Raw genomic sequence first — 108,178 nt, forward strand, 5'->3', positions numbered from 1 at the left:
AATACCTGCTAAAACTTGGCTTCCGGACATTTGAAATAAAGCAGTACGGCGAAGGAAGGAGCAGTATCCACTATGCAACGACTTCTGTTTAGGAAGTCATGCTAGGCTCAATCAATCGATCGTCGCATAGTGGATACTGCTCTTTCCTTCGCCGTACCGCTTTATTTCAAATGACTGGAAGCCAAGTTTTAGCAGGTATTTTCTAATAAAGCATTCAAAATACTAAATGGTTTGCAGTATAGAGCAATTATTGGTGAAGGGTAGAATAGTTTTTTATTTAAAAATTTTTAGTGTTACTTTTCCTTTAAGTTGAAACAGAGGGTCAGAATACACCAGTGCCATCCCATTTAGAATCCATATGCATCACCCACTCTTATTCTAAGGGTGTTCTTGATTATATCAAATCCTTATGAAGAGTTCCTTCCCATCAGCCCTCTTATATGCCCAAATTACTTGAAGTCAGGCTATAAATCCTTCATGAGATGGTATCTGGTTCCATCTAGGATACATACAATAAACAGCATATAGCCCAATGTTCTTCAGGGGCTGTCGAGAGAAAGGCATGACCTAGCACACATGGTGGCCTTGAATCAGCCGATTTTGGTCCAGAGTATACAAGATGATATATTAAGTCACTGGCCTAAACCTAGTAAGTTAGGTTGAAAAAAAAGACACACCCATCAATTTCAACCTATTTTGCCTGTATCTAACTTGCCTAGGTAGGCAAAAAAAACCCATCTGATGCCACTCTAACTTGTGGCACGGGGGGAAAACTGAACTAAGATCTCTCAGTACCCTAGGGTGTATTCCATCTGGCCCTGGTGCCTTGTTCATATTAACTTTAAGTAAACCTTTATGTACCATATCCTGCGGCCACTGACTAGACTGAGCTGAGCAAACAGTGCACCTATTGGGTGGGTCACTGTTACCAAGGTGTTCAACCACTTTTGCTATACGTTCTGGGTCATTAGAGAGCAATAGATCAAGTGCAGCACGGTTTCTGGTTGGTTCCTCAACAACCTGTGACAAAAGGTCATGCAACAAGTTTATAAACTTGTTCCCATTTACTGTCCTGGCAGTACTATTGCTCCAGTCAATATCAGGGTAATTAAAATCCCCCTCTTTCTTTTCACTTACATTAGGGGGTCTACAACATACATTCTTTACTATCTAAAAAAAAAAAAAAGCTTAACCCATAAGGCTTCACCTTCCTCATTTACCATCTTCACTTTCACCTTTATCTTTGCTTTTAAATCCTGCTTAACAAGCAGACACACCCCTCCTCCTTTTGTATTGAATCTGTCCTTCCGAAACAAAGTATAGCCTCCAATATTAACTGCCCAGTCATGACTCATGCAGCCATTTCAGTAACATCATATTTCCTCACCAGCACCTCCAGCTCTGCCATGTTACCAGTAGGACATACATTTAATACTGTTACCAGCAGGAGAATTTAGTTTATACAACTTATGGTCCTCCCTGTCATTATCAGTATCCCCAAGCAAGTGTCCTCCCCAATTTTCCTTTCCTATGCCCACTACCTCATCTATCCTGTCTTCCAGAGAATTACTCACGGGACCCCACCCCCATGCCTAGTTTAAAATCTCCTCTAGCCATTTGCTCCCTCAAAGCAGCTGTACCATCATCATTGAGGTGCAGCCCATCCCTGGCAAAGAACAGATTGAAAAATCAGCCTAGTTCTCCAGATACCCAAAACCATTCTCTCTACACCAAACTCTCAACTATGCATTAATCTCCTGCTGCCTTCTTAATATTACTCATGGCACAGGTAATATCTCTTAGAAAATTACCTTGGAAGTCTTCACATTCCACTTTTTGCCTAGTTTTTAAAAATTGTTCTCGAGAAATTCTCCCCCTTCTTTAAATTTGTCATTGGTACCTATGGGTACCTGCTGGGTGTTTCCCAGCCTCTCCTAATAATCTGTCTACTTGTTTTGCCACATGCCGAACCCTGGTACCAGACAAGCAAAATACAATCTGGCATTTATGGTGCTTGCCACAGATTATCCTATCCACCTTTTGAATAATTAAATCCCCTATAACTATAACATGTCCTCCCCCCATCTGTATAAGAGGTGCTAAGAAACAGCCTGCTCCATACATGCCAATTCAGTGCTCCCCAGCATCTTTACCCAATATAGCAAACTTGTCTCCTTCATTAGCCTCCACTGTCCCATTCTCCAACCCCACTACACTGGCCCCGGCCAGTGGTAGCTCTGTGAGATGTGTAACTAAACTGGTGAAGGGGATGGAAGATTTCAACTATAAGGTTAGAGTGTCAGGGTTGGGGTTGTTTTCTCTGGAAGAGAGGCGCTTGCAAGGGGTCATGATTACTCTGTACAAGTACTGTACTTTTGAGGGGATTATAGACAGATAGGGGATGTTCTTTTTTCCTATAAAAAGGACCAGTGCACCAGAGATCACCCCTTTATATTAGAGGAACGGAACTTCCATTTGAAGCAGCGTAGGTGGTTTTTCACGGTGAGGTTGTGAAATGCCCTTCCTAGTGATGTGATGGCAGATTCTTTTAATGCTTTTAAGGAGGGCTTGGGTGAGTTCTTGAACAAAAATATCCAAGGCTATTGGGAAACTAAAATGTGCAATTAGTATTAATGTTGGTATATATACTGTAGTTTATGTATGCAAGTGTATAGATAGGTCAGTATAGGTGTGCGCGCTGGGGTTCGATGGAAAGATTTGAACTTGGGTTTTTTTTTCAACCAGATTTAACTATGATCTGTTCCTGTTTATAGCCAATACAAACCAAGCTATCCCACATACATACATACATAATCAGGCAGTATATCCAGGTGTTGGATTAATTGGTAAATAGGCAAATCAGTAAATTAACAATAACTATTTTTGACACCCTCCACAGTTAAATTAAGGCAGTAGTTATTTTATGAAGAGATTTTATTTAGCATTAGGCTGACTGATTTTGTGCAGTAACCTCTTGTGATATATGTAAAACAAAAACCTCTTGATTGGCCAGAGTTTTTTCATAAACACAAATACACTATTGCACATTGGAAATACAGAAGTAAAAAAAAAAACAAAAAAACAGCCAGAAAGAACCTAGGAACCTTACAGCCCACCCTGTCCTAACAGTGAATAACCATTTGTACTGCTTCAGGTGAAAGAAGGGATGGCTTCTTTTTTTCTTTTCAGTGTTAAAAAAAGTGTCTTCTTAGAAATTCTTCTTCCCCACAGAAAACAAACTCTTCTCTGCTAATAGCACGTGCCCATTAATTTTAGCTGCATGTTATTAATACATATACATTTTGATGTGGTACCCAAAGCTGCAATACATACCCAAGCCCAGGTCTTACAAGAAATATATAGAGGCAAAAGCATTCCGTCAATGCCCTTTCTATGCAGAGAGTACTTTATGCTTCTGCAGCTACTGACTTATACTGTGCAGAGCAAAGTCTGTTATACACAATAACCCCAAATACTATTTCATGTGAAGGGGAAGTCTATCTAAAAACAAAATTGTTCTAAGTTAGAGAAAACAGTTGTGTTTAGTACTACATAGAATCTGCAAAAAAATTCTGTAAAAATAAAATATTTTAAATCCTTTATTACAATAAATTTACAAAAGCATTATCTTTTGACTTTTCTAAAAGGATGCTCAATAAATATTTAACATACATAAAAGGTTCCTTTAAGTGAAAACATTTCAATAAAAAGTATTGTACACTATAGCCATATACTTCTAAGTTCCAGCCCATGTTATAATAATGACCAAAAATGTTTAAGGTGTAAATTTAAATAATAATATAATACTAGGGTCTAGAATTTACACATGTACATATCTGGGCCCCTCTTAGTACAAAGATTGTCCTCGTTTTTTTGTGATATGCATTCAACCAAACATCTCTTGAGATGCATATGTCATATATAGGAAACCATCTTCATCCTTATGGTCCCTATAAAGCTCAGCCATCGTAAGTGACATGCTGGCAAGGCTCTTGTTATTCACAAGAAGGTAAAATGCTTGTGTAGCAGATAAGTTCATGCGATTCCTGCACAAAGAAAAAACACACATTTAAAGATTTTTTTCTGTACCCAATAAGAATCATTAGTAGTATGGTAACAGTAATATAGTGGTTATGTTATAAAATGCCTTCACATTCTGTATAATAAATGGGTGTTTATATTTAACATACAAAAGCAAATATGAAGGGTAAAGAGGGCCCTGCCCAAAGGAGCTTACATTCTAAAAGCAGGAGGCATTAGGACACCCTGAATAGAATAGGAAAATAATATACATTTCTGCACCTGCCCATAGCTTCTGAGAGATTAAATGTGCATGCATGTACCCTGAATCAGCTCATTTCTGGTACAGAAGATAAACTTTCCACAGCATCTTTTAACTTATTTTAAAAGTGAATAATCATTCTGAATAACTCCTAAAGAGAAATCCTTCATAGTATATCTACATGCCATGGCTATACTTTTTTTTTTTTTTTTTGTTTAACCTTTCCTTGTCCTTCAAGAAATCTTTCAGAGACAGAGATTCAACAAAATATGGTAGAGAATTCCAGAGAAGGGGTACAGCTCTTGCAAAAGTATTGAATGCAAGGGTGCGAGGAAGTAATGAGAGAGGTTATCAGGAGCAGGTCATTACAGCAGCATAGCAAATGGTTTGGCAAGTATCTGGAGAGGAGTTCAGAGATGTAAAGTGGGGCAGAGTTATGGAGTGCTTTAATTGTGAGGGTTATTAGTTCATATTTTATTCTGAATGGTAGTGGATTTGCCGGGTTTGGCAAAGCAGAGAAAGAATACTTACTGAGTGGTTGGAAGGCCAATTAATCAGTACTGTAATCACCGTGATATGCTGAGAGCATGGGAGAAGTGCAAGTTGGTTAGCATAGTAATAAAACAACTTGCCTTCCTCTCACCAAGAGTCCTTTCCTATGTCACAGTTCCTCCAGTAAAGGTGCAGGGAGCTGTTGTCTATCCCCAAATACTTTATTAACTCTTGTCACACCAGTACAATCATAAATATCACAATTTTACTTGTCACACGTCAGTTCCAATTCTCAGTAGGAGTTTTTTTATAATAACAGTTCCCTTCAGTTAGGTTACCACTTTTCATATTCGCCGCCAAAACTGGATCCACACTTGTTGCTTTCTAGCAATCTCACATTTTTCTCTTTCACAGCTTCTCTTTCCCAAACTCAGGTCACAAATGTGGCATTTTTCAATAGGGATGCACAGAATCCACTATTTTTGGATTCGGCTGAACCCCAAATCCTTTGTAAAAGATTTGGCCGAATACCAAACAGTTCTCTTTTGCACTTCTGTATCTATACAGAAGTGCCAAAGAGAACCGTCCACCGGTGTAAAAAAATTCCAATTCCAAGTTTTGTGACAAAAAGTCACATGATTTTAAGGATTTGGTTCAGCCTGGAGCGTGGATTTGCCCAAAACCAAATCCTGCTGAAAAAGGCCGAATTCTGGATTTGGTGCATCCCTATTTCCCCTAAGAAATTGCTCCATTTTTTTCCATCTGTTCCACCTGGTAGAACTTTGCAAAAGGCCGACATCCCCTTTAACAAACTATAAATTAACTTGCACACTACAGATGCCACATAGATGGGCCTATAATTTCCAGGCTGAGATCGTAATTCAATTTTAAAAATTTGGAATTACATCATCCTTTTTCCCCAATACATTGGTGCCATAATAGATGTAAATGTATGCCCTATAATAGTGCTGTCCAACTTCTGCGGTGCAGAGGGCCGGAATTGCTCTAGCATACATGGAGGAGGGCTGCTAATAGAAGCCATTTTGACCACTCCCCTTTTTAAAACCACATCAAACCAGACCTATTTTATCACAATAGTGGTAGCACAGCAAAATCCCAAATGCTTGGTCAACCGTCATTCATATGTGAAAGAATTACATTATGTCATATTAAGATATACCATTAAAATCCATATGCCTCCTCCTCCCCTGTGGATAGCACCCAGCACATAATTACACACCTGAGGGGCCATTTAATGGCTATTTCCAACTGCAAACAAACTCCCACAACAAACCCCTGCCAGGTTCACCTCCCACAAGCAGCATAGGGCAGGCAGAGTATGGCACACACCGGCAGGGTAGGGCAGGCAGAGTGCTGCCTGTGTGTGCCATACTCTGCCTGCCCTACACTGCCTGTGTGTGCCATACTCTGCCTGCCCTATGCTGCCTGTGTGTGCCATACCCTCCCTGCCCTGTGCTGCCTGTGTGTGCCATGCTCTGCCTGCCCTACCCTGCCTGTCTGTGCCATACTCTGCCTGCCCTATGCTGCCTGTGTGTGCGCCATACTCTGCCTGCCCTATGCTGCCTGTGTGTGCCATACACACAGGCAGCATAGTTCAGGGACTACCTACAATGTCTGAGGTGTGAACAGGTGAACAATGGGGGTGATTACAGCCTGAGCCTGAGGTGTGAACACTGCAGGGGGTGAACAATGTAAGGATTAAAAGGTGTGAACAACACAGGGGATTACATATTTAAACAATACAGGGGGATTACAGCCTGAATCTGAGTTGAGAACCATTCAGGGGGCCAGTTAATCTCAGTACTGATACCATTTAAAGCTTATACAAAGGTAAGCCATCTAAGCAGCCAGACAGGTGGGGGGGCCACACAGAGGGGGACAGCACTGCCCTATAACACAATTCACCTTTAATAGTCCCTTCCTTGACATATTTTAGCTTATTTATAATAATTCCTGGCACCTCCTCACTAAATGCAAAGCGGTCAACCAAACCCATATCATGAGGGAGATAGCGATCCAGTCCTATTTTTTATTGCTGAATTCCTCTTCACACTAAATGAGAACCTGAAATAAGGTTCAAAAAAGTCTTGGAGTGGATCATTATCTCCCCTCCTGACATGTGGTTGGTTGACAGCCGTTAAATTGGGCCCCCCAGGAACTGACTTGAAGCACCTCCCTGGGGACAACAACCAAATAAATTAAACTTATGAGTGTAGGGTTCTTTAATTGATTTAACTGGATACCATTTTTATCCACAAATGACATTTTGTTTACACATTAAATATGGCTAAAGGTATGTATTTAGTCCTATTCCCTACAAAGTGGTTTTAACAGGTCCAACACGGTTTTTTTTTGTCCTTGTTTTTTTTGAGTGTCTTAACAGGTTAAATTGGTTTCTTGTCCTTTCAAAGTAAATACACAGAATTTTACAATATATAAATACATACAAAACCCCTTTTAGTTTTTGGTGTTATTGGTACTTTACTTAAGAAAGCCTTGTATGTTTTCTGCATGTCTGCTTTCAAATCTATGCAGCCCTATCTTAGGCATATTTAATTATTTGGCAACTCTAGATTGGCTGCAGGTGAAATTGGGCACATATTATTAAACTATATTATAAAAAGAATAGATGGCATGTTTAAGAATAACAGAATCCTCATGTATAATTTGACTTTCATTTACAGCAAATAACAGATTATAGAAGACAAACATTTTGACATTGCAAACAGTTGATTATTGGATATATTCACTAAATCCATACAATTTATAGTCTCTACTTATTTACTTAACCAGCAATAAACCAATCTAATGTTTGGCAGTAAACATACTTAGGAATTAACAAGAAAGCCACATACCTAATAATATTAATAAACTGCATCATAGAGAGGTCCTTGGGAACAAGAAATTTTGTTTTGTCTAATAGGGGTAGATATTTTTCTCGGCGGTATCTTTCAACAATCACCTGAAATAAAAATTGCTGGAAGTCAAGCACATTTAGTAAATATTTTTTTTTTTATACATGTAAACTGCAAAGACATAGCCCTCTTCAGAGTATCATTAGTGCAGAGAAAGATACAGTTTCCATTCTATTATTCTATTATTATTATCCTATTAACAAAATACACAGAATAAAAAGAATAATTATTTACCGGGATTTTTGTTGGAAATTTTGCCTTTATTCCAATGACTTCTTCTTTTCTGGATGCTGTGAAATAATAATAATTCCTCATTAAGCAATAATGATAATGCTTCATTTAGAACAAAGCAATATAATGGAATTTACCCAGACTCTTTCTCTGCTTAAAAGGCTGAGAGTTTTTTTGGTTAGACTGCATAGTTTGAAATAAAAAAAATTGTTACAGGGTTTCTTTTTTTTGTTTTTTGTTTTTTTTTGAGGGGGGGTGGGGAGGTTATAGCAACCTTAACAAAATGGTATTGCTTTCTGCTGCTCAGTTTATATAGGTGTGGCAGTAGTATATAGTTTCAAATTTACTGCCACAAAGGGGTGGGACTTAACTGGCAGTTAGAATCATGAAATACAATTCTCTAAATAGCATCAGTTAAACAACAACAGAAATGTCTGTTTTTTAAAATATCAGACTAATAGATAATAAGATTAATTTCAGGCTGCTACTAAAGAAAACAAATATATTGTGCTCAGGTATTTAAGCCAAACATGCACAGCGTGATTCTGCCTTGGTTGTTTCTTCTTCTTAATTGTGTTCTGCAAAGCTGCCATGAATTAAACAGATGGGTAATTACCCACTCTCATTTAACAAAGCAAACCAGCATGTATTTATATGGTATTACAAAAATACTTGCCAACATTTACTTATATTTTTTATATTTTAAAAAACAATACACAATGGGTTTTTTTATGTCTGCATATTTAAAAGTTGAATCTTAACATGTATGATAACAAAGAGCCACTCTAAATAACATTCCTTTTAAAATTCCTTTAAAAAGGTAGACTTCTAGAAAAGTTACTGCTTGTGGGCTGCTAAAATATCTGCAGTATGTGCTTAAGAAGGTGCATGAAAACCCTTCTAGTGGGTAAATTTGGTCTTTTTCTGTTTCTCAAAAATTAGGATTGCTTTTTTATTTAGTGGGGAATTTGCTCTATTTGATTTATTTAAAAAAAGTGAGACAAAGGGAAAAATAAAATGAAGGGCTCTCATAGGAATGTGTGTGTCTAAAATGCATACTGTGCGCCATAACCTATTGCATTTATATGCAACGAAGTGTGTTTTTGCTAAGTTCAACATGCATATCTCTATTTTATTGCATTATATAAAACACAATGTGCTAAAACACTGATTTGGATGCAGGTGGGTACAGCCAATCAGGATAAAATGCAATGTATTAGGGACCCTATCCCAACTGTGTAATAAAAATTGTGTTTTTTTTTTATGCTTTGCACCAAAATGGAACACATGAGTTAGAGGAGCCCATTCATTCCAATAGAGGTTGTACTGACAGGGTCTTAAAGCCAAGGTGAGACACAACATGCAGCCTTTCACCTCTGTGCAAGAGCCCTGATAACTATAACACTATATTTGTTTACGATGTGTAAAACACTTTGTACATTTGTAGTTATAAATTAATGCAGTATACAATTAGCTGATGCAGTTGGTATGCTTAAATGCACAAAATACCCATGTGAAAGAGCCCCTAGGCTGCAAACTGCATAAAAACCCTTATTGATTTTTTGTTGATATGTCTTTAAGGTAGAAATTATTTTGTTTGGGAGTGAGGCATTTCCTTTATTTGGTATTTTATTTAGCTTAAAAGCAATCTTTTTCGGTTAACCCTTTGCCTATCAAAGAAGACTTTCATTTTTACTTAAATCTCTTCAATTTGTATCTTTAAAATCTTTAAAAAGGTGCACAAAAACCCTTTCTATTTGTATTTATTTTGTTCCTAACTTCTCTGGGCCACAGGGTGAGAAAAAATATGGGTGTTTGCCCAGGGGACTGGAACTTTAGTGCCCAGCTCCCTTCACTTGCTGTTGGATAACTCTTTCAGCCAATTCCATTAATTATGGAATATATAATTTTCCACTGTGTTGTTAAAGCTGAGAATTCGTTAAACCTGCTCTGATTTTCCTAACTTGAGTAAGGAAATTGTTTTGTTGTATTTGTTTTATGTATTTGAGAAAAAGTATAATATACATGGAAACTGTAAAAGTGTACTCTACTGGGTAAGTCCAAAGTGTAAGGAGGTGATGCTTGCACAGTGCTCTGCTAATTTTTTAGTGAGCACTGGCCTGGGACAAAAGATATCTGCTTAATTCACTGTGGTAGTTCTAACATTTTGGCATGCCACCAGTGTATTCGCCTTTTCTTTCTTTAAGTGCCTGTGTGTCAGTACTAGGAATGGTGCATCAGGGTCATCTCAGGGTCTACAGGAAAAATTGCTCCAGGTTACACTTCAACAAAACCTTAACATCAAACAAAAAATTGACTGCTCAGTGGAGGAGGGCTAGTATATATATATAATAAAATGTGTGTATGTATGTGTGTGTGTTAGCCAGGAGGAGTATACAGATAGTGATAAAGAAGACGCCATCGTTTAGATGGATGCTTTTTTGTCATTCCTGCTGAGGAGTTAACATAATCCTATAGAGCACTCTTGGTGTAAAGGGCACAGAAAGGGTTCACCTGGCCCTAAAGATGTAGATGTAAAATGGTGCATCATTATTCATCCACTCTTGTTTCACGGGGCCAGTACACAATATGAGAACTGCAGGACTGTGACTAAGTTCTATAATAATTGAGTGTCCCATGCAGTCTCAAAATTGATAGGGACACTTCCTAACACATTAATAGTGTTGAGCATTAATCCTCTAAATACCAATGGCTGTAGAAATTGATTCCACATGTTCCAGGTAGTCTATTTTCTTACCCATACCACTCCAGGCTTTAAAGGAGAATGAAAGTCAAAGTCACTTGGGGGTGCCAAAATGTTAGGCATTAAATCGCTTACCTTGTACCCCGGGCTGGTGCCCCTGTTAGGAGAAAACAGCACCAGTCCGGGGTACCTGTAGTGAGCGCTTCCGGCTTCCTTTTCCAAAAATGCCAGCGGTCGGCACATTCACAGTAGAGTGAAAAGCCGACTTCTCTGTTAAAGTTCCACTCCTCACTCTACTGCGCATGCGCGAGCGAAGCAGGAAGAAGGAAGTGCTGCAGCTAACCCGGGCTGGTGCTGTTCTCTCCGAACAGGGGCACCAGCCTGGGTTACAAGGTAAGCGATTTAAGTCACTTGGGGGTGCCTAACATTTTGGCATCCCCAAGTGACTTTGCCTTTCCTTCTCCTTTAAATCCAACTTGTTCTTTGTTCTCTTTGCCATATATATAAAAGGTCCGGATGAGATATAAACGTAGCACCCATGTTTAACCAATATGTGCTAGAACTAGGTTTAGTGAAGTTAAAGGAGATCTAAATAAAAAACAAATTGATTTTCGGGTTCTCCATACAAAAATAAACATACAGTATTAACAATTTACTTGCTTTAGAATGTTTGCACCATTTCAGAAATAAAGGCTTAAGTTGATCCAGACCTGTCAGCCAATTGTAATGATGGCTGCTGGCTGTGCTGCTTATGTGGAATTGTCGGATCCACTATCTAAGTACAAAAGCTAATTTTGTTTGGCCTTGCAACAGAAAGAAGCTTTAGTGAGAAACAGGCAGCAGCAGTTAATAAATGCGACGTGTGGCCAGTGTGGTCCTGTTGGATTTTTCTTTTGTTAAAGTGGATTAACTTACCACACTTGAGCCAGCAAGGACATCTTGTATTTTTCTCTGGAACTTCTGGACCAAGATAGATAGGTCTACAATTAACTCTTATCAATTGATAAGGAATACATTCTTTGTGTTCAGATTCACCCACAGGCCCCCCTGACTCAGATGGATTCTGTTCTCAAGCTAGCCTTAAGTTACGTCAACTATAGTTGAAGATAGAACCATCTGTTTGGCAAATACCTTGTTTTCTGTGTGGTGAACAGATATTTACAGTGGTGTGAAAAACTATTTGCCCCCTTCCTAATTTCTTATTCTTTTGCATGTTTGTCACACTTAAATGTTTCTGCTCATCAAAAACCGTTAACTATTAGTCAAAGATAACATAATTGAACACAAAATGCAGTTTTTAAATGAAGGTTTACATTATTAAGGGAGAAAAAAAACTCCAAATCTACATGGCCCTGTGTGAAAAAGTGATTGCCCCCCTTGTTAAAAAATAACTTAACTGTGGTTTATCAATTTCAATTTTCAATTTCAATATCAATTTCTGTAGTCACCCCCAGGCCTGATTACTGCCACACCTGTTTCAATCAAGAAATCACTTAAATAGGAGCTACCTGACACAGAGAAGTAGACCAAAAGCACCTCAAAAGCTAGACATCATGCCAAGATCCAAAGAAATTCAGGAACAAATGAGAACAAAAGTAATTGAGATCTATCAGTCTGGTAAAGGTTATAAAGCCATTTCTAAAGCTTTGGGACTCCAGCGAACCACAGTGAGAGCCATTATCCACAAATGGCAAAAACATGGAACAGTGGTGAACCTTCCCAGGAGTGGCCGGCCGACCAAAATTACCCCAAGAGCGCAGAGACAACTCATCTGAGAGGCCACAAAAGACCCCAGGACAACATCTAAAGAACTGCAGGCCTCACTTGCCTCAATTAAGGTCAGTGTTCACGACTCCACCATAAGAAAGAGACTGGGCAAAAACGGCCTGCATGGCAGATTTCCAAGGCGCAAACCACTTTTAAGCAAAAAGAACATTAAGGCTCGTCTCAATTTTGCTAAAAAAACATCTCAATGATTGCCAAGACTTTTGGGAAAATACCTTGTGGACCGACGAGACAAAAGTTGAACTTTTTGGAAGGTGCGTGTCCAGTTACATCTGGCGTAAAAGTAACACAGCATTTCAGAAAAAGAACATCATACCAACAGTAAAATATGGTGGCGGTAGTGTGATGGTCTGGGGTTGTTTTGCTGCTTCAGGACCTGGAAGGCTTGCTGTGATAGGTGGAACCATGAATTCTACTGTCTACCAAAAAATCCTGAAGGAGAATGTCCGGCCATCTGTTCGTCAACTCAAGCTGAAGCGATCTTGGGTGCTGCAGCAGGACAATGACCCAAAACAAACCAGCAAATCCACCTCTGAATGGCTGAAGAAAAAAGACTTTGGAGTGGCCTAGTCAAAGTCCTGACCTGAATCCTATTGAGATGTTGTGGCATGACCTTAAAAAGGCGGTTCATGCTAGAAAACCCTCAAATAAAGCTGAATTACAACAATTCTGCAAAGATGAGTGGGCCAAAATTCCTCCAGAGCGCTGTAAAAGACTCGTTGCAAGTTATCGCAAACGCTTGATTGCAGTTATTGCTGCTAAGGGTGGCCCAACCAGTTATTAGGTTCAGGGGGCAATTACTTTTTCACATAGGGCCATGTAGGTTTGGATTTTTTTTCTCCCTAAATAATAAAAACCCTCATTTAAAAACTGCATTTTGTGTTTACTTGTGTTATCTTTGACTAATAGTTAAATGTGTTTGATGATCAGAAACATTGTGTGACAAACATGCAAAAGAATAAGAAATCAGGAAGGGGGCAAATAGTTTTTCACACCACTGTATATGTGCGTAAACTGGTAATGCCTATGTTCATAGGTTTCTTATGACATATGTGACAAAGTCTATATAAACCCTGCGCTGTCTTTGTTCTGTTGTTCTATCTTTTGCTCACATACGTGTCTAATAAATCTTACCTAATTACCACAAACGACTTTCAGTATCTGAAATTTCCAAAGGCTGATGTCAGATGTGGCATATTCTCGGCAAACCAAAAAACACTTGCCGAGAATACGCCGCGCTACTCTAAATGCGTCCTACCTGTGCCTGCACCAGAATGAATGAGATACACACAGGTGCAGGCACATGTAGCCGAAATACGCATAAAAACGTGTGCGAATGCGTGAGTCTTGCGTTTTTATTTTTGTTGTATCATATATTTGTTGTTCATATGAGTTGTATATTCCAAGCTTTGTTGCTTAGTTACATTTTGAAACGTTTTTATTTGGTAATGTAGTTTCTTTAATGTTGGTGGATGGGGCAACAGAACATAGGATCCTAGAACATGTTTATATGCAAGTACTTCTAATAAAATGTCAATACATCCTCAACCTTGTGTCCATTTTATTGCATCCACTCTTTAAGTTGTAATTGCTTAGGGCAAGGGGACACAGGACAGAATGTCAGCCTGGAGGTAAGACTATCCGCCTCTAAAAATCTTTTAGTTGTGCCTGCACACAGAGAGACTGAATCCACCTGGGTGCAGGCACATGCAGTCGATATCCACCAACAAATGCTCTAATCTAACTTTTCTTGGCAGATATCAGGTGTGCGTGCCTGCACCCAGCCGGATTCAAGGCTTTCAGGTGCAGGCACAACTAGAAGCTTTTTAAGCATAGGGGCCACTTGCAAGTCTGTGCTTATCCGCAGGCTGACAATCCGCCCCATGTGCCTTTGTTCTTAGGTTTAAATTCCATAGCACCTGGATATCATTCAAGATGGATCAGCATGCAAGCACAGATAATACAAAAACTGTGCGGTTATGGCCACCTGTCCCAGTTCAACAATGACACATCATAGTAACATTGGTTGAAAGTTCAACCATAATGCCTATATCTAATCTGCTTATAACTGCTAGTTGATCCAGAGGAAGGTAAAAAACCAAATCTCTAATTTGCTGCAGAGGGGAAAAAAATTCCTTCCTGACTCCAAGATGGCATTCGGACCAGTCCCTGGATCAACATGTACTAACAGCTATCTCCCATAACCCTGTATTCCCTCACTTGCTAAAAAGTCATCCAACCCCCTTCTTAAAGCTATATAATGTATCAGCCAGTACGACTGGTTCAGGGAGGAAATTCTACAACTTCACAGCATTCAAAGTAAAAAAATCCTTTCTGAATATTGAAACAGAACCTCCCTTCTTCTAAACGGAGTGGGTGCCCTCGTGTCCGTTGGAAGGACCTACTGGTAAATAAAGTTTTAGAGAGGTTATTATATGATCCCCTAATATATTTATACAAAGTTATCATGTCACCTCTTAAGCGCCTCTTCTGCAGTGTAAACAGACCCAACTTGGTCAGTCTTTCTTTACCAACTTAGTTGCCCTTCTCTGGACCCTGAATAGACATGACTGGGCTGAGTTTTGTGTCATCTGCAAACACTGATACATTGCTTATAATACCCTCCCCTAAGTAATTTATGAACAAGTTAAACAAAAGTGGACCCAGTACAGAACCCTGAGGGACCCCACTGAGAACCTTATTCCAAGTAGAGAATGTACCAATAACAACCACCCTCTGTACCCGATCCTGTAGCTAGTTTCCTACCCACGTACAAACAACTTCATCCTGGATAAATTCAGTTGTACAGTTTTGTGTCATCTGCAAATACATTACTTTTCATGTCATTCTCCAAGTTATTAATGAACAAATTTAAAGAGGAACTATCGTGAAATTAATAATTGGTAAAAAGGATCAATCCGTCAAGTTATTAAAATCTCTAAATTAAATGTATTACAAAATGTATAGTTTTTTTAAATATTCCAGTTTTCATAGTGCTCCTAATTCCGAACGGTTTCACTCCTACCAACCTGCTTTGGCTAGCTCTGTGTCAGAGTCGAATAAATTCAAACGACAAGTCTGCTCTACTCTCATTGTCTGTCAATCAATGAGAGTCAGACTTGTAACCCAGTGGCATTTCCTCCCCGTCACACACTTGTTTCCTGCAAATCTAATGCTTGCAAGTTCAAAAAAGCTTTTTGTTGTGCCTGTACTTAGCCCAGATGCATGCACACATAGTCGAATTTAGTGTGAAACTGCACCGAATTCCACAGTGTGCCTGCACCCAGGCCAAAGCAGTGCTTCTAGGTGCAGGTACAACCAAAAGTTTTGTTTTTTTTAGGGATCCACAAATCCACTATTTTGGGATTCGCCCAGAATCCTTAGTGAAAGATTTGTCCGAATACAGAACCAAATGTAATTCCTAAATTGCATATACAAATTACACCATAGGAGGTTTAAAAATGTTCAACTTCCGTATTCATGTCCACATGATCTTAAGGATTCAGATCAGGTTCGGCCAGGAAACTAATTTGGCCTAATCTGAACCCTGCTGATCCCAAACCAATTCCTGGGGTGTGTGCCACTGCCCTGGCACTTCTTTTTAACTAAGTCTCCACACGTGCAAGCTTGCTAATTTCAGAAGTCAGGTCTGTGCACATTTCATGCTAAAATACAGGCAAAGGGAACCTGCTACAAAATGAAGCTTTAATTTGTAAAAAGCAAAGTGCATGCCTTCAGAACTGGCAGGAAACACAAGCCTGAAAAAGTCCTTTGGTGATGCCAAATAAGGGAGGTGATGACAATTTGGTAGCCCCATGTGGACTGCTAGCCTGCAGGACAATTGGAGTAAAACCAGGTGTCTGTGCTTCCAAAAATTGCCTCCAAGATGTTGTTAAAAATGTTGCTCTTGAGCCACTGATTGGAGATCCAGCTTGATCAGCTTGAAATGTATGGAACATTGCTAATGGTATTGTGACATCACAGCAAGGTGTTGCCACTCCCATTCAGCAATTACTTGAGCTGGCTTTCAGAGAAAGGATCCTAATAGTCTGTTATATTACTTGTTTTATTCAAAACAAATATATTCGAGAATATTATTATTTTAATCATATCTGTCCATCTGGACAATTTGATTTTAACTGTAGTTCCCCTCTAAATAAGATATACTATATATAAGTATTTGCTATATTATGCAGATGCGAAGGTGTGATTACACATGGCTGCAAATAGGTAACATAATGAACCTGTAAAAATTTAACAATATATATACATTCAAAAACTATTGTTATTTAATAATTCCTGCTTGCAAATATATAACAGATTTGATGTATTTTTATTAAGACAGCAATACAAATTCAAATTTATTTTGGTCCAAGCATATCCTCTGGTTTAACCCACTGGTCAAATTGATCTGATGTAAGAAATCCAAGTTTAATTGCAGTTTCTTTTAGTGTAGTGCCTTCCTTGTGGGCAGTTTTAGCTATTTTTGCTGCTTTATCATATCCTGCAAAGAAATAAAAAGTATTTTATAAAAAAAAAGGACAGAACTGAAAAGTTTTACTGAGCACAATAAATGATTCTGAACACCAATACCAAAAAGATTATAAAACAACAGTGTGATTTAACATTCATGCTGTGGAGCTTAAAAAGATAAAAAGGAGCATGGCGAAGGAAGTTTAATCTTATTACACTGAAACAGATTTATTAGAAAAGGAACCCTTTTCTCCACCTCTTCTAGTGCAATAAGTAACCTTGGGTAATACTGATGCATTCCAATCAAAAAAACTTTTTGCCCTGATAAACAAAAAAGTAGGGTGCCTTTGGCAATGCCCTTCAGGCCCGGATTTGTGGTGAGGCCACAAAGGCCCGGGCCTAGGGCGGCACAAATTTAGGGGTTTGTTTGTGCATGCGCGCAGGGAAAGGGGGGGCACGAATGGGGCGGCCTCAGGGCACCTGCATTTGAAATCCGGCGCTGATGCCCTTTGTCCTGGTACTGTCCCTGTGCAAAGATGTCTTTGGATACAAAATCTGCAGCAAATTTTCTCAACTAGATAACAAAACCTGCATATATATCAGCCAGAAAACGATTAGGATATGCAGGTATCGGACCCCTTATCCGGAAACCCATTATCCAGAAAGCTCCGAATTACGGAAAGGCCATCTCCCATAGGCTCCATTTTAATCAAATAATTTGCATTTTTAAAAATGGTTTCCTTTTTCTCTCTAATAATAAAACGGTACCTTGTACTTGATCCAAACTAAGATAATTAATCCTTATTGGAGCCAAAACAATCCTATTGGGTTTAATTACTGTTTAAATAATTTTATTACCAGACTTAAGGTAGGGGATCCGAATTACAGAAAGACCCCTTATCCGGTAAACCCCAGGTCCCGAGTATTCTGGATAAAGGGTCCCATACCTGTACTTAGTAAGACAGTCTGCAGCAACATACAGAAGGTACATGTAATTAAAGAAATGATGCCTAGGGATGTTACAAATTATTCCAAATGTAAAACATTGTGAACACATCCTCACAGCATAGCAGACTTAATGAACTTAACAACAAATCAAATAAACAGATGTTTGTCAATATATCTTAATTTTTTCATTGTAACTGTATCAGTAGTGTGTATTCCAATAATTATTAAACTTTATTCTGTGTCTTGAATATTTTTACAATTACTGTTTATGATAGACCTTAACATTACTGAGAGGGTATGTAGGTTGTTGGAGGCCATTTTTAACTGTAATTGGTAGTATATTTCATGTATTCCTTTACTGTTTGAGGCAGGAAGGAAACCAGTTTAGACTTTAAACATTAAGGGGCAAATTTAGCAAAATATGAGTTAAGAACTTAATATATAAAAACTCAACCACATTCTATTCATTCCTAAAGGATTTTTAGAAGCGTATTTTTCAATAGGTGAAAGTTCACCATTTGCTAACATGTTTTATAGGAATGAATAAACTAACATTTTGATAAATCTGCCCCTAAGTACAAGATGGCTATTTTCTTTTAGAGACTTATAAAACAGCATATTTTGACAATGATATATATATATATATATATATATATACATTATACATATGGCATTAGGTACCATACCTTTGCAAAGAGGTGCAGTGATTTTTTATATTAGGTTATAGGAGTTTCATTTTACTATATTATTTCAATCCTTTGCCAGCCCAATGTTCATTAAAGGAGAAGGAAAGGCTAAGTCACTTGGGGGTGCCAAAATGTTAGGCACCCCCAAGTGACTTTAATCGCTTACAGGTGTACCTGTAGCGAGCGCTTCTTTCTGCCAGCAAAATCCCTGGGCCGGCGCATGCGCATTAGAGTGAAAAGCCGACTTTTTTGTTAAAGTTTGGCTTTTCACTCTACTAGGCATGTGCAAGCGAACATGGAAGAGGAAGCGCTCGCTACAGCTACTCCAGGCTGGTGCGGTTTTCTACGAACAGGGTACAAGGTAAGCACTTAAAGTCACTTGGGGGTGCTTAACATTTTGGCAACCCCAAGTGACTTAGCCTTTCCTTCTCCTTTAAGATATAATTAGAAAAGCTTGCCTTTACAAATCACTAAATAATAAGTTCTAGATAGCTCTGGGAGCGGTCTACATTTCACAGAATTTTCAGTCCTTAAGCCATGCCCCTTTTGGTTGTGAATAGGCTGAAATAATATATATGAGAGAAACATGTACAATACTTTTCAAAAGATGCAACAGACTTTTGCCAACAATGTCCTCCTCTGGTAAAGATGGTTTAAAATGCATTAGGTGGTCAGTGCTATTGGCCCAAGAAGGACTGAAACCAATTTGCTGTGTGGTATGTAATGTTGTGATGTTTAATGGTTTCCTTATTTACATAATATATTTATTGTGTGGTACTGCCATATGTTGGAAGGAAACCATGATTGTAAGGAAACCATAATAATGTATCCCTGATTCATAGGAACTATTTACCAATCGCTCTTAAGCTTACATTCTGGTGAATACTGATCCAAATTTAAAAACTAATTAGCAAAATTGGAGGAAAAAATGCATTAGATAAAAAGATGTATTGTCTTTAGTTTGTTGGGTGCTTTACTTATATTACTGTATTAATTATTTGGGCTGAATATATATTATGCAAAATGTTCTTATATTTGACAGAATTTTAAACCACCTGGATTTGATGCAGCCTTAGTCATATGCTAGGTAATGTTTGCATAGTAAAAGAAAAAAAATTAAATTTAAGATTTATCACTTGTATTATTATTCTAACTTGTCAAAACAAACTTACAGATATTAATATAAACAAATACATTTCTTACCTATATGGGGATTAAGTGCAGTGACAAGCATTAAAGACTCGCTCATTAATTTATTGATTCTCTCTGTATTGGCTTGTACTCCCACAATGCAGTTATCTGTGAATGACACAGCTGCATCGCCCAGCAGCCTGATTGATTGAAGGACATTCTTTATCTGAAGAATAGAAGAAAGTAAAATTTAGGCAAAAACCATCATTTTTATGAGCATAACAAGGTTATATACTTTTACATAGTGCAATACATGTTATTGTACACATTTTTTATTTTAAAAAGTCACATTTTTTCAAGTTATTTTTTAAGAAATAACATGGGGTAAGCATTGCCTGAGGTTCTTATTTTTATCGGCTACAGGTGCTTCCACCTAAGAGTATTCAATTCATTCGGGTGCAGGCACAGGTATGGCAAGTATCTTCGGCAAGTTTTTCGGCTTGGCGAAAATATACACCATACGCATGGTGTGCCATAAGCCTTAATTTAAAGCAGTGGTTGTTGGGCTTTTTAGCATATCAAGAGCCCCTTTAGTTTGTAAAAATGTAAACATAATTAAAATAATTCGAAACATTTAATGCCTTCATTGTTTTCCCCCTGTATTGTTCACACCTCAGGCTCAGGCTGTAATCACCCACATTGTTCCCCTGTTCACACCTCAGACATTCCCTCTGACACATCCAGCATTGTGTCTCTGTATGCTGCCTGTGTGTGCCATAGGGCAGGCATAGTGTGGCACACATAGGCAGGGGAGGGCAGGAATAGTATGGCACACATAGGCAGGGGAGGGCAAGCATAGTATGGCACACATAGGCAGGGGAGGGCAGGCATAGTATAGCACATATAGGCAGGGGAGGGCAGGCAGAGTATGGCACACACAGGCAGGGTAGGGCAAGCAGTACTCTGCCTGCTCTATGCCTCCCCTATGCTGCCTGTGTGTGCCATACTCTGCCTTCCCTATGCTGCCCGTGTGTGCCATAGTCTGCCTTTTCGTATGTTGCCTGTGTGTGCCATACTCTGCCTTTCCTATGCTGCCTGTGTGTGCCATACTCTGCGTGCCCTATGCTGCCCGTGTGTGCCATATTCTCCCTGCCCTATGCTGCCTGTGGGAGGTGAACCTGGCAGGGGTTTGTTCTGGGAGTTTGTTAGCATTTGGAAATAGTCATTATATGGTCCCTAAGGTGTGTAATTATATGCTGGTGGTTGCTGTTGCTGTGTTTTTGCTGCACTACCACCATTAATGTGGGTTTGGTCTTGTGGTAGCATGGGTGTAGTTTGAAGTGGGTGCAGTTTAAAAAAGGGGAGTGGTCAAAACTGGCTTCCATTATCGGCCCTCCACCATGTAGGCCACAAAAATTCTGGCCCTCGGTACCACAGAAGTTGGACAGCACTGCTCTAGGTATCTTAAGTTAATTTCTGAGAGGTATAAATTCTTCAGTGAACTAAGCAAAACTTTTAAAATAAATAACTTACAATTACAGGCTTGAAAACATTTAATTCGAAGTGGCCATTGCTGCAACCTATTGTTATAGCCACATGATTCCCCATCACTTGGGCTGCAACCATAGTAACAGCCTCACACTGTGTAGGATTTACTTTTCCTGCAGAAAAGAAAAGAAGAACATTAAAATGTAATAAGAGTATTAAACATAAAGACATTTTTAAAGACATTTAATATTTTTATTATATTATGTGCATATGTATATAATGGAATCCATTACTTTAGAAGTGTGCTCACAGCCATTAGTGTCAGCACAGAATATACATGCTAACAGTTATTATAACATGTGACAATTTTTGTCTTCTGTGCCATGTAATCATTTTGGTCAGTCACTATGTGTGGTGTAGGAACTTAGTGCCCAGTAGAGTCAGGAGCCGACCACTGATCATTTACTATTGCATTTGCTCAAGGAAGCTCATATTTGCTAAATCGCACTCTGTCAGCAATGGGAACATGAATTTCAAACAACTCAATCAGAATTACTGCCATGTGTATAAAAACTGCACAACATATCCTGTGGAATCATCTCATAACACTTAACAGTAATAAAGCAACACCTGTTATACATCATGGGAGCTTTGTGACAATAATCACTACTTAAGTTAAAGTCTTCTTAAATTTTTAGTTCTCTGAGCAGATGTTAAAAGTTATTTGTAGTCAACTGGGATGTACAGGGCTTCAAGTTCTCCTTAAAGTATGCCTAAACCTGAGGCCATAGAAAAAGTTTTATTGTATAAAAAGGCTAGAAAAAGATTGTCCATTCTGGTTTTATTGATATAGAGCAACAGCACTCCAAATGACTGGCAATTCTATGTGTATGTATACAGATATTACTTAAAGAGATACTGACACCAGAAATGAAACCTTTTTTACATCTGTCATAACATTGTCTTTGCATGCTATTCATAATTTTGCCACAAAAGTATTTGTCCAATGCTTTTACATTCCCTATCTGATCCCCCATGTTCCTCTATGAGGGGGCTGCCATATTTGTGCAGCAGGAGGCCATTAGCATTAGAAGCTGTAACGGACAGGCTGAGAAGGGACAGTCAGGTTGGCAAAACAGTCAGATTTAGGGATTTCAAGTAACAATTCCTTACAAAGGCAGCCCCATCAATGAAAAATGATCAACATGACCTATAGCTAACTTTTCATGTAGATTCATATTTAAAAAAGTAGTTTTTTCGTGTCAGTATCACTTTAAAAGAAAGAATTTTATTAATTATACTACCGGGCATAATGCTGCTCCCCGGTTCATTTTCAGGCAGGATTAGTTCTCCGAGACCTGATCTTGGTCCGGACCCAAGAAACCGTATGTCATTAGCAATCTTCATAAGACTACATGCTAGTGTATTCAAAGCTCCACTTAATTCAACGAGTGCATCATGAGCAGCAAGGGATTCAAATTTATTAGGTGCAGTAATAAATGGCAGACCTAGAAAAAAAAAATAAGACTTACATTTTATTAATATATATCTATAGTTGATACAAACACAACATTTTTAATTTTCAGTTATGTTTCTGCACGGTGAACAAATAACTAGCTATACAGATTAAGCAAACATTATCTAGATGTTTCACTGATATAGCCCATCAAGTCACTTCCAAAACGAATATAATCCAATTATTTTCTGACATGTGCATAGAGTGCTTTGTTATGAACATGTTATGAGAACAAAAACAATTGTCAGGTTTTCACAGCTGTAAACATTCAATTGATTGGAGCAACCATGCAAAAGACAGTCCAAGCTTAAATGTATTTTGACCTTTTTAGCTTGTGCCAACCAGAAACCTGTCAGTAACGCAGGCAAGTTCTTTAACCTTCTTAGCTTGTGCCAACCAGAAACCTGTCAGTAACGCAGGCAAGTTTTTTAACCTTCTTAGCTTGTGCCAACCAGAAACCTGTCAGTAACGCAGGCAAGTTCTTTAACCTTCTTAGCTTGTGCCAACCAGAAACCTGTCAGTAATGCAGGCAAATTCTTAAACCCATTTTAAGAATGTATTTATTCTATAGGGGTTATTTACAACCCACAGTCAGTTGAGTAAAAAATCCTGATCATTAAAAGGCACCTGTGTCACCATGTGCTCCTTGTACTTCTGTACAGTTGCACTCGGCACTGCAGCCTTCCTTCTGCCTCCTGTTCTGAAACTGATCAATGGGAAACCTGGAACTAACCCCACCTCTAAACCAGATAGTAGCACAAAGGTTCACATAGGAGCTTATTTCAATCTCCACAGCACAATGGTGCTGAAACACACATCACTCTCACACAGAATGCTTTAAGTTACACCATTTGGGTGGACTTTTCAGTGCAATTGCATCAGGCATATCTGCCTCTGGTAACTCCAATAATGCTGCAATCATGGTGAAAAACACTGCATTGTGGGTAAAAAAAAAATAGTGATCGTGCTCAAAAATGTACTTAGCCCACTGCACTTCTGCCTTGTATAGCCCACACAAGGATAAACAAAATGTAATTAACCTAACAAATCGCAGTTGTTGGTTGCTTGTAGGTTGGTACAGTTTTCACCTCTGGTTAATCAGCTATGGTGCAAAGATTTTCCATTTAAAAAGCTAACAACTAAAAAGATTTACATAGAAACTTAAACCTGAACCTGGCCTTACATGAGGTGGTTAGCTCTGCACTGCACCTCCACTCATAGGGGCTGATTTACTAACCCACGAATCCGACCCGAATTGGAAAAGTTCCGACTTGAAAACGAACATTTTGCGACTTTTTCGTATGTTTTGCGATTTTTTCGGATTCTGTACGAATTTTTCGTTACCAATACGATTTTTGCGTAAAAACGCGAGTTTTTCGTATCCATTACGAAAGTTGCGTAAAAAGTTCTCGTAAGTTTTAACGCTACGCAAAATGCGCAACTTTTTACGCAACTTTCGTAAAGGATAGGAAAACTCGCGTTTTTACGCAAAAATCGTATTGGATCCGAAAAATTCGTAAAGAATCCGAAAAAATCGCAAAACATACGAAAAAATCGCAAAGTACCGATCATTACGAAAAAAACGCAATCGGACTCCATTCGACCCGTTCGTGGGTAAGTAAATCAGCCCCATAGCATACAACACTTCCATCTGTATATGCTAACTACTTAGGAGCCATACCAGACTATAAAACCCACATATGAGCTGGAAAGATACTGGAAAGATTCTTGGTGCACCTCTCGCAAACCTTCCCTCTTCCTTCCTCAAACTTCATCTGCCTGGGAATTTAAAATATACTGCACTAGATACTATCTGCTGCTACCATGGAAGGCAATAATGTATCAATATTGTCCTGGAATGTGAGGAGCATGAACTCCAAGTAAAAAAAAGAAGCTGTATTTAATTACCTTAAGAGACACCTGCCCACACTCTTATGCTTTTAAGAAACCTATTTAATGGTTCAAAAATTACTCACACTTAAGAAGTACTGGGTTGCTCACACCTATTACACCCACTACTAAAACTACAAAGGGTCACTTTGTAATTCTTCATTGCCAAATTTATAATACGCTGCTCAGTCTTTGTGCTGTTTATGCTCAGCCTTTGTACTCTTTATGTTCCTCCCCCCTTCACAAAGGGAATTTTGGATCTTGTAATGAAAAAGATGCTTGAGGTTCCATTTGCATGCATGTCTATTATAAGAAACCTAAATATGGTAATGAACCCCCTTATAGATAGAATCCACCAAGGAATGTCCCGAGTTCCACCCTAGCCTGGTGGACTGAATCAATGCCCTCCTTGACACTTGGAGGCTGACAAACCCTCAGCTTAGGGAGTACGCATGCCACTCCACAATACATAAAACGCTTTCCCATACAGACCTAGTCCTAGGGTCACAGTACTTTCTGGTCCTCCAGGCAACGGTACTGCCAAACTAAGACACCTCAGCCACCTTTGGCTCAAAGTCTCAGCCATAGTCGAGACTAGTGATGAAGCAATTACAAAATACTGGAGCCAATATGGAGACTCGTTCCCCAGATATACTCTGGGACTCCTCTAAGGCAGTCTTGCAAGGTAAATTAAAGCAAGCCACACACTTAGGAAAAAATCACACACTTAAGGAAGCATGTGTTAAAGCAGAGAGAGACTACTCAACATGCCCCACCGAAATTACATACCAAGTACTGCAACAAACATAGCAAAAGTCTGGGTAAACAGAATTTTATCCCCAGTGTTTCACCAACAATGAGGCACACGGCAGGGATGCCCCTTATCTCCCCTGCTGTTGCGTTGGCAACAGAACCTCTGGAAGCTATAATCAAAACCTCACCCATCTGACATGGGCTACACACCGGGGGGCCGTAGAGGAGAAAATCTCTCTACACAGATGATGTCCTCCTATATCTGGACCATCCCTAACAGCAGCTATGGATAGTATACAAGAATTTGGCAGTCACTCTGGGTTGAAAGTGATCTGGCGGAAGTCAGTCAACTTCCCCCTTAGACCTTGTGCCTACCCAGCCATCTCCCCTAGACAAGACTTTCAAGTTGCACTAGCATCTACCCAACTTTCTTAAACTGAACCTAGAGCCTGCAATCCTACACTTTACCCATACAGTAAGGAAGTGGCAGCATTTGACACTTACACTATGGTGTAGAGTGGCGCTCTTCAAAACAGTCTTTCTCTCTAAGTTCTTGTACCTGCTCCGCAACACCCCAATACACATACCAAACAAATACTACTTACAAGTTGAGAAAACCCTAACTACATTCATCTGGAACAATACAATTCCTATAATCGCCAAAGAGACACTCCATGCTCCTATAGATAGCAGGGGTTTGGACTGCCCAACCTACAGGTCTATTATCTGGTAGTACAAGTGGCATATGTACACTGGTGGCACCAAATGTGGAAAACCCTAATATGCAACTTCAGGCTATGTCCAAAGGTCAATAGAAGCTATGCAAAATGCTCCCTCCTAATAGGGGCACTGTGGGATATCTCTAGAGGTGTACCAGTAATAACTACAACCCATAAGTCCTGTACAATGGTCTTCCACAAGGTAGGGGCAGACCCTCCGCTCCTCTGTCCAAACCTCCCACTTTGGAGGAACTCTAACCTAATCCACTTTGTGGATCTCCCTAATTCCCAAGTGTGGCCACTAGGGGGCATTAAAAAAAACTCACAGCTGTTCTAATTAAAAATAGCTTTATATGCTACATTATTCTGCAGGACAAAATGTTGTCTCATAACCTGAGGTCACCACATCTACTTTCAGCTATGGGGGGCATTTTGAATGATTCTGGACTATCCACTCATAAGACTTCAGCTCTGAAAACCTACAAAACTGATATCTCAAATATACTGGCTATTCGTAAGGGCTCCTCAGCACCATTCCATTGTACATATGTACATATCTCAAATGGCGGGGCACGCTGGGGTCCTCGGAGAGGACCAACGGAAGGAGGCTACAGATAGCCTCTACCACTTTTTAATATCCTTTTGTGATAGGCAAATACAATACAATACAAGTTTTTACACCAGGTCTACTCAATACACGTGAAATTGCATGCATTTGGCAGAAGAGGAAATGCAAACGGCCATAGATGCCAGGCAAAGGCTGCAGACTTCCTCCACACCAGGTCATAATTTCTTCTCACACTAAGGGGCTGATTTACTTACCCACGAACGGGTCGAATGGAGTCCGATAGCGTTTTTTTCGTAATGATCGGTACTTTGCGATTTTTTCGTATGTTTTGCGATTTTTTCGGATTCTTTACGAATTTTTCGGATCCAATACGATTTTTGCGTAAAAACGCGAGTTTTCCTATCCATTACGAAAGTTGAGTAAAAAGTTGCGCATTTTGCGTAGCGTTAAAACTTACGTGAAAAATGCGCAACTTTTCGCGTAAGTTTTAACGCTACGAAAAATGCGCAACTTTTTACGCAACTTTCGTAATGGATACGAAAAACTCGCGTTTTTACGCAAAAATCGTATTGGTAACGAAAAATTCGTACAGAATCCGAAAAAATCGCAAAACATACGAAAAAGTCGCAAAATGTTCGTTTTCAAGTCGGAACTTTTCCAATTCGGGTCGGATTCGTGGGTTAGTAAATCAGCCCCTAAGGCTTCCTCAGAAAACCATATATTTTTGGAAAGTACACATTCTGACATTCAAAATGGGTAAATGTCTTTCTAATTCAAACTATAAATCTATCCTAAGCTTAGCAGTTTTTATTTTTGAAAATGATCTCAAAGCTTGCATTTTACAGTATCCTATTCCCCACATATCCTTATGTACTATGATAAAACATCGTAAATTTGAACTGCAGTTTCATGCCACAAAAAAAACGATGTGGCTGTGCAGAGGTATAATACTATACTGGATCTAGTGATCTCTAATAACCCAGAAAAATGACAAATTTACAAGTACTACAACATCTATGTAAGTGTCCATAACATCATTTAATGTTTATTGTAAAAAAACAAACTAAATATACTGAATCAACAAAGGTCAAGACACAGAAAATAAATCGTTGTTAGATATTAAACCATTAAGGTTATAAAATTTCCGTAGGAAGTAATGTAAGTGCACTAAGGGCCACTCTAAATTTCCCAACTCAGATATAAGAGGGGACAGATTATTCTTAAGAGCATTCAAGTACAATAAGGGCCAATTAATTATTAGTTCAATGTCTTATAAGATCATATTGAGATAACATGAGAATGATCCTGCTCATGTTTTGTGCAAATCGTTTTTTTCCCCCTCACAAAATACATATTTTTTTAAATCCAAGTTTGGGTTAAAAAAAAAAGAATAATTTGTAACCTAAAACCTGGTGAGTTTTTAAATTTTTTTTTTAACAATCCAACAAAGGGACTATTTATTAAAGAGTAAAATCAAAGCTCACTTATCAGTAAGAGTCCAATTGAATAAACTGACATTTGTTTTGCAAAGCATAAATAACTTTATCAGCTTGTTTCTAACACACATTGAATTTATAAGCTTACCCGTTAGCTCTGCCACTTTTGCAGCAACTTTTTCTGCAAATCCAATTCTGGTGTTTAAGCCTGTTCCTACTGCTGTACCTCCAGCTGCTAATTCATAGACCCGTGGTAATGCAGCTTTAATCCTACTAACACTGTATTTTATTTGTTGAACATAACCACCAAATTCCTGTGAAAAAAATATCAGAAAATCAGTACATAACTTTCTATGTTTCACTAACCTAAAGCAAAACTACAGATATCATTACAGTATCTAGTAGAATTAAGTCTAAAGCAACTGGACTTAGTAACATAGTAATTTAGGTTGAAAAAAGACATACGTCCATCAAGTTCAACCATAATGCCTATATATAACCTGCCTAGTTGATCCAGAGGAAGGCAAAAAACCTCATCTGAAGCCTCTCTAATTTGCCACAGAGGGGAAACAATTCCTTCCTGACTCCAAGATGGCAATCGGGCCAGTCCCTGGATCAACTTGTACTAAGAGCTATCTCCCATAACCCTGTATTCCCTCACTTGCTAAAAAGCCATCCAGGCCTTTCTTAAAGCTATATAATGTAATAGCCAGTACGACTGGTTCAGGGATAGAATTCCTCAACTTCACAGCTCTCGCAGTAAAAAAATCTTTTCCAAATATTTAAACGTAACCTCCCTTCTTCTAAGAGGAGCGGGTGCCCACATGTCCGTTGAAAGGACTTACTGGTAAATAAAGCGTTAGAGAGGTTATTATATGATCCCCTTATATATTTATGCATAGTTATCATGTCACCTCTTAAGCGCCTCTTCTCCAGTGTAAACAGACCCAACTTGGCCAGTCTTTTTCCATAACTGACACTTTCCATACCCTTTACCAGCTTAGTTGCCTTTCTCTGGACCTTCTCTGATTCAATAATGTCCCGTTTGAGCACTGGAGACCAAAACTGAACAGCATATTCTAGATGGGGCCTTACCAGCGCTCTGTAAAGGGGAAGAATAACACCCTCCTCCTACAGTCGAGTTTATTATCTACAAGGACTCCAATGTCCTTCTCCATTATGGATTTGCCTAGTGCAGTCCCATTAAGGTAAAAGTGGCTTGCATATTTTTATATCCCAGGTGCATGACCTTACATTTATCCACATTAAATCTCATCTGCCACTTAGCTGCCCTTATTCTGTTAGGTGTTGACCGAAACGCACAAGTGTGGAAAAATGTGATCCAGTCACAATGGTACCATGATTATCATTAAGGCAGGTCATCTTAATCTTTCAAAGTACATGACATGAAACTGTGAATTGTTCAGAATTGTCTGGGTAAGGATGTAAAAGTTCCGTTGTATGTTGCTGGCAAGAGGTGTTGCAGGCCCCCTCCTCTGTTCAGGATTGTTTTTTTCAGTTTGACATAAATGGACTCTTCCACACCTATTTCAAGCCATCTGTCTTCTCAGTCCAAAATATGCACATTGCTGTCCTCAAAGGAGTGTCCCTTTTCCTTGAGACATAGATAGACTACCGAGTCTTGTCCTGAGGAGTTAGCCCTCTTATGTTGGGCCATTCTCTTACAGAGCAGTTGTTTTCTTCCCCCCAATTTATAGCTCTAAGCACTGTTCACTACACTGGGCAGCATAGACTACATTACTTTTCTTGTGCTTTGGTGTTGGATCTTTAGGCTGCACCAACTTCTGTCTCAGGGTGTTGCTGGGTTTTTCTGAAGTTCCAGCAACATATGTGATGACTATGTTGCCTCCCCTCCCTTTGTTGGTCTGAGCTTTTTGCTTGACTTTGATTTTGTTTTGTTAAAAGCCCAGTCTGGGTATCCACAAGTTTCAGAGCTCCTTTAAGATATTTGTATTAGTGCCAAAAATAACAAAAAAACAGTGTGTATATACTGTGTATATGAGTGTATACTGTCCCATTAAAAGTGTGGCTTGGATGACATTTTGGACAAGAATAATATTTAATGCTACAGTGATATTAAGATCTAGTTATTTTAGAATATGTATGTATATTTTTATTTATTGATTGCGACTTATGCATGCTATGCTGTACAGCAGAACAATAAAGTAACAAAACAAACAGGGGGAATACAATAATAAATACAAATAACTACAAAGTACAGTTACATCAAAGATTAAATGCTAAGTGTTAAGGAGGTCCCTGAACCATAAAGCATAAAATCCAGGTTGCATGTTATAAGATTTATAATTAATTAAGGTTATATATAAGGTGCGTGTTATATAGGAAGAAATTAGATTTTTATCTTACCTGGCCAAGAGTAAGTGGCACTGCATCTTGTGTGTGTGTGCGACCAATTTTTATAATGTTCTCAAACTCCTTGGATTTTTCTTCCAATGCATCGTGTAACTTTTGGAGTCCAGGTAAAAGAACTTCATGAACCTCTTTTACAGCAGCAATATGCATGGCTGTAGGAAATGTATCATTTGAACTCTAGGAAAGGAATAGAATTGGAAATTATTTGAAATGCTTTTTTTAGGTCACCTGCATACTATGTTTAAGCTTCTGCTTTAAATGCCCTAGATAGAAAAAACTAAATTTGCTAAACAAAGTGTGACATAATTCTAAATGGCACTGTGAGAATGCATGCATAAAAAATGTAACAATACTAGATATTTTTTTCAAACTTTTTTTATATTTATTTTTAAATTTCACATGGGGCTAGTAATGTTCTTCATTTGCCAGGGTGCCATAGCCATGTGACCTGCGCTCTGATAAACTTCATCACACTTTACTGCAAGTTGGAGTGATTTTACTTCCTCCCTTCCCCCCCAGCAGCTGATCAGCAGAACAATGGAAACGTAGCAAGATAGCAGCTCCCAGTAGATATCAGAATAACACTCAATAGTAAGAAATCCAAGTCCAGCTTGCGACTCCTCCGGTTACATGGAAGTAGGAGAAACAATAGGTTACCTGAAAGCAGTTCTAATGTGTAGATGCGCTGGCTCTGTCTGAAAGCTAAGACTCGGGCACAATGCACTGAGATGGCTGCCTACACACCAATATTACAACTAAAAAAAACACATTTGTTGGTTCAAGGATAGCTAATTAGGATTTGGAAGGGTTAAATGCCCGCGTGAACACGGAAGTGAAAAAATTTTCACCACGCGTGACATTTACCCCTTCCGGATCCTTATTAGCATATGCTTATTAGGATTCGGATTCGGTTTGGTATTCGCTCGAATCCTTTGGAATGGATTCAGGAGTTCGGCTGAACCCGAAAAACTGGGTTCGGTGCATCCCTTACTTTGAGATAACCTATTGTTTCTTGTTTCTGCTCAATGTAACCTGGGGAGTCCCAAGCTGGACTTGAATTTTTTACTACTGAGTGCTATTCTCATATCTAACACTTTTAGCAATACATGTGTCAGGTAGTTGCTATCTTGTGACCCCATTCCTGACAAAGGGAGTGCCCCCGTAACGTTGATTCTATGTGGTAAACTGGCAGAATAAATGGGGTAAGCTCCCCAGCAGTGCAGTCTCTATTTATGCTTTTTTATATACATTGTTGGGGCATAGGAGACTTTGCACCACAGAAAATTGCCTAAAGTGAGTGCAACTGTCAACTTTTTCTGTTTGCTATCTTCCCATTGTTCTGTTGATCGGCTGCTGTGGGGTGGAAGGGAGGGGGGGTGATATCACTTTAACTTGCAGCTCAGCAGTAAAGTGTGACTAATGTTTATCAGAGTACAGGTCACATGGCTGTAGCACCCTGGGAAACTAAAAACATGGCTAGTCCCATGTGAAATTTCATAATTAAATATAAAAAAATCTGTTTGCGCTTTTGAAAAATGTTCTGCAATGCCCTTTTTTCCCCCCAAAAGTGGCCAACTAAGTAAAACATAAAAAGTTACAGTAAAAATCTTCTAAAGAAACTATTTTTGTTGAGTTGGTGTGTTTTCCAGGGCACATAGAATCTCACCATGAGTACATTGCAATGCCATTTAGTTCAACTATTTAATTACAATACATACTTGACTTTTGTTAACATGATCATTAGGGTGCACAGGATCTTTGCTTCCAAGTTTTCCTCCCATCATCTCAATGGCTCTATTACTTATTACTTCATTTACATTCATGTTTGTCTGTGTTCCAGATCCAGTTTGCCAGACAACCAAAGGAAAGTGATCATCCAATTTGCCAGATGAAACCTATAAATACAAAAAAAAAATATTTTACATAATAGCATACCTTTAAATTACAACCCCTACTACCCTTACTTAGCATTAAATTACAAGATCCTTTTACATACAAAAACAGTTTTTGGAAATTCCCGTGTTATCAGTAAAGCAGTAAAACAGTAAATTCAGAGGGGTTAAATAAAAAACATGTATTCCATACTTACAAATGTTATTTGAACTTAACTTACTAAAACATAATATACTTTGGCATTAACTGTTTGCATATTTCAGGACCTTTAATTTTACATATCACAACAAATATGTATAATACAGAAAGAGACTATAAAAATGTGTAAAAATATCTAAAGCCTGTGCACATCTGCATTTTATATGCAGTTTTGATCCAAGGCAGACAGATCATCTTTGATCATCTTTTGATCCTGCATAACAATTATCTAGGGGACTTGAACGGGATCAAGCAGGCAATACCCTCAGGCCTTTTAGAAAGAAATTTCTCCAATTACTGACGTTTCAGAGCAATGCAGTGCCCCTTTTTTCAAAGTACACACAATCTATAAGAAAGAAAAAAATAGGATACAGAAAAGCTGAAATTGAATTTCCTTATTTATACCCTTTCTGTGCTATACGTCTTTCATTATGCCACTGTGTACTGACAGATACTAAATAATGAAAATAAATTTCCTGTTGGATGATGAATGCAAATGCTAAGGGAATTTCCTTTTACATTTCAGTAGAAACAATAATTACAAATACAAATTTAAAATGGTTTAATATAGATTAAACCATTTTAAATGTGTATTTGTATGTAGCCCACTTTATACGGTGCTGCTACTTCTACCACGCAATTGTATGCGTTTGGCGCTAACAGGAGCCCTGTTGTCCCCGCTTACTATGAGGGAGCAGGTACAATATTACTGGCATGCCTCCACCCAGGGTAGGTTTAGGCAGAACTATAACTCCCCTCCCTGGGAAACTCTGTAATGTCCTCCTTGGACAGGGACTCCCTGCAACTCCCGGTACCTTGCCCCTCCCTTTGGGTAGCTGTTTACTGAGCAATTGAGGATCCACTCTGCAGGAAGAGACAAGACACTGGCTGTAATGGTGAACCAGATGAACTGCTTTATTGCGTGCAGACAGGGGACCCAAGAGTATGTCACACACACTTCAGGGTACACACTACTTTACTTCTCTTTGGGAGAACCTCTCTCTCTGGGCTACCCATGGTACTCCCGCCAGGTGATCCTCTTTGGGAGCTCCCCCCGGTACTCTCACCAGGAGATCCTCCCTGAGACCTCACCCCGGTACTCATGCCTGAGCACCCTTCGATTAGGAATCTCCCTGGTGGTCACTTGCTCCACCTAAACTAGACACTACACCCCCTGAACTCTGGCGATGGATTGCCCATTCTTACTATCCCTGCCTGTCACTCCTAGAGTGATCTATTAGAATAACTTCTGAATTAGAGCTCAAGCCTGTAAATCACCTATTCACAGAGGGAGGTCCCAGGACTAAAACCTCACTGAACTTTTCTACTAAACCAATGATTCTTAACCTGTGGGTTAGGAGTGAAAATGTTACCCATGTTGTTTATGGTGGGTTTTCATGACCCCCTTTCGTAAAGTTAAAAGTTCTGCTTCAGTAATCAATAATAAATAAAGTATGTGCATAAAACAAAGCTAGGCAATATCTACACCATGACCAGATACCAAGATAGATAGCTAGAACTGTTTAATTAGAAATGAAGGCCTGTGCAGTTCTGGGTCACTCAGCTAACTGATACATATTATCTACTCATTAGACTAAAGGAAGACATACATGGGTTGATAAAAGTTTAAGATTTGGTCATTCTGGACAGAGTCCGCAGCTTTTTGTCCCACATATAGGTCCTTCCGAGGGGCCTGCCCAACTGATATCTTGGCAAAAGTTGTCCAGATATTGATCAGGCAGGCGTAAAAATCCTGTTGGGGCAAGGACCACATCAGCTTGCATTTACTGTAATTGTAATCTGATTGTTTGGGGTGAGCAGATTGGGAAAAGGATCCTTTATCAAGAAAGCCCATTATCCAAGAAGCTCCAAATTGCAGGAAGGCCATTTGCCATAAGGTCTATTATAAACAAATAATTCTATTTTTTTTTTTTTAAATCATTTTATTTTCATAACATAAACAACAATATTGAAGTATATAGTGCTATGACCATAGAGAAGAGGTAGTACAGGTCAGTTTAGGAGAGCTAGCGATATCTGCATCAACATAACAGGTTTGGGAAATGGCCCTCGATCAAAAGATCTTGTAAGTGGCGGACCCCGAACTTAGGCCAGTAGTGAAAGTATGGGAGGTGCAGTAGGTGTTTAAAGTTTGAGTTTCTCCATAGTGGAAAGCAAGGTGATGGCAGGGGGGCTGACTTTAATGTCAGAGACCATAGTTTTTGTGGAACTTTAATAACTGGGGAGGACTCAGGCGTGTCTCCTGTGCCATACACCCAGCACATGAGGCCTGCAGGATTTTAAGGGGGTTGTCCATATCCTGGTTAAACCAGCTATGTATAAACATCAGTTTTGTGGCATATTTGTAGAATCAGAGTTAAGTTAAAGGAGAAGGAAAGGCTAGTAAAGAGTTAATCTCAAGCTGCAGGCATACCTTCAGTTGTCTCAATATTACCCTTAAGTCTCCCCATATTTTACCTGTTCAGAAGATCAGAAGCCAAAAAGGAAGAAAAACCGCTGAGCTATGTAAAGAAAGTTCCCATAATGCCTCACTCCTGCACAGGCACCCAGACCAAGTGAACATGCCCAGTTAATTAGACTATGAGTCAGCTTCCTGCAGATTGGCTCAGATCCACATTCCTAAGGGGGGAGAGTAAGTTCTTAGCATTCTTGAGGGAGGGGGAGCAGGAGAGAGGAGACAGCAGAAAGCTGCGTGTCTCTGGCACATTAATTCAGGTTTTGTGACACAATAATACCAAGGTACCTGAATTTAGTGACCCACTTAAGAACATGAATATCATTCCTTACTCAGGGAGTCTTAAGGGAGAAGAGGGTTGACTTGGTTTTATTTATTTTGAATTTAATAAATGCACCAAGTTTCTGTCTGTAAAACTTATTTGGCTTAGCTAAAATATTCAAACTTTCATTCTGACTGCTGATTACATTAGGAGAAAAAAACAAAAACATTGATTTTAGTGGTTACTTTTTTGTGCCCATAGAAATTGTCTGCTATATATCCATTTAGGTGCCTCTGCATGCCAATTAGTTCAGTAAATCTATGCATACTGGGCATCAAACTGTTCAGTAGACCCCTGGCATTCATATTTAGAATGTTTTATGTTGGTACGTTACAAAACATGGGGTATATATTGGAGTAAAGTGCAAGCTTCCTAATAATTTTCAAAAATTTCATAAAAACCTCTAGATTTACCATAGCTTTCCAGGTAGGAAGTTTGCAGTAGAATGACAAATATTTACCCATTTTGGTTTCCTCAGAATGTGTACTTCCGGAAAATATACTAGGGTCTCCGTACTGTATTCAACGCATTAAACTGTTCAGTAGAATCCTGGCATTCAAATTTAGAATGTTTTATGTAGGTATGTTCCCAAATTTGGGGTGTATAACTGTGCAAAATGCAAGCTTTGCAACATATTTACCCATTTTGTCTTTTTCTGAATGTGTACTTTCGGAAAATATATGGCTTTCTAGGGTCTCCATACTGTTAGTGGGGATCTTATGGCACATAATGAGTGCTTATATTGCAGCAGCTAGAGTGTCAAACATGAAAATTCAAATGCAGTATTTCCATTCAATTATTCTTGTGTGTTTTTACCCCGCAAAGTGTCATTAATGTGCTGATGTGATCTCTAGGGCAATTTGTATGCACAAACTTCCTTCTGGGGTCTCTAAATGCCAGATACTTATATTACTTACTTATATGCACAATGGGCATCAAACTGTTCAGTGGACCTTTGGCATTCAAATTTAGGATGTTTTTTCTTGGTATCTAAGGCTATTTGGGAGATAAGATGATTCAAAGTGAAAGCTTTGAAGTGATTTTTTAGACTTTTTATGGAAATTGTTTAGTTCAGAAAAGCATTGATGTTTGGTACTTAGGAGTAGAAAGACACAGTTACCCATTTAGGATTCTTTAGAATGTGTACTTTTCAAAAATGTATGGTTTCCTTGAGTAAACCTAATGTTTTAGGATTTTTGACTTTGGAATCTAAAGTATGGATTGAGGCGATTTTCCAGTATTTCAACTAAACCTGCCAAATTTGGTAAAGCATTGCGACAGTAGTTTTTAGTAGAAAGACTTAGGTACTCATTTTTGACTCGACTGAATGTGTATTTTCGGAAAATATATGGGTTTTGGGGGTCAACTTTTTTTTTACCCCACAAAAATGCAGTAACTGTATTGAATTTTCAGAAGCTAAACTCTGGGGCAATTCGTATGCACTAACTTCAACTAACTATCGCATGCCAGATGCTTTGGTAACCCTATGCACAATGGGCATCAAACTGTTCAGTGGACACTTGGCATTCATATTTTGGATATTTTGTCTTGGTACCTAATGCTATGTGGGAGATAAGATGATTGAAAGTTTAATGTTTTCAGGTGATTTTTTTTAGAATTAAGCTCAAAAAAGCATTGATGTTTGGCACTTAGGAGTAGAAAGACACTGATGTCAGAATTTGTACTATTCACAAATGTATGGTTTCCTTAAGTAAACCTAATGTTCTAGGATTTTTGGCTTTGGAATCTAAAGTATACGGTATTCTGTTGTAGTGCTTTAAAAAAATTTTTGATCTATAGAAGTCAATAATCTCAATAAAACTATAAATATCTGGTATTGGCATGTTTGAGAGATATTAGGCTTTCTGAATTGATTACATTTTTGTCCACACAATAAAATATTTTTCTGGTATAAGTTTCTATATCATAAAAAAATAAATCTCTCTTTTTTTTGGTATTTAGAGCTCTAAATCTTGTTTCAGAAGTGAAAATACACAAAATCTTAGAAAGCAGATTCAGGTTCTCCTAAAGAAAACACTGTATGGTTTTCTTCCTAAACTATACCAAATGAGAAAACACAAAATGTTTAAAAAACGTCTGGCATTATGTGGAGCAGGAATGTGAAATTCTGCTGGCACTTAAACGGTTAAAACTAAGAAAGCTTTATTAGAAAGGTCTATGTAAATACAGCCTTAAACACTTACAGTAATGCTACTCAGTCTTCTGTGAAAAGAAAAACTGCATTCCCTTGCATCTATTCTGTACACATGTGTTTCTGTATCAGACTACCATCTCTTAGCTCAAACCTCCAAGGCAGGAGCAGGAGCATGAGCCTGTGCAGCATGCTCCTCTCTCCTTCTGCATCCCCCTCCTCCCCTACCTGTTGTAATCTGAGCCAAGAGCTTCTGAGCAGCAGTAGGGTAGAGATGTCAGACCAAGCTAAAATGGCAGCTACTATCTTAAACAAACAGAATGTTCTAGCTTGCACTGTTGTGGTTAATCAGTTGGCAATAACGTGCCTCAGAAGTTTTCTCTCTCTTTTAATGTGTTTTTTTTTCTTTTAAACATCAATTGCTATGTAACAAGTTAAATAAAGGTAAGTAGAAATTATCTGTGCAACAGGATGAAAACAATGGAAGTGTATCATTTTTCATACTCAATAAATATTTAAAGGGGTTGTTCATTTTTATATTAACTTTAATTATGACACAGACATTCATATTCTGAGATTTGCAGCTGGTTTTCATTTTTTATTTCTTGTGATTTTTCAGTTATTTCACTTTTCCTTCAGCAGCTTTTCAGTTTGGTATTTTAGCAGCTAGAAGTGGGACTGAATTTAAAGATAAGGAATAAACAGTAACAATAAAAATAAAATTGTAGCCTCACAGAGAAAAAAGTTTTGGCTGCTGGGGTCAATGACCCCCATTTCAAAGCTAAAAACAGTATGGCAAGTATTACAAAAACTATAATTAAGACCAATTGCAAAGTTGCTAAGAATGACATTATAACATCCTAAAAGTTAATTTAAAGGTGAACCACCCCTTTAAGTGTAACATTAGTAAAAAAGGAAAGGTACTAACCACAAGTAAGTCAGTACCTTACGAATATATAATTTTTGTATCTTTAAACAAACGCATACCATCACTGTCAGAGAAATTATTTCCTACCTCATCAGCTGCTTTAATAATAAAATTGGCGATGTTGGGATCAAGTCCATAGTCTTGGTTTACTTCAGCAGCAGCTCTTTTTAAGATGCCAAAAGCTCTAATAACAGGAACCTAGAATGAAAAAGAAATATAAAAAATATAAGGTACAATGTTATAGCACATTTAGGTTTTTGGCAGCTTATATGATTAGTTTTCTATTACAGCTCTATTAATTAACAACTATGAAAAGAACAGTCAGCTAATAAACCACATGAAACATACTGGCAGATGAGATTTAATGTGGATAAATGTAAGGTCATGCACCTGGGATGTAAAAATATGCAAGCAACTTATACCCTTAATGGGACTGCACTAGGCAAATCCATAATGGAGAAGGACCTTAGAGTCCTTGTAGATAATAAACTTGGCTGTAGCAAGCAATGCCAGGCAGCAGCTGCAAGGGCAAACAGGGCTGTATTAAAAGGGGCATAGATTCACGGGAGGAGGGTGTTATTCTTCCCCTTTACAGAGCACTGGTAAGGCTCCATCTAGAATATGCTGTTCAGTTCTGGTCTCCAGTGCTCAAACGGGACATTATTGAGTTAGAGAGGGTCCAGAGAAGGGAAACTAAGCTGGTAAAGGGTATGGAAAGTCTCAGTTATGAAGAAAGACTGGCCAAGTTGGGTCTGTTTACACTGGAGAAGAGGCGCTTAAGAGGTGACATGATAACTATGTCCTTCCAACGGACACGAGGGCACCCACTCTGTTTAGAAGAAGGGAGGTTCCGTTTAAATATTCCGAAAGGATTTTTTACTGTGAGAGCTGTGAAGTTGTGGAATTCCCTCCCTGAATCAGTCATGCTGGCTGATAAATTATTTAACTTTAAGAAGGGGCTGGATGGATTCTAAGCAAGTGAGGGAATACAGGGTTATGGGAGATAGCTCTTAGTACAAGTTGATCCAGGGACTGGTCAGACTGCCATCTTGGAGTCAGGAAGGAATTTTTTCCCCTCTGCGGCAAATTAGAGAGGCTTCAGATGGGTTTTTTTTGCCTTCCTCTGGATCAACTAGAAGTTAGGCGGGTTATATATAGGCATTATGGTTGAACGTGATGGACGTATGTCTTTTTTCAACCCAACTTACTTTGTTACTATGATACTTAGAAGTGTAAAATAATTGTTTTAACAAAAACAAAGGATTTCCTCTTTCAAAATATGGCTGCAAACAAAAGGGCTCATTTACATTCACAGACATAGTGGGCAAGTTTTCCCTGCAGTGAATTGTCTAAAACCACTTTTGTTAAAGGTATATCCCATTGCACTCTGCACACTTCTGTAAAGCTGCACTTTCTTTGGAGAAAACTTTCTTCCCTGATGAAGTTGTTTTATGATGGGTGCTGGGAACTGCTGCATTGATTTTTGATGACGGAGTTTGTCACTGCAATCTTGTAAGTGCAATTTGATCACTTAATAAATGTATGTGAATGTTTTACACCAGGGAGTGTGCCCTTCTTGGTCAAGTAATCATTCTCGGGTGTAGTTTTCCTTTAAGGTCTAGGGGGCTGAAGAGAGAGGGAAAATTAGGTTTTCATCCCATGAGTCAATGCCCTTTTTTATGCAAGGGATTAGTTTATTTGCTTTAGTAGACATTCATTGACAATGCTTGAGTTAGCAAACAAAAAAAATCACAGCTGCACTCACCTTAGGCAATTTTCTTTGGTGCAAAGTCTCCTAGATGTATGGCAGCACCACAAATGTATAGAACAAAGCAGAAACAGAGACTGCACTCAAGCAAAATTTCACCTGGGGAGCTTACCCCATTTATTATGCCAATGTACCATAAAAAAATTCCTAGAGTTAGACACTCTGTTATCCTCTAAAACCTTTAATTCCTTTTCAATTAAGGAGACCCCATAATACAATTCCATTTAGCGCAATATGCATTTATTAACACTGAACCTCATCTGCCAGTTTCTTGCCCAAACTAATAAAATCTCTGGAAAAAGGCAACATCCAGCATGGAAATGTGCTGCTGCACAGCTTATATGATGTGTATATTTAAAACAAAATATTTAACAGAAGGCAATTAAATTTGTTTGGAAAGAGTTTTAGAAATTCCAGAAAAAAAAAAAAAAACCCGTCAATTTTTCTAAATCGTGATTTTTTGCGACTTCTAAAACCTGCACAGGTTTTAGGTGGCAAGATGCTTTTGCTTTTTATGTGATTTACGCAAATGAACCAATTAGCATTCTGAACTGAAATGCATTGCAGCATGCTATCCCCTGCAAAAGCTTTCCCAACACAGATGTCAAACTAAGAATTGGACATTCTCTTAGTACCATTGCAGACACCAAAGAATCCTGGAAAATAAAGTAAAGTGGTTTGGCAAGTACATAGCTATGCTCTACTTGTACCTTTAGATGAATACCACTGAGTCCTGAACCTTTGTTTATTTTCAATTTATGTTCTAATCTGAACTTCCTCCTGAGTCAACCAGTAATTAATATTTTAGTTGCGAATAGAGGAAAAATAACACTAACAATCTCTACTTTTTCCCCATCTTTCATCAGCTACTGTACCTTCCACCCTTGCTCAATTTTTCTTTATTATTTATATACTTAATAGCTTTCTTATGCCAGTGGCGTAACCACTACACAGCAGACACAGCGTGGGACCTGGGAGAAGGGGACCTGGACGGTTGTGGGGTCTGTTGTAAAGTTCTGGCCACCTGCCACTGCCAGCACACATGTGCAGAGGGGGCAGCTTGATGAGGGTGGGGGCCCAAAAATAATTTTTTGGTGGTGGGGCTTGGCTCCCAAATGGAAATGGGAAACCTAATAAACCACACAATAAATCAGAGGCTCTTCTGTTAAATTTAGACTTAGACTGTGAATTTCAAATAAATAAAATACCCATGAAAATTTTCATCAAAAAATATTTAAAATTATTTGGAGCTCCAAAGGACATTGAGTCCTAACAATTCAGACCGCTGAAAAGCAAACTTGTTTTAGCTCATAACATTTAATTTAACCTCTCTGCTCAGAGAGCACTAAGATCACTAAGGTCTATATTAGTCATTGATGGTTTATTTTTAGTTGTAACTATTGCTGACCTGTGACTGGGAAAATGCCTGGCCTGTAGGCCAGGATATGACAAAGGCCTAATACGACTACTTTCTTTTAATGCAAAAGGACTATTTATGCCCAACATAAGGAATATTATTTCTACAAATAATTATCTACCAACAAGGACCAAACATGGTGTAGCTTTACAGTATATATCCTGTATGCCCTGTTCAAGAAATAACAATATACAGGTATAGGACCTGTTATCCAGAATGCTCAGGGCCAAGGGTATTCCGGATAAGGGGTCTTTCCGTAATTTGGATCTTCATGCCTTAAGTCTTCTAAAAAACAATAAAACATTAATTAAACCCAATATTGTTTTGCCTCCAATAAGGAGTAATTATACCTTAGTTGAGATCAATTACAAGGTACTGTTTTATTTTTACAGAGAAAAAGGAAATCAATTTTAAAAATCTGAATTATTTGATTAAAATGTAGTCTATGGGAGACAGGCTTTCCATAATTCGGAGCTTTCTGGATAACAGGTTTCTGAATAAGGGATCCCATACCTGTACAAAGATTTTTCATGATCAAAAGAAGAGACTTGAAAAGTGTTTTAACTAGGCAGGAGATGTTAGAGCATGGGGTTATGGGGGAGGAGTAAGCAGGCGCACAATTTACCTGTTAATAAGATACCACTGTTAAAAAGAAATCTAATAGTAACTATATATCTGACTCTCCAATGAATAATGTAAATATCAGAACAAAAATAAATTAAACTTCAAATGCACAGAGCTTGAAAACGAAAGAGCTAGATATAATTGCTTGTACAAAAAAATGATATAATTGGTTTTACAAAGACCTTGTGGGATGAAACTGGTTTGTTAATTTAGATGGTGACAAAAGAAGTTTATTGTTACGTAACACCGGTATTAAAGAGGGGTACATTTGTTGAGCAAAGGAAAACTAAAGGTTGTTTTTTCCTTCCATTTAAACAACTATGGAACAACTGAAGACTTCCTTCAATTAGATCCAATTTAAGTACTAATGGCTAGTTGACACATAAGAAAGTTCGAAATAAACTAAAATCCCGGACCAGATGGTATTAAACCCAGGGTACTAAGACCTTAGTTCTGTGTTTGTCAAACTTCTTTACTTAATTTTTCAGGGTTTTTTGAAGTTTGACATGGTGCAGAGACAAATTGCTACTGTTATACAGATAATTAAAAAAAATCTATTCTCAGCCACTATAGCCACTAAAACTATAGCCCAGTTAGTTTGACATCAGAGTTAGAAACACTTTTTCTATTGGAGCACCAAAGAGGTCTGTCCTTGGTCCTTTGCTTTTAATTTGTTCATAAATAACTTTTACATTGGCACTGTAAGTTTCTAATTTAACTGATGATTTTAAAATTGGGAAACCTTATTTTATGCAGAATGTTGCTGCATTGGCGAGAAATTTGACTAAATTGAAAAACCAAGTAGCGTACTGGCAAACTGTAATATTTATCCCCTGTACTCAAGAGTTTAGAACATGGTTAACACAATAGATGATCCTCGGTTTTCTAATATATGCTTACATACTCACCAGCAACTCAATAGAGCATACTTACTGGCATTCTTTCAGTTACACCTCCAATCTTGAAATTCATTGTTGAACGAACAGTTTGTGCCCCATAATATTTATCATTTGGAACTTGGAGTTCTCCAAATGTATCACTTTCAATTCTGTATGAGCTGGCCTGGAAGTACAAAAACAAACCATGCCTTCTAAGTTAAATTTTTATTTAAAAGCAATCTGACTCTAGATATAATTTTGAACGGTTTTCTTAAAAGTTTTAAAAACTGCAGTTTAATCAGTTACTGACAATGCAAAGTCAACTATAAAGTTTGTAGGATTCAGTATGAATGATTCCACACCCCCAGATTTTCTTCTATAACTGATTAACAATGGGGTTTCAGAAGCCGCAGATGATGATTTAGGTGTGGGGGCCATAAGAAAAAGTACTGCTAACAAAAATTAACTGAAGCAAAACTAAAACCCTTTAACAATTATCAATTGAAAAGACAAAATGCTTTTACTGATGTCTTTATAATGAAAGAGATTATCCCACCTGATTCAAGATCTGCCCTCATGTTCTAAAACCCTTCAATACCAGTCAATTACATTCTACCAAAAATACACAAAAATACTTAGAATCTATGCCCCTATTTTATAAAGTTGTGCTCACTACGTCAACCACTGACATGTGGATCACAAGGCAAGACAACACTGACTTTTGGAATGAGATCAAAGGAGTTGAACAGAATCAACAGTGACCTGTATTTTTGTAAAGTGTCTTTGGTCAGTCTATGCACAAATATTAAGGAACTAAAACTACATATTGACACTGAAAATTATGGCACCCCCTATTTAATATATAACTAGTAGTAGTCTGATGTACCTTGTTAGTCATAGTTTACAAGAATAAATATGTTTTATGGTAGCCTGGTACAGTTTATTAGCCGATACATGTAAAAATGCACGTTTTTGAGAAATATTTAAAAATTTTAATCAGCCGTCAACGTAGGAATCTGATATGGACATGTAAAATGAAAAGCAGATAACAGAAAACTGAAAAAGGTTAAGTTAAAATTATCTTGTTTGTCCTAAAAGCCCTTGCATACCTAATGTGCAGTTTGAATATTTAGTAGAGACAAGTGCCATGGTCATTTGATGCTGTCAGGCCCTTTAAAATGGTTGACATAGGGGGTATTCCCTTGAATACATGCAGGTAAAGGTGGAAGTGCTGCCCTAAAATGTTGCATAACTTGCTGGTACTAAATAAATGATTAGAAAGCTGCTAAGAGATTCACAGGAAAATGTATGACCCTACTGTAAAAATGTATATGCATTTGTATGACAGGACTGGCCAACAATCCCAAACCCCACTCCTCCTCAGTAGTACCTTAGTGCTAATCTGCATTGTCTGGGGACATGTGGGGCTGAACTGAACTCAAATAGTCACATTTGCCGCTTCCAGGTCTTTCCTATAGTGATTTAGTCACTGACAGGCAGGGATCTGATGTTTTGACTTTCCAAGTGCAGAGAAGGGGTACAATCACACTAAAAGCCTTTGGCACACTGGTCATTTTCTACCACTTCTGTGCTCTCTGGATCACAATGCCCTTAATAACTTGTCAGTAATTTTCACTGAAAGACACCTATATTCCAAAACAGTTTTTTTGCATAACAATAAAAAAATAACCACATTTTAGAGAATGTGTTCCATGTCCTCTGTATTATGCAAAAAACGGGTTTGGGTTAAGAATTCTTGTTTGCAAGGTAGGAGACACTGCTCTCCATCAAACACTCTTATAGTTTCTTACCGAAATTGAAATATGGCTTGTACCATGCGCATTCAAACACGACCTAGAAGGGCACTTTGGAAGCTAGAAGGTGACCTTACAAGCATTTATAAAATCATTCGGGAAACGCATTCTTACCATCCTCCCCTGTTTCACTGTTAATGACTGTACAGCGAGCGCAGAAAGGTTTTTCCTGTGCCGCGCAGCGTGTCGAAGGGAGCACAAACAGCGATACATAGCTAGACACTTGGCCCAAGAAGCCCACGGGGTAGAGGAGGTCGTTGTGCAATAAGACAGCTAGCCAATCACACAAATAACGTACAGACACAGCCTCCTCCTTGCACGCAAGTCACAACTGAGATGAAGGCGGTGCGCAGTTTGGGAAGCTAACCAATCGTGTGGGTTGTATCATACCGGGCTTGTAATGCTATGCTCTGCGTACAGTTCCATAGTTTGTAAAGCCGAAACTAAGCGTCGTTTTGTTACACTGTTCACGATTTATTTAGAAAATATTAATATTCTAGACTGAACTCAGTGTTTTTATCGCGTCCTGTAATAAGACTGCGCAAGAACACGTTAGTAGCGGCTTTACGGAGTTAAACGGATTTACGGAGTTACGGATAATATGTCTCCCTTAAAGGAACAGTAACACCAAAAAAATAGTATTTAAAATATACTGTTGCCCTGCACTGGTGTAACTGGTGCGCTTGCTACAGAAGCGCTACTATAGTTGATATAATTAAGCTGCTGTGTAGCCATGGGGGCAGCCATTCAAGCTAGGAAAAGAGAGAGAAGGCGCAGGTTACATAACAGATAAGGCTGATGCCACACCAGGCGTAGGGCTGATTTTTTCGGCAAGCGGAAAAACGCTTGCCGAAAATTCAGCCCTACGCCTGCTACTTGTCCGCGTTTTCATGCGTATATCGGCTACAAGTGCCTGCACCCGAGCGTATCTCATTCATTCGGGTGCAGGCACATGTAGCCGATATACGCATGAAAACGCGGACAAGTAGCAGGCGTAGGGCTGAATTTTCGGCAAGCGTTTTTCCGCTTGCCGAAAAAATCAGCCCTACGCCTGGTGTGGCATCAGCCTAACCCCTGTAGAATATAATGGGGTTTTATCTGTTATCTGCTAAGTAACCTGTGCCTTTTCTCCTTTGAATGGCTACCCCCATGGTTACAGAGCAGCTTTCGTTATATACACTATAGGGGTTTATGAGTCAAACACCAGTGCAGGGTAACAGTACATTAAATTGTCATCTTTTATTCACTTTCATGTTTTTGTGTTGCTGTTTCTTTAATATGAGATGTAGGGGGCATTAAAAGCCCAGATTTAAGAATTCTGTAGCTTTTTCGGTGAAAAAGCAACAGGCTGACTTGTGTGGAGAGGCTAAAGATAGGCCAAAAGCTGATATGAGACTTAGTGGATTTGCTGCTGGCATAAAAAATTAACCTGTAACCCTTGCTGTTCCCACTAACTTTCAATTAGGTTCAATGTTGACAAGTGCTAAGTTATGCACTTTGGTATAAATAATATAAATGCAAGTTATACACTAAATGGTAGTGTTTTTGGGGGGTCATTAATTGAAAAGAACCTGGGGATTCTTGTTGATAACAAGTTGTCTAATTCCAGGCAGTATCATTCAGTGGCTACTAAAGCAAATAAAGTGCTGTCTTGTATAAAAAGGGCATAATTTTGCCTCTTTATAGGTCTCTGGTAAGGCCTCGCCTTCAGTATGTAGTGCAGTTTTGGGCTCCAGTCTTTAAAGGAGAAGGAAAGGTAAAAACTAAGTAAGCTTTGTCAGAAAGGTCTATGTAAGTAAAGCCATAAGCACTCACAAAAAAGTCCTCTATCAAAAGAAACCCAGGATTTCTTGTCTTTCTTTGTGTAAACATGTTCTTCGTTATCAGACTTCCTCTCACAGAAAAATTCTTCATAACCAGGACTGGAGTCAGTGCAGCTCTCTCCTCTCTCCTTTCTCCTGCTCCTCCCTCCCATAAGAATTCACAAGAATTCACTCCCCCTCCCATCAGAATGTGTGATCTGAGCTACCAAGGCCTAGAGCTTCAGTGTGGAAGTTACTGAGATCAAGCTAAAATGGCAGCTGCTATCTTAAGCAAACAGGTGGAGCTTCTAGGGCTGTTTACTCAGGTAAAGTAAAGCTTTCTACAGATTAAATATAGCGTTCTAGCTATATTTAGATTATGAAAGCTGCAATGCACAAACCCCCATATGTAATAAAAGGTACTAAGTTTGCCCAGGAACAGTAACCCATAGCAACCAATAAGATGTTTGCTTCTAAAGGGCATGTCAACCCCAAAAATAATTTTTTGCATAATGAAAGGAAACATAATTCTAAGCAACTTTCAAATATGAAATAATTACAAATTTGTAGCGCTTTAAATGTTATTTGTAAATGTATTGCTATTGAAAGCAGCATTTGCTGAACTCCTGGTTGTTACATTTTAATCAATGTTGTAAAGGTCTTGCTTCTCCAGCAATACAGGTCTGTTAGTCTGCTGGCTTGGGTTACATTGTTTCAACAGTCAGAGCCCCCAGGGTAGAAAATAGAAAAGGACAACCAAACACTGCTTCTAATAGCAATTATATATACAAATAACTCAAAAACCATTGCAAACTTGTAATACATGTATATTGCAAAGCTGTTTAGAATTTTGGTATCTTTTATTAAGCAAAAAATTATATTTTGCGTTGCCTTGTCCTTTAAACAGGTGACTAATAAATGCTACCTGCTGATCGGTTACTGCAAATGGGCAAACTTAGTGTCCTTTATTACATAACTCCAAAATGTCTTAATGTCCTTAACACATAATGGGTAAGTGCAGAGGAACTCTTGTCTTTGTACAAATTTTACTCACTGCCATAAAAATATCTTGACAAGTAGATCCTCCACCCATTTATGGCCTGTGAATTAGGACCTGCACATTTAAGGTATTGAAACTAAGACCCAAGTCAAGGTTTTGTAAAACTGAACCCTTTAATGGCCAGGGAAAAAACTTGTTCATGAAATTTTGGTAGATAATGGATGTAGACTCAAAGGGGGAAAAACCCTTCTAACTTCAAGAGGGCAAATCCCAACTCATCTTCGTATGTCCATACTTTTTACCAAAGGGGTATGCGATTTACACATTTATGTGGTTGAGGGAAAAAACAAAGCATGGAACTGTTTTTTCTTGAGCACTAGCTTATTTAAGAAAAAACACAAAAGAATATATGTGGTTGCGTTTTTTTTGCAAAAGGAAATTCACACACAAAGGAATATATAATAAACTAGGGTATAAATAAAGTTGTTAGAGACAATTCAGAAACACAAGTCCATGCATATAGACTTATACCTGTGTATACATGTAAGTGGTGCTCAATTTGTGCTCCTGCTGCTCATACAACAATTGTATAACTCCATTAAACCATAATCCAAATGTCACTCACATAAACAGCAATGTGCAGTGGCTTTGATGCTTTTTATTCAGATCTCAAGTGCTCTTGATTTCTGCTGAGATCTGAATAAAAAGCATCAAAACCATTTCATGTTGTTGTTTATATGAGTACCATTTGGATTATGGTTTATTGTTGATTTTGTTCGTATTTGTTGTTTTTATTAGCTATAAAGCCTTGAGTTTTTTCTTGGAACTTTTTGCTGTATTTTTCTTTGATTAATCACAACTACTGTGTTTGTGGTTTTAAAGAATATTCTTAGTAACTCTTTAGTAGACTTTAACTTTTTTTATTAATATTCTGTTATGTGATTGGAGACTAAAACTGCACTGCATATTCTAGATCAGGAGGAAGAGTGGACCTGTCCTCCTGAGATTCTATACCCATATTACTACAGTTCAATACCTTGCTGATCCTTCCTGCTGCTGACTGGCATAGTTTGCTACAGCTAAGTTTATTATCCTCATCATGCTTTATTTAGTTGATGATAATTGCCTATAATGGGTACAACTGTCCATTAGTAGTACTGAAAACTCCATGAAACACCATTTATCTGAAGGAAAAGGCATTTAATCCATATGTCTATGAGAATAATAACGCATGTATGTTTTTATATACCAGAGAAACAGAAAAAATCAATTTCAGTATTGGTTATGCAATCAGATGAGAAGGACCATTCTTTACCAATGAATCAAAAAGCTTTAGTTGTCTACTCCAAGCAGATATTACATTATTTAACAAAATACCAATCACCAATTGCTGTGTTATAGCCTGCCTCCTGATGTCACCGCTAGCCCACAAATTGTTACCTGCCCCTGATGCCCCCCTCACAGACTATACTGGTTTAAAAGGTGGCAACACCATTTCAAAAGTACAAAAACATTACCCAGTGCTACACTTTATGATGTGATGGGTCCTTTATAAACTTACTTGACTGTTAGATAAGGGGTTCTTACTTTGAAATGCGTTTGTTTTTGGATTCCACACGTACTGTGGCAAACAAAATGTTTAAAAAGGTAGTGTCATGACATTTAAACATAACAAGATAACAAATTACAAATTAAGACCTGCAACTGAAAAATCCATCTTGCTTTCTTCTTAAAGGAGAAGGAAAGTCATTTTGGCATTTTACTGCCAATAGATTTGCCACATTAGTGCCACCTAGAACAATATATTTATTCTACAGAAACCATTCCCATACCTGAGTAAACAGCTATAGAAGTATTCTCTGTTTGCTTAAGATAGCAGCTGCCATTTTAAGTAGCTTCCTTCCTGCAGTCTTTAGCCATTATAGCTGAGATCACACACTGGGGAGCAGGAGATGTGAGAGAGGAGAGAACTGCACAGACTCTGGCCCCGGGAATTAAGGATGTTTCTGAGAGAGGAAGTTAGACGCTAGAACATCATGTTTACAAAAAAAGAGACAATAAATCCTGTGTTTCCTGTGGGCACTGCAGCATTACTGTAAGTGCTTATGGCTGTATTTACATAGACCTTTCTGATAAAGCTTACTTAGTGTTTACCTTTCCTTCTCCTTTAGGGCTCTGGCACACGGGGGAGATTAGTCGCCCGCGATAAAACTCCCTGTTCGCGGGCGACTAATCTCCCCGAGTTGCCTACCCCTGCCATCCCACCGGCGAACATGTAAGTCGCCGGCGGGATGGCAGATGCGGCGGTGCGATTTCGCGCAAATCGCCGAAAAAGACTTGCGAGTCTTTTTCGGCGATTCCCTGAAATTGCCCCGCCGCGTCTGCCATCCCGCCGGCGAACATGGGATGGCAGGGGTAGGCAACTCGGGGAGATTAGTCGCCCGCGAACAGGGAGTTAATCGCGGGCGACTAATCTCCCCCGTGTGCCAGAGCCCTTAAGAAATACAGGCACTACAATCCCTACCTACTTTTTTTTTTTTCATTAAGATAAGAGAGGGTACTCTTGTTACATTCTGCAAAATGTTTAGCAACAGATGTTTGACAGTTTTTATTGGTAATGTTTAGTACATGTTTCCTAATCCTTTCTTTTAATTTAAGACTAGTTTGTCTTGTTTGACATGTATTTTTAAAAAGGTAAACTACATTTTTATGATTGCGATTTATATAATGTTCAAAGTTTTATTATTATTTGCTCAAGTAAAGGACAGGTTTTTTTGTACAAAATTATACAGTATGTAATGTATTGTTTTTAACATGCCTTTTGTGTGTAACCATGTATTTTGTGTGTGGATTGAACAAGATTAGGTGACAAGTGTGCTACATAAATAAATGTTAATGTTACCTAAAGTTTCTGTTCTTCTGGTCACAAATTTATATCCTCTTTAGTTAATTATCTTTAGGATAGGATCTGTCTTAAGAATAACAACATTTTTATTTATGATATTCTTTATTTTACTATATTGTGGACTGTGGGTGAGGACACCTCAGTATCATCCTTTTAGTCACAATTGCAATTCCATTATATTTGGAGTTTCCATTGGACAGATTGTTATGATCTTCTGTATTTTTAAAAAAAAAGCTAGATCTGTTTGTTTCAGCTGCTCTTTTAAAGGCTTTGCCTAAAGAGCTATTACTATATCCCCTCTGTAATAACATTTTGTTAGTTAGTTCCTTTCATCAAGTACATATATGACATAGACACAGAAATTGACTATAAGGGATGTTATTAAAGAGGTTTTTATGGTGACAGGAGGTGACATAAAAAATGTTGTTGGCTCAGCAATTTTTTCTATAAATAGCGGTGACCACTTTTTTCATCTTCACTACACAAAGTGAAATCCAGATAATTTATAGAACATATATTAATTTTGCATGTGAATTTCAAATTAAGTGTAGTCTAGGGATTACAAAAGTGAAACAAAATCAATGAATTGGTCACAGACACCCAACCACATGAGTAAAACATTATCAATATATCTAACCTTGTATTTTATATATTCTGAAAAAGGATTGCCATCTTGTAAGATATTAAATTCTTCCCACCAACCTAAAAAAAGGGATTGGCATATTAGGGAGCAAATTTAGCTCCTGTTGCTTTCCCTGTTGCTTAGCCCCTTATCCCAAGTGATGAGGAATGGATGAATATAGTGAAACAACATCAACAGAGTCTGATTTAAAGTTAGTTTTCCAGCAAAATTTACCAAGGGCATGTATTAAACGGACACTTTCCTTTAAATAGCAATGCCTGCTATAATTGGCATGCAAGTGTTGGTCTATCAGGTTTGTGAATTTTTTAAAAATTGTGTTTTTTAGGGTTTTTAGACTCTTAAGAAGGAAGCCATTGTTTCATCAGTAATATTATGTTCAAATGCTTCTGATTTTAGAGTCTCTAATTCTCTTTTAAATTCTTTGGTACAGTGGCGTTGCTGCACATGAGTTGAGTGGAGAAACTTGCCTCAAATAGCAGCGCCTCGTAAATTACCAGGGCAGCAAAAAGCCGCAACTGGTAACTTTAAGAGCTGAATTAGCATTTTTTTAAACTAGAAATTCAGATTTTGTAGTCTGAGTGTAATTGTGCTGTCTGCACTAGCGATGCGGCCCACCCTAGACCCCCTCTAGCGCAATAAAGTTAAGTGTGGGGGGCCAGGGGTGAGGCATCACGAAAGCCGCCTCAGGTGACATTAGGTCTAGAAGCTTTGGTAAGATCTTACAGGAGGATATATCAGATAATTGTCTATTATCTTCCCTATAAAGAACCTCCCTTATCAGCTTTTCTTATGGCAATATCTTTTTAAGGTTATTTAAAACACTTATTAAAAAAAACCCTCTAAAAAATTTTGAGTCTGCTTATATGGGGAGTATTTTCTAATTCTTTATGTAGCAAGGTAAACTCTGATTTTAATTCTTTATCCTACATTCCTTTGGAACATATTCATTGTGTGATCTCTCAAATATACAGTATAAAAGTTAGATTTTGATTTAAACCTCTTTGCAGTGGTTGTTACTCCTTCTTTCCCTACATTAGGATTAACTTGAGAATTGATTGTTTTAAAGGAGAATGAAAAGTAGTTTTACCCATGTTAATTTTCATTATGCTTTCCTAAATCACTGTATTTTTCCAAAAAACGCCTCCTTTTTATGTTTTTAGCTATTGACCATTATGCAGTTTTCTTTTTCAGTTTTCATTTTTTGTCCAACATCACTTCTCCCCAGTTCAGACTTTCTGAAAAGTATTTATTGGTTCATATGCAAACAGACTCACAGACTCACAGGCCGAATGCGTCCGATTGCGTTTTTTTCGTAATGATCGGTATTTGGCGATTTTTCGGAAAATTGTCGCGACTTTTTCGTTGCCATTCCGAATGTTGCACAAAATCTGGCGACTTTTCGTAGCCTTTGCGCCGAGTACGAAAGATTTGGATTCATTCAAGCTTCAGTATGGTGACTTTTCTTGGGCCAGGTTGGAGCTGCAGGGTGCCATTGAGTCCTATGGGAGGCTTCCAAAATCATGCTAAGTCTGAAAGTTTTGCCCGCCGCTTACGAACGCTCAATACGAAAAAGTCGCGACAAGATACGAGCGTATCTTAATGGCTACGAAAAACTCGTGTTTTTTTGCGCAAATCGTATTGGTAACGAAAAAGTTGCGTCAATTTCCGAAAAGTTGTAAAGGCGCCGAAAAAATCGCAAAAAATACGAAAAAGTCGCAAAATGTTCGTTTTCCAATTGGGGATTCGTGGGTTAGTAAATGTGCCCCTTAATGTACATTATTCCAAACTCTGATATATAATGTCAAGTAGCTGGCTACAGGGTTGCTAAACCAGTTTTCAAGTACAGCAGCCCTATGAAGAAATGTTATTCTTCTGACACCTTTTAATTGACCCTGGCAATTATCTAATTCCTTTCACCAGGGCAAAGTGTCTGCATAGTTAGCTGCATTAGGCTGTAGGTTCCAAATGCACATGTTTAAATCTGGATGTGTGCAGTGTCGGACTGAGATGACAGGGGCCCACCAGAAAGCCTTGGACCAAGGACCTACTCTCAGAACTTTAATTCCTCCTCTCCTCCCTCAAACCCTTTATTATCCTAGTCTCTTTTCTCTACATACTATATTCTGTTCTTCCATCTATCAAGCTTCCTTGTTCCCATACAGAAATAGGGAATGACTATGAAAAAGGCTAAATAATTAGAAGCAAGAGGGCCCACTGACACCTGGGCCCATCGGGAGTTTCGCTGGTATCCTGGCGGGCCACACTGGATGTGTGCATGGCGTCACCAGACTAAAGAGTGGCAAGACAAGCTGTGCATGGTGAAGAATTGTTGATTAATATAATATTATTATTATTATATATAGCCAAATCTTACAACTGACATAGTTTGCTAGTGTTAAATGGCTTGTTGTGCTCTTCTTTTAAATCCATACTTCCCTCCATGAATAATTTTAAATCAGTTTCATTTATGATTTCCACACCATCTATTTAAATCCAGAAAAAAAGAGATAACATCCACAGGTTGCATTGCTGATTACATACTGATTGTACTGATTTCTATGCAGCTGTGCAATGTGCATCTAATGTACTAGAGGACTCCAAAACTGATCTACTGAGTGCACCCCCCTGTTTTAGTTATGCATAGCAGCCAAATTAAAATGTAACCTTGAAAGGGGTTTTCCACCTTAAAATTAGCTTTTGGTATTATGTAGAGCATAATATTCTCAGACAATTTACAGTTGATCTTCACTTTTTTTTTATTATTTGTCAGCTAAGTTTGGAATTTCAACACCACATCTGGTTGTTAAGGTCTAAATTGCCCTAGCAACCAGGTAGTGGTTCGAATGAGAGACTGGAATATGAATGGGAGAGGGCCTGAATAGAGACATAAGTAATACAAAGTAACAGAGGTAAGTGACCCCCTTTTAAAGGCTGTAAAGATTGAGAATTTTTAAAGGCAAATAATTTAAAATCTTTAGAAAATAAAAATTGAAGACCAATTGAAAAGTTATTAAGAATTGGCAATTCTATGACATAAAAACATTATTATTTGAGTCAAATAGAGAACAGCTTTAGTAAAAACATCAGATGACACAATGCATTATTTGCTCAGGGAGTAATTTGATTACCTGTCATGCAACATGTATGTAGTATGTAGGTAAATCAAAAAATTCCTTCAATGAGAAGATATTTTTAAAAATGTTTGTTTTGGAACATTTTTTGAGTATCTTAAATGCAAAAGTAAAGAAAAATATTAATAACTCCAATAAGCAGCCATTTCTATAAACATTATGGAGGAATCGCACAGGACATTGGGCATAACTAAATACTACTAGCATCAAAAAATAAATGGATATTTTTACTTATTTCTGTTTGATGTTGGAGCAGGCTTCCCTAATGCAGTCAGTTCCCCTAGAAAGTAAACTAACGGCAGACCTCTGACTGAAGAATGAACAATTGTAGCTAATTTTTAGACATATAAGAATACAGTTTGCAGGTATTTACGAAGCCACACATAAACAATACTAAATTAATGCTAAATGGCTTTGGTATATCACAGCAGATATAAAATAAGACGAATAAACTAATCGTAAATCAGATTTTAATACAAAGTAATTTGACAACTGGTGGGTACTCACAAATAACCTGTACTCACTATATGGTGCTGTACAGTGCACATTACATTTAGTTAGGAAGATGGGGTAAAGTTAACATCACAATATTTATAAACACTTGCTTCCATGCTTCTGTGGATCTGGATGTCTTTCCTCCATTTATCAATGTCTGTAGGAACAAAGCTAGCAACTTGGCTACTCCAAAATGGATTGGCAGTTTATAAGCCCATACATGGGGCCAATATAATGACAGGTGATTGGCCGTGTATCTAGTGGCCAGGTGTTAAGGTGTGTAACTTGCAGGTACAATGTCATATTTAACTATGTTGCTTAATTTATGAAAGAAACATTAAATAAACACTATTAAACCAACCACTAAATAAAATTATTTTATGTTTTGCTGCAGCAAAGTAAAGCAACCAAAATATTATACACACTGTAAGAGCTAAATAATGATTTCTTATTTCACAATGGAAATATGTGGATTGACATAAAATACTGTGTTTGGAAATGAAAGTTATTTCAGTAAATTTTGCAGGGCCTGTGACGTTTTCCTTTGCACCAACATCCATGCATGACAGACAGACAGTTCAGGGACGCTGCAGACACTGTAGACTGGGAGGCAGGCAATGAGTGAGTTGATGGGAGGAGAAAGAATAGTAATTGGCTGCTGCAGAGACAGACAAGATGAAGCAACCAGAAAAAGTGAGCAAGGCATAGCATTAAAAACCTTCTAGTGTAAGGGAGGGGGCGGGAAAGCCTGCAGCAGCCAACATCAAAATGTAGGTGACTAGCTGTATAGCTCCTGTGAGTCCACAGTATCACAATGAAGAAACATTCTGCACGAGTGGCCCCTCTCAGCGCTTGTAACAGTCCGGTTCTTACCCTCACCAGAGTGGAAGGTAATTCTTGTATCCGCAGCAACTGCGAAAATGGGAAGGTGGGGACAAGATTACCCTGTGGGACATCTGCAGTCAGATCAACATCTAATTCTTGGATACTTGGGGGTGATGAACTTGGTATGTTTGGAACACTTGAACAATAGAACTAAAAAATATATATTTTTTTTATTATTACTAAATAGACTATGGGTCACAAAATGCAGTTTACTTTTAATGTGTAGTAATACCAGTCCACAGTTATACAAGAGACGTATGTTTAGTTCCCATTGCTCATTTAAACACGTCTTGGTAAAATAATAACAAATGCCACTTTCACTGCTGATTTTTCTGGAACTCTGAGTTTATAGATGCTCGTTATCTTGTGGCATGGGTACTTCATTAACTTCACTCAAAAATTGAGTTTCAGTTATCTATGCTTGTCTGTATCGGCATTGATGTGCTACTGCGGCAGGGATGTCATGCTCCACTAGAAGGTCAATTTCAATTACAGGGAATTGAGACATACATTTGAGTTGCTGTAAGAAAAGTATTCACATATTTTTCTGTATTTATTTCCTTTTTAGAATTGTAGTTCCATTTTTTCGGTAGCACTAAAAATAATTGGAGCTCATATATTCTCTGGAACTCCCCCTATTTCTGAGGGATTCCTCCATGTATCCCAGTTTCCAACCACACTGTACTTTTTAAAAAATAAAAACTTTTCTTGGGTCAGATTACTTTTTTTGCTGTTATGGTACAGTAATGCTGTAATGTCATACAAACATTTCTCGTCACAGAAGCTGAAATTATTTTTATTTGGTCTCTGCATGCCATATAATTGGGTAATCTTATGCATACTGGGCAGTTAAATTATTGTATGACCTGTTTGTTATAAATTAATGGAAAGAACTACATAATTTACTGGCATTTTATAAATAAATGATGACCAAGCATGAAGACCACTGGCATTCCTTTTTAGGATGTTTCTTGGGAAATATTGGAGGTAAGATACTGTTTAATGAAAGCTTTGAGGTGTTTTTGAAAAAATTCCCAAAAAATGTAGTGGTATGGTAGCTTGAGTTTGGAGTTCATATTTTTGTGGGGTGAATTTATTGTTGTGGCATTTTTGGATTCATAATCTCAAGTATGCTGATTTTGGTTATGTTCTTTGAAAATTTGATAGTGTAGTGCTGTAGGTATTTGATTTTATTTCCATAAAACTCTACATATCAAATTGCAAATGTATTTTGTATGTATAATATACTATATAGCTCTTTATTTTAGTTTTTAGTTATTTCAGTCTGAAATCTTGCTATAAAGGTGGAAATACACAAACATACAGGCAATTTTAGAAAGCTATGGTTGCCTTGAAAACAGGGATGGAAATAGGGTAGGCAGAAACTGCACATTCCTAGGGCACCACCGTGTGGGGGGCTCTAAGATTCTAGGCATGTGCCTATTCTGCATTCCTAACTCTGGTTCTGCTAGTTAGCATTGGTGAGGTTTAAATTGTGGAATTTTTGCCCGCTGCCATGTGTGTGTGGGCTATAAGGCTTAGGGTTGGGAATGCCTGTTGATGGTAAGCATAGTATGTGTTGGGGCACTGTTACCTGTTGGCCCACCACTGCTTAAAAGAAAATAATGTATAGAATTTCTAGGTAAATTAAAAGTTCCCTCTGGAAGTTCCCTTAAAGATAGACAAAATGGTCTGTCACTGAAAAGGTTGAGGCAAGGGGCCCTAACTTTTCTGACCCGTGAGCCACATTTAAATGTAAAAAAAGTTAGGGAGCAACACAAGCATTAAAAAAATTCTGAGGTTGCCAAATAAAGGCTGTGATTGGCTACTGTGTTTAGTAGCCTTTGTGTTGACTGGCAGCCTATAGGAGGCTCTGTTTGTTAGTACACCCGGTTTTATGCAAGCAAAACTTGCCTCCAAGCCGGGAATTTAAAATTAATCACCAGCTTTGAGGCCACTGGGAGCAACATCCAACGGGTTGGTGAGAAACATGTTGCTTCTGAGCCACTGGTTGGGAATCACTGGGTTAAGACATGAAGGCGATAGACACATACTTTTTACATATTATACTTATGTATGCCTACCATTGGTTCGGACCCTTGGTGAGGGAAACAGGCTTACCTTGGAACACTGTCCAACACTAAGGGGCACATTTATTAAGCAATTTTGAAATTTTTTTTTTATTTTTCTGATATTATTTCTCGTAAATGTTAGTTTTTTTGGAAATACCTGTACATCTGGAAAAACAAAAGTCCATCATGTTTAACACCTCCAACTGACCCCCAGTGCACATTTATACGCACGCTTTTACCAACCTATCTATACATTCACATATATAAATTATATCTAGCAATATCTAAACTGTTTAATTGTAGATTTTATTATCTCAATAGCCTTGGATATTATGCTTGTTCAAGAAATCATCCAAGACCCTCTTAAAAGCATTAAGAATTTGGCATCACAACATCACGCAGCAGGACATTCCACAACCTCACTGTTCTCACTATCAAAAAACACGTACGATGCTTCAAATGAAAGTCAGCTTGCCTGATAGTTTTTTGCACTCTTTATTGGCCTCCTTGTACTTGATGAAAGTTTCAGCTGTCCCAGCTAACTTGAATGCTTTAAAATCATGTTTTTTCTTACTAACCTCAACACCAACATTTGTATCAAATCATTAAGGTTTTGCTTTGAGATGTATTTCCTTGCTTACAATGGGAATATACTGACATGTATTCATATTAAAAAACATTTCAAAGGTATTCCATTTTCCTTCTGTGTTTAACACTTCAAAAAGCCTTTCCCAGTTTATATATTGCAGAGATGCTGGAAAAGTTTGCACTTCTAATATTTTTTAGTTACTCCCTTATAGAGCTGTCTTTGCAACATTATTATTATTACTAGGTCCAACTTAGTAGGTTCTTGAAGTACCTGAAAAAAAAGTTATCATTTAGCATATTTACAAACCTGCTAGCTTTTTCTTACTTGGCCACCCCATTACTCCAGTCAAGGTCTAAATAACTTAAAAAAAACTTGACGTAGTGAAGCCTCCTCCATTTGTAATGGTATTCTTCTCACATATACAGGATGTTTATAGCATAGATCAATGATAATTTTCTTTGTAACCTTTAGTCCTGCTGAAATCACTACCCAAAGGGGTTCCAGGCCCTCGCTGTTGTTGTCTCTAGTAATTTCTTTAGCACATGGCTTTAATTTTGGCTTTACATAAAGACAAACTCCTCCACCCTTTTAAATCTCTCCTAAAAAGTGTATTACCATTTTAATTCACAGCCTAGTCACATGTTTCAAAACACCAGGTCTCAGTGATACCAAAAATGTTATCATTTTCAGCACATGCAATAAATTCCAGCTCTCCTAATTTATCTGACTAACTCTGTGCATTTGCCAGCATACAGTGGAGGTTATACTTTTCCCTCTTATTTATATATGACGTTACAGAGAGTTAGCGCTAAGGCTACTCCTTAGCTGGTAAACTGTATGCCCCCCTCACTCCCCTCCCTGACCCCTAGCTACTGCTCAGTCTACACTAGCTTCCCCATAATACTCTAGCTCACCCCCCCCACACCTTTGCCTAGTTTAAACATGCCTCCAGCCTCTTACTAAGATATCATTAATCCATATTGGTAGGAAAAATATTAATGTGTTTAATGTTTCAATTATGTATAGAAGAATTAAAGTATGGTGAATTTTGAAAAGACTCCTTTACCTGGAAAACCACAGGTTATTCTGGATAACAGGTATATCCTTATTCAGTTTTGAGTAAAGCTTTTCTTGCTAACTCTGTAGGGGGGCCCATGGATAAATCAACATTTTTTTTCCTTGGTGCGGGTCACCTGGGATTTCAGCTGGGTGGCCAAGCAAACATTTTTTTCAGGGGGACCCGGGCCCCCTTAGTTATGCCACTGGCAGAAAAGCCTCTATACTACTGAAGTTACATCACTGGTGCAGTGAAAGTCTGTACAGTACTTAAACATAAAAAATGGTGCAGGATATATCTTAAAGATAGGTTAGCCAATTTTGGTTAGTTTTAATTCGAGAAAAGTATTTCTAGTTACCGTATTCTAGTTATTACATTTTTAAAAAATAAAATTAACATCTTGAAACCTTCTGAATAAGGTTTTGACAAAGCATGTTTTCAACCTCGTGACACATATGTTTTAATTGTAGGATCCAATCCAGGGTTTGGTTTCAAATTTGGCAAATCTTTTTTTTTAGATTCAACCAAATACTTCAGGGCACATTTATGATTGCTCGAGCCTTTCAGCTTTCCTGTGACTTTAAACTCTGGGCAACTGAATAGGGGAACTATTGATGAAGATACGGTATGAATTAGGGTACAAGGTCAAGTGCTAAGGGCTATTATACAGGTTTATAAACAACTATTTTACAGTAGTACAGGTATGGGATCCCTTATCTGGAAACCTGTTATCCAGAAAGCTCCGAATTATGGAAAGCCTGTCTCCCATAGACTTCATTTTAATCAAATAATTCAGAATTTTAAAACTGATTTCCTTTTTCTCTGTAATAACAAAACAGTACCTTATAATTGATCCCAACTAAGATATAAATAATCCTTATTGGATGCAAAACAATGCTATAGGGTTTAATGTTTTATTTATTTTTTAGTAGACTTAAAGCATGGATATCCAAATTACGGAAAGATGTGGAATACCTTTGGTCTCGAGCATTCTGGATAACGGGTTTTATACCTGTATAATGCTTCTCAGCTTTTTCTCCAGGGACCCGAAAAATATGACAACTTGGCAACCCACAAACAGGCTCAGAACTAGTTATAAATAAAAACCATAATTAGGTAAAAAACTGTGGTAAAGTAAGAAATTACTTTATTAGAATTGCCCTTGCTGATATTGATGGTTGGAAAAGCAATATGTGATATACTGTAGGGCTCTTACACATGAGTAATTTAGCTTGCCTTCCCCATGTGGTGGATCTTTAATGCTTGCACGCTCCTCAGTGAGTACAATGTGATTTAAACGAAATGGCTGCGTTTCTTCCTGCTTTCCACCACAGGGGAACGCAGGCTGAACTGCCCATGTGTAAGAGACCTTATAAGAAAGTAAAAAAAAAGAACAGGTGTGTTCAGCACAAATTGCAGGAGCTGCAACCTCACCCAGGAAAGTGCTTGCAGTGAATGAACTGTAAAGGGAGTTTTTGAACAATACTGCCATCATAACATTTTTCTAATATATAATGCAATTTAATATTTAAATTAACTGTAACAGATGTTATTTAATTATATATTTTATATAGTAATTTAATTGCAGACATTTAAAGCAGAAGTAAAGATACATTTTTGTGCCTTTGAAGTTAATAAAGGCAGGTTAATTGGCTCTTGATGTACAGTTATTGACCATAGTGTATGTGAATGTGATAGTGACCTTAGATTTTAAGCTCCGCTGGTACAGTATCTGAACTGTATAAATAAAAATATATGCTGCTACTGTAAAGCTGGGCATATAACTTTTACTTTAGTATATTCAAGTTACAAATGCAACATTACTATATTATTAATTTATATATATACTGCAATTTAGTAAATTAGCAATAAATATTGTTAGGGTGTTAAATAATATTCAGTTGTCTGACAGTTTTATGATTTTATTTTAATTCAACTCAACATTTAATTCTGAGCTGGCCTGTCACAACCGATTTACAATTGGGGTAAGAATGTTGGGATCCAAACTGTGTCAAAGAATTTCAAGAGTTTCCATCCACTTTAAATAAAAATAATGAAACTACTATAGACCATGGTAGTTTGGAATTCCTTTAGGAGGGGTTGGTAAGAGACACTGTCATCACATAACTAAAAAAAAACACACGTTTAGTGTATTAAAATAATGCTACATTTCAAACAAGAACATGTGATTTCCTAACATTTTTTTTGTATAACAGAAGATCATTCTCCAGCATCTCCTGCTCCTACTGAAGCACATTTACAGGCTGCCGTTGAAGCAAATGGACCATGTCATCAGTGCTTTGTGAAATATTCAGTTACACAGATAAAAAAGTGCTCTTGGGGGATTGCCATAATCCTGTGTGTTTGCTCATCTTGGTCAGGGTCAACACAACTTGCAAAATCAACACTCAGCCGGTTTGATGCACCATTTACTCTTACATGGTTTTCAACCAACTGGAATTTTTTCTTCTTCCCTATATATTATGTTGGATATGTCCTAAAATCTAATGAAAAACAGTCTCCAAAGCAAAAATACCAGTAAGTTCTATACTCTCTTATTTTTAATAGTACACATTACTTTTATTTTTTAACTAGTCCTCTGTCCAAAAGTTCTAAAAGTAACCAATGTTACTTTTTCATGTACCTATCTCTACCTTATACTTGCTAGTAAAAAATCTAGCATAAATTAGAAGTCAGTATTAGTGGCAAAATATTCCTATATTTTTTTAATGTTTAAATGTTTTTAGTAGCCTTAAGAAATGGTCTTCCTAATTGGAAAACTCCAGATTCCAATGATTCCAGTTAGATCCCTTAGTAAGTAATTTGATTTCACTCTGTAGTTCAAAAATTAATTTTACTATGTAAGTAAGAGAATCATGAAGAATGCATTTAAAGTATTGCTCGCACAAAAATCTGCAATATTTTCCAAGTATTTATTTTCCAACCATATAAAGCTTAGAAGAATAATTTGGTGTACATGACTGGATAATAAAGAAAGATGAAGGGATATTAGGGGCCATTACAGAAGACAGTGTGTAGTTTGTGAGTTTTGGGGGCCTGGAATATTCAGAGGCAGTACTGGCAGAGAAGCAATTCCACTGTTGAGATCAGACAAGTTTTATAGCAAGATAAGGATAAGGACAACAGATCTGAGCAGACATGGAGCATAAATATTTTTTGCCATCCAGCCAGGGTCTTCCTTTAGAACTAAAACCCTTCCAATTAATAAAAATATTTTACCTCTAGATTTTCAAGGGTCTACAATACATTGAACTTGGAATTTCTGTTGACCATCAGATCACTTCTGATCACCTGTTGTGACCAGAAGAAATGACAGTCTTAATAATAAACTTGAGCAGAGTTTGAGGGTAAAAGGCGGAAATGTAATTTGACCAGATGTTTACAAAATGCACTTTAAAAGCTAAAAACAAGCTTATATCCATGATCAGAAACAAAAGTTGGAAAGCTATGTAACTAAAAAGTTTCTTTGACAAACGTATATCAGTCACCGCCTCTAAAAAAGGAAACTTTTTGATAGGCACAGAATAAAAAGGAGGAAACAAATTTGGAAACATCATAAGCCAGAGATGCCCACCTACAATACCTGAAAAGAAAGTGATTACTCTTTCTAATGCCAGGACATTTGTCCAGTTTGGATAAATGGGACCAGTAAAGGACTTGAGGCACCAAGAAGTTTGGAATGAAAATAATTTGACCCGAAGGGTTCAGAAGAAGACACAGCCACAAAATCTTTGTTATTTATATGGGGATATAATTTGGGTGAGAGGGACAGCAGTGGTTTCTTCAGTAGAAAAGGCCTTGGATAAGGCAGTTGCTTTTCTGTTCTTTGAATAATAAATTTAAAAATTAGGATCTGGAAAACAGGTTTGGAGTCGGTAAGAAAAATGTATTTAAAGGAGAACTAAAGCCTAAATAAAGAAGTAGGGCAGACCCTGCCCAAGGTGACCACAACCCTTTAGCAGGGAAGATTTGTGCCTCAAAAGATGCCCAGTAGCTCCCCATCTTCTTTTCTGCTGCTTCCCTGCACATGCTCTGTGCTGCTGTCAGTTACTGAGTTAAGGGACAGACTCAAAATATACTACATAAATAGAATATAAATGTCACAGTAAAAAGCTGATTAGTAATTCATTCAGATTCACATTACATGACAGATCTAAAACCAGGGTATTTGCATCAGAATTGAATAATTCTGCTCCTCTCAGGAGGAGACGGAAATCTAAGTGATTGAGGGGATGCTGCAGCCTTACTTTTAACCTCTGGACAACCAGTATGGCAGGTATTGAAAGATTTCAAAGAGGCTGTTCACTGATTACATTTTTGTGTGTGGGGTTTACATGTCCTTTAAAATAATTTTGAATGACAACCATTTCTGTTCTTCTTCCTGTTAATTGTAGTCATTGTTTACATTGTTTACACAATATATGTTTGTTTTTTACTACAAATATTAAATTAGTTAATAGTATGGTCATATTAAGCTGGTTCCAGTATTTCTTCATTTGTAATTTGTTCTGGGTCACTGGAACCAAATTTAGCATTATTCCTTGTTGGGTGTTCAACAATGTGTAACATGAAATCATAATGCCACACATTTATTACCTTGTTTCAATTAACTGTGCTGCCATTTTTATTGTTTCAGTCAATATCTGGGTTATTCATAATCACATTTATAATACTTGCTCCAAACTTGCTGCCTCTTCTGTTTGCAACAGCAGCTGTGCTTCTTCCTCTTGCCTTACTGTGGAGGTCTGTAGGATTTTACTAGTATTAACTTGTCCGTTGCCTTACATTCTCCTTCAGAACTTATTAATTTATACTGGGTTTTAAATCATGCTTAAAATACAAATATATACCCCCTTCTTTTTAATTTCCCTATACCACCTCAAGGAGGAATAGCCCTCTGTATTTACTGCCCAATTGTGTGACTGATCTCTTCTCTGCCTTGCCTAGTTTAAAATCTCCTTCAGCCTTCTAGCAATCTTCTGCTGCCCATTATCATTGCGGTAAACAGCCTGTTGCTGTTAGAAGAATCATTCCCATTCTCTAAAAACACAAAGCCCTCCTGCTTACACCAGTCTCTTATCCATACATTTCCCTAAGCTCCCACTACCATTATAATGTAGCACAGGCAGTATATCTGAGATAAATCCCTGGGAAATCCTCGCCTAGCTTCCTAAAATCATTTTTATAGACTTTTCCCTGCAGTTAACTTTGTTATTGGTATTTGTCTTTCTTGATCCCTAATTCTTTCCTACCCCCTCCCAATAATCAGTCAGTTTGGCATGATTTGTGGCAGACTACCCTATTAGCCTTTCTTATAACTGAACCCCTTGTTACTACAACCTGCTTTTTCATCCTGTTACTCTGTGCCCCTCCTATACTAGAGTGCCTTCACCACAGGGTTCCTGGGTTGTCAGCTTGTGACATATATGCCTTTTAGAGCTGCCTTCCCCAGCATAATCACTCAAAATGGCAAATCTGGTGTTGTGTACAAGTTGATGACCAACAACCCACCCCTCAATCCCTTACTTGCCATTTTAGCTCATCTACCTTAGTCTGTTTATGCTTAAGTTTGCATGTCTCCTTCAATGCCTTACACTCTGTAATGTTCCATGGGATGGCTGCTCCAAAACTGCATGCAAATTTTACTGTCTAATTCCTTTTGTTTTTAACACCTTCTTAACCCTTATTCACATCTAACACTTAGACCACATGCAGCACTCACTTTACAGGTTACTGTTCAGCCTCAAATTTTTAAGGTTTCAAGCTAAAGAATGGAAATCCTAATGAGGTTTTAACTAATAATTAACTTCATTGGATGATGGCACCAGAATGCTGAGTGCAGCCTTGTACCAGATGGTCCAGTTGCAATGGGCCGTCGTCCTGAACTGCAGCAGCCTGCACAGGATTAGATGTATCATGGGAACTGGTGGAAAGGTATATAGCATATTGAAATCCCATGGCGCAGCAGAACAGAAGCATGCTTATATGGGGGTAATGGTATGAGATTCCAAAGGCAGTGCAGAAATATGCCCAATAAAGGAAACCAAGGCCTAATAAACTTGTAAGGAAATAAGATGAAAAATAAAAGAAATAAAAATCAAAGGAGCAGGGCTCCCTGGCTTCCTACCTCCAGGAAGCAGGATAGCAAGAAAATGCTGGGGGAAGGGTTAACACGGGGAAAAGGGGAAAGCCTAGGAGTACGACCTAGTCTTTTTTTGTTGTTATGCCATCCTGTCTTCTAAATGGAAGAGCACATTAACCCTATTGTTTCCTGTGCTGCCTAGAGACACACTGAGAAAATGCTATCCAACTTTTGTGATACCAAGGGAGGGACCTTTTCTGGACTATTTGTGGAGGGCCTATAATGGGAGCCAGTTTTGAACACTGCCTTTTTTAAAACAACACCCACTTCAAACCACACCCATGTTACCACAAGAGCTTTTAAAACCATGCCCACATTAATGGTGGTAGCACAACCATCACTCATATGTCAAAAAAAGTTTATGATGTCATATTAAGACATACCCTTAAATCCATATGCCTCCTCCTCCCTTATGGATAGTACAACAATCCCCAGCACATAATAACACACCTTAGGGACCCCCTAACAATTATTTCCAAAAGCTAACAAACTCCCTGAACAAACCCCACCAGGTTCAACTCCAACAACCAGCATAGTGCAAGCAGAGTATGGCACACACAGGAAGCATAGGGCAGGCAGAGTATAGCCACATACAGGCAGCATAGGGCAAGCAGAGTATGGCAAACACAGGCAGCATGGGGTAGGCAGGGTGTGGCACACAAAGCAGCATAGGGCAGGGAAAGTATGTCATACACAGGCAGGGCAGGCTAAGTATGGTACACACAGGCAGAGTAGGGCAGGCAAAGTAAGTAATGAGACTACTGCACGATTAATGTTTTGGGCTGAACTATGTACAGTGACACAATGGCAGCACTGCTCCTCAGTCTGCCCAAGGTGTGAACAGCTGAACAATGTAGGTGCCTACAGCCTGAATCTAAGGTGTGAACAATTCAGTCTGATACTGATACCATTTAAAGCTTACATAAAGGTAAGCAATCAGACGGGTGGGGTGCCACACTAGGGGGACTGTGGCCTGGATGCAGCCAGTGGGCTGCCAGTTGGACAGCACTGATCTACAGGCTTATAAAACTGTATATGAGACACAAAAGGAGAGAAATATGAGAGAAATGATAGGCCCAAACATATTGTCATGATTCCCATCAAAAGAATTGTCTCTCTCATCAAAAGAATTGTCTCTCGCGTCTAAAAGAATTGTCGCGCATCAAACGTATTGTCTCTTGCTTCAGAAAGAATTGTCTCTCATCAAAAGAATTGTCTCAAGCCAAAAAGAATTATCTGTCATCAAAAGAATTGTCGTGCGTCCAAAGTATTGACGCCCGTGAAAATAATTTTTTGATGCACAACATTTTCCCTTTTCGCAAATTTTCTGCTGTTTCGCGAATCTTTTGGCAGATTTTTGGGACAGATTTGCTCATCACTATGGGGCACATTTACTAATCCACGAACGCTCCGATCGTTCGACCGGTGAATTTTTGGTGACTTTTTCGTACCTGTGCAACTTTTTCGTATTTTTGGCGACTTTTACATACGTTGTGACAAAATCGTATTGTCGCGCTGAGTACGAAAGTTTCGGATTCATTTAAGCTTCGGTATCGTGACTTTCCTTGGGCCAGGTTGGATCTGCAGAGTGCCATTGATTCCTATGGGAGGCTCCCAGAATCATGCAAAGTTGGAAAGGTTTTCCTGCATTTTACGATCGTTCTGATACGAAAATTTTGTGACTTTCGGATCGCCAATACGATATTATCGTGACTAATACGATTTTTTCGTAAGCATATTCATGATATTTGCAATCTTAAAAAAATTATCGTATCCAATCCGAATTTATCCCATTCGGAACCTCATTTAAATAAAAAAATCTAAAATCTTAAATTTTTCAAGTTTATGAGCTCAAAAAACTTGAGTTTGAGAATATGGTTTGACTTTGTCTATGGCAACTCCCATTTATTTCTATATAAACTTGCAAACTTTTATATGACAAATTTTTACATCACTCCCTTAAAGAAGAGCCGGTAGGACTGCACATTTTTTTGAATACACAGTACTACTGGTTGCTGTAAAAACCATTCTATTTTGGCCTTTACAGTGAGGGAAGCAGTTACATTTTTTTTTGCATTTTGCTGACTAACCTTTCAAACACCCCAATCCTGCTGACTTTTTTTTTATTTAAAATTATGCTTTTCTACACCTTTCACAAACCATTCCTATTTAATGTAATATAGACTCCAATAGTGGAGTGAAGTACCAGGGATACATAAAGAGGAGCTAAGAGACCCACTAACTACTGTTTTTTTGCATAATGAAAGCAAATGTCATTCTAAACAATTTACATACAATATATATTTAACATTTTTTTTTTCATTATTTGTAAATGTAATTGCAACAAAATATTTGTCCAGCCCTTTCCTTTCTGATTGTGATTCTTGAAACAGTTTAGCAGAGTCTGTTCTACTTCACGTTTGGTAGCTACATTCTTTCTGAAGCCAGAATGAAAAATATAGAGCACGGGTGTCCAAAAGTTAGATCACGGTCTACCAGTAGATCACTTTAAAGTTTCTGGTAGACCCCGAGGTGTAATGCAGTGGGATGACATCCCGACACTCCCCCCCCTCCCCCCCCCCACCAGGCTGCTGTATATATCTGTTCCCACTTATATATGTTTCTGTGCACAGACTACAAAGTGGGCCATGTAGAAGGGAAGTAAAAACTACTACAATCCTTTCACATTAAACTTGAATTTGGCACTTGAATAATGAATTAAATGTGAATTTAGCACTGCATTTATATATTGCTATGTGTATTTGTTAAACATCGATTGATGCTTATTGCCCCTAATGCTAGACATCACACTATTTTAACTGTGGTAGATCTCATGACGGATGCCAGGTGGCAAGAGTAGATCACAGGGTGACAAAGTCTATACCAGGCACCCCTGATATAGAGAATATAAACACTTAGGCAGATATAGATAAGACCCATGCCTTGCAGCCCCTGACTCTTCCCAACCTATGCTTCTTAATAGCATGCATGTTAGGGGGCATTACAGAGGGTGGTGTAAACACACTTCTTTACTGTGTTCAGCAGAGCAAAGAACAGCTCAGATCAGTTGTACTCCCATTATACTTTACACAGCAGAAAGTACTCACACAACCCATATTAGAGTTATCCTACAAACTAAGGGGCTGATTTACTAACCCACGAATCCGACCCGAATTGGAAAAGTTCCGACTTGAAAACGAATATTTTGCGACTTTTTCGTATGTTTTGCGATTTTTTCGGATTCTGTACGAATTTTTCGGATCCAATACGATTTTTGCGTAAAAACGCGAGTTTTTCGTATCCATTACGAAAGTTGCGTAAAAAGTTGCGCATTTTGCGTAGCGTTAAAACTTACGCGAAAAGTTGCGCATTTTTCGTAGCGTTAAAACTTAACGCTACGAAAAATGCGCAACTTTTCGCGTAAGTTTTAACGCTACGCAAAATGCGCAACTTTTTACGCAACTTTCGTAATGGATAGGAAAACTCGCGTTTTTACGCAAAAATCGTATTGGATCCGAAAAATTCGTAAAGAATCCGAAAAAATCGCAAAACATACGAAAAAATCGCAAAGTACCGATCATTACGAAAAAAACGCAATCGGACTCCATTCGACCCGTTCGTGGGTAAGTAAATCAGCCCCTTAGACAACAGTATTTAAAAATATATTTATGACCTGTATTAAATCATTCTGCCTGCAGCCTTTTGCCTTCTTATTGTCCTTTATAACAATATAGTAAATGTTCTAGCAAGCTATTATCTCCTTATTTTCTTGCTATATTTTTTTTAGGGAATGCTGCAGATTTTTTGGAGACAATGGACTGACATTAAAGGCATTTCTTACAAAGGCAGCTCCATTCGGTGTTCTTTGGATACTAACAAATTATCTTTATTTACATGCTATAAAAAAAATAAGCACAACTGATGTTTCTGCCTTGTTCTGCTGCAATAAAGCCTTTGTATTTTTACTTTCCTGGATTATCCTGCGGGACAAGTTTATGGGTGTTAGGGTAAGTCAAATAAAATGTTGGATTCAATTATTTATTGTCTGTATCTGTACTAAAGCTGGTTTGACAAGTTTTTGTTACTTAATTTTCATCATTTACTTTCTCTGAAGTAAAAAAAATGTAGCATAATGTAAAATTATGTCTCAGGGAAATAAGGGTCAAAGCTGTACCTTGTTGCACTCTGCAGCATATTTTTAATTGCTCCAAATTATAGGAAGGCCATCTCCTATAGAGCCCATTTTAAGCAAGTAATTTTAATTAATAAAAATGTTTTCCCTTATTATAATAAAACAATACCTTGTACTTGATCCTGACTAAACTGAATTAACCCATATTGCTAAAATAATTCCACTGGATGTGTTTAATGTTTAAATTATTTTGTATGGAGTATGGACATCCAAATTACGAAAATATCAATTATCCAAAAAAACCCAGGTCCCAAGCATTATGAATAATAGATCCCATCCCTTACCTGTACAAAATACCTAGTGATGCACCCCATTATAGTCTGCTATTTGTATTGCCAACACAATACATTTGGAGCTGCTTAGATTTGTATGGAATAATAAGTGGAACTGCTAAGGTCCCATTTCAACTTAATGCCTATGGTTATCTCGGCACTCTTCTCAGATCTGATCAGTACTTACAGAGCACATGCTACTTGCTGTTAGGCAGTAAATTTCAACAAGCATTAACTTCAGTACATGCTCATAATAAGGTGCTGATGTCATGCACATTAGACAAATATTATTTAATAACATTTCCACAAAAATGTTTTGTGACATCTACATAATTGTATTTTCACAACTTAGCATATTGCAACCAGTCTTTAGGGATGAACTGTATAGATATATAGTAACTTTAAAGTCTAAAACTACTTTTTTCTTTGTTTTAGATTGTAGCTGCTATTTTTGCTATTGCAGGAATTGTGATGATGACTTATGCAGATGGATTTCACAGTCATTCAGTCATAGGAATTGCATTGGTGGTTGGATCTGCATCTATGTCTGCACTTTACAAGGTACCTTATACACAGAAATAATGAAAAATATACTAGGGGTGATTTTATACTCCTCAATAATGTTTTTGGGAAAACAGACTTGGACATTTTTCAGGGCTGCCTTTTTAAGGTACCCCAAACAGTTGCAGTGAGGTTCATTCGGGATTAGTTCACATCTATATACCGTATATACTCGAGTATAAGCCGATCCGAATATAAGCCGAGGTACCTAATTTCACCTAAGAAAACTGGAAAAATGTATTGACTCGAGTATAAGCCCCTCAATGGTGCAGCATGAAAAGTATCCATATACCGGTATACAAAATCTTTAATCCCATAAGTAAATATGGCATTTCTGTATTCTTTAAATACGCCAAATTGCACCAAATTGCAAGCAGCAGATAAAATAGAATTGCTCTTCACTTCACTGCATGGAGGTTGGAGGTCCGTAATTCATAGGACTACTAATTTTTAAAGAAAAGCTCAATTTATTCAGGCTATGGATTTTCCAGCAAACAGCCCTAATATAAACAAATATGAGTGTATTAAGCAAGGCTAGGGACCACGGCTAGCACAAGGATATCATAACCAAGCATCTCAATAGTGTGGAGTAACAGCACTGCTCTTTGTGTCACTTACTGTCATTGTCATTCTGCCAAATATTGGCACTAACAGTAGCAACAGTAACACGCTGCTGGAGGCCGGCACGCTCAACTACCGTATTGCATGAAGTTTGAGTGCAATTACCGTATATACCCGAGTATAGGCCGATGGTTACTTTTAAAGCACATTTTTAGGGCTGAAAAACTCGGCTTATACTCGAGTATATACGGTATGGCCATATATGGTTCACATCTATATATGACTTATGGGCCAGGGGCCTGACAACTCTTAATTTATTTTGAAACAACATTATTCAACATATCAAAACTCAAGCTTACAACATTTCTGTTTTTCAACTTGGCAAAATCATATACTCCTGCCCCATTTCATTTTTTTTAAATCACAGTTTTGGTATATATATTGTGAGAGGCTTTTGAATAATGCTTAAAATCATATATACCTCTAACAGGTATAGTGTTGCCAAAGGCTGGTAGTGATTACATTGTTCCTTTCTCTATACCTGTTATTCTGCATCAGTTCGCATCCAAATCTTATACTAGACAAGGGCCACATGTGCATGCAATTTTGCATATTTTTTTGGAAAGTACACATGAGCATGAGCCCGGTTGGAAGGCTCATGTCAAAAAAGGGGGGAGGTACATTTTGCCTTTAAAGCCTAAACAATATATGGCTAGAAATGCTATATACATATATATATATAGCAAGACAATGAGCCGCACACGCAGGGACTTTGTTAGAAAACAAAACATTTTTTAATGAAAACGATCCAACGTTTCGAGCACTAACTGTGCTCTTCCTCAGGAACCTGAGGAAGAGCACAGTTGGTGCTCGAAACGTTGGATCGTTTTCATTAAAAAAAATTTTGTTTTCTAACAAAGTCCCTGCGTGTGCGGCTCATTGTCTTGCTATATACATGGTTTTTGCAAGAACCTGGGGCATTTGATTACTATTAGGGTGTGCTCTGTTCTTTTCTGTATATATATATATATAGCACAATTAGAACAAATGCCGCACTCACATGACTTAGTGGAAAAATAAAAAATGCATTTATTGTGAAAAAACGTCAATCTAACATTTCGGCCGTATCCACAGCCTTTCTCAAAGAAAGAAAAGTGGTCGTACAGTTTGAACTCCGGTCCCACCACCTTCTTTTCCAAGTAAACCATTGTGGGGTATATAATTCATTGGTGACAGGCAAATCGTTGGCTAAGGAACACTTGGCCAAATTCTATTCATTGATAAAAAGTTATCTTGTGGTTTATCATGTGAAAGCTCATAGACAAGATTAAATTCAAGGAGAAAAACCTTTTTCCAAAATTCAGTTCCAGTTTTTTCCCATAGACTTTAATAGAGTTTTTACATGATAAACTTTAAGATTTTTCTAAAATGAATTGCATTACAAATTGAATCTCATCAATAAGTTTTCACATGATAAAAAATGTTCTCACTGAATTGAATCTGGCCCTTTGTGAGAACAACAGTAAACTCTTCTACAATGCTAACACTCTATTTGAATGATACTGTAAAGTTTTTGATGTTTTTCTTTGTGCGGCTACAACCTCAACCATTATGCCAGGACAACTGCACCACCTGCCGGTATGCCATGGAATTTAGAACTCATGCTGTGGAGAATGGTCTTAGAAATGAGGCCCTGGTAGCAGCCCTTTGGCAAAAATGTTCTGTTAAAGAATATCCCAGAGGTCTGTTTGTTTCCTAGAAGATTTATAGATTGATATGATTGGGTTGTGAGAGCAGGATGGAACTCATAACAGTTACAATGTTTCCTGGGGACAGAGGTCCCTTGAATTGTGTCTGGTACATTGGAACTGGATGAATGTGTAACTGGCACATGTTGAAATGTTGGTACTCATTTGAAGCAACACAGAAAATAAAAACTGGGATTCTGTTGTTGAGTTTAGTGGAATTTCAAATTCCATAAGGCAAGCAGGGCCGCTGCTGGCCAAATGGGTGCCCTAAGCAGAAATTTACTTTTGTGCCCCCTCCCCCAAATATTACGGAAGTAAAAATAAAATAATTAAAAAAAACACCTACTATAGGGGCCCCACACACAGTGCCCCCAATTGCCCCCATAGACAATGCCCCCATAGTAAGTGCCCCCAATAGCCCCCATAGATTGATTGAACTATCCGGGACAGCGGGATGCGCTATAAAAACCGGCGGGACAGTGTTGAGGGGTATGTTATAATATATAAAAATGTTTTTTTTTTGGAGCAGCTGGGATGGTGCCCCCCTGGGAGTTGGTGCCCCCCTGGGAGTTGGTGCCCTATGCAGAGTACTCTGCTTATAGGGAGCGGCGTCCCTGAAGGCAAGAAATAACTTCAGCAGGTAACTGCAATTAAATATATTTCAGAGTAGTGGACAGAGTTCTTCCTTGCCTTATGGAATCTGCAATTCCTTCAGTGCAGCACAGAGCACTTATAAGTAAGATGTATGATCTTCAATATATACAGCTTACTAATGATTTTTACAGTCATGCATATACATCCATAATCACATGTTGCAAATGCTTGTATCACTAGTCCAGCATATAGATACAGTATATTCCTGTATATTTAATAATCTCCATTTATTCATTTTCTTCTGTTTCTTGCAGGTGTTGTTTAAGCTTATCCTAGGTGGTGCCAGTTTTGGTGAAGCAGCCTTATTTTTATCAGTTCTAGGCATATTTAATGTTTTATTTATCACCTGCATCCCTATAATTCTTTACTTCACAAAAGTGGAATACTGGGGTTCTTTTGAAAAAATTCCCTGGTGCAGCCTTTGTGGATTCTCTTTTCTTCAACTAAGTGAGTAAAATATTACATCTTTATAAATATATGTGTTCCGGTACTTTATTTGATATTAAACACAAACATTGTGTACTTACCCCCCCCCCCTTATTCACATCCTAAATTACCCAGCTGTCCCAGGGCAGCAGAACATCACTGAGGGTTAACAAGCAGAGAGTAATGTGGCTAGCTTGAAAACATCTGGGCAGCAATTCTGGGAGATCACAACCCATTCCTGAGTGAATGACCATTTTTGAAACATGAAGGAAAGAATACTTGCCAGGGAGGCTGATTTGTGACCCGAAGTTCAATATGTGACACACTTGCCTGTTGAGAATACCAGTCCATAAAAACTGCCTGTGTGTATTTTTTATTTAGTAGTTGGGTGACATTTTGACCCCATTTGGTGGAATCACTGAACAATTTTGTGCTGGCTTTACAAATCTCTCCCAGTGCTGTAACACACAGTAATATGCTGTTAAAAAAATTCAGTTCAAATTTTCTAAACACTTTGCCTATAAATCATTTATTACCTCTTCCCTTAGTAGGAAATTTCTTAACCTAACTGTCCACACAGTAAAGAAACCCTTTCTGTCTTATTGGTGATATCTCCTTTTTCTTGATTATGCAAATTAGGTCTGTTTATCATTTATCTTCTAAGCAGTCTCCTTTATAGAAAGACCCTAGCAACCAGATAACTGCTGAAATTCCAAACTGGAGAGCTTCGGAACAAAAAGTAAAATACTTGAAAAACTACCATTAATAAAAAATTGCAAAATGTCTCAGAAGTTGACTCACAGGTGAACAACCCCTTTAAGGGAGACAGACCAAAAATAAAACCAAAAAATGAAAGATGTAAAGATACCAGATCATTTAGTGCCCCAAAAACAATGTATGACTTTGCAAAGCAAACTGCAGACATTCAGCCACTATTTTATGAACACTAAACTACAGACTAGAGAAAATTTCTCTTTTTCTTACTTCAAGATAATATTTTTATAGTACTCAAAGATCACATTAAAGCCCTTCTGATCAAACATGACAAAAGGTGGCAATACACAAGCAGATTTAAAGGGAACCTAAGAGAAGGGAAGGGGAATGTGTGGAGTGCAGTGTCATCTAGGAAGTGCTGAATGGAAAGTTAAAGTATTTGGCTCTATGCCTGGGCCCATTCAGACAAAAAAAAAGAGTTTGGTTTCGAAATTAAGTTAATCCTTTTTGGTGGCTCCAGATTGTCTGAGTAAAATAAAAAAGGAATACTTAATATTTATGGAAGCTTATATAAATAATGACATACACCAGTAGTGGTAGAGGAAGTGCTGAAATGCATGGTTCCAGTATAAAAGAGAGTAAAGAAAATACATATACAAATACAGCAATGTCCACTTTATCTGAATGAACTAAATGCGGGAATGTTCTTTGCATGGGATTCCAGACAGAGTGGGAAATTATTGGCAGTGTTAAAAGACAAACAAGTTGCTACATTTATACTGTATACCCAATATCAAAATTAAACAGTAAGTAACTTATCAACTTGCCATTGTTTCTCCAGGAGGCTGCCACCTTCCCACATGTTGTATAGGTTGTAGTTGTTAGTATCCACTGCCACCCCTTATTTACAGTGCACTTAGGTGTATTTTTTTTAAATTATATTTTAATTAAACAGTTTTCAACAATTACTTATTTAGAATCTGTATCATATTAGGGATAAGGGTAATAAAGAAATTGAGGACTGGAAGTGGAGAGCCTTTTAGGCAACTGTTGAATAACAGTGTCATATAAGGTACTAGGAGGTCTCTAAATGTTTTGTAATATCTATAAGGTAGCCCATCTGCTCCAGGTGTTTTGTTGATGGGCATATCGTTTAACACATCTGTTAGTTTTTCCTCATAAATTAATTAGTTAAGTGTAGCCAAAGCCATCTCGCTAATTTTAGGAAGTTTGGCTTTGGCAAGAAATTCCTTTTGTTTCTAAAGTGAGTGTTTGTTCTCTTCTTTAGGGAAGAGTTTATACAGTTCAATTCTGTGGCTATAACTTGTTGTGAACAAATCAAATCTTTGGATGTTTGGATTGTCTGATGGTTGTTAAGTACTTGTTTAGCTTTCAATTTGTTTGCTAAGAGTGTATGGGGTTTGTTGGCTTTCTTATAGTAAAATCCCCTATCCTTTAACACATTTCTAAGAGTTTCTTGTAAAAAAATAGATAGAGGGGACCACAGAATTTAGTTCTCGATATAGTAGGGCAGGCTTAATTGGAGAGTTCAGGCCTTTAACATTTAAAGTGATAGAGAAATGGTTTGTGTGTTTTAACCCTTACAGGCACCAGGGATATCACGCTCTGGGCAGGGCTATATTTACTGTAAGGCACTTGAGGGCCAGTGCATAGGGCGGCAGTGTCCAGGGGGCAGCACAGCAGGCAGTATCTTTTTCTTTTCTTTTTTTTTTCGATGGGGGGGGTTATGGTTGCAATTCTGATTATCTTTCTATTTACTGCTCAAACACTTACTCGCTCTGCTCTGCAAGAAGATTGCGCACCTACTTGCTGTGTGGGAAATTCGAAACAGTAACACAGGAAGGAAACAGTAACACAGGAAGGAGATGCACAATCTTACTGCAGAGCAGAGCGAGTAAGTGTTTGAGCAATGGGAGAAAATGGAAAGAGTTGTGCAGATGGTGGGAAAAATTATGAGATCTAAAATAAGAAAAAGGCAAGGAAGGAAATGAAAGTATGCTAGCAAGAGGAAAGAAGAGGTGAGGAGGAGGGAGACAAGAAAAAGGGAGGGAGAAAATAAAAGTATTTAAAGGAGTAGGAAAGGTAAAAACTAAGTAAGCTTTATCAAAAAAAGGTCTATGTAAATACAGCTATAAGCACTCACAGAAAAGCTGCACTAAGTCCTCTATCAAAAGAAACACACAATTTCTTGTCTCCTTTTTTGTAAACATGTTCTTAGGGTATCTGACTTCCTCTCTCCCCTTCCACGAGAATGCTAAGAACACCCTCCTCCCACCCTTATGAATGTGTGATCTAAGCTACCAACTGCTAGAGCTGTAGCAGGAAACTACTTAAAATCGCAGTTGTTGTCTTAAACAAACAGAGAAAGCTTCTAGAGCTCTTTACTCAGGTATGGTAATGCTTTCTGCAGAATAAATATAGTGTTCTAGGTTGCAGTGATGTGGCAAATCTATTGGCAGTAAAATGCCAAAATCGCTTTCCTTCTCCTCTAAGTGAAATGGTTAAAAAACAGATGCATAATAGGAAATCTGGAAAAAAGTAAAAGAGAAGGTGAGCTCCATACATAAATATGTATGATGACTTGTATATTTGTGGGCCTAGCAGTGTTCCCGATTGCTAATACAGCGGAATTTTTTAAATACTAGACAGCTAGTAGAACTATACAATTATAATCCAACAATGTTGTTAAACATGCATGAGAAAATCAAATTATACTTCAAATTTCTGCTTTTAAAACCATTGCTTCTTGGTAGGGGGAGTTGGGTAGTGATTGGGGTGTATCTATTGCCTCTAACTTTATATAATGTGCAGTTAATTGCAATGCCCACTGCTTCTTACTGTATGTAGTGTGCTTGGGGTGTCAGTCCCCACCGCCTCTTGCTGTGTATAATATGCATTAGGTGGCAGTACCTTCTTCATCTCTCAGTATAATGTGCTTTAGATGGCTGTGCTCCCTGCTTTCACTATGAAATGTGCTTGAGGTGACAGTCCCCACTGCTTCTTTAGTAATCTTTGCTTTGTGAGAGTTATTAGGGAAAGATCATTGCAAATATTTGCAAGATGGCTCCTTGGTAGGAAAGGTGTTGTTGTGTGAAAGGTGTTGCTCTCAAAGTAGTGGACCACAATGTCTTAAGGTAGGTTAGTGGTATTATCGCCCAAGGCCTTGCGGGCCCTGTCCATTCTCCACACTTCTGGAGGTATATATCAGGGTTAATTTAGAAAAACAGGCCTCTAAGGTAGGTAAATAGATTGGGTGCTGAAACATTATTGGGGATACCACTAATCCGCAGATTTTGTCTCCACTCCAAGTCCTTATGCAAGGTTTTGAGGTACTTTGTCTCCTCTCTAAGTGATGTGTTTTCCTCTTCGAGAACTGCTTGGGGTTTTAACAGGCCATCTGTAGTTGTTTTGAGTTTATCAGTTCAGTCATCTTATGTGTCTACTTCTGCTTTTAGTTCAGAAATGGCTGACTAATTGTATGGGAGATTTGTCAAGTAGGGATTGGAGTTGCGTTGTTGACTGCAATTGAGGTGTCTCCAGTTGTCTGTAATAAGTCTGTCGTAGCCCTGGTTAATCTTCCATACCCCTCATTGAGTCGCTTACCGAGCGTCATTGTCGTCATCTTGGATTTCCATATATGCGTGGCTCAAATTTTTACGATGAAGAAAGGGTAAAAGGGTCCTGTTTGGGTCTTTTACTTTCTTCTGATCCATCTTTACTGTTACATCCTTCTATATTGATGCCTGGCTGTAGGAAGAGAGAAAATGATTTTTCAACTTCTGTGCTTATGTGACAAAAAGTCACGTGATTTTATTGATTTGCATTAAGGCCAAATCTTGCCCAAATCCTGAACTGAATCCTGGATTTGGTGCATCCCTAATAAATAGGACTAGCAATAAGCAAATCTGTCCTGGCAAAATTTTGCAAAATGTTTATAATCAAAGATATGGGGCCTCATTTAAAAAGTGCAGAAAACTAGAACAGACCACCATGTTCTTTGTATGTTTGCACCCTATTTATGACTATGCAACACAGGTCCAGGTCTTTTTCACTCTGGAGAGCAAAGACGATCTCTACCCCATGAATCTCCATGAATACATCCAATGTTTTGTATTCATAAAGAATTGTAGAAGGATACACATTTACAACAGACTTGTAGCAAAGTACCTTCAAATGGTTTATTTGCAAAGTGTAAGAGAAAGCCAAACATTTCAGGAGCCTCACGCTCCCTTTGTCAGTGGTAAACAGCACACAAACAATTACAGTGTGAAAGTCCCTTTACTTAAAATTAGCACCTCACTTTGTGACATAGTGACATCTTACATCATGTGCAACATTACATGTTGACAATTGAGGGCGCTATTAGTAAGCATTCACCTCGTCTTACTTGCAAAAGGCGTCCGTCTCAGATGTGCGGATGATTTCAGTGAATACTGCCCTTACTTGTTTATGGCCTCAGACAGCGAAACCCTGATTGGTCAACCAGCCCATAGGGTGGAAAGTCATTATGCCAACCACATATCCAAATGTTTCAGCCATCTTGCCAACCAAGTTACTTCGGAGCTAAATTAAAACACTCTGTATACAGTTCCCATATACCGCAGTGTGACTAGAAACAATAAGCATAATAGCTTGTATATCACTACATTTTAATATTTTCCCAAAGACATGTTGTATTTGTAATAATCCACACAATTATATATTCATTGAAAGAGATAATGATATCCCATATAAAGAATAAAAAATAAAATTAGAACTGTACAAATTTGTATATTTTTACAAATCTCCTGAGAACTGCCTACCCAAAGAAATAGAAAACCACTTCTAGTGGGAAAAATGAATAGACTGGAGGGGAAATACTCACCAAACTGAAGAATACCTGATAAATGGATTTAGAAACAGTGTCGGACTGGAATGACAGGGGCCCACTAGAAACCCAAGACCATGGGCCCACTCCCCAAACTATTTTTCATTCACTCCTCACTCCACCTCTATATATTTCTAGTCTTTTAACTTTACATTCTAAAATCTATTCTTCTTTATATTTAGTCTCTCTGTTCCCATAGAGAAATAGGGAATGACCATAAATTAGGCCAAATGGTAAGAGGCAGGAGAACACACTGACACCTGGGCCCACCAGGAGTTTTACTAGTATTCCTTTGGGCCAGTCCGATACTGTTAAGAAGTAACTACACACCATACAGTATTATTTTTGCACTTAGAGGAAACCCTTTATAAAAACCAGTGATATTCAATACACTAATTTAAACCATTTGGTGTAACTGTTCAGCTTATAAGTCCATCTGGCTTTACGCTATAAAAGAATCCACTTTCTGTTGCTCCCCCTCCTAGGTATCGGATTCAAGTATCGGAATCCTCAATTGTTTTGGATTATAACCTTTTTTCATAAAGTGTTGTGCTACATGGGTATAATTATTTGTGGCAATGTCTGATTTGTGTTTTCCTATCCCATCCTTGACATACTAGATTGCGTAAGGGACTAAATTTTGTACCTATTACAAGGGGGATATTTTCAATGTACAAACTCAACTTTTTTGTACACTAAAGGTAGCCATACGCTGGCAGATTTTAGCTGCCAATTCAGGTCCTTCAGACAGATTTGGCAGCTTATCAGCCTGTGTATTGTACTCAAGTGTACTCAATATGGACTACACTGACCGGAGAAGCTTGTGAGATTCTTCTTTAAATTTGTATCGAATCCTATTCTTTGTTCATAAGGGGCATCCCATCACCTAACTTACATTGTTACGGGACATTGTTGTGAATGTTAATTAAAAAAAAAATTGAATTGGCTACACTCAGTCAGTAATTATCAGTATGATCAAATTTCACCAATGTGTAAATTGCAAAATATGGCCACATTTTGCCATGTTATAATCCCATAATGCTACATTCTTACCCAGAATTCCATTGTCATTGCACTCACACAAAGCTGACTTAATCAAAGCTTGAGTGGTGTGCCTTAATATAGATGCTAAATTGTGTCTGCTGTAGAAAATCGGTTGCAAATATGCAAAGTCATTGATAAAGTTGTTATTTATGTGTCACTTACAAAACATACAATGTAATGTAACAGTGTAATGTATTACAAAGTCTACACTCTTTCTGAATGAGCTAGTTCAGCTTCATCATTGTAGCTTGATTTATTGTATATAGACAGATGCATAGATTGCATTTGATGTAAAATTAAATTTTTACACAGATTTAAATTTGAACCTGAAACCTTGTTATGGCAAACCAGCTGTTATCCACTATCCAGCTTCATCAGCAGTGTATTTTATTTCTATTGAGACAAATATCCACTGCATTTGATGTAAAAGAATATTTTTTACTTTACTTAACTTTTTACTTTACTTTTTTTACTATTTTTTTTACTCAGGTTTGGACCTGAAATCTTGTTTTGCCAAAGCCAGCTGTGTTAACACTACACTAATTTGCTGAATGAGCTAGTCAAACTTCAGAGATCCACATCAACTGTTTTTTTAAGTAAAAGGGCATTTTTAGACATCTACATTAACTGTTTATAACTTGAGTCTGATCCATTTTTATACTAAGGCAGCTGTGTTAACCACTACACTGTCTTGCTGAATGAGCTAGTTCAGCTTCATTAGTGGTATACTTTATTTCTATTTCGACAGATACACACACTACTTTTGATGTAAAAGGACATGATTGTCATGATCTTTTTGTATCAAACACCATTTTATAGAAATACATTAATGTTTACAATTATTCATTATTCTTTTCAAAGGTATGACCGTGTGCCAGGGTTCATACTAAATTATCAGTATGTGCACTTAAATATAATCAAGTAGGCCCGAAGCTAATCCAGAATAAAACTGGGCTAATGAAGACATTCAGAGAGCTTTCAGAGAGCTTCAAAGGTGTTGGGGTGACCTCAAAAGGAGGGAATGCCCACTCCTTCTGCAAATAAGCGCATTCATCACAGTGAGTTAATATTCAATGTCACTGAATATTTTATATGGATCACAAAAATGTATATGTGGTTTTCAAATGTGTCATCTGTCCCTTAGCAACTCTAATTGCTAACCTGGTATCTCAGACTGCAGCTAAAAAATTCAATAAATACAAGCTGAGTACATTTAATTACACTTTCCCCTTACATTTGTTTTTCCTTCCCTGGTCTGCCATATGTACAGTATAATATTAAAACCAAATGATAATGTCCATATGCTGCCCCTGGCTGGCGCAAGGGATCCCTGTCAGCATACCACAGATTCCTTTTGTCTGCTTGTATATAAATCATTTTTAGGTTATTCTTGGAATTTATAGACATTTGCATTCAGTCCTTTGTGATTATCCATAAGGTGCAAACTAGGGGACACACCTATGTTTAGATTGTTAGTTCTTGTTGGACTGTATTTGGATTAAGCACAAACATATTTAATACATTTTTATATTAGAAAAAAATCATTTAAAGAGATTAGTGGTGGATAAAATTCCCTGTGTTCCATAGGCCTTCAATTGGAATTTTAATGATAATTGTTGCCTTAACAAAAATATTATATATATTTTTATAAAAAATAGATACATTATATAGACATCTATGTACATTTTAATGTAAAAGTTTACATTATAGTAACATAATAAGTTAGGTTCAACCATAATGCCTATATTTAACCTGCCTAACTTCTAGTTGATCCAGAGGAAAGCAAAAGAACCCCATCTGAAGCCTCTCTAATTTGCCACAAAGGGGAAAAATTCCTTCCTGACTCCAAGATGGCAATTGGACTAGCCCCTGGATCAACTTGTACTAAGAGCTATCTCCCATAACCCTGTATTCCCTCACTTGTACTGAGAGCTATCTCCCATAACCCTGTATTCCCTCACTTGTACTGAGAGCTATCTCCCATACCCCTGTATTCCCTCACTTGTACTGAGAGCTATCTCCCATAACCCTGTATTCCCTCACTTGTACTGAGAGCTATCTCCCCTACCCCTGTATTCCCTCACTTGTACTGAGAGCTATCTCCCATACCCCTGTATTCCCTCACTTGTACTGAGAGCTATCTCCCATACCCCTGTATTCCCTCACTTGTACTGAGAGCTATCTCCCATACCCCTGTATTCCCTCACTTGTACTGAGAGCTATCTCCCATACCCCTGTATTCCCTCACTTGTACTGAAAGCTATCTCCCATAACCCTGTATTCCCTCACTTGTACTGAGAGCTATCTCCCATAACCCTGTATTCCCTCACTTGTACTGAGAGCTATCTCCCATACCCCTGTATTCCCTCACTTGTACTGAGAGCTATCTCCCATAACCCTGTATTCCCTCACTTGCTAAGAATCCATCCAGCCCCTTCTTAAAGTTATATAATGTATCAGCCAGCAGGACTGATTCGGGGAGGGAATTCCACAACTTCACAGCTCTCACAGTAAAAAATCCTTTCCGAATATTTAAACCTCCCTTCTTCTAAGGAGTGGGTGCCCTTGTGTCCGTTGGAACTGGTAAATAAAACATTAGAAAGGTTATTATATGATCCCCTTATATTTTTATACATTTTTATCATGTTACCTCTTAAGCCCCTCTTCTCCAGTGTAAACTGAGACTTTCCATACCCTTTAAGCATCCTTTACCATGTATATATAGATGTGTAAACAAATCTTGTTGAGCCTATGATTAAGTGCTAGATTAGCATGACATGAGTTAGGCTGCATACATCGGGTATGATTTGTTAATTGTTTATAATAAAGAATTGTATTTTTAATTTTTTATTCTGTTGCAGACTTAATTTTTCAGTAATGCATTTTTCCCTCTTTTGGACACTAGAGGGCTGAGTCTGCAGGATTTAGTATACTTTATTTAAATTTAAATTTCCTTGATTGATTTTTTCCTAGTTTGGCTTTTTCTGTTAATATTCTAGATGGGGCCTTACCAGTGCTCTGTAAAGGGGAAGAATAACCCCCTCCTCCCGTGAATCTATGCCCCTTTTAATACAGCTAAAAACCTTGTTTGCCCTTGCAGCTGCTGCCTGGCATTGCTTGCTACAGCCAAGTTTATTATCTACAAAGACTCCAAAGCCCCACTCCATTATGGATTTGCCTAGTGCAGTCCCATTAAAGGAGACATATTGGATAAATGGGGAAAAACGCTTATTTTGTAGACAATTATGAATAATATCCGGTGCTGGTTTCCCTTTGGGCTAAAAATTAACCCTATCTGTAACAATGGCCCATTTATTGGAGCTCCCTATAGATCCTATCACTTCTCTGTCCAGTGTGAAATGGAGAGTGGGCGTGTCCTAACGGTCCCAGCCAGAAGCACAGTAGGAGGGGGTGAGCCAATCACAGCCCTGCAGTCACACAAGCACAGAGAGGCTTCAGTTCCCTATCAGGTCAGCCTAGCTGCTGATTGGTTCCTATCCTACAGTGCAGGGTACGGAGGGCCGCCAGCTCCCCAGCTCATCCAGAGAATTCAGCCAGCAGGAAGTGGAACAAATGGGCGGGGCTAGTGGGGTTTTTGTGGAATTTCTCAATAAATCAGTCAGAAACACAACTTTTTTAAGCACAAACCTTCTATATCTAGAGGAGTATAATTCATTGGTACATTGTTATTTTTTATAGGATATGTCTCCTTTAAGGGTATAAGTGACTTGCATATTTTTACATCCCAGGTGCATGACCTTACATTTATCCACATTAAATCTCATCTGCCACTTAGCCGCCCAGATTGCCAGTTGGCCAAGATCCTGCTGCAAGGATGCCACATCCTGGATAGAACTGACTGGTCTGCAGAGTTATGTGTCATCTGCAAACACTGATACATTACTTATAATACCCTCCCCTAAGTCATTTATGAACAAATTAAACAAAAGTGGACCCAGTACAGAACCCTGAGGGACCCCACTGAGAACCTTATTCCAAGTAGAGAATGTACCATTAACAACCACCCTCTGTACCCGATCCTGTAGCCGGTTTTCTATCCATGTGCAAACGAATTATCTATTATGATTATTACATTTATTGTAATATGTACGTACAGGTAAAATAACTTACAAAGTGATACATTATTTACAAAGTGATACATTACAAGGTATAAACTTATGTAGTTGTAAGGGAAAGTATATGTTGGGAAAATACTAACAGTGTTAGTGAGGAGATAATGGGTCAGTAGAACGTAATGTACAGAAATTAATGTGCTATGGCAGTGCTGTCCAACTGGCGGCCTGCACATGCGGCCCGCGACCCCCCTCTGTGTGGCCCCCCACCTGTCTGGCTGCTTTGATGGCTTACTCTTGTGGAAGCTTTAAATGGTATCAGTACTGTGATTAACTGCCCCCCTTGCATGGTTCACACCTCAGATTCAGGCTGTAAACCCTCTGTATTGTTTAAAAATGTAATCCCCTGTGTTGTTTACACCTTTTAATCTCTGCATTGTTCACCCCCTGCAGTGTTCACACCTCAGGCTCAGGCTGTAATCACCCACATTGTTCCCCTGTTCACACCTCAGACAGACTGTAGGAGCAGTAGAAACCCACAAATAATCCCTGCCTGTGTGTGCCAGCATAGGGCAAGCAGAGTATGGCACACACAGGCAGGGTAGGGCAGGCAGAGTATGGCACACACAGGCAGGGTAGGGCAGGCAGAGTATGGCACACACACGCAGGGTAGGGCAGGCAGAGTATGGCACACACAGGCAGCATAGGCCAGGCAGAGTATGGCACACACAGGCAGGGTAGGGCAGGCAGAGTATGGCACACACAGGCCAAGTATGGCACAAACCAGCCAAGAATGGCACACACAGTCAAAGTATGGCACACGCAGGCAGGGTAGGGAAGGCAGAGTATGGCACACACAGGCAGGGTAGGGCAGGCAGAGTATGGCACACACAGGCAGGGTAGGGAAGACAGAGTATGGCACACACAGGCAGGGTAGGGAAGGCAGAGTATGGCAGGTTTTTGCTGTACTACAACCATTATTATGGGTATGGTCATGTGATAACACGGGTGTGGTTTCAAGTGGGTGCTGATTCAAAAAGGGAAGTGGTCAAAACTGGCTTCCATTATCGGCCCTCCACCACGTAGGTCGGAAAAATTCTGGCCCTCAGTACCACAGAAGTTGGACAGCACAGTGCTATGGTATATCCCTCATCACTGTCTAATGCTGCGAGATAATGAATTCCACAGGCAGGGAGCTGCTCTGGTGAACTCTTGGAGGCATGCATGTGGTGAAATGGTCTGTTTGGAAAGTTTTTGGAAATGAGGCTTGAAAAGTATGGTGGAACATTGTTATTGAGAGCTTTGTAGGTGAGGTGAGAAGTTTACATCTGATGTGAGAATGTATTAAAAGCCAGTCTAACAGGACATGATTAATAAGGGGACTAGTATTGTTGTTTTCTGACTGAGATAGGGATGTATTCTTGCAATAATTTTAAAATGTAGTCAGCAAGATTTTGCAAGGGATTGAATGTGGGGAATCAATGTTTTCTTTTTTACACAGACATACCTAATTCCACAGACTGAAATTAATCATTATAGTTTGCCAGTTCTGCAGGGGCTAGTTACCCTGTCCCCTTAGGCTCATAGTTAAATGCAGCTTCTCTCTTTGTTTCATTGTCTAGTGATGGATTCTGGAACTTAAAATCTCTTTGTTTTCCAAAAAAATGTATGTCCAACTCACTATGTAGAACAAGTCCAAGAGTACAAATAAGCCAAAAAGGGGCTTGCATTCAAAGAAACAATTGAAACAAACAGGTGATGTTATCAAAAAGAGATATCTTTAAATATATCACAAACAGCACAATATTGTACATATATTAGCACATTCAAATACATATAATACATACCACCATAAGCACAAGAAGAATAAAACCGTAAGGAAACGGATACCCTGGCCAAAATGGGAATTCCCAGACGTTTCAGCAGAAAGCCTTTGTCAAGGGGAATTCTGGTAAGTGATAGCTCAAAAACTGAATAAATACCTTATGTAATTAGAACACTAAGGTGTCTATTCATTAAAGTAAGAGTTCGAAACCCGAAATGGGAAAAATTCGGATTAAATACGATAATTTCTGATGATCGCAAATATCATGAAAATGCTTATGATAAAATCATGTTAGTCACGATAATATCGTATTTATGATCTGAAAGTCACGAAATTTTTGTATCCGAACGATTGTAAATGGCTGGAAAACCTTTCTGACTTTGATCCTTCTGTGCATATTTTTGGAAGCCTCCCATAGGACTCAATGGCACTCTGCAGCTCCAACCTGGCCCAAGGAAAGTCACGATCCCGAAGCTTGAATGAATCCGAAACTTTTGTACTCAGCACGACAATACGATTTTGTTGCACAAATCTTGTCGCAAAGTACGAAAAAGTTGCGCAACTATACGAAAAAGTCACAGAAAATACACACAGTATGATCAAATATGAATTTTATGTATTTCGTACCTGTAGTACTTTAATAAATAGTCCCCTAAGTGTGCACAGCCTGCAGCGTAATCCTCGCTACTGGGTTTGTGACCCCACATACCCTTACGTCACTTTCGCAAGCTCAGTGTCCTGCAGTATGAAGTAGTGCCCTAGTTTAACAAGTCACCCTGGCAATGCTCATACTTATGCACTGTCTGGCTAACCTTCAAAGCTGTCGCCTAGCAACCAGTACTGATCGGACACACAGCATTATTTCACTTTAGATTTGTCGCAAAGCGCAAAGTGTACTATATCATTTACACAGTGAACATTTCATATGTGGCATATTAAAGTGCATTGTGGCATAAAGTCATATAAAGTGCAATCAATAATTATAAAAACATTTTATATAAGTAAGTTAAGATGTCATAAAAGTTATCAAGAAACAAAGAAACCATATTCCAAAATGGCAGTGCATATTCGCACCATCATATAATTACAAAATCATAAAAAGCAATTATAGAAGATACTATAAAAAACCAGTGTACTTAAATTAATAGAATTTTAAAGTTACTGTTGTGATCGAAAGTAACAATACAATAATAATAATAATACAATAATAATAGTGCACAAGGATAGTTATGCACATACATACAGTCATCATTGTGTATCTAGATAATAGTGCAACATATACAATTTCAACATAAAACCACACTTATCATGTGATGATATTTAAATGACATGATGATATTTAATAAAAGTGCATTTAAAGAAAAATGCCATAGAAAGCTATACAAAAGACCAATTTTACTACTTGAAGAGCCACATGTAAGATCCTATCACTGAGTCGTCTTTTTCTCTGTATCGATTCAGTAACATCATACAGTTCCCAATACAGTATCATCAAAATATTTGGAATCTGCAAAAGTATAAAATCAAGAAATAACATTACAAATTATATAATGCACTTGTATGCATTTTTCATCTTCAGCAACAGTAATAGTACAGTCCCCTTTAAAGTTATTGTATTTTCTTATTAGCGTTTTTGTGCTTTGCAACAGTGAAAATAGTGCTAAGTGATAATAATGCTGTGTGTCCGATCAGTACTGGTTGCTAGGCGACAGCTTTGAAGGTTAGCCAGACTGTGTAAATGTATGAGCATTGCCAGGGCGACATGTTAAGCTAGGGTGCTACGTCACACTGCAGTACACGGAGACTGCGGAAGTGGCGTAAGTGGATGTGGTGTCATGAACCTCGCAGCGAGGATCTCGCTGCAAAATTTGTGTTGTGGTTGTACGAAAATATCGTAGTTGTAATCCAAAAGTTACAAAATTTTCGTATCCGAACGATCGTAAACGGCGCAAAACCTTTCTGGCTTTGAAAATTCAATGCATAATTTTGGAAGCCTTCCATAGGACTCAATGGCACTCTGCAGCTCCAACCTGGGCAAAAGAAAGTCAAAATACCAATACCAAAGCTTGAATGAATTTGAAAATATTCGTACTCATTGCGACAAATACGATTTTGTCGCCGAAATTGACGCAAACCACGAAAAAGTTGCACAAATTAACAAATATATTGTGGAAATAATGCACAGTTCTAAAAGTTAGAAAAAATACGAATTTTTCTCATTCGTACTCATTTGGTCTGGGCCCCTTAGTGTTCTAATTACAGAAGGTATTTATTCAGTTTCAAGCTATCACTTACCAGTATTCCCCTTAAGAAAAGCTGTCAGGGCATTCTCATTTTGCCCATGGTATCCTTTCCTTACTGTTTTATTCTTCTTGTGCTTATGGTGGTATGTATTATATGTATTTGAATGTGCTAAAATATGTACAATATTGTGCTGTTTGTGATACTTTAAAAAAAAAAAACACACTATAAAGTTATCTCTTTTTGAGTGCAAGCCCCTTTTTCGCTTATTTGTATTATGATTTGCCTGTATGGGGGTATTTTGGGGTTCTATTGCTTTTTGCATTTACTACTTTTGTTGTAAAGAAGTCCCAGAGTCCAACATTCACAATGGAACAAGGTGCAGGAGGGTTTGCATTACACTGTGGGGTTACTGTGAGATTACAGTTCACCAAGGAAAAGCTCACCCACTTCATATTCATTCCTAAAAAATATATTTTTAAAAGCATACAGTATTTATCAATGGTTGAGTTAACCATTTTACTGCCAGGAGCATCAAAGACAGTCCAGAAGGTCTGGAGGAAGGCTTTGGCATTGTTGATGAGGAGAGAGTTCTTTTCCTAGAGATAAGATTCCCAGTACTTTTCTCTCCTGCATATTCAGAAGCAAAATGAGAAGGCTGCAGTTCGAATTGTATAAGGCACTGTTTCACAAAGCCCCTACAGACCTGAGAAACCCTGTTGTAGCATGGAGGTGCTGAAATATGGGGTTCCTTGGGAGTTGTCACAGGAGGTGGGAAAACTGATGTGGCCGGGGTACTTCCAGACACGAAGGAGCTGTAGGCATCCGAGAGAGGAGGGCCTCCAGGACTTGCCCTATGCAAACCTGCTGAGCTTTATAAGCCTCCATGTGAGTTGCCATGTTGCATTAGGTTTTTTCCAGATCAGAAGGTGCTTATTAGCTAAGCTCCTTGGATTTGTAAACATATATTTAATACTGGAACCATTTTTACATTGTGTATGTACTGTAAAACGTATAGCCCTTCCTGCCACATATGATCTCTCCATCCACTTTTCTATACCAAGTCCAACTTTCTAGCCATCCTTGTCAGGGTCTGATGGCCCTTACTGGGGTTAAGGTCAGGACCAAGGTGAAGCTGGTTTCAGAAAATACAGGATGCAGTATACAAGGGGTTAAGCAAGTCTCTAAGTTGAATTCAGGAAAAAGATTGTTTTAGGCAGAAATCAGCACAGTCATAAATATAGCAGAAAGTCAGGAACCGGTAGATCAAGCCAAAGCATTAATTTGAACACACTTATGAACTTAACAAGTAAAGACCTATATTCGTACATTAAACCTGGGTTTTGTAGCCTTTTTATTTTAAAATTTTGTTGCAAGCACCGCGCAATGAATCACGTGCCTATGTGATGACATTACCATGCCATAGCTGTGTCCCATGTGTCAGCCACGAGCGCCACCACCTTGGATGTGAGGCCAAAGAGGATATGAGGACCTTGGAAGTCCTCAACATTTTGCCTAGTTTTCCATCACTTATTGCCTTGTCTCCATTTCTAAATAGCTTAAAAACTACTTTTAGATTTCTATTGGAAGTGTCACAATGCAGCTGATTTGTGTCCATCAATCTGCACGCTGCACTTTACATCTCATCAACAATATTGATGGTAAATGCCACAGTGTAACATTGTCCCAGTGCTCCCTTGGTACAAATTTGCACCGATTTTTAAAGTTAAAGCTTTTGCTGCCCTTGGTAATCTGCCACACACTGCCCCCTGAGGTGTTTTGAAGAACAACCCTGTTCCTGATTCAGAGCTATTGGACCAGTGCCTGTATAATGTAGAATAATGGTGGTTCACCATTAGGTTAACATTTAGGGGCCGATTCACTAAAGGTCGAAAAAGAGTGCTATTTATAGCATGCATTAAAAATTTTATCACTTCTTATTTTGTCAGTTATAGCTTCTAATGCTAACAGACAAATATGGCTGCCCCTCATAGAGGAACACAGGGCATCAGACAGGTTATGTAAATGCCTCGGGCAAATATTTTTATGGCAAAATTATAAAGTTCTTGCACAGACAATGTTATGATAGATGTAAAAAAAGATTTAGTTTCTGGTGTCAGTATCACTTTAATGATAGATTCACTAAAAGGACACTTGTCTGAATTAAGAAGGGATGTTCTTGGCATTATTTATCTGGCGATGAGCGATTCTAAGCGATATTTTAACCCATGTGCGATAATTTCCGCTGCGTGCGATATTTTTCGCCACACTTGATATTAGCACACGCTATTACGCATGTAGCAGTTACTTTCTGAAAACTACCATTCTGAAAATGACCATTTCCCTGAAAACACAAGCATGCATCACTCTAGGAAGATCACATACTTGAAAAAATCTCACTGCAAACTTCATCTTGTCACCACAGACAATCACCAGCTGCAAATTTGTTCAGTGACGCCTACTCCTGGGAGGCATTAAGTTTCACAGTAATTATCGCCACGTTTTATGCGTTTAACGCTTCATATGTGTTTGTGGATCATGCGTTAGTATTATTTCTATGTGAAAATTACCGCAATGCGAAAAAAAAATAACTCTTTGCGATAATGAGCTTTCGATATGAGTGATAATGCATGCGAAATTACGTTGATGAATCGGTACTTATTTGTTGCATGCTTTTTAACGCAAAAATGTAGGCGATAAGCATTAACGACCTTTCGTGAATTGGCCCCTTAGTATGTTATAGAATGTCCCACTCCTAGCAACTTTGCAACTTTTCTTTATGGTTTTCGTGTTATATGCCTTCCTTTTCTACCTCTTTCCAGTATTCAAATAGGAGTAAGCCAAAAAACTACTGCTTTGTTAGGCTACAATATTATTGTTACTTTTTATTACTTATCTTCCTATTCAGTCCTATTCCAGTCTCTCACTCAAAACACTAGGAAAAATAAGACCCTAACAATGAGATCAGGAGTGTTTTTAGGTCCGGTGCCCCAGGCACTGGAAATAAATACGTCCCTATGTCATGCGTATGACGTCACGTGCACTAATGTTACTTCCCCCAAAAGCTTGCAAACCCCTACCCCCATCACCCACCATCTCCTTTGACGGATCTCCTAGGGAAATACGTGGCGGAGGCTGGGGGCATTTTCCGTTTTTTTTTACATTTAAAAAAAAAAAAAAAAAATAGGCACTCGAGGGCCACCCCCCAAAACATGCTGCTCTAGGCAATGGCCCTCAGGTGCCTTAATATACAGTGGAGGAAATAATTATTTGACCCCTCACTGATTTTGTAAGTTTGTCCAATGACAAAGAAATGAAAAGTCTCAGAACAGTATCATTTCAATGGTAGGTTTATTTTAACAGTGGCAGATAGCACATCAAAAGGAAAATCGAAAAAATAACTTTAAATAAAAGATAGCAACTGATTTGCATTTCATTGAGTGAAATAAGTTTTTGAACCCTCTAACAAAAAAAGACTTAATACTTAGTGGAAAAACCCTTGTTTGCAAGCACAGAGGTCAAACGTTTCTTGTAATTGATGACCAAGTTTGCGCACATTTTAGGAGGAATGTTGGTCCACTCCTCTTTGCAGATCATCTCTAAATCCCTAAGGTTTCGAGGCTGTCTCTGTGCAACTCTGAGCTTGAGCTCCCTCCATAGGTTTTCTATTGGATTAAGGTCCGGAGACTGACTAGGCCACTCCATGACCTTCTTGAGCCACTCCTTTGTTGCCTTTGCTGTATGTTTTGGGTCATTGTCGTGCTGGAACACCCATCCATGACCCATTTTAATTTTTCTGGCAGAGGGAAGGAGGTTGTCGTTCAGGATTTCACGATACATGGCTCCGTCCATTTTCCCGTTAATGCGAATAAGTTGTCCTGTGCCCTTAGCAGAAAAACACCCCCAAAGCAAAATGTTTCCACCCCCATGCTTGACGGTGGGGACGGTGTTTTGGGGGTCATAGGCAGCATTTTTCTTCCTCCAAACACAGCGAGTTGAGTTAATGCCAAAGAGCTCTATTTTGGTCTCATCAGACCACAGCACCTTCTCCCAGTCATTCACAGAATCATTCAGGTGTTCATTGGCAAACTTCAGACGGGCCTACATGTGCCTTCTTGAGCAGGGGGACCTTGCGAGCCCTGCAGGATTTTAATCCATTGCGGTGTAATGTGTTTCCAATGGTTTTCTTGGTGACTGTGGTCCCTGCTAATTTGAGGTCATTAACTAACTCCTCCCGTGTAGTTCTAGGATGCTTTTTCACCTTTCTCAGAATCATTGACACCCCACGAGGTGAGATCTTGCGTGGAGCCCCAGAGCGAGGTCGATTGATGGTCATTTTGTGCTCCTTCCATTTTCGAACAATCGCACCAACAGTTGTCACCTTCTCTCCCAGCTTCTTGCTAATGGTTTTGTAGCCCATTCCAGCCTTGTGCAGGTCTACAATTTTGTCTCTGACATCCTTGGACAGCTCTTTGGTCTTTCCCATGTTGGAGAGTTTGGAGTCTGCTTGATTGATTCTGTGGACAGGTGTCTTTTATACAGGTGACTAGTTAAGACAGGTGTCCTTAATAAAGGGTGAATAATTGAGTAGAAGTGTCTAACCACTCTGTGGGAGCCAGAACTCTTAATGGTTGGTAGGGGTTCAAAAACTTATTTCACTCAATGAAATGCAAATCAGTTGCTATCTTTTATTTAAAGTTATTTTTTTGATTTTCCTTTTGATGTGCTATCTGCCACTGTTAAAATAAACCTACCATTGAAATGATACTGTTTTGAGACTTTTCATTTCTTTGTCATTGGACAAACTTACAAAATCAGTGAGGGGTCAAATAATTATTTCCTCCACTGTAAATGTGCCCCTGAATGAGACAGCTGCTGAAAAACTGGAAAGCTGAACAAAAATCTAAATAACTGAAAAACCATAAAAAATAAAAAAAAGTCTCAGAATATCACTGTCTACATTTTACTAAAAGTTAATCTAAAGGTGAACTACCCCTTTAAATAGCTTTCATTTTCACAATTTCTAAAAAGGCATCTAACATTTTCCTAGAAAGAACTAATTGTGTCTCCTACTTTTGCTGCAAATGTGTAAAACCCAATTTGCAATATGTTTATATAAGTATAGCCGCATTGGAATTTTGCCCGCATACAGAGCAATGGGGAGAGGACACGCAGAAACTTCAGCACGTCCTCCCCACTGCTCCAGTGGCGCACATGCTCGCAATATATTGTATATATAAAATATAAATACACAATATAAGTTTGATTAGTAATTAATCCAGATTCTAATTACATGGTAGCTCTGAAACCAGTGTAATTAACAAAAAAATAATGATCAGCCCTGTATCATATGTTTATATTACAGACCAACATCATTTTTTGCTTGATAATTTGCTACAACCCCTAAGTTTAGCTTCTCCACAGCGGCTCAGAATGCACTGAACATGTGTGTGTCACTGACACGCCTAAAAAAAATCCAAGATGGGGAGCTCTTATGACAACTTTGAAGGTCTGGATCATTACTGTTATACAGAAGCTGAACCTTTAGGCTGGTACAATAAGTACAGTATTTAAAATATGGCATTTCTAGCCATATTAATTTTTAGGGCTTAGTTCTTTTTGTTCTCCTTTAAGTAGGTACTGCCTGACACTACATAGAGTTGCAAAGTGTGTTATCCATCAAATCTCAGCAAAGTGGATATAGATAACTTCTGCATAGAACTCACAATTTAGTATCCTCTGCAAAACAAATTAAAAACGACCAAGGACAGACCCCTGAGGTATTCAAACGAAAGAAGCTCCAAGCACACCGGATTAAAAAGGAAAAAACTTCATCTTTATTCGTCCATTAAGATACGGGTACCTAACGCGTTTCGTGCGCGTGCGCACTTAATCATAGGCCTCAGACCCCTGAGGTACTTTACTAACAATAGTCCAATTACAAAATTTTCCATTTCTCACCACCCTTCATAATCTATCCCTCAGGCTCTATACGAATATTATGTCCAAGGTCAATATTCCTCTATTTAATCAATAGCTTTCTGTGTGGTACTGTAACAAATTATTTACAAAAAATCTAAGTAGATCACATCCATTGTAACTAAGTGGTTTCTGCTAACTTCCTCATAGAAGGCAACTTAATAGTGCATAAAACCATGCTGGCTCAAACTAACAGTATTGATTTGAAATGTATTCTCGAATACAGTCTCGATCACTTTTTAAATGATGGCACCACATTAACTAGCAATTTGCTAATCTCTCTCCATCATGCCAGACATCAATGAATTCTGGAAAATTAGGTGATTTGGAAATTACAGAGCTAAGCTCTTTTCATTTGCTTCACTTGCTCTAGTCTCTTTTGAACTTCCTCCTGAGTCAACCAGCCATAAGTACTTAAATTACCAAAATTTGGGCCGATTAAAAAAGGAAGCCTTCATTACCAGCTGTGTAAATTGACGAAAAATAGTTATCAGAAAGACAGAAAATAGTGATATATTGATAAATATAAAAATGCTTCAGTTAATTACTAGTTTAAATTGAAATTAGTTAACAGCTTTGGTTATTGCTGAGGCTTCTTTTTGCCATAAACTAACTATGATTCACATTATGAGGGTTATGCAAAATGAGTTGCAAAGCTTGTTCCATGTTTATTAAAATTTAACCAATGAAATATTTACAGACATGTGACCGGGAAATGTATTGCTTGTTTCAGAGTACTGATAAAAAATTTCATTACATTCAATCACATCTGTATGTGTGTTTCTGTATAATTTATATTTACTGTATGTATGTACAGGATATGTCTAAAGTATATATTTACATGGGAGTGAAAAAAGCTGTATAATCCAAGAACCCCTAATTTTTGAACATTTAATAGATTGTAATACTAACTGTGTTTTAATTTCTTTCCTAGCATTTAATATTTTGGTAAATTTTGGAATTGCTATCACATACCCTACTTTGATATCATGTGGAATTGTCCTGAGTGTACCTGTTAATGCTGGTAAGGAAATCTATTTTGCTTTGGATGTGTTAGAGAATGTTGCATTATAGGCATTTCTGTTTCATTATGTTACTTAAGATGCTACTGACATGTGCCCTCACACCTTGAACCCCCCTTTCCTTGTTTCAAGCCCAGTTTGGAAATTGTTAAAAAATGGGGGATCTCACAGCCTCCTATCAACAGGACGTTGTTCTCTTTACCACCACTCTTCAATTTTATGTTAAAGAAAAAGGTTATTAAACCTACTGAGTATGGGAGTGTATGGGAGTGTATGGGATTAGGACATTGCACTCCATTCCATACACCTTGTGCGAAAGTGGACACTCATTGTAGATATACAGTGGTGTGAAAAACTATTTGCCCCCTTCCTGATTTCTTATTCTTTTGCATGTTTGTCACACAAAATGTTTCTGATCATCAAACACATTTAACTATTAGTCAAAGATAACACAAGTAAACACAAAATGCAGTTTTTAAATGAGGGTTTTTATTATTTAGGGAGAAAAAAAATCCAAACCTACATGGCCCTGTGTGAAAAAGTAATTGCCCCCTGAACCTAATAACTGGTTGGGCCACCCTTAGCAGCAATAACTGCAATCAAGCGTTTGCGATAACTTGCAACGAGTCTTTTACAGCGCTCTGGAGGAATTTTGGCCCACTCATCTTTGCAGAATTGTTGTAATTCAGCTTTATTTTAGGGTTTTCTAGCATGAACCGCCTTTTTAAGGTCATGCAACAACATCTCAATAGGATACAGGTCAGGACTTTGACTAGGCCACTCCAAAGTCTTCATTTTGTTTTTCTTCAGCCATTCAGAGGTGGATTTGCCGGTGTGTTTTGGGTCATTGTCCTGCTGCAGCACCCAAGATCGCTTCAGCTTGAGTTGACGAACAGATGGCAGGACATTCTCCTTCAGGATTTTTTGGTAGACAGTAGAATTCATGGTTCCATCTATCACAGCAAGCCTTCCAGGTCCTGAAGCAGCAAAACAACCCCAGACCATCACACTACCACCACCATATTTTACTGTTGGTATGATGTTCTTTTTCTGAAATGCTGTGTTACTTTTACACCAGATGTAACGGGACACGCACCTTCCAAAAAGTTCAACTTTTGTCTCGTCGGTCCACAAGATATTTTCCCAAAAGTCTTGGCAATCATTGAGATGTTTTTTAGCAAAATTGAGACGAGCCATAATGTTCTTTTTGCTTAAAAGTGGTTTGCGCCTTGAAAATCTTCCATGCAGGCCGTTTTTGCCCAGTCTCTTTCTTATGGTGGAGTCGTAAACACTGACCTTAATTGAGGCAAGTGAGGCCTGCAGTTCTTTAGATGTTGTCCTGGGGTCTTTTGTGGCCTCTCGGATGAGTTGTCTCTGCGCTCTTGGGGTAATTTTGGTCGGCCGGCCTGTTCCATGTTTTTGCCATTTGTGGATAATGGCTCTCACTGTGGTTCGCTGGAGTCCCAAAGCTTTAGAAATGGCTTTATAACCTTTACCAGACTGATAGATCTCAGTTACTTTTGTTCTCATTTGTTCCTGAATTTCTTTGGATCTTGGCATGATGTCTAGCTTTTGAGGTGCTTTTGGTCTACTTCTCTGTGTCAGGTAGCTCCTATTTAAGTGATTTCTTGATTGAAACAGGTGTGGCAGTAATCAGGCCTGGGGGTGACTACAGAAATTGATATTGAAATTGAAAATTGAAATTGATAAACCACAGTTAAGTTATTTTTTAACAAGGGGGGCAATCACTTTTTCACACAGGGCCATGTAGATTTGGAGTTTTTTTTCTCCCTTAATAACGTAAACCTTCATTTAAAAACTGCATTTTGTGTTCAATTATGTTATCTTTGACTAATAGTTAACGGTTTTTGATGAGCAGAAACATTTAAGTGTGACAAACATGCAAAAGAATAAGAAATCAGGAAGGGGGCAAATAGTTTTTCACACCACTGTAAATTGTGACCTCAGCCTCTACTCCTTAGCCAGGGGAACATATCACAGTTTCTATGGAAGTACAGTACCAGCAGCCATGGAGGAGTTGGGAATGTAAATAAATATACTTAATACGGATAGCCCTGTCCCATGAAACAGTGCCATCAACTACATATAAATGAACCATTTCACTTTTTGAGTGAATGGATGCCATGGATGCATGGGGAGAATGACCAAAATATTTTTCTTAAAGCCAGCCCTTACTTATTTTGGTTTGGGTGATCTAATGAATGCAAATATAGAATTAGGCAACCCAAAGATGCACATACACACACTGAGCCTAATTAGCACAGCAGAGAGCCTGACCTAGGTACTGGGCAAGGGTTCATAACCCAACCCATCATCCAAAAAGAGTTGCTCAGAACAGTTTTTATTTTATTCTGCAAGGATGTTGCTGTGGTTCCTTTTATTATATAGTCAAGCTAGGGTAGCTTCATGGTTCCTGTGCATCATTAGGGACACTTGCATGTGATTCAGTGGCAGAACAAACGCAATGGCCAAAGGGGCTATATAGAAATGCAGGAGCGTGTTTGGACAAGTACCAAACATGTGGCTACAATTGTAAATGAGCCCTTGCTTATGTTTGTTTTAGAGTACCTAGTAAGTTCCAAAAGATATTTTGTTATGCTATGTGCTTTTAATTGATAATGTTTAACAAGTGCTTTTCAGCAAATAATTGGAGTGCTTGTGTGCAGTTTAGATGTGCACAATGCACAAATGTCTATAAATATAAGAAGTAATGCAATGAATAATACATTTTGCTTTATTAACAATGCAGAGTAATGCATAGAATGTGAATATTCAGACATGAAAATGGATAGAAAGGAAAGGACAGCTATTTATACAGCACATCCCTGCATGCCAATTCACAACAATTCAGAGTGCCAGCCACAATGGAGCCCTTTACTTGCCCACTGTCCCATGCCTTGCAGATGCCAAACGAGTCTGAACCGGGATTTAACCCTTTCACTGCCAGCTGTTTTGGTCAAAGCGGAACTTGTATTGCCAGACAGTTTTTTAACAATTTTCACTTTAGGGGCCTTTCCCTGGGGGGGAATTTTAGTTTACCCAGGAAAACAATATATCGTTTTTTCAGGAGAACCTAAGCTTTCAAAATATGGTAGAATTTTTGGGTAATTCCAATTCTGTAACAAGATATAGGCTTCTAAATGTCTAAAAATGAAAAAAAAAAAATAATTTTTAAATTTTCCATAATATAAACACACATACTAGAAACAAAAATTATTTTATGCACGAATATACAACTGATTTTGAAAGTCCCATGTCTCCTGAATGTGCCAATACCAAATATATATAGTTTTATGGAGATTTCTCATAGGTTTTTTTATAGGTCAAAAACTCCCAGCAGTACACTACTAAATTTCCAAAGCACTGCTTCAGAAAGCTGCATACTTTAGATTTCAAGGCCAAAAATTCCACTAACAGAAGGTGTATCCCAGAAAATTATACATTTTTGGAAAGAACAGATTCTGGGTAATCCAGAATAGGTAGAACAGTCTGTCTACTCGAAACTATCAAGTCGCAATGCTTTCCTAAAGTTATTGGTTTTTATCAAAATTTGTGAAATTTTTAAAAAATTGCTTGAAAGCTTCCAGTCTATAGTATCTTATCTCCTACAGGTCATAAAGTAACAAAATAAAACACCCTAAATATGAACACCAGGGGTCCACTGAACAGTTTGATGCCCAATATGTATAGGTTTACCTAAGTATGTGGCATGTAGGAGCCCCAATGTCCCCATATGATCTATCATTTCTGTCATTTCAGCTCCTGCAAAATCAACACATTTACATCATTATATGTGGGATTAAGCTAGTAAACTCACCCCAGAAAGTCATATATTTTTGGAAAGTACACATTCCCCCTAAATGGGTACCCGTGTCTTTCTACTCCAAAGTACCAAGCCGCACATCTTTTCTAAATTTGGCACTTTTGATGACATTTCCAAAAATCCCCTCAAAGCTTCCACTTATCTCCCACATAGCATTAGGTACCAAGATAAAACACCCTAAATTTGAACACCAGGGGTCCACTGAACAGTTTGATGCCTAATATGTATAGGTTTACCTAAGTATGTGGCATGTAGGGGCCCCAATGTGAACATACCCCCATATGATCTATCATTTCAGCTCCTGCAAAATCAACACATTTACATCCTTTATGTGGGATAAAGCTAGTAAAAAGTACACTCACCCCAGAAAGCCATATATTTTTGGAAAGTATACATTCCCCCGAATCTATAATGGGTACACATTTCTTTTTACTCCAAAGTACCAAGCCGTTAAGCTTTCCTAAGTTTGCAGATTTGTATGACATTTCAGAAAATCGCATAAAAATGTTGCACTTTGCCGCATCTATCTCTCACAGTTTCTTGATAAAGATCAGATAAAGGCAAATCACCCCAAATAGGAACACCTATGGTCTACTGAACAGTTTGATGCCCAATATGCATAGATATACTGACCCCAAAATGAAAATAGCGCATATGGATTTCTCGCCTGCCAACTTAGCTTTTGCATACAGGGCCCCCTGTCAGCGTATTATGTGCCGTAACAACCCCATAACTACACAGAGACCCCCAGAAAACCATATAGTTTTGGAAAGTACACATTCTGAAAAATCAAACATGGGTAAAGAGTCCTTTCTACACCAAAGTACCAATTTTCAAAGCTTTAATAAAGTTATTTGTTTTTATGACATTTCAGAAAATCGCCTAAAAATGTCGCAATTTGCCGTGTGTGTAAGTGCGTAAGTGCTAAAAAAAAAATACACATTACCTGTCCTGAAGCACGGATCGCTTGGCTCTGTCCTCCACGCTGCAGGAACTCAGTGGGCGGCCCTGCTGGGGGAAGCAGGAAGAAGCAGCAGACGCGATATGATCGCGTCTGCTGCTTCTAGGATGGTCCTGCGACGACCACGTCACAGGACCGGCATGACAGCCCCCCTGGCTCATTGCCCAGGGGGCTGTCATTGCTAGAAACTCTCCGCAGTGAAGTGTCTCATACGTCGTTGGCAGGTAAAGCCTTTTTCTGCCAGACAGGCTCGAAAAATAGTGACTGCCTATGGCATTTGCCTGAATCCACAGTTCAGGTCTGATGACAGAACTGCACTCTGCGCCTTGTGGCAGATAGTTTTATTTGGGACAAGGTGAAGAGCTCAGCCGGACCCTGAATGCAAGTGCTTTTTAATTGAGCACTTTTGTCTGGGGTGTCAGTAATTGTGGGTCATTGTGCTCATCAGCAATTGCATCTAGTGGTATAAATACAAGATAGATGCAATGTGAATTGTCTATTGTGTGCGTTCATTAGAGGTTTCCACTTCAAAGGCTTTGTAGCAAAGAAATGTTTTTTCCCAGTTACCTTGCATATTCTGATTCATCAGCGTATTCATTTTACTATGGTTTATGTTACATTTATATTTTGTTATATTTGTAAAAATGTAAATGGTCATGTTCTTAAAAAATATTCTTCTTTTAAACAGTTGTGGATCATTACACCAGTGAAATTGTCTTCAACAGTGTCCGGGTTATTGCCATAGTTATAATTGGATTAGGTTTTTTTTTACTCTTATTACCAGAAGATTGGGATGTTTGGATTATAAAACTTCTCACACGTCTAAAAGTGAGGAAGAAAGAAGAATCATCTGAAGCAAATGGAACTGTAGTTCAATTCAGATGCTACAGAACACGACCATCGTTCACACATTAAGAATTATATTTTATATACTGTTTAATAAGTGTATTTATTCAGTACAAAAGAAAAATCACCACATGTAAATTTCTGTACAGATTTTTTTAGCCATATGAGGCGTGTAAAAGAATATTAAGTACATGTTTACATTAACATACTATATGATTAGTTTTCAAATATAAAGGTCCACTTTTTAAGTAAATGCAACAAGCTATATTTCAAAATACTGTTATCAATGGAAGTACTGCAATAAAGAACATCTTAAAAAAATGTTGCTTACTGTTATTATATGTTAGTATATTAATAAATAATAAATGTTTTAAAGTTCATATTCAGTTATAATATTCATCCTCCCTCAAAATGTGAAATGATGCAGAAAAAAGATGTTTAGAGAGCATTTTACTTCCTAAAACTGTCATGATATGAGAGCGGCATACACAACCTCTCAAGTCAGAAGCCAGAGTGAAATGAAAGGTGGGAGTGTCCCTTCAGTCTCCCACAGGAAGTGGTCACAGCACTGACTGACAGGCTTTACTCAACAGTAGCAGGGAAAACCCCTCCCAGTTTCCTCCTTCTGTGTCTCTCTGCTTGTGCCCTGCCGGGGGTGTTTATCTTCCTTCAATGCTCTGCCCCATTCTTTTTAGCTTAGGGCAAGGGCATAAAAAGTGTAGAGCCACTTTACTGCCATTTTGTAAGCAAGCGTAGTGAAGTGAATATGCTCCTTATGCAATCCTGTGTCTAACTACAATGAAAGGCACAGCGTCAGCCTGAGTGCAGCAAGTCACAGATTAGAGATCGCCCCAAAAGTGCAAGCTTTCGCATTTTCAGCCCAATCTCTACTCTGTGTAGCTGCACTCAGGTTAACACTGTGCCTGTTGGTGCAGCTAGACTCAGGAGCATATATGGTTCTCTCTGCCTGCCTACAAAGTACTGACAGAGAGAAATGGACCCTATGCTTTTTGCCCTTGCCCTTATGCTTTACATTGGCTCACCCTTTTCCCTATGCTCAGTTCTTCTCTTCTTCACTTGCATTCTTTTTTGCTTTCCCTTTACCTTGTCCAGTTCTTCATTCCCCATTTAATGTGCTGTTCTCTTACTGCCACTTTACCAACTGATCTCCCTATTAACTTCTTGCCGCTATTCACTTTTTTTGAGTTTGTGCTCTCTCCCCCAATCAATCCTTCCTATTCCAGCTGTTCCAATGTTTTTAGCACCATCCTTCCTATATAATCTGCTTTCACCTGGCTCCTCTTTCTGCCTGTCCTCTTCAGGTGTCACACACGTTCACCCTACTTCCTGCACTGTTGCACAGTAAAGTGGTCCACCCTGCCCTGTCCTACATTAGTTATCATACAGTATATTCATGTCAGTCCTCCTCTCTCTCTTCTCCTGTGTTGCTTGTCAGCCTTCTTCCTTCCCTCCTGCAATATATGCTGTTGGCCCTCCTCTATACCAGCAGCAGTGCTCTGTGCACAGAAATAACAAGTTATGTGTTTTCTTGCTGGCAATTCCATTGTTACATTGTTTACCTGTTCACACTTCAGACAAACTGCAGGAGCAGTGCCAGCATTGTGTTTCTGTATGTAATACCTGCCCTATGCTGCCTCTATGTTCCATACTCTGCCTGCCCTATACTGCCTGTGTGTGCCATACTCATCCTGCCCTATGCTGCTTGTGTGTGCCATACTCTGGCTGCCCTATGCAGAGGTTTGTTCTGAGAGTTTGTTAGCATTTGGAAATAGTTATTATATGGTCCCTAAGGTGTGTGTGCTAGGGGTTGCTGTGCTACTCCCACAGGGGAGGAGAAGGCATATGAATTTAAGGGTGTGGCTTAATATGACTTTATAGACATTTTCACATACTGTAGGAGTGAAGGGCAATATCCCATCAGTGAGTACCAACCATTTGGGTTTTTGCTGAACTATCACCATTAATGTGGATATGGTCTTAAAAGCTCTTGTGTGGTTTGAAGTGGGTGCGGTTTAAAAAAGGGGAGTGGTCAAAATTGCTTCCATTATTGGCCCTCCACCTTCACCCAGCAGCATTTTCTCAGTTTCCTGTTCTAAATGTGCATGTGTGCATTCACCCACCCACACAATTTTTTGTACAATGTAACTTTATCAACAGCTGTAGCTTCTTTAAATTGTGCATGCTCAGGGAAAATACCTTTGATGTGAGCATGCTTACAACGCCAACGCTAATTCCAAAGAAAGGGGGGACAGTGAGTGAACCAGGGAGAAGTAATGCAAACTGATTAAGGGGATGCTGCAGGTTTACTATGACCGTTTAAACAAAGTAGCAGGCATTTAAAGACTGCAAAGAGGATTTTTGTATAACTCAATTTCTGTGGGGGTGGTTTATGTGTCCTTTAATTATATCTCAGTTGGGATCAAGTACAAATTACTGTTTTATTGAGAAAAAGAAAATTTTTCAAAAAAATTTGATAAGAATGGACTCTATGGGAAATGGCCTTCCTGTAATTTGGGGCCCTCTGGATAATGTGTTTCTTGATAACGTGTCCCATACCTGTACCTTGTACTTTATCCCAGCTAAGCTGTGTGAATCCATATTGGTAGAAAAACAATCCAATTAGGTTTATTTAATGTTTAAATGATTTTTAGCAGACTAGGGGTATGGTGATCCAAAATCCAGAAAGATCCCTTATGTTTAAAAACCCATGTCACAAGCATTTTGGATTATAAATCCTATATCTGTACAGAGAAAAAGGAAATAATGTTTAAATATTTGAATAATTTGCTTAAAATGGAGTGCATGAGAGATGGCCTTCCTGTAATTTTGAGTTTTCTGGATAACGGGTTTTTGGATCAGAGACTGCAAAAAACGTTACAATTATCAAACAAAGTATTAATGATTTCATGTTCTATTGTCTTTAAACATGAAATCACAGCGGAATTAACATAATAAAAAATAGACTTTCATGTCAACAAGAAAACAGATCTTTGTAAAGTAATTTAAATTAAAATGAATAATCAGTATATTAATCACAGGTATGCCATTAAGATCACTGTAGGAATGTTCATTGAGCACTTTACTTACTCCAGACAAGCCAGTAAGATGACTGCAAAAATGGTTAATCTGCACTCCATTTAGTCTAGACAGCCAGTAGGATCCAAGCAAAAAAGGTAGACAACCTGTTCTTGGCAGATTAATTTGAAACTCCTTGAGTATACGTAGGTGATCTAAATGACTTATGATGAAAAATTATTGGCTGCACCGATAATGATTTAGCAGTAATATTAAATGGGGTGAATACTTATGCAATCAGTTATTTTGTGTTTTTTTGTTGAATGCTCTACAGAGATCTACTGACAGTCCAGCGGCCCAGTCACTAGCTTGTCCTTCTGCTGTCAACCCTAAAATTTAATGTACAAACTCACATACATAACATTTTATGTGTATGTTGTGTGTATGTGTGTGTTGCTAGGCATACTGTATATTGACCAGAGAGGCAGGAGGACACATGCAGGTAAGGGCTATGAGGTACAGTGTTGGACTGGCCCTCCAGGATACCAGGAAAACTCCTGGTGGGCCAAGGTGTCAGTGATCCCTCCTGCTCCTGACCATTTGGCCTGCTTCATGGTCATTCCCTATTTCTGAATGGGAAGAAAGAGGAGAAATAGATGGAAGAAGTTATGCTAGCATGTAAATAAAAGAGATTAGGAGAATAAAGAGGTTGGGTGAAGAAAAGAGGAAAAATAATTTGGAGAGTGGGCCTATGGAGTAAGGTTTTCTGGTGGGCCCTTGGGTTCCCAGTCCGACACTGATGAGGTAGAACTTGCCATGAGTGGAGAGTTAAAAGCAATATTTTGCAGTTTTTAAAAGTAAAATGGCACACAACTTTATCAAAGTAAAATAAATGTAGCGTTGACTTGATGTATAATACCACAGAACACTGCATAAAATGAAAATACTCACACAAACACACACTATAGGGTTGATTCACTAAAGTTCGTTAAGCTATTTTATCGCTTCTTATTTTTTGCGACTTAACGCACGATTCGCTAAAAGGACACGCATCAAAATTTAGACACAATGCTGTTTGGGTTATTTAACTCACGAAGAGCGTTTTCGTGTGGTATTTTACGCAATGCACGATAATTAATGCACGTGCTGTATTAACGTGTGAAATTCTGCATGCAAGCGTTACACGTCATATACCACATGACTAACACCATTTTGTGCAGTTGCACTGTGAGCGAAGAGATGGAGAGCGTGCAAGGTGCAGGTGTGCAACTCAAGGTGAAAAAAACGATGGAGAGGAGTGATGATAGCGATGCTGAAGCCAGCAGTTGCAGGCTGAGAAAGTGGCAAAACATCAAGATAGGCTGGGGCCTGAGGAATCTCACAGGAGGCACAGGCACACTGAGCAACATCAGCAGAGGCCAAAAAGCAAAAGCCTACAGGAACCAAGCAGGTTTTATGTCAGAACCCACACCACCAAAGCTGCAGAGAAAGGGACACTTTACCAACCCACACCTGCAAGTATTCCCAGTACTGCCCTGTCACACAGCTCCAGCAGTGACACTGACAGAGAGAGGCCTGGCTTCATCAGCAGCCCAGATGTGTCTGAGATGGAGGGCACTGATAAAGAATACCATCCAGAGGAAGCCAGTGGAGAGGAAAGTGAGGAGCCCCCCCCCCCATCACCAAAAAGGATTAGAAAAAAAAACAGGAGAGCAGGCTACAAAACAGCAAATTTTCAGAATTTGAAAATGAGGCTTTCGTGGAGAAAATTGTGCCTGTGTTTGGCAGAATCATCTGCAAAAATGCTGCCAAGACACCGACAGCTCACAAAAACAGGGCATGGAAGGACAATCATGGACCATGTCAACAGTGTTGGGGTGTGTTTGCGGAGTGTCCAACACTGCAAAAAGCGGTATCAGTACATAAAAAGGGTCCTGAAGAAAAAACTGTCAGAAGACTCCAGATACAGGTAAATATCTTACATTCATCTTTCTATTTAACACTTGCTCATCTGCTTTTCCTTCAGGGCCCAAAATAGTTAATGCCCTGTACTCTTCTTTATGAAGGAGGATTATTGTGGAAGCAATGTTTAATACAGAGTATAAGGGAGAGCCCTGGGAGTTAGCGAGGCCACTTAGCAGCAACTTGCAGCATTTAAGTAGGGTTTGTGTCAGAGCATGCCTTAGTATTGTTACACTTAAAAGTAAATGGATTGATTGGCGCAACAATGAGTAACAAAAAGTGATTGCGTTGTTATGGCTTGCTTATTGGAGAAAGATAGGTTCCACAGATCCCTAATTCGGCACCACAAATCTTTAATGAAAAAGATGGACACTTTACATGTGGACTTTTGTGTTGCCACTAATGCCTACAATGAAAGTCAGGCACGACAAGCTGTGTATGAGGCCGCTATGTTAAGCCTGCACCAGGAGCATTTAAAAGTTCAACAAGAAAAAGTGCCATTGTTGGCAAATCAAAAACAGATTTTATTGCTAGAGACCATAGCACAAAAGGAAATCACAGACCGCGCTCTGACATGTGCTTCATTAAAAGCACGCTCAGCTCGTGTACGCAGCCTGTGAATGGGGGTGATGAGCCACCTAGAGCACAGGTAGCCAGCATCTCCTGAAATAAAATAAGATGTAATAAGATGCTGCAAACAAATAAGCTGCTTCCAGTCTCCCTCTGTCAAAACACGGCCCTTTTGCAACAGATGTGACAGTGTGAGACTGATAGGTGATAGCTGCTTTGACTCTCCCACTAGCAAATGAGGGCACTTTACAAATTGCAAAACAAGTTTATGGCAAGCAGGGCCTGGTTTGACAGTGGGAGACAGAAAGCAAACGGGGGCAAGTTGTGCTAGAAAGGTGACACAAATACTTACCTAACAGCCACCCGTGAGGCATTTGTCTGGTTTCAAAAGCATCATAAAGCCCGGACTGCCTTAAGATGTAAGCATCGCGAGAGGAGCCGGGGAAGCCAGACACGATGCTGAGAATATTTATGTGTGCATCACACACCACTTGTACATTGAGGGAGTGGTAGCTCTTCCTGTTGCGGAAAATGTGCTCCCTGTCTTGGGGGGGGTTTAATGCCACATGGGTGCAATCAATTGCACCCAACACATTGGGGATGCCACTTATGCCATAAAACTGCCTTTTCACGGTGTTCCACTCGTTTTGATTTTTGGGAAATGAGATGAAATTCCCAGATACCAAGTGGATGGCATCCAGGAGCACAGCAGTTTCACAATACCGGGAACAGCGCGGCGTCTGCAAATCAGCGGCTGCAGGTAAGGCTCCAGTAGCTCATACAGGCTGGATATTGCCACTCTATTAAGCCTGTAGCGCCTGACCACTTCATCCTCACTAAAGCCCTCTAAAGTGGCCCTTTCCCTTAAAATCCAAGGACGCATCACTCTAGAACAGTGCTGTCCAACTGGCGGCCCCCCTCTGTGTGGCCCCCCACCTGTCTGGCTGCTTTGATGGCTTACTCTTGTGTAAGCTTTAAATGGTATCAGTACTGTGATTTAACTGCCCCCCCGCATGGTTCTCACCTCAGATTCAGGCTGTAATCAGGCTGTATTGTTTAAATATGTAATCCCCTGTACTGTTCACACTCTGCATTGTTCACCCCCTGCAGTGTTC

General features: G+C 38.4%; 3 protein-coding genes across 3 annotated transcripts; 1 reads left to right on the top strand and 2 right to left on the bottom strand.

Annotated features, from left to right (window-relative positions):
• Nucleotides 1-2,919: 2,919 nt before the first annotated feature.
• Nucleotides 2,920-8,149, bottom strand: map1lc3c (microtubule associated protein 1 light chain 3 gamma). The gene is given in 4 exon segments (NM_001044522.1): nucleotides 2,920-4,046; nucleotides 7,651-7,757; nucleotides 7,945-8,000; nucleotides 8,079-8,149. Coding segments are annotated over 4 exon segments (375 nt in total). The 5' UTR covers nucleotides 8,131-8,149; the 3' UTR covers nucleotides 2,920-3,886.
• An 8,008-nt stretch (nucleotides 8,150-16,157) lies between these two features.
• Nucleotides 16,158-45,416, bottom strand: fh (fumarate hydratase). The gene is made up of 10 exons (XM_002935816.5): nucleotides 45,017-45,416; nucleotides 43,144-43,272; nucleotides 38,489-38,599; nucleotides 32,151-32,327; nucleotides 30,427-30,609; nucleotides 28,187-28,352; nucleotides 22,461-22,664; nucleotides 21,202-21,329; nucleotides 19,741-19,894; nucleotides 16,158-16,934 (listed from the first exon to the last, which is right to left on the bottom strand). Exons 1-10 carry the CDS (start codon nucleotides 45,113-45,115, stop codon nucleotides 16,792-16,794), a joined length of 1,494 nt encoding a protein of 497 aa, XP_002935862.3. The 5' UTR covers nucleotides 45,116-45,416; the 3' UTR covers nucleotides 16,158-16,791.
• Nucleotides 45,417-55,583: 10,167 nt separating this feature from the next.
• slc35f3 (solute carrier family 35 member F3) lies at nucleotides 55,584-101,805 on the top strand. The gene is made up of 7 exons (XM_031903069.1): nucleotides 55,584-55,885; nucleotides 61,698-62,019; nucleotides 69,432-69,651; nucleotides 70,544-70,669; nucleotides 73,887-74,079; nucleotides 95,757-95,846; nucleotides 101,338-101,805. The coding sequence occupies exons 1-7, from the start codon at nucleotides 55,693-55,695 to the stop codon at nucleotides 101,562-101,564; spliced, it is 1,371 nt and encodes a 456-aa protein (XP_031758929.1). The 5' UTR covers nucleotides 55,584-55,692; the 3' UTR covers nucleotides 101,565-101,805.
• The last annotated feature ends 6,373 nt before the right edge of the window (nucleotides 101,806-108,178 follow it).

This window comes from Xenopus tropicalis, chromosome 5 (assembly GCF_000004195.4).
Source record: "Xenopus tropicalis strain Nigerian chromosome 5, UCB_Xtro_10.0, whole genome shotgun sequence".
NCBI lineage: Eukaryota > Metazoa > Chordata > Amphibia > Anura > Pipidae > Xenopus > Xenopus tropicalis.

Coding starts and splice junctions, on each gene's coding strand:
- fh (XM_002935816.5), bottom strand. CDS start 45,115: ATGTATCGCTGTTTGTGCTCCCTTCGACACGCTGCGCGGCACAGGAAA. Junction 28,353..30,426: donor TGCCACTTACTCTTGGCCAG/GTAAGATAAAAA, acceptor TTTTTTTCACAG/GAATTTGGTGGTTATGTTCA. Junction 21,330..22,460: donor GGGGAGCAGCATTATGCCCG/GTAGTATAATTA, acceptor TCTTTTCTGCAG/GAAAAGTAAATCCTACACAG.
- slc35f3 (XM_031903069.1), top strand. CDS start 55,693: ATGAAGAAACATTCTGCACGAGTGGCCCCTCTCAGCGCTTGTAACAGT. Junction 70,670..73,886: donor CTATGTCTGCACTTTACAAG/GTACCTTATACA, acceptor TGTTTCTTGCAG/GTGTTGTTTAAGCTTATCCT. Junction 95,847..101,337: donor GAGTGTACCTGTTAATGCTG/GTAAGGAAATCT, acceptor TCTTTTAAACAG/TTGTGGATCATTACACCAGT.